At 52.7% G+C, this 132,226-nt stretch overlaps 1 protein-coding gene and 2 long non-coding RNA genes across 18 annotated transcripts in view; 2 read left to right on the top strand and 1 right to left on the bottom strand.

Moving 5' to 3' along the window:
* Positions 1 to 5,246: 5,246 nt before the first annotated feature.
* Positions 5,247 to 36,598, bottom strand: LOC135404377 (uncharacterized). Its single transcript, XR_010425646.1, has 3 exons — positions 34,744 to 36,598; positions 7,952 to 8,109; positions 5,247 to 6,787 (listed from the first exon to the last, which is right to left on the bottom strand). It is a non-coding gene; the product is annotated as an uncharacterized LOC135404377 (long non-coding RNA).
* Positions 36,599 to 38,904: 2,306 nt separating this feature from the next.
* Positions 38,905 to 81,623, top strand: LOC135405166 (uncharacterized). The gene is made up of 4 exons (XR_010425766.1): positions 38,905 to 38,956; positions 71,205 to 71,383; positions 78,320 to 78,439; positions 81,386 to 81,623. It is a non-coding gene; the product is annotated as an uncharacterized LOC135405166 (long non-coding RNA).
* An 845-nt stretch (positions 81,624 to 82,468) lies between these two features.
* Positions 82,469 to 132,226, top strand: part of LOC135404371 (transcription factor 4) — a 121,563-nt gene continuing 71,805 nt past the window's right edge. For 4 of the 16 annotated variants that reach the window (XM_064639087.1, XM_064639088.1, XM_064639098.1 and 1 more), the window contains exons 1-4: positions 85,757 to 85,915; positions 87,521 to 87,593; positions 119,492 to 119,553; positions 121,068 to 121,164. In XM_064639087.1, the coding sequence (XP_064495157.1) occupies positions 85,814 to 85,915; positions 87,521 to 87,593; positions 119,492 to 119,553; positions 121,068 to 121,164 (334 nt within the window). In that variant the 5' untranslated portion in view covers positions 85,757 to 85,813. Of the gene's footprint in view, positions 82,485 to 83,849; positions 83,908 to 83,970; positions 84,377 to 85,046; positions 85,129 to 85,754; positions 85,916 to 86,791; positions 86,950 to 87,095; positions 87,115 to 87,187; positions 87,211 to 87,520; positions 87,594 to 119,491; positions 119,554 to 121,067; positions 121,165 to 127,809; positions 127,893 to 132,226 lie in introns of those variants that run through there. The other 12 variants (XM_064639095.1, XM_064639093.1, XM_064639092.1 and 9 more) reach the window with 12 other exon arrangements.

Raw genomic sequence — 132,226 nt, forward strand, 5'->3', positions numbered from 1 at the left:
GTTCCGTGGGCACCCCACGAGGTGCCAGGGCACAGCCTCTTCCAGGGGGGCACGGGCTGCCCAGAGAAGCTGTGGCTGCCCCATCCCTGGGGTGTCCAAGGCAGGCTGGAATAACCTGGGCTGTGGAAGGTATCCCTGCCCATGGCAGAGGGTTGGAGTGAGATGATCCCTAAAATCCCTTCCAACCCAAACCGTTCCATGGTCTCCATGTCCCAGATTGCTCCTGTGGAGTCCCTGGCTGGATCCCACGATCTGTATTCCACAAACTGAGGGGGGTTTGCCTGGTGAGCCCCCCACTCAGAGACCATTGTGTGTGTCAGAATTCCACACCTGTGGTCCCAGAGCGCCCAAAAAAGAGAAGGAAAGCACCAAGAGGGTCTGACAGAGCCCCAGACAGCGGCGGCGGGGGCACCCCGATGAAAGGAGCTGATTAATGACAGCGCCAGAGATAAGTGGCACTTTCCCCAACTTTCCCTGTTGATGTAGGCTGACATAATGTCCCCTCCAATTAATGACAGGGATATAAAACACCTGCATTTAGCAGAGCAGATGTTGCTTTTATGGTTAAACGCACGCAGAAATTGGCTTTTAAAGGCCCAACTTCTCCATTCCGGGATTCTCCGCTCGCTGCACCAGTGAGATGTAACCGAGGGCACACACGAGGACGTGCCTCTCACCAGCAGGAGGCATTTCTAGGTCATCCCGGAGCACGTTCTGCTCCACGGGGTGAGCTGGGCTCTCACACAGCTCCCAGGGCAGCTCTCCCCAAGGAGCTCCGAGCAGCTTCCAAACGGAAGAGGTTTGGAGATGTCTGCAGGAATGATGTTACCCAGACACACAGGCTGGGGGAGCTGGGGGGGTTCAGCTGCAGAGGAGGAGGCTCCAGGGAGACTCAGAGCCCCTTCCAGGGCCCAAAGCGGCTCCAGGAGCACTGGGGAGGGACGTGGGACAAGGGAGTGACAGGACATGGGGAATGGCTTCCCACCGCCAGGTGGGATATTGGGAAGGAATTCCTGGCTGGGAAGGTGGTGAGGCCCTGGCACAGGTTTCCCAGAGAAGCCGTGGCTGCCCCATCCCGTGAGTTTATGATTCTATGATTCCACCCACGTCCTAACCAGAACAGCAGCACTAAGCAGCCTTTGGATCGTATTTTCTCCTTGTCCACAGAGGGCCCGTGTCCTTTGGGCCCAGCTCTTTCTGCTGCAGCTCCAGAGACAGTCAGAGATGCTCTGACCCCGGGGAGCCAACATGCCCTGTGCTCATCCATGTTATTCAATTCCATCACTCTTTTCTGAGGGAGAACACTCCCCACTTTAAAAGAAAATCCCTGTTAAGGACAAATAAGGACAAAGGCCAATTTATACCTGGGATGATCAGAGGGGCCCACCTTTGCCTTCTGGCTTTGCAAGGCATTTCGGAGTGTTTTCTTCTCACTAAATACACAAAGCAGGCAGAAAGGGTTGCATTTTCCCACTGCTTTTCCCACTGGAAGCTGCCGCAGGTACCTGGTGTCCCCACAGCAGGGGAGGAGCCTCCAGGTGGGAGCAGAGCGGCTGGGTGGGGAATGCACAAGGAATTCTGATCCCCCTCAGCTCCCACACTAATGAGCAGCTCACACTTCCCAGGACTGCCTTCTCCGTGTCTCCCGAGGTTTCAAACACAGGAGCTGCATATGGCTCCACAGAGCAGCTATTTATAGAGCACAAGTGTTTCCAACCCTTCCAACTTGATTGCAAGACTCACAATATTAGGAACAGCTCTTAAAGTCCCAGCTCCCGTGTGTGCTGGGAGAATCCAAGGGTTCTTGGGGGAATCAGGACTGTCTGAGCCTCCTGGGAGCAGAAAAAGGCTGCAAAACATTTCCTGGGAGTGCAGTGGATGAGCCTTCCCTCTTCCCTGCTCACAGGTGGGAGACAGGGAACTGTGACCAAAGGAGTCACCCCTGGCTTTGTGGCAGCTGGGACTTGGAATGCTGGACTTACGGAATGGTTTGGGCTGGAAGGGACCTTAAAGCCCATCTCATCCCAATGCCTGCCATGTGCAGGGACACCTCCCACTGAACATCAGCTCTGAACTCAGTTTGCACATGCAGAACATTTCTGTGAGTATCTCTTGGCCAGTTCTGGAACTGCTGCCTTTCCTTGGGGAGCTCTGTGTGACATTTCTCCACATTTTTCCCCATTGCTGAATCACTCCCTGTATCACTAAATATCCTGGAATTTCCTGCCAGTGGGTTTGCCCCTCTAACCGTGGTCTCTGTCTAAAAATTAAACAGTAAAATGAAAGTTTCATTTTCTTCCCTGCTCCTGCTGCATCCAATAGGCAAAAATCCAATTTATTTTGGTTTTCCCCCCTCTCTGCTGCACTCAGCCCCTGGCAGGGCCCCGAGAGGACAGACCCCACTCTCTGCTGTCCCAGGCCCCTCACAGGGGCTGCGAGAGGCCCGGCAGGCGAACGAACACCAGGAACACAGAACCACGTCCAACTCTCACAGCTTGCCTGCAGACCCCAAAACATGGCTTCCACGAGCCAGGCTGAGCCAGAGTCACATCCAGCTCAGCCTCCGGAGATCAGAGGAGCAGCTCAAGTTCCTGGCCGAGCTGGCTGTGATCTCAGAGCGGCTCACCAGCTGCAGTGAGGGCTGGGAGTGCAGCACGGGCAGAGCCATCCATCCACCCATCCATCCATCCATCCACCCATCCATCCATCCATCCACCCATCCATCCACCCACCCATCCATCCATCCATCCATCCACCCACCCACCCACCCATCCATCCTCTGCAATCAGCACGGCAGGTGCAGTTCAAGGGGCCTGGCCTTTAGCAGGACCCGGGGCTTGGCCACGGCTCTGCCAATTAATCATCCAGCAAAATGCACTTGACAGCTTGGAGGAGGCTCCCGCTCTCCGTCTCCTGATTGCTGCTAATTCGGGCTCCGGCACAGCGAGGGCGGGCACGGCCGGGGCAGGGGCTGTGGGTTTGGAGTGGGCAGAGCCAGGGCAGGGGCTGTGGGTTTGGAGTGGGCAGAGCCAGGGCAGGGGCTGTGGGTTTGGAGTGGGCAGAGCCAGGGCAGGGGCTGTGGGTTTGGAGTGGGCTGGAGCCAGGGCAGGGGCTGTGGGTTTGGAGTGGCCAGAGCCAGGGCAGGGGCTGTGGGTTTGGAGTGGCCAGAGCCAGGGCAGGGGCTGTGGGTTTGGAGTGGACTGGAGCCAGGGCAGGCAGATAGAGCTCACCAGCAGCTCCCAGGGCTCTCCCAGGAAGGATTTTCCTACTGCTGGGAGTTCTCTGTGCTGTTAACCTGCACTGTTTCTCTTTGGAATGGCACAAGCCCCTCTTGTGTTTATCCACCTGTTTTATTCCGGGCAGAGCTGGTGAGGGAGGGGGCCTGAGGGCACAGCTGAGGTGCCAAGGCCCGTGTGGGAAGGGGACAACTTGGTGTTTCAGAGAGGTGAACTCCAAGGCCACATGCAAGTGGGGCCCCAGGGTGGCTCATGTCCCCTTAAAACTCGTGGAAAAAGAGGAGGAAGCAGCCACTGGAGTCTTGGAGTTGTCATCACTGGATGAGAGGGGGAGACTGAGAGGCTGAGCAGTAAAACTGGGATGAAATCACAATACTGGAGTAAAAGAGGGGAGTGGAGTTCTGGTGGTAGGATGTGGGGTATCCCCACCTCTCCTCCTGACAGGAGTGTTTGTGTGTGTGTGTATTTATGGGGGGGGGTTGTGGGGGTATTTGTGTGGGGGTATTTGTGTGGGGGTATTTGTGTGTGAATTTGTGTGTGTGTGTATTTGTGTGTGTGTATTTGTGGTGTGTATATTTGTGTGTGTATTTGTGTGTGTGTATTTGTGGTGTGTATACTTGAGTGTGTATTTTTGGGGGCTGTGTTTTTGGGGTTGTGTTTGTGGGGATGTATTTGTGTGAATTTGTGGGGGTGTATTTTTGGGGGCTGTGTTTTTGGGGATGTATTTGTGTGAATTTGTGGGGGTGTATTTTTGGGGGCTGTGTTTTTGGGATTGTGTTTGGGGGGGTCTGTCAGTGCCCACGTGCACGTGCTGCTCCTCCACCCACACGGCCCCAAACCCAGCACGTTATCTTGTGGGAAAAACATGCCAAGGGAAGTCATGACCTTGTGCTTCAAGTGCAGCACCGGAGTAGCTTTATCCTGTGTTTCCCTCTTTTCTCAAAATAGTCAACTTGTGTGATGCCAACATCTCCCAGACCGAGACAGCTCGCTGGGGATTTGGGCAGGAGTTGGCACGTGTTACCCCTGGTTTATGTAAGGTCTTGCTGCACTTGCTATTTTTAGCCACATTAATAAAAAGGATTGTTCATCATTATACCAGCTTAGCAGGCACAAATCACAGGCCCAGGCAAATCTTAAGGGGAAGTAAGGTGATTCATTCCACTAATCCCCCACTGCACAAAGTCACAGTAAATCCTGGTTCTAATAAGTGGGTTGGAGGCTCAGGCCTTTGGGTTCTTCTCTCCACTTGCTTTTTGGGATGTCACATTCCCATTTACTGCTTTTTCTCGGCTAAAAAACACCCCACAAACCCAGAAACACCTCATCAACAGCTGATCACTCGTATCCCAGTATCAACACCTGAAGCAGCTGAAATGAGCACCAGCAATAGTCAAACATTCGGAACTTGCAGCCTAAAAAAGCTTTTTCCCCCTTTCAATAGAAAATCAACAGGACAAAGGCTTTGCCCTGGCAGCCGTGCATTGTCCCGGCCGGGTCAGCTGGACAGGGACAGCGGGAGCTGGGATTTGGGATCCCTGCTCCCAGTGGAACCAGAGGCAGCCAGGCACAGGCAGGAGCTGGGCTGGCTCCGGAGGGAGGGCACGCAGGGGAATGTGGAGCACCAGGGGCACTCCGTGCAGAGAGCAGCAACCAGCAGTGGAATTTGCATGGACACAACTGCTGCCGAGGAATTTTTCAGTGGAATTCGCATGGACACAACTGCTGCCGAGGAATTTTTCAGTGGAATTTGCATGGACACAACTGCTGCTGAGGAATTTTTCAGTGGAATTTGCATGGACACAACTGCTGCTGAGGAATTTTTCTCCGCATGAATGAGGGAAGGTCACAGGTCACAGAATATCCTGAGCTGGGAGGGCACACCAGGATCAGCAAAGTGATGGATTGCTTTCTCCATCCCGATCCATTCTTCCCACCCCCAGAAAGGATGAATTTCAGTGCAAAGGACAGATGTGGTGGGTCACAAGGAGAATAAAAGTTCTTGGAATATTCAGGGTATGTCAGGCCCGTGGGGACCTGATAATATTTATTTTGGCATCAGCTCAGATCAGTGACTGAAGGACTTGTGTTGCCTCAAAGACTGTCCTCAGGGACACCCAGGCTGTCCACTCACCCTCCAGCTCCCCTGGCGTCTCTCATCCCACCTCCACATGGGATGCCCTGGGGGTAAAGCCCTCAGTGTCCCTCAGATCTCCCATGGCCTTTCCCCCTGGCAGGGCTGTGGGGTCCCTGGGAATACCTTGGGAATACAAAGGGGGTTTCTGGGGAGCCCTTTCACACTGAACCCCATGGCTGTGCTGCCTCACCCATGGGAATCTTCCCGCTCCAGATCTGCCCCTCCACCTTCCCACTGCTTTCCAGAGTCAGGATTAAATTAGGATTACATTTCTCAGCCTCTGCAAAACCCCCAGGAGAGGATGAAACGTGGGATTAACAGCTCTGGGCAACAATCTGGGGAAATCTGCTGGTTGCTTAAAGATCTTGACCGGGTAATATGGAGATTTTGGGAAATTAGGAGTTTGAAGTGCTGTTTGTAGCAGCCTGTGCTGGGCTTATAGGGCTAAACCACCCCTAATCCCTCAGATTCCCGAGTCCATGTAAAGAGCTGGAAGGTGCTGCAGGAGTCCCTCTATTTCTCTCCCAGAAGTACAATTTCTATGGGATATTGTATTTCCCTGGATGGTGGCTGGGAGCACTTGGGGTCTCCTGGGGAGGCACAGGAGGGTCCAATTCAGTCAAAAATTAGGGGTTTGGGGTCAAATTAGTTTCTGAGAAGGATCCTGCTGAGTTCTGGATGTCTTGAATTACCATCCCTTTTTTCTGCCTCAGGGAATTTTTCCCTGTGGGAGCATTTCCAAAGAATCCCAGTGAATCCCAGAATGGTCTGGGCTGGAAGGGACCTTTACACATCCTCTCTTCCATCGCCCTGCCGTGGGCAGGGACATCTCTGGAAGTGTTCCAGGCCAGGCTGCACGGGCCTTGGAGCAACCTGATCCCGTGGAAGGTGTCCCTGCCCGTGGCAGAGGGTGGGAATGAGCTGATCCTTAAAATCCTGTCCAGCCCAAACCACTCTGGGATTCTGCGGCTCTCTGGCCTGAGCCCATCCCTGATCCAGGAATGAGGGAACTACAACTGGTTAAAGCCCCATGTGCCTCACTCCCCGTGGGGGGAGCAGATCCAGCAACAGTAACAACCAACCCAATTCCCTGCCCTGGCTCAGCCCCGAGGGAGCTGTGCCGCTGGTTCTGGCTGGAGGCGCAGCAGGAGGGGTTAAGGTGTGGGCCGGAGCAGGGATGCGGGAGCAGCTGGATGCCAGCGGCCATGCATCTTGATTAGGGCCGTCCTGGCGGGAAGGGAGCGGGAAGGACGCGGCAATTACCGCAGTCCGTCCCAGGCACAGGTGTGGTGTGCCAGGAAGGCTGCCCGGGCTCCCGAGATGGATGGAAATCATTACACTGTGTGTAGTCAGCACAACGGCGCTGCCGCGGGAGCTGCTGACGGTCCCTCCGGCGGGGAACGCGGACCAGGAGCTGCAGGAAAACCAAGGGCACTGCTTAATAAACCTGTTACTCGGGAGCTGAAGGGAAGCTTTATATTTGATGACAGTTCTCAAGCCTTTTCTAACCCAAACCTGTCTGTGACTCCATGGTGAGACCTTCTCCACCAGGTCCTGTGGGAAAGATAAGAGGGATGAGTAGAAGGTGGGAATTTAGAATGAGTCAGTTAAATGAAGCCATTGTAGAAACAATTCCATTTAATGTAAGTGCCACATCAGTGGCATTAGTGGGAAATAACTGGATGTTCTGAGAGTTAAAGTGACTGAAAGCCATTCTGGTGTTGGGCAGGGACGTGGTCAGACACTCCCTCCAGCAAACACTGTGCTTTGGGACATTACCACTGCACAAACCACATTCCCACAATTTTGCTGCTGTTTGGATCTCTGTACTCTTTTCTTTGTTATTCCTGAGGCTGCCCATCACCTGGCAGTGTGGATGAGTGTGGAAGAGTGTGGATAAGTATGGATGTGCCAGAGGCTGGGGTTCTGTGCTGGGCACTGCTGTGGAAAACTGGTGTTTCCAGGTGCTCAGGAGCTCCTTGGCACCTGCTGTGATGGACTCACAGGTCAGGACACCTCCAATTACCTTATTGCAAAGCCTCAAATCTGTATTTTATTCAGCAGCCAAAAGAAAACTCCCCCAAATACAGAATTACAGAAAGGAGCATTAGACTCATAGAAAACAGCAACTATTGTGCTTTTCCTCGCACAGTTCTCAAAGATTTAATTTATATTTCTGACGATGAGCGAAATTTTTTTGCTTAAAAAAAAATTAATCAGCTGTCAATGCTGCAAATTTAAATTCTCTATTCACTAATGTTTAATAATGCCATTATATAATAATGCATTAAGGAGGGAAAATAAGCCAACCCACTTCATTTTGCTTTGGTCTGCCTGGAGGACTGGCACTTGAATCCTCCAGATGAAAGGCTAATACTTTTATCCCTTAAACTACTCCGTCAGCCCCCAAAACTAAAGGACTTAGAGGAGAATAATTGGCTCTTTAGAGGAGGAGAGCAGAACAATGTCCTCCTGCCTCTCGAGCTCCCGCGCATCTGTCCCCGCGCTCCTCGCTTTGTGCGCACAAATTAAATAATGGCACCGAAAGGATTAGATCACAAAAATATTCTCTCCTTACACTTTGTTCCAAATTAATTTCCAGATGGCTGTTCTCTCGTGCTCCAGCTGAGGGGCAGGAGAAGATCCCGGGCTGTGCGGACCAGGAGCGGGGCGGGAGGGGAACCGTCGCTCTGTGTTTGTCTGGTCTGATTGTCAGGACATCACAAGCTGGTGCCCCTAAAAAAAATGAGGACAGGGGTGCATTTGCTTTCCAATACATTAAATTTTCAGAGAGGGAAGATGAGAAAATAGAGAGCCTTTTTTCCAGCCATGCCCTGAGACGTGCCCGGATCTCTCACCTGGGATGGAGCTCGTGTGCTCCGTGTGGTTCATCCAGGGCACACTCCGGCTCCTGGATGTTGTACCCGGTGTCCCCTCGCCAAGCCCTGAGCCAGGCTCGGTGCCAAGAGGATTTCAGCAAGAATTCAATGTTCACTTGAGCTGAAAACATGCCCGCGCTGTGGCCAGCACAAGGTTACCAACACTCCTGTCCTACTTAAGCCCTATTTTGGGACTGGAAATGTGGCTCTGATGCTCTACAGGCTGAGTAAGAGCCCTGAGGACACAGGTGAGCTTCGATTCAGGGCTCTGGGTGTGTTAGATCTATTTTTCAGGCTTCTTTTTAAAGTCTGTCCCTGCTCAGGTGCAGAGATCCAGGCAGGGAACTGAGACTCTGCTCAGCACCCGCAGCCCAGGGCTTGTCCTCATGTTAATAAACTGGAGCATTGCTTGTTTAAATGAAAATATGCTGCATTTTTCCCTTGGGAAACTGGAGTCTTGGGTGCCAACCCAATCCCTGCCGTAAGAGATGGATCCAGCTCCAACCCTTAGGGGAAGTGTAAAGCTCCGAGTGCAGTGTCTGCACGGTGCTGCTTCGCAGACACCCTCACACAAAGGGAAGGAGCTCAGTCGAGGGACAGGAGCTCCAGCTGCACCATCCAAGATTCCCAAAGGCTTTGGTGGCTCCCCAGCAGAGGAAATTTAACTGCCACAGCATTCCCAGGGAAAACATAACTCCAGGAAGGCTCCAGTGCTCCCGAGGCCAGGCTGCAGCTGGACAGGAGTGTGGGGTGTGGGATGGCCACGTCCTTCCAGCGCCTGCCCCAGCAGGGACCCTTCCCCAGCCCAGGCTGCCCGGGTCTCCATGACCTTCCTGCTCTGCCCTTGTTTTCCAGGAGAGGCAGCCTGGGAGCCGGTGCTCCTCCGGCTCAAATCCAGGTGTGAGAGGGATTTACACCCTCACGAGGGCTGTTTCCATCACCCCCAAAGATAATTAAACTCTGCAGAATTCCAAACCGGTCTTAACCGCTTTCCCTGCTTTTCCTCCCACTCACATCAGTTTAGCACTCCACTAATTATAGGGAATTTTTTCCCTGTGACTCTTCCTAAGCTCTGAGATGGCCGAGGCCCCAAAGCCAAGGGAGCAGCAGCTCTCCTGTGACACCAAGAGGTCCCGGGGTCTGTGTGTGTCTGGTTTTGCTTCGTGGCTGGATGTGAAATGGAGCTGCTCCTTCTGGCACAAACTTCCCAAACAGGATGCCGGGATAATCCGAAAAGGATGCGTCCCCCGCTCCCCTCGGACGGAGAAACGGGAAACAGGCCGTGAAGGAGCAAGGAATCTTAATGGCTCCCAAATGTCCCCGCTCCAGAGGCCCTTCCCACCTGGGCACTGGACATCAGAGGTGTGACCACTGGTGTCCAGGGAGAGCGGGATGCCCCTGGGGGCAGTTCCACCACATCTGCTGCAGATGGAGCTCAGTGGGACCTGCTCGCACAGTAAACCAGAGCCTAAATTCCCTGATTATTCACTGGGAATCCAGGAATATTCCCAGTCATTTTCTGCCGCTCCTCTGGGGGTCTCTTTATGTTCAGAGACCAAGCCTTGGAGCAGCCTGGGCTGTGGAAGGTGTCCCTGCCCAGAAAATGGTTGGACTGGAGGAGATTTAAGATCCCTTCCAGCCCAACCCATTCCATGATTCTGTGATTCACAGCGAGTCTGGAGCCTGGAGTCAGCTCTGGGATCCCACCATCCACCCCTCCCCGAGCTCGGCACACGTCCAGCCTGTCCCAGCGCTGCTGGGGATGGGGAAGACATCCCACTGGATACCTGTGTATCCCAGAGGGAAGGAAGCACAGGTGGCTCCTGCTCCCGGCTGTCAGAGCAGCCTTTGTGACAGACCTGTGCCTTTAAATCCAGCCTGTAGCAAATGTAAGCAATATTTTTTCATATTAACAAGAAGTAGAAACTCAGCTCCAAACCCAGATTTCTAGAGGTCTAAATCTGAATTCCCTCTGCTCCAATGCTTCTATAATATCCCTTGATTTCTCCGGCGCAATCTGACGGCATGTGAAAGTCATTCTTATTTTTACCCTCCTTATCCATATGAAAAAGGAAACACAGTCCATTTGCTGCAAGCCCCTAAGCATCTGCTGATTTGTCAGTTTTATTTAGCTAAAAAGCATTCACTTTGCTGCAGAGGGGCCGCTCAGACAGCCTGGCTGGAGAAAATTAGTTCTACTTTACCAGCATGAACTACTCTGATTGTACATTAATTAAGATATGCTTTGCCACATATGATGTGTCCTCCTAGAGATACCGGGCGAGTTGGGCCATTTGGACAGTGGAAAATTAGTGTGGAAGGGGGTAAAAGGAGGAACCACTGCTACACTTGGAGGATCCCAGGATCATTTGGGTCAAGGTCTCTCTCCTGAGGGGCCCCAAAGTGCCCCCAGCACTGGAGGTGCCTCAGCAGGACCGGCACAGGGGACAGGCATGTCTCCTTCCTGCTGCCACAGGCACCACCCAGGGGCCACTGCCCTTCTGGGAGCATCATTCATCCACCTTCTCCCACCTTTCCCATCTCTCCCCTTCCTCACAGCACAGCTCTGCTCCAAGCTGAGCCGTGTTTTGGGATGCTCAGCCACTGCTTGTCTATCAGAACAGCTCTGCCCTTGGACAGGGTCTCCCCGCTCCCGGTGCCTGGAGAACAGAGCTGCGCTGTGCCTTGGAAGTTTCTAGCAGTGCTCAGCTCCCTGAGCAGCTGCTGGTCCTCCAGGAGACAGGAGCTGGGCTCCTCCAGGCTTGGCTAAGCCGGGCTTGGCTAGTCTTCCTCCTAAAAACCCAGGATGAGGAGCCTGTGCTGCTCCCGAGCAGTGACACCGGTGAGGAGCGAGGGGACAGCAACTCCTTGGGGCCTCACTTCCCATCTCATCCACTGTTCCCACAGCAGACACTCACCCTGACCATCCTTTCCTGTTTGGAAACAGTGCCTCAGAAAACATCAGTGACCACTGGCAATAGTGTAGGGAATGTGCGCTCGGGATCAGCTCCCGTAGATCTTTCTCCCATCCTTTCAGCCCTTTGACATCACTGGACTGACCAAAGGGCTCCCAGGGTCTGCTGAGCCATCAGTTACTTGCAAGTGATATAAAAATAGTGCTAAACCCTTTACCATGTAAAACAGATATAAAACACATAGGGATTTTTACTTCCTTTTTCATCTGTGCTTTTTAAAGCAAAAAAACCCCGGTATCTGGCCTCTAAGCCTTCAATTAATTGAACAAAGATTTCAAAATTGTTCAATTGGTTTCATTAGGAAGTGTATAATAGAATAATAAAGTAAAACAAATGATATAAAGCAGACCCACTAATTAGCTCTACATGATTGATACAGCTTTGGACGAGGCATTTGATCTCCAACAAAATGCAGTTCCTTGTTAAGAGGATTTTTAATTGATGTGCAGAGAGGTATTAGATGATGTTGGAAAATAATTACTCAAAAGCTACTCATGCATTTGGCTGCACATAACAAATGAAGTTTGGGCTGTGGATCTGGCGGAGTGGACACGTGCTAATTAATAATGAGGGGAACGAGCATCTTCCAGGAGTTTTTAACCCAGTGTTTACGAGGAGATGGCGTCGCAATTATGGGCCATAATGAGGTTGTCATCAACCAAATCCACATTCCTCAGATGGCAGCAGCACTGGGGAGTGGTGCAGCCCCTCTCCTGCGCCATCCTTCTGGGCTTGAGACTGTGTTAGAAAGCAGGGATGGCTGCTCCCAACTGTCCAGCTATCCAGTTATCCAGTTATCCAGCCATCCAGCTATCCAGTTATCCATCTATCCAATTATCCAGCCATCCAGTTACCCAGCCATCCAGTTACCCAGCCATCCAGTTATCCAGATATCCAGCCATCCAGTTATCCAGCTATCCAGTTATCCAGCTGCCATGGGCATTCTGGGACAGGGACACTCCTCTCACCCTGGAAACTCAGAGCTGACTCCTGTGGGTGCTGCTGGTCCTCAGAAACCAAAGCCAGCCTTAAAACTTTGCTGCTTTACAGACCAAAGTCCACGTCTCTGTTAAGAACTTTGGATTCAGAAGTAAGGAATGAGCAAAGCCAGGCTGGATTCCAGAAATCCCTTTGGCTTTGGATGCTCCATTCCCGTGAAACCCCTTGGGCAGGCAGCACTTCCCACCTTGGTGGCAGGGCTTTGGAAATCCCGGGAGCGATCCCTGCAGACAATCGTGGCTCTGTGCACGCTGTGCAGTGACATCACTCATTCAGAGCCTGGCCAAGTGTCACTCTCCTGTCATGTGCCACATTCCCTGCAGCTCCAGACAATCCGTGTCCTCTTTGGGAGACAACTCGGCGTCTGATTTCGTGAGCGATGCCAAAAGTCTCACTTTTTCTCCTTCAAATAAATGACTCTGACACTTCCCAGCCATGGCTTTATATTTTTACAGAAATGTGTGTTTGGTGGGTGAGAGCGTGGCGTGGTTTGAACAGTTGTCAGAAGTTTTATTTTTGGAAGAAGACAGGGAGTATTTGGGAGATAATTAAGAGTTTGTGAAGTTTCCTTGCGAAACGAGACAGGCCCAAACCACCGTCTTCTGCTCCAACACGCATTTTACACTCGATTCCTCCTTTGCCACCTCCTCCTCCTCCTCTAGTTTATAAGTCTGTTAATTAATGGTGTTTATTCTCCCCCTGGCCCCGCCTGAGCAGTGGCTTTGTGATTATATTATTAGGAAGCGATGATAACGCATGTGGGAAAAGGTATTATTGTGTGTGTGGGCTCCCCCATCGCTATGGAAACAGGCAAATATTTGCAGACCTCAACTCCTGATTAATGCCTCCTGCTTATTAGAGAAAGTCTGGATGGGGAGGATTCCTCAGGAGCCGCTCCCTCTGACAGTTCCTTTCCGTGTGTACGAGCCCCGGGAATTCCAGGCTCCATCCCCTCGGAGCAGTTTCCCCACCAGCCATTTTACCGGCGTGGCACTGAAACACAAGTGCAGTGGGAATTACTTTGCAACCTGCTGGTTCACATTTCGGTGCAAAGGGTTTTATCCCAAATATATTCCTCCCTGAAGGGCAGGATGCAGACCCAGGCGCCGACCGACAGCATGGGATTAAAGCCGGAGGGACGAGGCTGCTGCTGCCGGGGAACTTCCGGAATGGGGAAATCATGATTCCAGGATTCTGGACACTTGGACAAGAGGAGAGAGGAGGGACAGGTGTGTCCCTCCTTGTCCACCTTGTGCAGGTGCTTTTCAACCCATGCCAGAGCCGCCCTCGCATCCCTGCCCAGCAGCCAGGGGCCACCCGCCCGCCAGGATTGCCCGGCACTGCCCGCGGGGCAGCGAGGCAGAAGGAAGAGCTGAGGGTGGGAAGTGAAGCCACGGTGATCTGCAGGGCCTTGGGGCATCTCCCTGAACATCTGCAGCCACCTCGGGCAAAATGCTCTCCCTCCGGAGCCCAATGGAATGTCGGCAGCTGACCCCGGAGCGGCCACAGCTCCGGCCGGGGGTGGCACTCCGGGGGTGTCACTCCGGGGGTGGCACTCCGGGGGTGTCACCCCGGGGGTGTCACCCCGGGGGTGTCACTCCGGGGATGTCACTCCGGGGATGTCACTCCTGGGGTGGCACTCCGGGGGTGTCACTCCGGGGGTGTCACTCCGGGGGTGTCACTCCGAGGGTGTCACTCCTGGGGTGTCACCCCGGGGGTGTCACTCCTGGGGTGTCACTCCGGGGGTGTCACCCCGGGGGTGTCCCAGCACCGCCCCTGCCCCGCCCCGGGCAGCTTCAGGGCTGGGCAGGGCCCGGGGCTGGGAGCAGCGAGGAAAAGGGATGAAACGCCGCAGGAGGAGGGCCGGAGGTCTGCAGTTTTCCCTGCCCTGTTGTTTTACAGGGGAATTTTTCTCCCGGGAAAACTGTGTCTGTTCCAGTTGGGTTTCACAAGTGAACGCTTTGATGGCTGTGCCCAAGGTCCTGAGTCAGCCTAAACGGGGGTTACAAAAGCAGCAGAGGTGGTGCTTTCCCAGAGCTCTGCCGGAGGGAGACTCGGAGCTGAAGCTTCAGATGCAGTTTGTGACTAAGGAATAAGTAACTCTAATCATATCAATACATATTTTGTAAATAATACCGAAATAATGCCATCAAATCACGGAATCACAGAATCTCCTGGGCTGGAGATGACCTTGTGGAGGTGCTTTTCAACCTAAATGACTCTGTGAGCCTGTGATGAGCATTCTGAGTGCTAAGGAGGATCAGCTCTACCTTGTGCTTCCCCGCTCGCCTCCACCCCTGGAATTTGGGCTCGTGCATCCCAAAACTGCCGCTCAGGGTTTCACTTAGCCACGGTCTGGTCCCCTCAACGAAGAGATCTCCAGCTTCTTCTCTCCCTCTCCCTCAGAACTCGGTTATTGACTCGTAATTTGTCACAATGACAGAGTTTGGTTCCTCCCCGGGAAATGTTTGAATCAAGCAGCAATTAATGCATTGTCAAGCACTTGAGGTAATTGTGTAATAAGCACCACATTACCTGGAGTAGTAACACATTTCCCGGCTAAACCAGCAGGAAAACTGCTGCGGGTTTTTTGCCAGGTTATTTTGGGGTGTGAAACCTGCTGTTGTGCAAAGGCAGCGTGAGTCCATATTATGCAGGAATCGATGGATTCCTGTCTTTCCAGGCGCCAGTCGGAGCCGTGTGACAAGGGCACGGCATTCTTCCCGATCCAGCAGGTTGTGTGAAAGCCCAGCCTCAAGCTGAGCCTGCCGGATCCAGCTGTACTTTGTTTGGTACCTAATGGAGCAGCTCCGAGTTATAACACCCCCAAGAAACGAGCCTGCGGAGCGCAGGGAAGTGCTGGAACTCCGGCGGCCCCGCGACAAACCATTGCGGGGCTCACCGGCGGGGCCGGGCTCCGTGAAACAAGGACCGGCGCCGTGGGGCTGCCGCGGCTCTGTGCTGGACCCGGGGCAGGCAGGGGCTGGCAAAGGCCGCGTGGCCAAGGAGATGGTTATTGCTGTGTCCCAAACGCCTTGGCCACGCGTCAGGCAGCGGGGCGGCAGCTCTGCACGAGGGCAGCAGGCTGGGGTGGGTAAGGGATGCGGGCAGCGCCGGCTCTCGCAGGCCCCCCGTGCAGCCCCTGCCGGCTGTGGCGGTGCATTTACCCCTGCAGGGCACTGTCCAGCTGGACAATCCCGGTTTGCCGGGAGCTGGCTGAGACAGGGAGTGAAGCCCCTGCAGCAGGGCCCCCAGAGCTCCCCTGCCAGGGTCACTGCCCACGGCACCCGCTGCCTCGCCCCCTTCCATGGGACAGGGCCCCAGCTCACAGGACAGTCCTGAGCTCCTTCCCAGCAGCAAATGGCAAAGCACAACCTCAGCCTCTGGTTTGCAAGGAGAATGTTTCCTTTTTTTTTTTTTTTAAATTAGATTTCAAATAATATCCCTGCAATGTGTGACCTGGGCTAGTGGAAGGTGTTCCTGCCCCTGGGGGGTGGCACGAGATGAGCTTTAAGATCCCTTCCAACCCAATCCATCTGGGATTCGATGATTCTGTGTATCACATTCATCCTTCCTGCAGAATCCTCCCAGATCTGGGACTGTAAGAGCAAAGAATCACACGTACAGCACGTTCGCTCCCTTTGCTGGTGCTCCCGGGGAGCTGCTGACCAAGGAAAGTGCCAACCATGTGTTTCCACCTTTAACTTTGAAACATGCTGATCACATTTTCTCCTTCAGCCTTTCCCTCTCGGCTGCTTGTGCACATAGTTTATTCAATTCGTGGCGGTGCACAATAAAAATCAATAAAAAGCATTTATTATAAAGTAGCAGAGATTAAAATAACTGGCTTGGCTGTGCCACTGCAGCACGGGGCGCTCAGAGCAAGGATGCGCTCCACGCAAAATGTGATTTATGCTCTGCAGAGGGGAAAAATCCCAGTAAGCAGAAAAGGAAGTTTTATTGTCTTGCCAGTGAATCACTGTCCTGCTTTAGACACAGTTAACAGGCAGGAAAATATTATTTAATAACATTAATGTAGCATTTCATTATCTGTATAGCTGTGGTAAATACAGACCATTTCTCCTGCCTGTGGTGGTACCTTCAGAGCTCTAATCAGGGGAGAAAAGCTGCCTCAGTTTCCAAAATCCGCACTCATTTCCTGAGGCAGGAGCCCCCAGCCCCACTGTGGGAGCCCTGCTCTTCCTTCCCCCCCTCCCTCAGCTCCATGGGTGTGGGATCTGAGCCCTCTGGAGCATCAGCACCTGTGTCACCACCGTGTAAATACAAAAAGCTTCCAAAGAAGGTGTTTGGGACTAACCTGGAGCAACAGGCTGGGAGAGCTGGGGGTGTTCCCTGGGAGAAGGGAACAATCCAGGGAGACCTGAGAGCCCCTTCCAGGGCCTAAAGGGGCTCCAGGAGAGCTGGAGAGGGACTGGGGACAAGGCATGGAGGGACAGATATCCCAGTGACAAGGTCAGGCAGCCCCTGGAATGCTGCAGGAGAACAGGGTGTCCCAGCTGCACCAGGAGCTGCCCCGTGGTCAGTCCCAGAGCCAGCTTTGAGCTGTCCCTCAGCTCCGGGACACCAAGAGCAGGAAAAGCTTCTGGAGCTGGTTGTGCCGGGGAACCCAAGAGCCACTGCATTTGTTTTCTTGGGTTTTGTCCTATAAACTGCAGTCCTTATTAAGCCAGTAAATATGCCTTTTTACTGGCTGGCTGACAGCTCACATGCTTTCTGGGCTGTCTCCTTAAACATTTATGAGCACTCATGAATATGCAAATCCACAGCCTAATGTCTGCAAAATGGTTGCAAGTACAAACGCTGCGTTAATATTTCATACAACGATGGGAGCAGATCAACAATCATCAATTTTGAACAAATATGTTGCTTCATTAATAACTAATGAGGCAGTGCCGGATTTGGCATTTACAGGAAAAAGTGGCATTTAAAAGGAGCTTCTGGGGGATCGTTCTCCTTGGGAAGAGGGTTGGCAGCCCCGGTGGCTGCCAGGAGTTTTCCAGGGTGAGAAGTGTGGGAGATGCACTCACAGAGTTACGGATGTGCCTCCAAGAGAAGCTGCTCCTTGCCGAGGGTTTGCTGGGTGTGGAAGGCCAAGAGCTCTCCCACTGGGAGCCCTGGTGCTCCTGCTGTGCTCCTGGAACGGGGCTCATGTGCTGGGGGTGCTTTGGAGACTCCCAGGAGGGATTCCAGCAGGCCTTCGGTGCAGGACCTCCTTTCCCTGAAACACCAGGATGCCAACGAGCACCCAAGTGCCAGAGGGTCCTGGAGTGGTGGAACAGGAGGGCAGAAGGTGGTGGAAGGGCAGGAAATCCCTAAGAAGGTTTGGGAGGCATCATCTGCTTTGGGGTTGTTCTGATTTAATTAAAGCCTGTCTGTGGAGCAGAACCTCCTCCAACCCTCCCACAGGATCAGACAATTGGCACCTTGGAGTTTTCCCTGGTGGATCCCTGGGCTCCTTCCATGATGTCTCCCAAAACTTGTCCTTGCTTTGGCTTCACACGAGGAACAGCAGCTTCCTCGGGAGAACATCCCTATGACCTCATAAATTGCTCCATAAAGTGTAAACATGGTTTCTAAAAAGCCTTTTGGAAACTTTAACAATCAGTCAAACCACCCAAAATATTTATGTGCATGGCGTGGGCTCTGCACAGCTCCTAATTATCGATATTATTTCTCTTTTGAGGCATTTTTGTTCATTTTTAGGCTGTGTTGCCACTAGTTTTTGACACTTCAATCTAAGTAGAGTTACAAAATAAAATAAAAAACAGGATAATTTCTTTTTTTCCACCTTAATACGAAGATAAACAAGCGAAATCACTCCTGTGCTAGCTGGTACAATTTCAATTTTTAGCTGTGTTGATAATCTCCTTTTGATGCTAATTAATTACAAGTAATCATAAAAACAAATTAAAACCACTATACTTGCAGCAGGTTTTTTTTTATGCTTACGAAATAACGCATCTTTATGCATTTGTTTATTTGCCATGTAAAAAAATGTAATCTATATTCATAGGAAAACAACTTTAGCACCAGCACTGGTGCTGCAAACCATCAGAACTCAGGTTTTTTAGCTGTTTTTCCCCTTTTTCCAGTGTCAAACCCCAAAGTGCCTCAGTTTTGAAACAGCAAAACCGCAAAGGGATTTGGTGCTCAACTGTATTTGTACACAGGCTTGGGAATATGGATTTACAAGGAAATGCCATTTGTTCAGAGCTAAATATCCATCCAAAATGCCTTGAAAGCAGTTGGTGGTTTAAAAGGAGCTCCTGCCTACACTGAATCGTTGTATTGCTCCACGGGGGGAAATGAGGCCTGGCCCCGTGTCCCGGTGCTGCTCCACTCAGCCAGGCACTGTTTGCCATGGAATCACCCTGATCTCGGAGCTCTTCTGGGGGAATGGGCCCGCTTTTCCTCCGGGGTTCTGTCCCAAATGGCCATGGGGACGATGCCTCGGCTCCACCACGGCTCCCAGCCTCCTCCTGTGCTTCTCCTTCTTGCCCAGCAGTTCCCGGGGGCAGAGGGAGCCTCGCAGCTCACCCTGGGCTCTGCAGCTGGGCCGGGGACGCTCTGGGAGCTCGGGCAGGAAGGAGCAGGGCCAGGTTGGGAAGCGTCCCAGGGCCGAGTCCCCACCGACTCGTTATCGAGGCTCCGGGCGCTGACCTCACTGCTGGAAGGGGCCCTCGAATTCCTTGGCAGCCTCCAAGATTAAGGAACAGAAGCTTTTATGGGATTACACGTGAAAATGAATAACCCAAGGCCGCACAGGCCTCTCTGCACTACGGGATGAAACGATATATTTTCGCTGTGAATTCCCATCTTTCTGAGTTTCCAGAGCAGTCTCCCGGCAGGAAAGGAAGTGAGCACAGAGAGAGGAACAGGCTGTCCGGGAGGCTGCGGCATTCCCAGCTCCGGGAAGAGCCAGCATCCCTCAGGAGCCTGGCATGCTGGAGGACTCTCAGGAATAGCTGGGTTTCCTTTCCTTTGACATCAACATTTTTGGGGTGGGTATTTCCCTGGTTTCCCTGGCAGTGGTTTCCCCGGGGCTGAACCCTGGGATCTCCGTTTTGGTGGGCTCTGGGAGGGTGCCCTGACACATCTGCATATTACATGTTAATTATGAGCACCAAGCGAGGCAGAGGGGTTTATCTCTGCCACAGATATAGATCTCACTAAATACCAGAGGTGCTAAAGCTCCAGCAGCACGTTTGTGTTAATCAAATGATACGGAATTAACATACTGTACAATAATTGCCTTGTTAGATTGAAATTAAAACCTATTTGAGACACATAATCTGGAGTGTGACTCACTGTTCCAGCCACATTTAGATTGTTGTCAGTACAATTAGGATTTGGAATTTACAAGTTGAGGGTTTTTTTTATTTTATTTTATTTAATCAATCACTATGGCAACGGCAAAATTAAACAGGAGACGTCCCCTCTTCCAAATCCGGTGGGTTGTACTTGTTCCTCTGGCTGGTGGAAAAGCAGACTTAAAAACTTTTGGAAAACCAGTCTTTTCAGAAGCTTATCCGTGTGGTTGGGCCTGACCTCCTGGAAGCCAGGTCTGGGAGGAGCAAGGCCCTGGGAAATCCATCACCCACCCTCTGGGAAAGGTGGAAAGAAATGGGGTGGCACAAAACGAGCTGCTGGAAAACTGGAGCCCCCAAAAAGCTGCTGGTGCTGGTGCTTCTTAAATCCAAGGGGGATTCCAGTCCAAACCCTCCTTCCCTGTTCCCCTGTTCAGTGGAACAAACCTTTAGGCATCCACGACTTCCCAACACGTGGCCATCCCACAGCTCCTGTCTCTGGAGGGCAGAAAATGCCTTATGAACTATTTGTTAATTCTGCCTCTGAACAGGGGGAGAAAGGGGAAAATGAACAAAGAAACTGATTTTCCAGAAGGGGTTTTCTTAAACAAACAAAGAAATGAAACAACAAATCCCTGCGCTGCCATTCCCAGCTGGAGAAAACAGCTCCCTTCGGCTCAGAGGGAGCCGTGGGGTCCAGGAGAGCAGGTATCCTGATGTCCCTGAAAACCTCCCCTTTAGGTGAACAGCTGGGATGGCTTTTCCTGTGTCCAGGAGCTCTGCTTCTCTCCTGGGGTCTGTCCTTACAGCAGAGCTGCTCTCCCACTCTGGGTTGGCTCTGGCACACGCTGCCTGCTGCCACCAGTGACCTTTTTCCTGGACTTTTCTCCTGGCTGGCTGTGAGAAAGTCCCTCCCAGAGAGGACACAGCCTCTCCTGGCTGGTCCTGAGGGCCGGGGAGGCCCCAGCACCAGCCCCTGCTCTTTGCTCCATTGCGTGATGGATCGATTCAGTGTGGCCAAGGAAAACCCAGCGAGGTTTTCATCCAGAAAAAAACCGATTTGAGTTGGCTTTGAACCCTCCCCAGCACCCAGGCTGGGTCACACAGTGTGTGTGAGCACAGGGAGGCATTCCAGGGCGCCGTGCAGAGGGTTCTTTGAGTCGCTGGCTGACGCAGTGAGACCCCCACTCGGTGCAGGAGTGTTTTCGGGTGATTAACGCCGGCCCTGCTTCCTGACACCCCACCCCGGGCGGGCCCGTGCCCACACCTGGCACCGTTAACAACCCCTTCTCCCGGCCCTCTCCCCCTCCCTGCCAGGCTGACCTCGGCGGTACAGGTGTAACTTAACGAGGCACATGTTGCAGCCAGATGTCCTGCAAACAGACACCGCGCCGAGAGCGGGGCCCGAATAATCCTGAAATATTAATCAGGCGGCGGCTCGGGAGAGCGGCCTCCTTAGCACAGCTCCAGTCTTGCACGTCAGCCCCGACAGATGGAAAAAAAGCAGGGAAATGCATTTAACATTCCTGCTCGTTCCTTAAGAAATAATTATCTGATTAAATGTGCCAAATGTGATCCTGGTTCTTCCCTGCGCCGCCGCCGTCCTGGGAGCAGTGCAGCTCCGCTGGCAGCGCCGCGACAGCGCGGAGTTACGGCAGGAACCGGAGCGGAGCGGGCCAGCCCGGCGGCCTGAACTCCAGCAGTCGGGATTTAAGGGCCGTCCAACCTCGTCAGTTTACAACTGGGGCTCTGTGTGCTAATCATAACATATAAATTACACACCAGGCACCTTTTCAGCAGCAGAAACGCGCTGGAGGGGTCCTGCCAGGAGCGGCTGGGGAAACGAGCTCTGCCAACGGCCCACCTGGAATCCTCCTGCAGCCCGTGGGCTGGGGGGCACTGCGGGATCACAGGGCTTTGCTGGGAGCTCTCTGGCCCCGGGAAGGGTCAGTGTCTCCCTCAGGAAGCAGCCCCCACCACAGATGCTCTGGGATGGAGAGACTGGAAGGGGTGGCCAGGCACTGGAATTGTTCCTATCCCTGGAGGTGTCCAAGGAATGTCTGGACATGGCACTCAGTGCTCTGGGCTGGGGACGAGGTGGGGCTGGGTCACTCCATGATCCCCGAGGTCTTTTCCAACCTCAGTGATTCCACTGCCACAGCTCTTTGAGGGACTCAAGAGAAGCCCAGGTGAATGTTTCAGCTCCAGCTCGTGGGCAGGAGATGCGGCGGGTGGAGATTTGATCTTATTTTTGGCAAAGCAACAGCAAGTTGTGATTCAGGCCCTGTTTTCCACAAACTGCCTCTTGCCTTCGCCTTCCACTTCCGTCTAACCCAAGGAAGATTGTTGTCTGTCTCCGTAAACACCTGTTTGGAGTTTTTTAAATGCCTGGTTCCCAAGAGCTGTGTTATAATAAGGCACAATTTAATTGCATTGAAAGGAGGGGGAAGAAAGGTATGATTTCCAAAAGGACAGAATACTCCTGATATTTACGGCCCCATTTAGCACAGTGCTTTGCTTTAAGGAGGTGGGGATTTACATGTGTTAAGTGCTCCTACAAATCTCCTTTACCCTTTCTTGGAAAAGGGCAACACAATAATAATTGTTAAATTTATGTGTTAAGGCGTCTGTACTGTAGAGCTCTGCAAACCAAGCTCCATAGACTTCCTGCCTCTACTCTTTATCCTTTAACTATCTCCACTGAAATGCCTGATTATCCCGTTATCCAGCGGAGAGGCTGCTGGTGGGAGCTCCGGTGTGCGGCTCCATCCCTGCCTGTTGGACCTGGGAAGGGGCTCCCAGGAGTTTCCATGCCTGTGGCCTAAAGTTATAAAAATTTAGTTACATTGCCAGGAGATAATCATAGAATCCTTTAGAATCACAGAACCATGGAATCACTGGGGTTGGAATAGCCCTTGAGCCCCCCAGAGGTGCCAAGGCCGCCACTGCCCCACGTCCCCAAGTGCCACAGCCACACGGTTTCAATCCCTCCAGGGATGACCAGGGATGCCAGGCCTGGCCAGCCCTCTCCATGCAGGAGTTTTCCTGATATCCCATGTGCCCCAGTGCTGTGCAGAAAGGCAGCCAGTCCCCAGAGCAGCTCTCACTGTGCCTGTGACAGGAATAGGCTGCTCTCCCGGAGCCCCTTTAGGCCCTGGAAGGGGCTCTCGGGTCTCCCCAGGCCCTTCTCTGCTCCAGGCCAGACCTCTCTGTCCATCCCCATGCCCTCCTCCCATCACACACCCCAGAACTTGGACTTCCAATTCCAGCTGTTAACCACCGGGTCTCCGAGCTCTCCAAGCTCCAGAGAAAATCCCAAGGTACAAATCCAAGTGCAAATCCCTATGATTCACCGGCTACTGGCGCCAGATGATTTTGGTTTACCCTCCATACACAAAGCATTAGTGTGTCACCCACGGGGGATGTTTATCAGCTCACGCTGTGCACACAGTTGGCAGCTGTTTGCCCCAAAAATGCACTAACCAGTCCCTTCCAGGGTCACATCCCCCTTCTCCCTTCTTATTGCTCTGCCCCAAAATCCCGAGACATTCAGAGAAGCAAAACCATGGAACAGCAGAGTTAAGATTTAAAGGCAAAATCATTTCAGGGGTGTTGAAATTGTCCTAATTAACCATTTCCAGGCTGGGGAGCTGGGAGAGAGATCCTGCAAGGGTTAACCCAGGCTGGCAGGGGTGGGAGACACATGGGAAGGGCTCCTCTGTGCTCCCACCGGCTGCTCCAGGTGGGCACATCCGCATCCGTATGGATGGCACGATCCTGAGGACTTGAGGGACTCCCCAGGCACCTTGGAGGTTTATCCAGCCCCATTCCCACCCTCTCCTCTTCTCAGTTTGCCTGTTTATCTCCAATCTGTCTGTTTAAATTCCTTCTAAACAAGATGGGAATATCTTGATGCCTGTTTGTGAGACTATTCCGCATCCATCTGTTATTTACATCATTCGTTTTCCTGAGGTGTCTCCAACAAATCCTGGCTGGATGCTCTGTATGTGTTATTAATAAAACAGCTGTAAAAATATTAACTGTACGGCCTAATTGTCAGCCCTGATTAGGAGCCAAACTCATCCCCGGACGGATGCTGAGCACGGAACGTGGCTGTTTTCCAGCCCTGACCTCGCTCCTGCCTTTGCTCCTTGAGCACTTCAGTTCCAGGGTTGGAAGGGGCCTTAAAGCTCATCTCATTCTACCCCTTGCCAGGGCAGGGACACCTTCCATAGACCAGGTTGCTCCAACCTGGCCTTGGACACCTCCTGGGATGGGGCAGCCACAGCTTCTCTGGGCAGCCTGTGCCATCCCCTCATCCCCCTCACAGCCAAGAATTCCATGTGTTCCTCTTTGGAAGCCACAGCAGGATGACCAGAGGTGTGGGACCATTGCTCCACCTCTCTCAGGCTGATGGCATTCAATTCACTGGGAAGTTCTAAAGCAAGATCAATTTTGGAGAAAAATGTCAGGATTTAACCCCCAGTAACTCTTTCAACAGGTGCCTTTTTCTTTCAGTCAAACCGTGGCCGCTGGTCCTGCTCCCTCCTCCCCCTTTGGAAGGGTGACCATGGCAAGAGCCGAGCGGCTCCAGAGCCTTCTCATGTTGCAGAGACATGAGGAGATGGAGGAAAAATGCAAACTCGGTGCCAACACCCGTGCAAGACCTTGTGCCACTGTCTGTGGAGTTGTTTCCCAGCAGAGGGCTTGGAAACCCTGGGGAGGGTCACCACGGGGGGCAGAGCTGGGGGCAACACAGACACTTCCCAAAGCAACATGCTCGCTAGGTCTGGTAGGAAAAGAGTCCTTTATTTTTGGGGATCTGTGGATACCCACGACATTGAATGGAAAGGGCTGTCAGGCACAGGAAATGCCCGGGAGGTTTGGAGTCCCCACCCCTGCAGGTGTCCCAGGAAGGCCTGGCCGTGGCACTCAGTGCTCTGGGCTGGGGGACAAGGTGGGCATCGGGCACAGGGGGATCCATGGGCTGGGAGGGCTTTTCCAACAGAACTGCTCCTGTGATTCCCCTTTATTAGAGAGCACTACCTGTCCCTGAGCACAGTTTCAAGAGAACAGAGATTTGGCTGAATTCAGAGGAGCCGTCCCCGTGTTCTACCTTGAGTCATGCTCTCCCAGGAGCTGGAGGCTGAGGATGAGTGTTTGTGGCATTTTTGATGTTTCCATGGGGATTGCTATAGTAACAATTCTCCTACCCCTTCATTTATTAATTTACTTTGTTATAACACTAAAGGTAAACCACATCTCCAAAGAAACAATAGCTTTAAAGAGATTTCACTGGCCTCGCCATCCACGTTCAATTTTCCAGCGAAAGGGCCTTGAGTTTGTGTTTAAAGGACAACATTTGCAGCTAATTTAATACAGTCAAAGGAATGAGATTCCACAAGGTTTCCTTTGAGACTGGAAAACAACAGCTGATCTATGTCATAACACATTACAGCGCGCGGCGGTTTAGCAATCCTCGTGCGGAGCGTCCCTCGGCAGCCGCAGCTCCAGCCTCCCCCTGGCCCTGCGGAGGGGATGGGGAGCCCAGAGAGCCCTGCAGTGTTGGGCTGGACAGGATCCGACAGACCCTCCAGCCCCAGCCCCCTGCCCCGGGCAGGGACACCTGCCAGCAGCCCCGGCTGCCCATCTCCAAGGGACGCCGGGGCTCGGCCTAGTGGCGGAGGCACAAAGGGAAGGCAGAGGATTCAGTGCTTTTAAAAGCCCCTTTTAGTTGACAAGGTGCAAATATTCCCCTTTGCAGCTCTGTGGCAAAGAGCAGATTACTGGGTCACTACACTTCACCGCTACCAAGCGCCACTCCTGCCAAAATAAAGGCTGGATTTTGGGCAGTTCCCGTTCAGGGTCCCCTGATAACCCCTGGGTTTGACGGGGGAAACACGGAGGTCATTTATTCTCCTCACAGAAAAGCTCCCACCCGTCTATGTATTGCATGTGATCAATAGAGCTTCTGAATGCAAGTGCTGCTGATTTAACCTAATAACCAGAGTGTCATAAAAGGCAATAAGCAGCTTAAACCAACATGTGAAGCACAGTCTCTATAGCAAGAGCGGGAGCTGTTCTAGGGCCCCCAAAGGGTCTTCAAATCACTTTATTTTTATGGGACGAACGTAACCACATCAAAAAACCCAACTTGACATTTGAAAGTGGTTTAAAACTCCCTGTAAAACCCTTCCCCGAGCACAAGCTTCTTTCCAAGGTCTCAGCCCTGCAGCTATTGTTGTGTCTCTGTAGCTCAGCTTGTTCGAGTCTATTTTCCTCGTGCTCTTTTTTTTTTCAGCAAGAACTTTATTGAAGTGCCTTTTTTTTTTCCTAAGGAAAAAGACAATTTCCTCTTTTTATTCCATGTTGTGCCTTAGGTTCCTTTGAAAGAGACTGTGGCAACCTCTCCACAACGCATGGAGCTGCGTTTTCAGAGAACCAGGGAATGCTGGAATGGTTTGGGTGGGAAGGGAGCTCAGAGCCCATCCAGTTCCACGCACTGCCAGGGGCAGGGACACCCTCCCCAGCCCAGGTTGCTCCAGCCCCGTTCAAGGTGGTGCCGAGCCCCCCCTGGGCACGAGGGACACTGTGGGGATGGAGCTGTGCATTCCGGGAGCACAGGGAAATCTGGCTCCTTGTGAGGGGGAAAATGTCATTCTCTACTTAGCACTGCTTTGCATGTTCTTTTGTAAACACAAAACTGTGCTTGGCAGCAAAAACTCGCTTTTGTGAGCGAGCAGCGGGGTCACAGCGCGGGTGGGCACACACAAGGTGAGCTGGGCACACACAAGGTGAGCCGGGCACACACAAGGTGAGCTGGGCACACACAAGGTGAGCCGGGCACACACAAGGTGAGCTGGGCACACACAAGGTGAGCCGGGCACACACAAGGTGAGCTGGGCACACACAAGGTGAGCCGGGCACAGACAAGGTGAGCTGGCACAGACAAGGTGAGATGGGCACACACAAGGTGAGCCGGGCACACACAAGGTGAGCCGGGCACAGACAAGGTGAGTTGAGCACAGACAAGGTGAGCTGAGCACACACAAGGTGAGCTGGGCACACACAAGGTGAGCTGGGCACACACAAGGTGAGCCGGGCACAGACAAGGTGAGCCGGGCACAGACAAGGTGAGCCGGGCACACACAAGGTGAGCCGGGCACAGACAAGGTGAGCTGGGCACACACAAGGTGAGCCGGGCACAGACAAGGTGAGCTGGGCACACACAAGGTGAGCCGGGCACAGACAAGGTGAGCTGGGCACAGACAAGGTGAGCTGGCACAGACAAGGTGAGCCGGGCACACACAAGGTGAGCTGGGCACAGACAAGGTGAGATGGGCACAGACAAGGTGAGCTGAGCACACACAAGGTGAGCTGGGCACACACAAGGTGAGTTGGCACAGACAAGGTGAGCCGGGCACACACAAGGTGAGCCGGGCACAGACAAGGTGAGATGGGCACAGACAAGGTGAGCCGGGCACAGACAAGGTGAGCTGGCACAGACAAGGTGAGATGGGCACAGACAAGGTGAGCCGGGCACACACAAGGTGAGCTGGGCACACACAAGGTGAGCCGGGCACAGACAAGGTGAGCTGGGCACAGACAAGGTGAGCTGGCACAGACAAGGTGAGATGGGCACAGACAAGGTGAGCTAAGCACACACAAGGTGAGATGGGCACACACAAGGTGAGCCGGGCACAGACAAGGTGAGCTGGGCACAGACAAGGTGAGATGGGCACAGACAAGGTGAGCTAAGCACACACAAGGTGAGATGGGCACAGACAAGGTGAGCTGAGCACACACAAGGTGAGCTGGGCACACACAAGGTGAGCTGGGCACACACAAGGTGAGCCGGGCACAGACAAGGTGAGCTGGGCACAGACAAGGTGAGATGGGCACAGACAAGGTGAGCTGGGCACAGACAAGGTGAGATGGGCACAGACAAGGTGAGCCGGGCACAGACAAGGTGAGCTGGGCACAGACAAGGTGAGATGGGCACAGACAAGGTGAGCTAAGCACACACAAGGTGAGATGGGCACACACAAGGTGAGCCGGGCACATCCACAGGGCCGGGACAGATCCTGCTCCTTCCCTGTGCCACCGCGGGACACAGTGAGGGACCAGGGCTGGGATCACACCAGGGTTTGGGGGTGGGAACAGACCCTGCACCTCCAAGTGGATGGCACCTCAGAGGGGATGGCCAGGGGTGCTCTGAGGAGGCAGAGAGGATGAAACCAATAAAACGTACAAAAACTGATAAAAATCCATACCATCAGTAAAACTGTCCCGGGCTGCTGGAGGCAGCGGGAAGGGGCGAGCTGGGGCCTGGTCCCCATGGCCACAGGAGTGGCCAAGCAGCAGTTCTCCCGGCGTGCCCCAGCACAAGGGGCCAGCACATCTCCATATGGCAGCCGGCTTATGGCGGCGGCCCCAAATCGAGTCAGGGTGAGTGAGGGGAATTACACCGCATTGTTGGTTTTAATATTTGAAATGCAGCTCACATTGGAGGCCCGGCGCTGCTCGGTGGGAGAAATATCCATGGAACAGCAGCCAGGGACGATTCCTCCGCTTTGGAGGGGCCTGGAGGAATGTCACAAGGAGAAACACCTTCCAGAAAGGATTTGGTTTATATTATTTGGGGTTTTCAGTGTCTCTAATACTGATGGACACCTTGTGAATGGTTTGGATTGGAAGGGATTTTAAGGATCATCTCTTTCCATGGGCAGGGACACCTTCCACTAGCCCAGGTTGCTCCAAGCCCTGTCCAGCCTGGCCTCAGACACTTCCAGGGATGGGGTTTCCACCACCTCTCTGGGCAACCTGTGCACTGGCACCCGCCCACACCCAGGTTTCTCCACGGCAGCCACGGCCGGTGCCGGAGTGGAGCCTGGTGGGGGTCAGTGGTGAGCAGGGACAACCCCTGGGGAAAGCTGGGATCCACGGCACAGCCTCCTTTCAATGGGCCTGAGTGAGGAGCAGGAATCAGGCAGTGCCTTTGGGAAGCTGACTCCTTGTCTAGAGAAATGATTTGCAGCTCTTTTGGATGATGAGACTTTTCCTGCCCTACTTAAAATTGGGGCAGATTTCCAAAAACGTTTGGGTATTAAAAGACACGGCGGAGCTCTCACGGGGCCCTTTGGAAGCGGCGAAGCTCTGACACCTGTGACAGCTCCAACCCACTTCCCAGCCATGTTATCAGGTGCCTGCTGAGAAAAGGCACTTCCCGAGGCGTGATCCCCATGTGTCACAGTGCCGGGGACATAACACCAAGCCCCAGATCCTCGGCAGGTATTTTGGTACCTCTGAAGCCAAGAGCTCTGGCCAGGGGGGTTTGAATCCCTGTGGAATCACAGAGTGCTTTGTGTTGGAAGGGATTTTGAGGATCATGCTGTTCCACCCCCTGCCATGGGCAGGGACACCTTCCAGAGCCCAGGTTATTCCAACCTGGCCTTGGACACTTCCAGGGGTGGGGCAGCCACAGCTTCTCTGGGAAACCTGTGCCAGGGCCTCCCAGCCAGGAATCTCTTCCCAATGTCCAACCTAAACCTCCCCTTTTTCACTTCAGGAGGTTTCTGCCACCCCTGGCCTCACGCTGCCTCAGAACTCCCGACAAACTCCCCCTTGTCTCGGCACCTGGAGGTGACATTTATTTTCAGTTCTCCCCTCAAGATGATGACAGAACCCCACGAACTTCCAATCCAACTGTAGTGAGACAGGATAAATCTGCCTCCCGGCCCTGCGCTGCGCTGGCACCGCAACAGTGCTGCTGCAGCTTTATCATGCCCACAGACGTGTGCTTTGCATTTGCCTTCGACAGTGGGCCTAATAAACTATTGCAGCACTTTGAGCTGTATGAAGAGCGGGCAGTTCTGACCCCGCTTATCGCACTCCTGGAGTCTGTGGGCGTGAGAGAGCGGGGAGGTGCGGGGTTCCTTCAAACACCTCCACCACCAATTTTTATGGAAGTGGTACAGTGGCAGCGAGGGCACCGAGCAACAACGGTCCCTTGATCCGGCCTGTGTCCCACCTGCCCCGCAGCCACCGGGTAATTGCTGGCTGGAAGAGCCACGGAGGCAGATAAAGCAGCCCATTAGTGGAGGGGCACCGTGGTTTCACTAATAATTAACACGCAGGATGGCTCGTGGTGTCACACACCATCTCAGCCCCCAGCCGCATCTGTCAGCCCAAATCCTGCCGCGGCGCGAGGCACCGGCCCCGAATCTCGTTAGACAGCTAAGTGAATTAAACCAAAAATCTACAGATGCATGATAAATGCACAGGATGCCGTGTCACACATGAATGACTCCTGTGCAGGCCAAATGACAGATGTATTTCCTCGACTCCAGGCCAGGCTCCAGCACAAACCACTCTTCATTTATCAATAATTGGGCCTTAATTTCATTTGGCAGTGCTAGAGCAGCATGCTCAGCTTCCTCTCCAATAGACTAATGCTAATTAGACTTTTTTTTGGGCATCAATCTCTTTATTTTAGCCTCTAATAATCAACCATAAGCAGAGCTATATCTTGCTTTTTGCGAGGGACGTGGTGGCTTTACCCATAACTCATTATTAGCGATAATGGAATGGGAATGGGAACCGTTCTATTATTTATGGCTCGCAGAGGCAGGAGCAGGGATCACATTCTGCCTGTTCACATTGAATCAATGTCTTGATTCGTTTGCCACCTCTTTTGAATAATAAATGTCATGTTCTATTAGTCCTTATGCACCAAAAAGGGGACTTCTGTTAAATTATGGTCTATTTATCAGGGAGATTTTGGGGGACAGTTAAACACAGGCACAGAAGTTTGGGTGTAGGGTGCCCAGAGAGGCTGGGGAGTCCCCACCCCTGGAAGCGTCCAAGGCCAGGTTGGAGCAACCTGGGCTAGTGGAAGGTGTGCCTGCCCATGGCAGGGGTGGCACTGGATGAGCTTTAAGGCCCCTTCCATCCCAAACCGTTCCAGATTCCATGGAAATGTGGCCACAGCATCTGGGCACTGGGACCATTATGGTTCCATCCTGGTCACTGCAGAGTACTGGGTGACGCTGGGCTTGAGGAGAACCACCTGCACAGGAATTCTGGGCACCAGGCAGGACCAGGCTTCCCGATTTCCCAGGTTAGTGATGGTTAGTGCAAGATCCAAAGAAACTGACCTTGGATAAAATTCTTCCCTCTGCCTTTTCCTGCCTGCAAGTGACAGACTGAGGTGTGTGTTCCCATTTTTAGCTTTCGGTGAGTGCTAAGCCCTATTGATTTGCTCCCGGGATCAGCTCCCGCCGGAGTCTCCGCGCCGAGCGCTGTGTTTATTGGCACAGATGAGCTCAGTGATGTGCTCCTCGGGGCTGATTGCTATGCCCAGATGATCTGCCGGAGTTTGCTGCATGATCCAATCTATGGCATAATTGAAGAGGATGAGGAACAAAATCCATCCCTGTTTCACCCCAGTAACTCCGCCAAACCCAGCGGAGAGCGCTCCATATGGTCCAGCACGAGCTGGGGAACGTGGGTATTATGCCGTAATAAATGAAGTCTCCCAGGTCTTGGTGGCTAGTTATTATCAAAGATCTTTCCCAGCAGTTTGTTGGGATTGGAACGGAATGCAGCAACTGGAAAAATGATGGATAGAGCTGCCGTGCAGCTCGGAGAGGGATGGAAAAATCTGGGTCCTTTGCTGAACATGTGTTCACTCTCCACTCTTGGAAAGTCCAGCCCTTCCAACTTCAAATCCACTAATTTCCAGCATGAATGCAGATGTATTTCAAGGGCCTCTTCCCAATAAGCTGAGTGAGTCCCGGGAGACATCTCATCCCAGAGGGTGAGGAATCTGGAGCGCTGATGAGCTCTGGGGCTGTTCCAGCCCGGGCAGAGCAGCCCGGGAGCCAGGCCCTCCCTTCCTCGGTGCCACCAAATGAACACAGCATCTGGGCACTTCCTTAAGGCTCCAAGCACTTCCAAAAACCTTTTTTCAGTCAGGAATGTAGATAATGGAACAGAGTTCCAGGTGGGGATTGGTCATAGGCTGCGCTTAATGGTCTTGGAGGCCTTTTCCTACCTCTGTGATTCTGGGATTCTGTTTTCTAATGCAGGATTTGTTTCCCAACCAAACCTTTGTTCTCCAAAGTAACCCCAGGGAGCAAAATCCTATTTTTTCCCTCATTTAGCCACGAAAGGAAGACAGACCCAACCCACCCCAAATCAACAGACTGATGTCAAGTTCAAGTCTTGATTATTTGAAGATAAACTCTTTCTTGTGCCCGTTTACCCGGGCACAAGAGTTGCAGGGTAAATGCCACTTAAAAAAGATTTGTTCAGGGGGTTGCAGTGCCACCAGGCCCTTAACATTTCTTTTTGCCTATAAACTAATTTTATTGGTTTATTATAGTGAGGAAAATTGCTGCACCCGTCTTGGAATGTGAAGTGTTGTCCTAATAAAGACAAATAACTGATTAATAAAATAGGGCTTTAAAAAATACTGTTTTGGAGTAAATAAGTTGCTAAGGGTAGTTTTGTTACAGAACTTTTTAGTTTCTTGCTTCTCCGCCTCCAACTTCTCACCCTAAAACTGTGGGAAAGGCTGGAGCAGCGTGGTGGGGATTGCTCTCCATGTTGTTCCCTGGTGGAAAGATCACAGAATATCCTGAGTTGGAAAGGACACACCTAGATCGTGACTCCAATTCCTGGCCCTGCACAGGACACCCCAAGATCCCCCCATGAGCCTCAGAGCATTGTCCAAACGCTCCCTGAGCCCTGGCAGGGTTGGAGCTGTGACCACTTCCCAGGAATAGGAATTGGGTGGGGTGAGACTCCTCCTGCCCTGGTGCATCCCAGGGATGCAAGCCAGGGAGCTCAAGTCCTGCTCAGACTGGGAAAACAGAGCCAAGTGGCTGCTGGAAAAGGACCCTGCTGCAAAAATGGGATATTCCAATGGCTGGTCCAGGAGCAGAGGACATCCAACACACCGAGCAGGCTGCTCCCAAGCTGGGATGAAATCCCAGTGGGTTCAGCCCAGGAAAGCTCAGTGCTTGGATCAACGGTGTCCCTCCGGAGAGCAGCACAAGGCTGGAGCCCACATTCCCTTGCTCCCAGCACCGGGAAGGGACCGGCACGGCAGGAGCACCGTTCCCTCTGCTGCCCCCACTTATCGATCCTTCCTCATTCCCAGACTTTTCTGGTCTGTTACCATGGCAATCCCTTGCCTCAATAGGGTCCTTGTGAACTTGTTTACCATCCCCAATTATAACATTTTCAAATCCAGGCTGGTTCTGACAGCTCTGTGTCGCCCATCTGTGCCTGATCCCATCAGCACTTCCACAACAATGCACTGGCAGGTCACGCGCTCCCCACGCCCGGCCCGGGGCTCCTCCACAGCCAAAGTTTGGGCACTTGTGGGAAGTGTGGGATTTGCTGCTCCGTGCCCAGCCTCTGAGGCTGAGCGAGAGGGCAGTGGCATGTTTGCCACACTGGTGGCTCCCAGATTTCCATACAGGAAAGGAAAATGTAAAAAGGAACTTTTCAGTTCAGTCTGGGATTGTGTCCTTGCTTGTGCCGCTGTGGGATAACACAGGATGGAGGGAGCTGTGGATTAGGGGTGGGGGATGCCTCAGGCCACCCAGAAAACATGAGGTGCAGGATCCCTGGATCACCCAGTGCCTGAGGGTGCTCTGAGCAGAGCCTTTTCCCCTCCTGTCTGGTCCAGATGGACACATCCTGGCTGGACAGATCCCGAGTGGGGACACTGTGTATCCAAGGAAATGTTCAAGGACTAGGTAGTGTCTCCTACAGTGGACAAGCCCAGAGCAGCTCTGAGGTACACAAATCCCTAAATTCCATAGGAAAAACCTGCTAATTTAACAAAAAGGACAGGAAAAGGTGTGAGACACCAGAGCCTTTCACACACCTGCCAAAGGACAGATTGGAATGGATCCCTTAATCCTGCAGGCAGGAAGGCATTGAGATCTGGGAGGGGAAGTTGCACCCAAATAATTTCAAGCTTGAGATAAGCAGGTTTGGGGACAAATTTCCAAGAGGGATGCGAATGCAGGCACTGGAAGCTTTGAGTCTCAAAATCAAGACCAATATCCTCCTGGAAGAGTTTTCCAGCAGGACTGGGCCGGGTGCAGCTATTCTGGGGCGTAGATTAAATTAAAGTTGATAATGGCCCCTTGTCTCTGGATCCAAGGAAGAAAAGTACACTTAAAAACCAGAACTGTGTGCCGGGGCGGCCCGTGCCAACTGGTGACTCAGCCGCAACATGCGCATATTTCTCACAGTTCGGGACTTTTCCAAATAACTCCGTGTTCTCAAAGGGTTCATTATGAGCCTCTGAAAGAGCATTGTGAGCACGGGGCTGGGATGGAGCCCCCGCTCCCTCCGCTTCCGTCCCCTCCCCGAGCCCCGGCCGGCCCAGGGAGCGCTGCTCCCACCGCCTTTTCCCGGGGAACAGAAAGCCAAGCTGGTGTCAGCGTGGGGCTGCTGCAGGAGATTCCTGCCATGCCTAAAACAACCCAAAGGGCTCTGGCGGATAACTGGGAGAGCGGGGCGGCGCAGATGGCCAGGAGAAGTTCCTGAGACATCAGATAAAAACAACATTGCTCTGGAGAAGAGCAAAACAAAGCGACGCACAACAGGAACCCGGGGCCTGCAGTGGAAGCGCTCGAGGCTTCCACGAGGATCACACGAACTGCCTGAGCACAGCTCTCGTTCCTCACTTGAGGGCTGGACATGGGGATCGCAGAATCCCAGAATAATTCAGGTCGGAAAAGCCCTCCCAGCCCACGGAGTCCACCCTGTGCCCAGTGCCACCTTGTCCCCCAGCCCAGAGCACTGAGTGCCACATCCTTCCTTGGACACCTCCAGGGGTGGGGACTCCACCACCTCCCTGGACAGCCCCTTCTAGTGCCTGACAGCCCTTGCCAGGGAGAAATCTTGCAGGTCTTTTCCAACCTTAATGATTCCATGCCCAGGGAAAGGGGGATATTTCCCTCCCCGCTATCCCAAGCCTGGAACAGAGCATGGATTTATTCTCTCAGTACAAACATCACAGGAGATTATAGACTGGAACAGGCTTCCAAAGCATCATTTCTCTTTTTTTCCCCTCATCTCATTTTCATCCCATTTCTCTTTCCCCGATTCCAATTTCCAGTGCTGGAACAGCAATCGAGAGACTTTTGCTTATGAGGAACTTACCGAGCGTGCAAACAGCCAAGCGACAGCTTTGGAGTGGGATATCTCCATCCTCCTCCTGCCCGTGGTCATCCTGCCTCTCCCAGCATTGGAAGGCAGAGCTTCCATCCTCATCCGCATCTGCCTCTCCATGTGGCCGTGGGGACCTTTCTCATTCAATCCATTCCAAAAATGATGGGTTTGGGTTGGTATTTTTTTTCCCCAGCTCCATTTTCTGGTGTTGTTTTGCCATTAAATCCCAACTTCATTTCAGCTGTGCCCGTGGCAGACAGTTTTAGGGAAGCGCTGCCGAGGCTGCCAGGATACTTGTGCCACACTTTGCTTTTTAATCCCGCTAACTGAGAACATCTTTCCCTTGGTTTGGGGAGATGGAGCTGAAAAAAGAAAGCACAGAAGGCCCATTTTTAAAAATGGATGTGGCTGTGCAGCAGGGAAGGCTCTGTTTGTCCTGCTTGTGTCCATGGTGCCACAGCACGGGAAAAGGCTTAATATTCCACTTTCTGTACCATTCACCTCCTTTTGATGGCTCCTGCTGAGATTTTAGGGAGAAAGGGGGAAATTGTAGGTGGTTATGGGATTTTTGATGCGTGTTTTAGTTTTAATCCAAGCAGCATTGTCCTGATTTAACAGAGGAGACGTGAAACCTCCAGCTGCAATGGCTGATGGAATTAGTTGATGGAATGAGCTGGGGAAGGGAGGCGCAGGGAAATGACAGGTTTCCATTTGCAGTGCAAACACTCCTCCCAAAATTACGGGTGCTCGGCAACAAATATGACACCTGTGTAAAGTCAGGAGGGATGGAACGTCCCCATCCGTGTGAAAACAGAGCGTGGAAGCAGGAATCGGAGCGAACAGTGGGAATGGGGCGGTGGTGAAGGCTGTTGGCAGGGGGAGGCCCAGCCGACCGTGCTGGATCCCAGTGGCTCTGCGTGGCACCGCTCTGGGGTGTAAATCCTGACACTGCTCTTGCTGTGGGAGGCTGGAAGGGGTTCAGTTGTGCCCCACAGCCCATTCACACTTTGCAAGCCCTTTCTGTCTCCCGAGGGGCGAAATGACCCCTGAGGTGTTCCCCGGAGCTCTGAACTCCTCCTCTTCCTCCCGCCGCCTCAGCCGACGAGGCCCTGGGGAAGGGCCGCGGGATGGGGGACTTGTGCCGCACGGAGAGGAGCCGCTCGGTGCGTGTTCCCTGGTTTTACTGGCTCCGTGGAGATGTGACAATTGCCTCCATTCAGCAGCGAAGGAATGAGTCACGGAGCAGTGAATGGGGGCACGTACTGCCGAGGACATCTGGGCACGCCGGGCAGCCCCGCCGCCTCCTCCAGCCTCCCTCCGCTCCCCCGGCTCCTCTGCCAGCTCGTCTGCACCCCAAAACCAGCCCAGCCGGGGCTAGGGGCTGCCTCCGAGGCTCTGCAGCAGCTCCTGCTTTAACGGCACCTATTCCATGACTGAAAACTAGGGGGAAGAATTACACCGGGATGGGAGCAGCCGACGAACCGGCAGCTGGCAGGAGAGGGAGGGGGAATTCTCCCTTCTATTACCTTGCGCTTCTGCAAGTCACAACTTTGTGAGGCAGCGCCTGGGTCCGCATTCCCGAAGCTCCCCCTCTTTTCCGTGCCTCTCCCCGGCTCCGCCAGCAGCGCCGCGCCAGCCCAGGTGCTCGGCGGGGGGCCAGGGAGGTGCGGGGGGAACAGCATCCCGCATCCCGGCGTTCCGGGGGACAGGGAAGGCAGAAGTGAGGGTAACGGCGGGATTCACCTCGAGCCAGAAATGAAGCGGGCCGTGAGGGACCGGCCCTGAGGGACCGGCCCTGAGGGACAGTACGTGAGGGACGGGCCCTGAGGGACCGGCCGTGAACCGGAAGTGGCTCCGTCGACAGTGGCGGGAAGGCGCGGGAGCCCCGCCCTCCGCCTGAGGGCCCTGTGAAGTGTGAGGGCGGAGAGGGCCGCGGCCCTGCCGGCCCTTCCCCGGCTGCGGCCCTGCCGGCTCTTCCCCGGCCGCGGCGGCCCCTGCTCTTCCCGTGGCCAGCGGCTGAACACGGCAGAGCTGGGTAAAATCCACCGGCTGGGAATGGCTGCCCCAAATGGGGCTAGATGACTGTGGGAAGCCATTCCCTGTGTCCTGCCCCTCCGTCCCTTTCCCAGGTCCCTCTCCAGCTCTCCTGGAGCCCCTTTAGGCTGGAAGGGGCTCCCAGGTCTCCCTGGAGCCTTCTCCTCTCCAGGCTGGATAACACCATGTGCCCTCGTGAGCCAAACCCGGGAGCACAGCGAGAATCCCTGCATGGAAACACAGTGGGGACAGGGAGGGGCCTGCAGGGAGGTGACACGGGATGGACAGGTGCCCACTCCCAAATTGCACAACCCCTATGGAAACCCCTTTGCTTTGAGCAGGATGTAAATCCAAGCTGCCTTGGATGTCCTCGCACAGTGGTTGCCAGACAGTCCACAGCTGCATGGGAGTGAAATCCTCTGGAAAACCAGGAGATTTGGTGCAGCTAGTAAGACTTCCTCCTCCTCCTCCTGTGATGCAGAGCTCCTTTGCTTGGTAGACACTTCTCCTGATCATTCCAAGCAGAAGGGAGCGATGGCGACTTGGCAAGAGCTGAAAATCCGCCTTTGGATCATGAATCAGCCCTGTAATTTCTGTGTAAAGGAACATTTCGGAGGATTTATGGCATAGCATGCTCACGTCGGATCTGCTTGTCACAGACCGTGTTAGAGGCTCCAGATAAAAGGCTTGCAGTTTACAGCCCTGGAAAATTGGAATGACTTCCCTGCTGGGAGCACACGGCAGTGACTGGTGGGAATGTTGCTCCAGACGTTCCCTTGGACCAAGGGCAGCGCCAAGAGGATGCTGATGTACCTGGATGTGCAGAACCATTCCCTGGCAGCTCCAGAATGATCCACGTGGGCACACACGACCCTGACAGCGAGTTGTTAACCCTGACATGAGTCAGGGAGTGGAATGGGAGAGATAAAAACAGAGGGAATGTATTTGGAGGGGACGGTTTTATTGAGAACTTTTATGTGCTTACTGCTTTTCAGTCCAGGATCTCTGACCTGTAATGAAAATCTTACCCTGGTTATTTATTTCTGCTTATTTAAAGTTAATATTTTATGATGCACACGGACTTCTGCTAGTCCAGAATTCCAGTATAAAGGGATGGGGATGTCAAGTCGTCCTCCTCCAACTCCACAGCCAGGATCCAGTGGAATTCAGGGATAGTCACATCAAACCCAGCCTCCACCACAAACATCCCAATGTCCAAGTGGCTGAAACCCCATTTCTAAGCTCCCCGAAATATTATTGCTTAATCCATTATCCAAAATTATTCAAAACTCAAGAGCTGCACTTAGAACTGCCATCAAATTTATGTGCTTCCACCAAAATCAGTCACACAACAGGAAAGCACGTGGAAAACACAACTGTTGGGGAAGGCTGGGTGGGCTCAGGAGCTTCTTCCACAAGATTTTAGGATGTTCAAGCTCAAAACACAAAGGAAAGTTTCTAAAGGTTGAAGCTAATAGGTTAATACATAAATTAAGAAGTTTGTACAAAAAAAAATCAAGACGCTTGTTAAAAAAAAGTAGGAAGTTTGCAAAAAAAAAAAGAAGAAGACATTTATAAAAGGGCTGGGAAGTGTTTAAAAAAGAATTAAGAAGTTTGCACCGAAAAAAAATTAGGAAGTTTGTCAAAAAATTAAGAAGTTTGCCGAAAAAGCTTCTAGAGTGAGAGCCCAGAATTTTTCACAGGGAAGAGCTGCACAAAAGCTCCCTGAACATGTTTTCTCTTTTCCAAAGCTGTTTCCTAAATGTCAGTTTTATCGCCTTTTTTTCCCAACCCTTTATGACCATATGTGTTTTTATGATATTCACAACATGCTTGTGCCACACAAGATGCAAATGTAATTTCCTGTTATAATGGCACAATATGCAGAGCAACAAATGAGGAACGAGTGACACAAAATAATGAAAAGTGGCTCCGGGTGTGCCTGCAAGGGCCTCTTTTCCCCCTCCCGGGAATTACCAGAGAACTGAGAGGGGGCTCAGCCTCCTCCTCCCACACAGACGTTGCCCACATGTGGCTTTGACCAGAACTCATTCCAAGCAATTAGAGGAACCTCTTCGTCATGGAATGACAGAATCCCAGGATCAGTGAGGCTGGAATAGCCCTCCAGGATCCGTGGAGTCCAAGCTGTGACTGATCCCAGCCCCGCGCGGTGAGTGCCACGTCCAGTCATTCCTTGGACACCTCCAGGGCTGGGGATCCACCTCCTCCTGTTACAGCTCCAGAGAGCTGGAGAGGGGCCTGGAGGGACAGGACACAGGGAAGGGCTTCCCACTGCCAGAGGGAGGGTTAGATGGGATGCTGGGAAGGAATTGCTGTCTGGGAGGGTGGGGAGGCCCTGGCCCAGGTTGCCCAGAGAAGCTGTGGCTGCCCCTGGATCCCTGGAAGTGTCCAAGGCCGGGTTGGAGCAACCTGGGCTAGTGGGAGGTGTCCCTGCCCGTGGCAGGGGTGGGACTGGTTGTTCTTTAAGGTCTCCTCCAACCAAATCATTCCCTAATTCCATGATTTTCAGTGCAGGGCACTCCCTGACACCTCATTACCCAATCCCAGATCACCATGGGAATGTGTTCACTGAAACATTTCCTCATGGGAAAACGCTGCTGGAAACCCTCATTTTGTCAAAAGAAAAAAATCCCACTTGGCCCAGGAGAAATTACACAGAAAAGGGGTTTGGAACCAAAAAGTGCATTTAAGAGTTTTCATTATAAATTTAAAAGAAATTGATTATTTTCTGATGTTTTCATTATGTTTCTATTATGGTAACGAACATATTTCCACTTATTATGTCAGAATTGGATACATATCACGCTGAAATATTAATTACTTTCATCCTGTTTATTAATCATTAAGGAAATTTGCAATTACCAATCCCAACATTTTATCCCCCCAAGAACAAACTACTTTGCCTTATTGCAAAAAGATTTGAAACCCCGATTTACAGCTTTATTTGAGACTCCACAATTGATTCCACATGATCTCAGTCTCATTTGCTCTTCCCAAAAGCCCAGACTCTCCCAGAAATATAGCACTGGGTTTGCAAATCCAGGGATGGAGAGAAGCCTTCCCACAGCCAGTGCTGACACACTGAATTCTCCTCATCCTGGGATCAATAATCTGGGGTGAATGATATGGATCAGCTCAGAAAATACAAAACATCTGAGAGGGAATTTGGAAAACCAGATCAGAGAATCCAAAAATAGGAAGAGGAGGGGAAATCCCATTTCCTGAGGAATTTTGAACACATTGGTACACTTTTCTCCAGCTGGGAGCAAGTGTCACAGTGTTTTCCTGCTTCCCAAAGTGTAGGTGAGGAGTCTGGGCTAGTCCTGGATGGAACCTCCGGTGGCACAGTCCAGGAAAACGGGAAAAAGAGGTTGTTGTCCTTAAAATATTCATCCCTGGGCTCCCAGACTGACATGTGTAGCAGTTCGGAGGAAAACATTCCTCGGGGCTTCAGCCGCCTGCTTTTGGCTCGGGCCGGGATTACTCATGGAATAATAAATCTCCATGAATTATTCAGGGCTTTCTCATGTAATACACTGGCAGACAATTCCCACCTTGCCGAGCGTTCCTAGCGCCGCTCCTGCCCCTCGCCCTGGGAAGCGCCTTCTCCTCCCGGCTCGCGGGGTCGGGGGCTGGAATCGCGGCGGAGAGGGGGCCGGGCGGCCGGGACGGAGCGCTCCTGCCCCGCCGCAGGCACTCCCGGCCGGGGGTGCTCCCCCAGCTCCAAACCCCGCTCCCGGTCCTGCTCGGAGGCGCGTGCCTGGAAATGGGAATTTTGTGCAATTAATCCCGGCGAAAGGCGCGATGATTCCCTGCGAGAGCAGCTGGGGGAATTAATCACAGGAAGTCGGGTTCAAATTGATCCTCTTTTCCTGTTTATAAATCATCTCCCAGGTTATCTGAGTGGCCTAGAGGGACAGGTGGGATTTGGGGCTTGTCCTGTGCGGGGCCAGCTTTGAATCCTTGTGGATTCATTCCCAATCAGGACATTGTATGAGTCCAGGCACCCGCTGGCTCCCTGTGCCAAGCTGTGGTGCCTTGGGAGCCTTGGCCACTACTGGGCATTCCCATTCCTCTGGCTCCCAGAAGAGGCACCAGCTCTGTCCGTGAGCAGCTGTGGGGCAGCCCAGGAATTCTGGTATCGTCTCAGGGGCTGGAGGGACGGGACACGAGAATGGCTTCCCACTGCCAGAGGGAGGGTTAGATGGGATGCTGGGAGGGAATTCCTGGCTAGGAGGGTGGGGAGGCCCTGGCACAGGTTGCCCAGAGAAGCTGAGGCTGCCCCTGGATCCCTGGAAGTGTCCAAGGCAGGGTTGGACAGGCCTGGTGTTGGGACTGGGGACAACTCCCAGTGCGGATCCAGCCCGGCATCAATAGGGTGGCAGAGCAGAGACCTCACGTGGCACCAGGCAAAGCTGTCCTGGAATCCAAGCACCAAACATTGCCAAATCTTATTAATTTATGAATTTTCAACTTAAATTTAATTGAAACTCGAAAAAAGTATGTCTCAAACCCAGGAAATTAATTGAGTTTTACTCCTTGACAAATACCCAGGAATCACATAGAGATGGAGCCAGACAATTAATTATGAGTGGAGGAGCTGTTTCCGTGGGGTTGTGAGGGGATGCACCTCCTTTTGGGAGGAATTTGGGATCAGCTCAGCTCCCCTGGGCTGGGCTGGATGAGAATCCCCCTCCCAGACTTATAAATAATACGCAGAGGGATTTTTTTCCGAATGTGCAATATCGTGTTGTCCTAATTTAGGAGCTTTTGTATCTCCTCATAAAGCGCCCGAGAACAAGAGGATTAAGGGAAAAACTCTTTGAAAATCAGAGCCCATGTTATTGCTTCTTGATGGACGAACAATTCAGATCTAATTGATCACGGCATTAATTATCCATAATCTCTGTGTACTCGGGGAGCCTTGTGGGATATTTCTAATCAAATTAAAACTAATTCAAAGCAATCTGACATTACAGAGTGTTTTGTCTCTATTTTAGGACAGGGAGTCAGGGGATATGAAATGCATATTACATCTTGATCCGAGTGCACGCACTGGAAAAAGGGCTCTAATATAATCACTTCCACGCGGCGCTGATTATGAGCACGGGAGTCGTGTGGCTCAGAGAGGGTTTTTTTAAAAAAAAATAAATTAAACTGGCAATATGAACAACTGCCAAGTCACAATGTCCTGGAATCATCAGCTCCTGGGGCGGGGTGGGTTGGGAGGGACCTAAAGACCATCCCAGTGGGCAGGGACACCTTCCACTATCCCAGGTTCCTCCAAGCCCCGTCCCACCTGGTCTTGGGGATGCTGTTTAATCCAAGCCCTGATAATTTCTATATTTAGGGACTGGAGGGCTGCTCATCATTGCAGCAAGGGCAGATGCATTTTGAGTTCTTTTGATTCCAACACTCGGAGGAGTCGGGAGGATGGATTTGAGTTAAAAATAGGGGGTTAATTGAAAGGCGAAAGGCAGCGTTTTTACCTCACAGCTTGAATGGAGCCCATCCAAAAACACCCAGCAAGAAAAAAGGAGCAGGGATGCGACGCTCATCTGGGCTAAATCAGCGCGGGGTATGGATTTCATCCCGCCCAGGCTCTGGCCCCGCTCCCGGGGGAGCGGCCAGGCCCCGGCACTGGGTGCCGGCATTCCAGGGGTTCCTCATCCAGGTGCTCCCCTTTGACCCCAACCTGTTAACATCTTTGAAGGGTTCGGGTTCGCGGCTCTTTGTGTGTTTGGAATAACAGAACACGCTGGAAACTTCAATAAAAAGTGGTTTATTGATTCTAATTAAATCTTTTTTTTGAAAGGTAGAGCAGACACCGATCCCAGTTAACTTTAATTTAGGACTGACATTTACACGCTGCCAGAGGAGGGGGAATTCAGAGTGGACAATTCATTTCAATTTGGGTGAAAAATATCATTTAAATGCCAGAAAACTGCATATTTAACATTTGCAGTAATTAAGTGATTTTAATTTAATAATAAATCTCTCTTGTCTCTATGTATTTGCACTCATCCCTCAGTCTTGGCCTGGCACATTGATTGAACTACACTAATTACTCCTTTTCAAGTGTAAATATGTTTTAATACTTTTTTCCAGCCAGGCAGCACGTTCACAATTTAGCCGATAATAACTTTTTGTCATAAACCCCTTAATTTGGGGGTTTCTTTCCTGCAACAAGTTTTTGCGTCTATTCCGCAGCCGAAACAAGTCCAGACCAACTCGCCTGCAGCTGGTCTGGGTGTAAATTCCTCTAAGGCACCATCTGGAATGGTTTTTATATACACACAAAGAAAATGCTGCCCTAACCCCCCTCTCTGCCCTCAGACATCCTTGAATTGTAGTTAAAAATTCACTTTTTCTGGTTTTTTTTTCCAGTGGAAGCGCTCGGTTTTACGGGATGCAACATGCAAGGAAAGAGGTTTCACTTTAAAATTTTGGATTAAAATGGGGGTTCCAGGGCAAAAGGACCCTGAGTCCTGCTGGAGGAGGCCAGGGAGATGCTTCAAGGGCTGGAGCCCCTCTGCTCTGGAGCCAGGCTGGGAGAGCTGGGGGTGTTCACTGGAGAAGAGAAGGCTCCAGGGAGAGCTGGGAGCCCCTTCCAGAGCCTAAAGGGGCTCCAGGAGAGCTGGAGAGGGACTGGGGACAAGGGATGGAGGGACAGGACACAAGGAATGGCTTCCCACTGCCAGAGGGCAGGGATAGATGGGATATGGGGAAGGAATTCTTGGTTGTGAGGGAGGTGAGGCCCTGGCACAGGTTGCCCAGAGGAGCTGTGGCTGCCCCTGGATCCCTGGAAGTGTCCAAGGTCAGGTTGGAATAACCTGGGCTAGTGGGACATGTCCCTGCCCATGGCAGGGGGGTGGAAAGAGATGGTCCTTAATGTCTCTTACAACCAAAACCATCCCATGATTCTGTGAGGGGGTCTGGACCCCGCACTCTGCATCCAGCCCTTCCCTTGTCCTTACGAAGTGCTCCAGCAGGAGCACCTGCGGCAGAGCGCTCTGGAAGATGCCCTTCACCTTGGGTCGCTCTGCTCTCCCGCATCCATCCATCTTGGATGTCCGACTGGAAGCTGCCGCTGCGCCTCTTTGCTGACTGCGGAGGATTTGGCTCCATATGTTATCCCTCGCAGGGTCCGTGTGTCAACCCCTTTTTGAGCAGAGTTGGCTTAATGATACCCATTATTTAGGAACTGTAAATCAATTTAATATTCTAATTAAGCCGCTCGGTACCTTCCGACACACGGTGTACTGGAGTCCTCAGGACCAGATGGAGTTGCGGTGGGAATCGCGTGGCTCGGCACGCTGGGATTTAGCCATATGACTCCCATTAATAAAGAGGAGGTATGGAAAGGCACCCATGCTGCCCAGCCTGACACCCTGCCGATCCAGCAGCACTGGGAACCAAGGGATTTGGGAATGGATGAGCCTCAGATGGAAAAGGTCACCATAAAATGCTGGGGTCTCCTTCTGGGGAACCATCCCACACCCGATAGCTGAAGGCTGAATGCCAGATTTACCCACCCGGAGCCATACCTTGGCCCAACAGATCCAGTGTGGACCAGCTATGTAACAAATAGTCCTAATTAATATGCCAAATGTGGTTGATCCCCGAGTCCAGCAGGTGCGGCCAGTGAGGCCCTGTTGGGGCTGCTTTCGGGGCCATCCGGGCACACCTTCCACGGGGAGCTGCCGGGGGCGACCCCAGTGGCTCTCACCACAGCGAGCATCTCACACGGCTGGGGCAGCACCTCTGTGCTCCCGGAGAGGGAGCGCTGCCGAGGGACAACCCTGTGCCAGGGAGCAGCGCGGGAGAGGGCAGCAGCACCTGAGCAGGTTGGGCAGTGTGTGGGGACCTTTTCCTTTCTCTTTTTGATTTAATCTTCCTGTCTCTCACCACAGAGTTGCAGAACATGCTGAGCTGGGAGGGACCCACAGGGACCATCCGGTCCGACCCTCAGCCCTGCGCAGGCCCATCCCCAGCAGTCACACCCTGTGCCCCAGAGTCATCCAAACACTCCCTGAGCTCCGGCAGCCTTGGTGCTCCCTGGGGAGCCAACCACCCTCTGGGGGAAGAACCTTTCCCTGAGATCCAACCTGAGCCTGCCCTGACACAGCTCCAACCATTCCCTGGCTGCTGTCCCTGGTGCCCCCAGAGCAGAGCTCAGTCCCTGCCCCTCCGCTGCCCCTGCCCAGGGAGCTGGAACTGCACTGAGCTCTCCCCTCAGCCTCCTCTTCCAGGGCATCCCACTTCCATCCCTGTGCCCTCAGCTCCATTCCAGGGTTTAAACTCAGGTAAAATCCCCCTTTTTCCATCATTTGAGGGACTTAAATTGAAAGAAAAATGGTGGGAAACGTGAGGGGGAAAAAGGCGGGAAATGTGAGGGGAAAAAGGATGGGAAATGTGAGGGGGAAAAGTGTAGGAAATGTGAGGGGAAAAAGTGGGAAACATGAGGGAAAAAACATGGGAAACATGAGGGGAAAAAGGTGGGAAATGTGAGGGGGAAAAGTGTGGGAAATGTGAGGAGAAAAAGGCAGGAAATGTGAGGGGAAAAGTGTGGGATATGTGAGGGGGAAAAAGGCAGGAAACGCGAGGGGAAAAGTGTGGGAAATGTGAGGGGGAAAAGGCAGGAAACGTGAGGGGAAAAGTGTGGGAAATGTGAGGGGGAAAAGGCAGGAAATGTGAGGGGAAAAGCGTGGGAAACGTGAGGGGGAAAAGGCAGGAAACATTGTGGTGCTGCTGTGTATATTTCTAGAGAAGGAAAGTAAATATATTTACATGCAGGGATATTTGTTGAAAAACCTTCCCGAGGTGAATTTGAGGTGAACTTGATTTTTCAATAGTGGCAAAGGTTGTTGACAAACCGAGGTGAAAAGACAAAATATTTGGGATGAAACATGCCTGGATTTAAGTGAAAACCTGCTTCCCACGTTCCCTGTCCTCCCTAACAGTTTTTAATAGTACAAGTGACAGTATAAAACAAGACCAGTAACCCCAGTAAGGGTCTGTGGCTGTGTGTGGGGGGTGCCCACCCATCACATCACCTGGGCTCATCCCATCCATCCCATGGGATCTTCCCTAGGAGTTTTCATCCCTGGAGCAAGTTTCCAGGCATTCTGTAATACACTTGGTTTAGCTTTGCTAGACTAAGCACATTATTAATTGGTTCTCTTTTTATTTACAATACTATTGCCTGAAATCTCTACTCCGGTCGGTAATTGAATTTTTGGAATACAGTAATTAAAAAAGTCAAAAGAGCAATAAACAGGAGTGTCCGTAAATAATTGCATTGGAGAACGGGCATAAATCACCCAGATTAAATGATTTTAGATCATATTTGAACTCCTTAATTTTAATTTATGGTTTCCAGAGGATTTACAGCCACTGCTGACTTTGTTTTCCTCCTCCTGCCTCGGAGCTGCCGTGCTGAGAAAAAGCTTTTCAGGAATCCTTAGATATTTTGGTTTACAATCTCCTTTTCCCACTTTATTTTGGCAAGCTGTATTCCCACCCTGCGGACAGCTCCAGGGAATTCGTGGCAGGGAGAGGTTGGAGCTGGGCTGGGGCTGCAGGGGTGTGCACAGGGCAGACGTGCCAGAGGGTGATTCCCACCCCAACCATTCCTGGTGCCACCTCCCAGCTGGCTGAGGGATGTATTCCCAGGCGCTGGGAATGCAAGTTTTCCAGGATTAAGGACACATCGGCAGCCGTTTATGTCCCTTTGCCTGTTCCAGGAGCAGGTGCCACCCCTGAGGGTGGCAGCGATGCCCTGCGATCCCCACCCTGGGTCCCAGATCCTGATATTCCAGCAGCTCGGCACTGTCTGAGGCAGGAGCAGGGATTATCCCTGCCCAACAGTGGGATTACTTCCCTGCCTGCCTGCGTGGGGCATGGGCGGAGTGTAAAATTCCTGGTTTAACTTTAACACCTGTAATGAGCTGGATCCCAAATAGTTCTCAGCACCTGCATTCCCAGAGCCACGGGATGAAGCTGTCAGAGGCAGGAATTGGTGTGGCAGGAATACTGGAGAGCCACAGGAGATCTCCCTCTGCCTGGGTGCTGGGTGCTCAGCTCTGTTCCCAGATAGGGAATTCTGCTGGGAGAAGTGGGACCTCTCTGAGGATGTGGCATGGTGTGGGTACCAGGGGTACCTTGGCTTTCCTTGGGGTGCAATGCCAGGGATTTCATGTGGGAATCTTCCATTGCAGGGAGGGGAAGGAGCAGATTTATCCAGGGGGGTAGGTTTGAAAGTAATGATTTCCAACCCAGCCATCAACAGGGAATTCTACTGAGAAAACAGGGAATTCTGCCAAGAGAAGTGGGGAGAGTCACTGTCCCCCAGGGCAGCTGCTGGGACACAACAAGAGGGAGTTGCTTGATATTTATCTGATATTTAACATGGCATTTTCCCTTTGAAATGCCATTTTATCCCACTTCTACAACCTTAATTTCACTAAAAATTCCTGCAAGTGGGACTACCAGTATTAGAAGGAAATTCCTGGGCTGTTTGAAGTTTATTTACTTCTTTTTCCACAACGAGCTGAACTTTATTCCCTGTCACTTTTGAAACGTGCCATCTTTCTGGATTCCTCTTGATAAGCACTTGCTGCAGAGAGGAGCCATCAGTTTGGGAGGTTTGATCTCCCAGAATTCCATTTTTCCTGGCACCGGATCAAAAGATGACAAATATCTTGAAAGAAGACAGAGGCTTTATTGTTGCTATTTGAGGCGCTCAGCACGTCAAAAGTAGAGGCGGGTTGTAAACGGGGCTATTATTTGGGATAAGTGTTTCCAACCTATGAATTGATAATTTTGCCCATGTTTCCTGGGAATAAGAGCCGTTGGGATGGCGTGGTGCTGCCGGCCACTCGCTGCAGTGTGCCAGTCGGCACCGTTGTTTTCCTGAGGCACTGGAAAATGTCACCGGGGAAGTGCCGCTGCCAGAGGCACATTTTAACTGGCACTGGGAGGGAGTGGTGCATCCCAAAGCATCTCTTGGAAAAACAGGGGAAAAAACAGAACTAAGAGACTGGTAATGCACATCCACAAATCCTTCCACGGGCAGTGAAGGAAGCAGGGAAATGATTTGAAAATGATGACGGGAATATGGGAACATCTTCCCCCCCCAGCAGCACAACCCGCTCTTCCCGGTCCCTTGGTATGCTGGATCCAGGTTCCATGGAATGGCAGAGGTCTGGGAAGCTGTGTGGGATGCTGGCAGGGAGACTGGATGTGGATGTTGAGTGCGATGATGGCCAGGGATGGCAGTCTGGGGCTGGGGGTGTTTGTTGGGATGCTGGGCAGGGATGGTGGATAATATTATAATTTGAATAAAAATCCAACATTTCCCAGACCTTCCAATATTTCTCTCACCATAAAAAGAAACCCCAAGCCATAGGAGTCATTTTAATGCACATTCTTCCAGGACAGAAACATTTTCATCCCACATCCAGCCTCATTCTCTCGAGCTCACAACAGCCTGTGCTGCGTCGTGCCAGACAGAAACAGTTGCCAGGCTCTTCCCAAAAAAATTTCACTTAAGGAACACCTTGCTCATTCCGAGAGATCAGGCACATGTCAAAATAGACGGAGAAGAGAAATTGGCCAAGGAATTCTGAGAGGGAAGAGTTGTTGTTCCACCCCCTGCCATGGGCAGGGACAGCTCCCACTATCCCAGGGTGCTCCAAGCCCCATCCAGCCTGGCCTTGGACACTTCCAGGGATCCAGGGGCAGCCACAGCTTCTCTGGGCAACCTGTGCCAGGGCCTCCCCACCCTCCCAGCCAGGAATTCCCTCCCAGTATCCCATCTAGCCCTGCCCTGTGGCAGTGGGAAGCCATTCCCTGTGTCCTATCCCTAGGTCCAAAAGGTGGAGTCAGACGGATGGAGGCTCTCCCGGTCTCCCGATTTTCCACTCCCTGGGGCAGCTCCTTCTGGCTGTGCCCCCAGAGCAGGAGCTGCTCCCCTGGCTGGCGGTGCCGGAGCCTTTTCCCGTTTTCCCGAGGCCCCACGCTGTTGGAAGGGGCTGGGGCCGTGGCTGCCAGCTCCGGGTGCAGCCTGCGATCCTTCTGCGTGAGCCCCGTCGGGTTTAATGGCTCAGCTGCAGGAACGAGCTGCGGCACCCGGCGCCGGAGCTTGGCATTGGGATCCGCCTGCCAGTTCCATATGAATATTAGCCATCTGCGGGGTGGGAGGCTGCAGCTCTCAATTCCCCTTTTCTCCAGCTCCTCTCGCCTTTTTTTCCTTTATTCTTTGATTTTTTGGTGGAGCAAGTGATTGCAGAATCGTGCTTTCTGGTGGTCTTTCCAGTCCTGGATTGAAACAAACACTCCTTCCCACTATTTGGCAAACCTTTATCTTCCTAAAGCTAATTAATTTTGATGGATAATTATTATAGATATTTTGACAGATCCTTATTGTAGTTATCCCATCCCTGGAAGTTTCCAAGGCCAGGTTGGACATGGCTTGGAGCAACCTGGGCTAGTGGAAGGTGTCCCTGCCTGTGGCAGGCAGTGGAACTGGATGGTTTTAAAGTCTCTTCCCACCCAAACCATCCCAGGATTCTAGGATTCTATGGCCACATCACCCAACAGCCTTTTGCTTTGACCCCAGGGGGCATCCCATGGCTCAGCTCCTCCTGATTCCAGCATCCCCAGCAACTCTGATGGCAGAGAACGAGTGTAATTCCCTTCAAGAGCACAATTAAAAAATCATTTACTCGGGCTTTGTGGGGTTTTGCCACAGATCATTTGAGCAGGATGGGATGCGGATTCTGTACCTGGAAAACACCTGCTGGGGCATGGTGGCACATGGAGAAACTTAATCCAGGGCATTGCTGTGCATCTAAATAGGGGAATGGGAAACATCTTGGCTGTGCATGGGAGGAATAACCTTCCCTGGGCAGAAATGGTGCTCCAAGGGAATGTTTCTCCCTGTAGTTATGTCGAGTTTAGGGGATACCATGCCCAGAATCCTGGAATAGTTTGGGTTGGAAGGGACCTTAAAGCTACCATGGGCAGGGACACCTCCCACTAGCCCAGGCTGCTCCAAGCCCCGTCCAACCTGGCCTTGGACAGTTAACCAGGAATTAGGTGCGGGAAACACCATCCCCGGAGTGGATTTGTCACTCCCACCCTGCTCCAAGCACCTGCACTTCCCAGGACTCTGCCCACGGCTCCACCGCCCATCCTTCTTCCCCATCCCTTTGGTCTCCACGTTTGCTGTCTCCCAGGAACTTTGCAACTTCCCCATTACCGCAGGTTGTATTTAAGATTCCCGTGCCTGTGGCTTAATCACCCCCAAATTAGTCCCGCTGGAATTAGCCGTAATTAAGGACATTGTGAAATACGGCGGGGGCACACGGAATTACACTGTATTACTTTATTAATAATATTCTTTAACTACACTGTAAATTGCTATTAGGCCTGAACATTCCTGCCTGGATATGGAAATAGTCTTTTGCTATGCTAATCTAACACAATTTTCTTTTAAATGTAAACAAATTATACTCTATTAATATGCTGTTCTACTTGCATAGTTAATTATTGTAACAGTAAGGAATAAAATGGTTCGGCTTTTGCTGTTTCTGATGGAAAAAGGGCTACATAAATAGTTTAATAGGGAGCTAATTATGCAAAAAATTCCGATGCCGAAAATGTGTTTGTAATTGCATTAAAATGGTCTTCTGTTCAAATATTGGAAAGCCGGCTAATTGGAGGCGAGCTGGAAATTTAAATATTGTGAATCGATGATTTTCATACAGTACATGTTTGGTTGCGTTTCTGTTCATATTTGTCTTTGGGAAGGAAGGGAATATTTAACAGTGCTTAATAAGAGGAGCTCTGGGTCTCATACCAATGAGGGAAGTCGCTGGGAAGCAGGAATTCTAAAGGTCCGGCCATGGGATTGACCTGGATTTGGGGGGTGGCTCCCGTGGAAGCACCACAGGGAGAGACCTTTTGGCTCTCCACAGCTCCTTGGCAGGAGGCTGGAGCCAGGTGGGACTTGGCCTCATCTCCCAGGTAATGGGAACAGAGGAAAAGGCCTCAAGTGGCACCAGGGGAGGCTTAAGTTGGATATTGGGGAAAATTTCTACATGGAAAGGGTTGTAAACATTGGAAGTGGCTGCCCAAGGCAGTGGGGGAGTCCCCAGCCCTGGAAGTGTTCAGAAAACAGGTGGATGTGGCACCTGAGGACATGGATTAGTGGTGAACATGGTGGTGGTGGACTCGATGATCTTGAAGGTCTTTTCCATCCTTAAGGATTCCAGGAGTCTATGATCCTACCCCTGGGATAGGGGTGCTCACAGGGGGTGATGCTGCATGGCCACCAAACGAGCTGCTGTGGCCACCAGCTCCCTGATTGACTGGGCGTGGAGGGACACGTGGAGACGTGCCAGTGGCCGTCCCCCGGGGATGGGAACACGGGCAGCCGGTGTCCCATCGCCACCACGCAGCTGGAAAAGGCTCCCGGCGCGGGCACAGGGAGGTGCCAGCAGGGTGATGGCGAGTCCTGCGGTGTCCCCAGAGGGTGGGAGCACAGGCGGACAAGGGGCCCACCCGCCCCAAAGGTGGCCCCACTGCAGCCCACCTAAGCAGGGCCCGCGGGGCGTCGGCACCGGCGCGCTCGCATCCGGGCACGGCAGTTTGGAGTGGGAACAGGCAAACAGCTTGTGGTACAAAGCAAAGGAGAGAATTCCAAATGGCTAATCTCCAGCCACCCACACAAGTTTTGTCTCTCTTTAGCACCTTTCCCTGTTGCTAAGTCTCGCATCCAAAAAACCGGAGAGGAGACACTCCAAATTATGCAGCAATATTGTGTCGAGCAGCTGAAAACAGGCTCGGGGAAGAGCTCCGGGAACGCGGCACAACCCGTATGATCTGCGGCAGACCGGGGATTGTCCGCAGCTGATGGGTGGTTATCCACAGCCAAAGGGCACGGGGCACGGATGGTTATCCACAGCCAAAGGGCACGGGGCACGGATGGTTATCCACAGCCAAAGGGCACAGGGCACGGATGGTTATCCACAGCCAAAGGGCACGGGGCACGGATGGTTATCCACAGCCAAAGGGCACGGGGTACGCCGCACCAGCAGAGCTGGCCCCGAGGGCTGCAGCCAGCCCGGCCGGAGCAGGCTGGGACGGTGGCAGAGCACCACCTGTGTGGGTCTGTGTCCCCTGCTGCCACCCCAGGGGCACAGTGTCCCGGACACTGGGAAGGGGTGGCGTCCTGCCCACGGATCTACCCGGGAGCAATGCTGCCCATCCGTGCATTGAGCTCCCCACAGCAGCGGGGGCCTTGAATCCACCCGAGGATTCTCCCACAGAGATATCCCAGGGAGCACGACCTGCTCCATAGTCACTGGAATGTCCCAGAGTCCCTGGGGAAGTGCTGGAGGGAAGGATCTGCGTCCCTGCCTGTGGGCTGCGCTTTAAGCCTGTCTTAAGGGAAAGGAGGAGAAGGGGAAGTGCTGACTGAGCGAGGTGCTCCAGGGAGCAGGAACGTGGGGCTCAGAGCAGGCCTCATGCTCCCTGTTCCCTGCTAAGCCCAGCAGAGCGGGGGGCTGGAAGTCCTACTCGGGTGTCCAGCACCCCAAAAGCAGGGAAGCCACATCCCTCCCACCTGACGTGCCTGAGCACCCCCAACACACCAGGAATGCTGTGTGTGCTGGAACAGATCCGGCTCTGCCCTTATCCACCTGCTCCGGGCAGCGTCAGGAATACTCGGGGTGGGAGAGCTGCCCTGGAAAGGCGGTTTTATCCTGCCTAATCCTGCTCTGGCCCTTCAGATGCGTCAGATTAAACGGACACACGTACGTTTGGTTTATGTTCTGTGACATGAGTAACCTGCGTCATTTCCATACTTAAGGGGGGAAATTCCTTAAAATATACATGAAAGTGCATGGCAGGGGCAGAGGAGAGCCCTCCAAGTGCAAATTCCTGACAAATTAGCTCAGTCCAAGAGTTATCACTTCAATTTTCGTGGCAAATACCCCACCAAACCCAGTGCCTTGAGCTCGCTCGTAAGAAGCCAAAGAAATCATTTGCTACAAGGAAAAAAATAGAAATCAAGGGGGGAAAAAAAAGCAGGAAAAAGACATGTCATATCCCAGCTATCCTGCCAAAATCCCCAAACAGCTTCCTAGCTGTTTAAGGGAAGAGAATCTGAAATATCTTTGCGGAGTCTTGTCTGTTTGTCTGACAGATGTCTGCAACGTACTGGGAACTGGAGTCATGCTCCGAATGTAAATAAGATTACAGGCCTTTAAATATTCCCATTCCGTTGTATTTACCTTCATGCCGAGGAAAATAAAGCCTTTCTGCTGTTTGGTTTTTTTCCAGCAGGTTTTTTCCCCTCTTCGTATCCCACAAGCAGGCTTAACATTTTTTGCCTTGTCAGTTAAATGCCCAGGTTTGTCCTTTAATCCAGTGGTTACTCCAAAGGATCCAGCTGTTAAAAAGGCAATTTCTGGCTAAGAGTATAAATTATTCATTTGGAAGCCTCATTCACCTCCTTTTTTCCCTTTCCCCCCCCCCCCCTAGGAGTCTCAATAATGGAGTTTATTAAGGCCTCTGCTCCAGTCCCCTGGGACAGTGGTATTCCCTGGGATGTCCCCGGCCCTGGAGCAATGCTTTTGGGGAAAGGCAGGGTCTGCCGTGCTCTTCCCTCCAGCTGTGGTGGGAAGAGGGAGCTGGGCTTTGGAAGGGTGTACATGCCCATTTTGGGGAGCACGGAGCCATTCCCTGCTGTCCTGCTGGGACATTGAGGAGGAAGGAGCAGGATTCAGTTACTCTGCTTTTTGCACCTGCCGCAAAGCCTTAAATCCAGGAATGAATCCACTGAAATCTACATTCCTAAAACAAAGCCTGTCTTCGAAGCCGCGGCCCGGCCGAACGCCCTCCCCGGGACCCCCTTCCCGTGCCCTCTGTGCCCCGGAGGCGCTCCGGGCGGGTCGGTGCGTTCCCTGAGCACCCGGCGGGCAGATCCAGCGCTCCGGTGAGCAGGGAATCGCTCCCGAGCGGTGTTAGGATCCCTGTGGACACGCAGTGAATCCCTACGGCCGGAGCGCGGCCGTGCCCGCTCGGGGCTCCCCGCGGAGCCCGCGGGCCGGGCTGGGGCGGGGCAGGGCCGGGCGGAGCCGCTCTCACCTGGCACGGAGGAGGGCTATGGGAGCGACCTGGACATCGCGGGGCAGGGCCGGGCAGAGCCGCTCTCACCTGGCACGGAGGAGGGCTATGGGACCGACCTGGACATCGCGGGGCAGGGCCGGGCAGAGCCGCTCTCACCTGGCACGGAGGAGGGCTATGGGAGCGACCTGGACATCGCTGCTCGGCGCCGGGGGGTTAACGAGCGCCCCGCGCCGCTCCGGGATCGGCCGCGTGCGGTACTGGGAGGGAGTGTGCGGGAAATCACAGGCTTCCTGACCGCGCCGGGCATCCCTGGCGAGGCGGCGGAGCCGGGGAAAGCGGCGGCTCAATCTGTCCTGCTTTTTGCGAGGAGCCGAACTCGGGATTGCGCGGGTGTCAGATGGACACTCTACAGCTGTTCTGGAATCATGTGTCAACATTATTTACCAAACTAATGTGATGATAATTATGGAATAAAGTGCGGGGAGCGAGCACGCGGGCAGGATGGCCATACATACTTAATGATCCCATTCTCCTGCATCTCCAATCAGTCGGAGCCGAGCCCGTCGCTGGAGACATGTGGAGGCAGCAGCGCAAGCTGTCTGTGCGGGATCCAGGGATGACTGGATGCGGCAGCGCGCATTCCAAGTAAAAAATTAATTTACAAATGGGTTTCAGGGTTCCCACCAGATGGAAGAGCACGGAAGTCACGAGCGGCCCTTCTCCGGCGCTTAACCCTTGCGCCGACGCCGCGCCGGGAATGGGGCCAGCTGGAAAAAATCACGGTCGGAGGCCGCAGCCGGAGTTTCTTTTGGAAATGGTTACTTTAAACCCCAAACACCTGTACTTTTACTGCCGCCTGAGCCGGGCTGCGACATCACACGCAGGAGGCAGATGTGTAACCGGAGCCTCCGGAGCTGGATTGAATTATAACAACATGGCTTTGAAGGAGAGGGAGGGGGCTCAGGAAGGCGTTGGGAAGAAAGGCTTTTATTTCGAGATCAAACCTCAATCTTTAAAGAGTTTCTTCCCGTCACCTTTAGCTCCTGCTGAGCGCTGGTTCTCTCCACAGCCAGTCCCACCGACATGGATAAAGCAACCAATTAATTCCCAAAAGCTGCCGAGAGCCTGGGGGGATCGGGCCCCGAAGGCTGCGCAGCCACCAGTGGCCTTGCCAGGCTTAGGTTGGATTGTAGGAACAATTTCTCCATGGAAAGGGCTGTCCAGCCCTGGGCAGTGGGGGAGACACCAGCCCTGGATGTGGCACTGGGGGATGAGGGTTAGAGGTGACCTTAGTAGCAGAATGGCTGCACCCGGTGGTGCCGGTGGTGCCGAGCCGCTGCCGGGATGCACCACTTCCCAGAAAAGCTCCATGTCCTCCTCAAGTGGATGTTTGAGGCAGGAGGGCCGAGCTTGGCCGGGCTCCCGCCTTTGCGCAACGGTGTTATAAAACATCCCGGGGGGAAGACGGAGGTCGGATGTTCCCCGAGCCCTCCCACTCCTTTTTCACCAGAGGGACATAAAATCCGTGGATGCACACCAATTTTTATCACAGGAAGTGCGATTTATCCTTGGAGAGATGAGCAGCCCTTCCCCTCCAGCCCCCTGGAAGCCCCAGCTGCCTCTGGGAGCTGGGGAGTGAGGCAGGGCCAGGCTGTGGGTGCAGGCAGGGGGTGGCACCTCAGGCACGGAGTCATGGAATGGCTTGGCTTGGAAGGGACCTTACAGAGCATCTCAGTCCAGCCATGGCAGGGACACCTCCCCCTGGACCAGGTCCCACCTGGCCCTGGACACCTCCAGGACTGATCCCATGGAGCCAGTCCGGGGAGCGGGGGCCTGCTGGATCCCCGCATTCCCAGCACCACCCAGAGCTCTCCTCAGACCCCTCCCGTGCAAGGAAAAGCTCCTACATGTGTGACCAGCTCCAGTCAGGTGCTGGCCATGCTTCCACACACTTCACTGGGCCACTCCATCCAGCGTCCCTGCGGCCTGCTCTAAAATTCGGGCTTCCTCCCCATTTTCCCCAGTAATCTTGCCCAGAACGTGTTTTTCCTCCAGCCCTTTCCGCACCTTCGGGATTACCCCGTGGCTCTGCAGAGTGACCTGACCCCCGGCGCGCCGTGCCCTTTTTTTTTTCCCCTCCTCCTTTCTTTTTTCCCCCTCTTTTCCTCCCCCTCAAATCCGAGCTCATTTGAAAATTCCAATTTCTCTAATAATTCGATGCAGCTGCTAAGATGTTCCCTTTCTTTTGATCACTGTTATTAATGATGTGCTGTAACATATGCAACGCTTGCAATCCCAGCTACTATTTCTTACAAAGATCATTTTGTACTTCCCCCCGCTCCCTTCTCCCCCCTCCTCCCCTCCCTCCTTCCCTCTCTCTCTCCCTCCCTCCCTCTGCTCTGATGAAGCTCATATGTTTTAGGAAGTTCATCTCCGAGCTATTAGTCTAAGAATTAGGAAATGTGTGGGCAGCTCCTTTGTGGTAGAACAGGAACTGGAGAAAGAAACAGTTCCCTTTTATTCCCCAAATTTTTTTATTCCCAAAAGAGGGATGTTGGCTTTGTTTTGGGTCCTGAGTTTGCCGTGAAATATGTTGTGGCTCATTCCTAATGTCATCTTATTTACTTCCATGTTTTGATAAAGCTGAGGTTTCCAGCCCAATATTTTCTAATTTCTCAACCACTCCCAGACCAAATTCGATGCTGTAAATACAAATTCCAGGTGATTCCAAGGGAATCTCTGTATTTATCCCACATTTGTAACACCACGAACACAGTCAGAAACTGAAACCCAGGATTCTGACGTTGCTCCCACTCCAAGGTTTTCAAAGCCAGTTAAAAACCAGGCAATTTTAATTGTTTTTAATTTGCCTCCTGTCACTCCTAATAATTGGTATTTAAGATCTCGGAATTAGGAATGACTCACCCTGAGGAGGAGCCCACCCCGAGGACACAGGGGGTGCACCTGGGGACACTGCCCCCGCCTGCTGGAGGGCACCGGAGGGACGGGGCTGGATGGATTCCAGGTGCCCGGCTGCTGACCCGGCCTCCCTGGACACGGCCCCGTGTCCCCCGTGCCCCGCTCTGCCTGTCACCCCGCACCGGGGCAGCAGAGGTGCTGTTCCCGTTATCCTGACCCGCATCCTGGGGACCCCGAGCACAGGGGAGACCCCGAGGGGACACCGCGAGGTGACTCCCAGCCCCCAGTGCCCCGTTCCTGGTGCCCACACCTGCAGCCCGCCGTTGTTTGCCCGGGAACGTTCGGGGGTGCGGCGGGAGCAGGGGAGGGCAGGGAATGGCTCACCCCCGTCCCCGGCACGGGCAGGAGCACGGATCCACCGGGATCTGTGGGAAACGAGCCGTGCCGGCACGCGGCGACACTTGGGGCGAACGAGGGACTGGGGGGCTGCCGTGCCTTGGGCTGCTGATGCTGGAGAAATTCCCTGCTCGGAGCCTGCCGAGGAACCGGGAAAGGGCAGGAACAAGTGAACAAAGCCCCGTATTCCAGCGTGGAAAGGTGGCATCACATGGCACAGCCCCCCCCCCGCCAGGAGAGGGGTGACCCCGCAGCGTCCCCTCGTTCCACGTGGCTCGCCCTTATTTACATGCGGCAAAATTAATTGTTTCTGGGCTTTTAGCAGCAAAGCGAAGGGGAGCAGGAGCCCGTTTGGGACGGGGGGCGCGCCCTCCCGAGCCTGCTAAATGCCTTTTTATTCACGAGGCTGCCTGTGGAAGTTTGTATTCCCTAAATTTCTCCCCCCTCCCACCCCCCGAGTCGGAATAACCACGAAAAAACAAACCGGGCTGCGATTTCCCCCCCTCCCGCCTCGCTCCTTCTTCTTTTCTTTCTTTCTTTTTTTTTTTTTTTTCCAAGAAGGGCAAAACAGGTGCTGAAATGTGAAACCCTGCTGAGGGATTTCCTCGGCACGACAGCTTGGTGGGAGCACGGACCTGGAGCGGGACGTGCTCCCAGCGCCGCCGGAGAAGGCGGCGGAGCGCCGGGAACGCCGCGCTGTCGCTTTAAGGAAAAATAAACTCCAATATGAACTACCAAAAACCCTGCCATTTCCAGCCTGGGCTTGATTAATGATTTTTCTATCTAATAAAAGGTTCACAAACCATCTGTTTTTCTCCCTAATGCCTTGCCCAAAGGTTTTTCGTTCCTATTTCAGGCTTGGGGCCAACTGACATTCCCCTCTTTTTTTTTTCCCAGCCTTGTAAACAAACCCTTCTCTCTTTTTAATCTTCCAGGGCTGTTTCCTACCCATCGTTATGCATATTCATTGCGAGTAAACATTTTTAGTGTCTACACTTAATCTCTTCCACTGGCAATTACTGTTCTATGCTGTTTTGTAATGCAGAAGGGCCAACGCTTTCCCTTCTAATAACAGCTGGGTCGCAGATGGGGCCCGCAGTCATTGTAGAAAATAAAAATTTACAAGATGCCAGTGGAATTTATTTCAGTTTTATGGAGTCACAGGAGGAACCTTTCTGTTATCCGCCTTCAGTGAGATCTGCAGGCACGAGGCGAGCTTTTGACATTTAATCAAAGGGGGGTTCAGGTAGGGGCTGGAACGACGCGGGGAAGAAAGCAGGTGGATCGTATTAGGCGATGCCATGGTTAATTTATTTGGAAGTGATTGGCTTAGATGTGTGCAGCCAATGTGTGACACGGCGTATATATCTTGTTTAGCATCGCGCTCGCCGAGGCGGCCGCGCCGCGCCGAGCTGTCACCGCGCAGCCGGCCAGGTGTGGGGCCTGCCCCCGCCCTGCCCGCGGGCCCTGCCGGAGGGGCATCCCACGGCACCCACGGGGCAGCCCCGGGAGCTGGGACAGCCCCCCTCGGGGCTGCAGGGCTGGGCTCCCTGTCCTGGACCGTGAGTCCTTCTGCAGCACAAGGCGGGGCTGGAGCTGGAAAAGGAGAGGTTTGGCCTTGCCGGGTCACCTCGGCTCTCCCCAGCCCCCCAAGGGTGGGGGAACCGTGAGCCCAGGGCACTTGGGATGAGGGGGTGTTGGGGATGGAGGGGCTGGAAGCTGCCGGCACTGCTCGGGTCTGCCTGGCTGGGGGGAGATAGCTCAGTGGGAATCGCTAATTCCCAGTGGGAAAAACCATCACAGCTGAGGAAGAAACATGGGAGAGCAAAGCACAGGGGGCACGGAATCCCAGAATCCTGGAGCGGTTTGTGTGGGAAGGGATTTTAAGGATCATGTCATGGGCAGGGACACCCCTCATGATCCCAGGTTGCTCCAAGCCCCCTCCAACCCTGGGACACTTCCAGGGATGTGTGGTGCTGCAAGGCCGTACCCAGGGCAGAAGGTTCCCCCTGGGAATCAGGAGCCAGAGCTGCCTGAGGCCACGGAGCCCATCAGCTGCTTCCCACAACCCCAGCAATCCCTGAGATTTCCTGGCGGGCAAATGTGTGGATGCACATAATGGGATTAGGGGTGGAGGCAGTTTCAATACATAAAGGACATATTTCTACTAAGTGGGCATTGTGGAGGGATTTTTTCCAGATTTTTTTAAGCAGTTGAATGGGAAGGATGTAAAAGTCCCCCATCCCTCTTCTTTTCCTCCTTCCTCCTCCGTTACCAGCATGCAGAAGCAGAAACTTATTGATCCACTCAAACTGATTAGATTTGAGGTGGTGTGGGTTTTATTATTCATATTTTTTCTTCATTTGTAATCCCAGGGTTTTCAAAACTCTCCACTAAGGGCAACTTAAGGATCTTTTCCGAAGGATTCTTCCTTTTTACTTCCCTGGGAATCCTGATTTAGGGGTTGGAACTAGATGATCTTTAAGATCCCCTGCAACCCAAGTCATTCTGTGATTCTATGTAGAAGGAAAATACAACTTACACGGGGAGAAAAACCTTCAGTTCTTGCAAAGAGTTTGTTCTTCCCTGTCAAGTATTTCCCAGGGCTTGGATCTGTGGAAAAGAAAAAACCCAAACTAAAAAGAAGCTATTAAAGTGTGTGGCTTAGTTAAACTTTCCCTCCTCCCTCCCATCCTTCAAAACATGATATTGCTATTTTTATATGCAAACACTGCTGAGAATATTGAATTTGGCACATTAAATACCAGAGATGAAGGTCTTAGTGGCTTTTAATGAAGAGGATAAATTCTCCGAACCAGATTTCCCTGTGTATCATCCCCAGTCCCCTTTTCCCAGCCCTTTCCCTTCATTTACAAGCTCCAAAGCTGCCAATAAGTTCGTTAATCTCGGTGAAATGCTGTTTCTAGTGCAAATATTAGGAAAGATCAACTAATCAAAGTCACGGGCTGGGAGTGGCTCAGTGGGGCCTCCGGGGTCTGCGGTCGGCAGATCCCGGGGCTCCAGCTGGAGCTGGGGGATCCTGGCGGATCAGAGCTTCCCTGGGGTCCTCAGGAACTGTTCTCCTTCTCCAGGGAGAAATGGGAAAAGGGGAGGGAAGGGCTAATCCTGTTGGACAGCACAAGAGGGGCAAAGCTGAGAAGGCAGGAGGGAAAATGAAGTGGGAGGTGGCAGGAGGTGAAAGCAGCCTGGGATGCAAACACATCCCAGTCGTGGAGTGAGGCCGCTCCTGGGAACACCCTGGCAATGCCAGGTTCCAGGGTGTGGGTCAGCCCTGGTGTCTCCTCCTGAGAGCTCTGAGTACCCCGAAATCCCACATCCCATCACACCTCAGCATCCCGGCGCTGGGACCACCCACGGCTCTCCCTCCCCACGCCCGAGTCTGGTCCCCACCCCGAATCAAACTCTTTTATTGAAATGACACCAAACAGAGAGAAACTCAGTAAAAATACCCCCCAGGCAGCCTTGCTCCATAACCCAAAGTGATTTCTGCTCTGCTCCCGCAGAAACAGCCGGAAGAGGGACCATAATTAATTAGGATGCTCGGAGCCGACATCGCCGACGACGGTGCCGAGGATGCTCATAAAGCCAAGCACTGGTCTGGGCCTTCCAGCTCTGTTATTAACTGGAAGCAGGGATAATCATTCCTGACAAATGAAAAGCAGTGCTGCGGGGAGAGGAGAGGCTTCGGGAAGGAGCTGTGGAGACCGGAGGGCTGCGGATCTGCTCCATGAAATATTCAGGAGGTGGGACGGGCTGTGTGAGGCTCGTGGTTTATGGAATGAGCTGGGGCTGGAAGAACACCCTCCGTCCTCGCAGCCAGAGCCCCGTGTGGTGCCTGGTGCTTGGGATGATGGGAGGCTCCTCAGTTCCCACACTCTTCCCGAGCTCTTCCTCTCGGGACTCCCAGGTGGCTGCGGCAGCAGCTCTGGCAGGGATGGGAGAGGCTCCAGCCTTCTCCCAGCAGCTCGGACACTGCTGAGGCCACCACCAACCCGTGTCCCCCAGTGCCACATGCACAGGGCTGTTAAATCCCAGCACGGATGTGACTCCACCCCCGCCCTGGGCAGCTGTGCCAGGGCTGGACAGCCCTTTCCAGGAAGGAATTTTCCCAATATCCAGCCTAAACCTCCCCTGGTGCAACTTGAGGCCTGCTGCTTGTTCCTGACCCCCATCTCACTACAACAAGGATATTCCTGTGGTTCAGAGCGGGGAGAAGCCTCTCCAAGACTCTGGTGCTGTGCAGGGCCAGGAGTTGGACTCGATGTGTATTCCTTCCAACTCAACATATTCCGTGACTCTCTGATTCTGAGAAGAATCCTCTCAATTCCTTCGGATGCTCTTGTCTCCTAGACAGTGCTGCCTCACTGGGGGCTTTTCCTGACACAGGAGCGGGTGACTGGGAAGATGGATGCAGCTCCTAGCCCTCTGGAACAGCGTTTGCTGGGAGCACAGCCATCTGCATGGCGGCTCCGCTCACGGCCAGGCCGTAAAGCCCCTGGAACAGCGACAGAAACACTTGGACAGGTGGGTTCGCTCTCCTCCCGCTCCCGCTCCGCGTTCCCGGCACAGGGAACGGTGCGAGCGGAGCCCAGGCCGTAAAAGATAAGGGTCATATGGATGGAGAGGAGCTGTGTTACGGTTGGAGTTGTTTGTCATGGAATATTCGCCTGTTACAAGTGACATTGGAAACATAAAAGGGGGGGAACATAAAATCCGCTGCTGGTTTGGGCCATTTGTCAGGGCTGGGAACATCTTAACAGAGCTGCAACAAGGCAGCATCTTCCAAAGCATCAGCTGAAGCAGCTGGAGTGAGTTACTCCAAAGAAATCAGCTGATGGAGGGGTCTGTAAGAACATTTTCGGGGAGCAAAATGGGAAGTGTCAACTGAAAACTCAAAGTCAAGCCCCAAATGGGGATGCAAACCCCAGATGGGGATTTTTGAGGCCCTGGCACAGGTTGCCCAGAGAAGTTGTGGCTGCCCCACCCCTGGAAGTGTTCAGGCTTGAAAAAGGGTGACAAAGACTCAGGAGTGGAAAATCAGGTTGAATCCTGGGATTTACTGTATTAGAAATACTCAGTGCTAAACCAGAAAAGGATGAGCTCTGCCCCTGGAGTGAAGCTCTCCGTGGGATGGTGGTTGCTCTCCCTGTGTTGCAGTACGACTTGGACACGGACCAGCGCCGTGCTGGGGGCGAGGGTGGGCTTGGGACCTCTCCAGGTCCTTCCAGGCTATTTTAGTGTGTGACCACGGCAGACAGTTTGGGAAGGTGACTGCGGAGCGCCGGGATAGGTGGGCGTTGCAGTGACACGTTTCCTTCCACCCATTTCCCTGCTGCCTCCCCCGTCCCTACACGCATTCCCGAGCAGGCCCGGGGCGCGGGCGGCACGGCAAACCCCTTGCCCTGCTGGCTGCTGGGCCTGCCCCCGCTCTGCCCCGTTCCAATGGTGGCCGTGCCCGGAGCAGCCGGCGCCTGGTGACATCTGTGCTCCACAACCTCGCGATGGCTCCGCCGTGCCCACGCTCCAGCCATGCAGCCGCACTCAGCACGGCTTTTTCCTGGCACAGCCCGCGCTCCGGGAAGCTCTCTGAGGCTGCCGGGAGCTGGAAGGGGCCCCGGAGCCCCCCCGTTCCCCCGGCCCGATCCCCTCCCCGCGCCGTGCCGGGCCCGCAAGCTGCCGGCCCTTTGTGGCCCTTCGCCTCGTTGTCGCGCTCTTGGCACGGGCTGGCAGCGTTGGGAGCAGCTGGCACGGCCTCTCCCCCCTGATTGCGGCGCTGATTGTGCACCGCATGCCCTCGGCCAGGGCCCCCTCCCCGCTCCGCCCCGGCGCCGGGGCTGATTGCGGCCGTGCGAGGGGCTGCGGCAGCTGCGGGGCCCGCATGCCAAGTTCTCCCGGCGCTGGCCTGTGGGTGTCAGCTTGGCTCCCTCTCTGGCATTTCCGCTGGCAGCCGGACCCGCTGTGTGCCAGCGTGCTGCCCTCGGAGCGGGAACGTCACCTCCGAGAGCGGGGCGGCAGGGAGAACGCTCGTGGCCGCGCGGGGACAGGGATGATCCCGGTCTGGCTCTGCCCCGGGACTCGCCCGAACTGGCTCTGCTCTGGAGCTGGCACGGCTCGAGGCTGGGAGAGGGGCTCGGAGCACCCCGCTCTGGTGGGAAGTGTCCCTGCCCGTGGCAGGGGTGGAACGAGGTGGGCTTTAAGGTCCCTTCCAACCCAAACTGGTCCATGGCTCCGTGATCCGGGATGAATGTTGTGCAGGAACTGGGGCTGAGCGGTGGGAATCTCACAAGGTTGCAGGAGGAGGAAAACTGAGTCACACCACCCATGAATAGTCCCAGCAGAGGCAGGGAAGGACTTGAGCAGCGTCTCCCCCATCCCCACACTTCCTCCCTCCCTTCTCCCATATTGAATCCCTTGAAATCTGGGAATGAACACACACACGCTGCTATTTTTGTCACGTCTGGTGGAAATCGTTGAGCTCCCGACCAGAAACACTTCCCCTGTGGTGAAACAGTAACAACCTGCTTTCAGGTGCCATTTTCCTGCTTAAGGTCACGGAATAACCTCGTGGCTTTAAAATAGTGTAAAACTCCCAACGAACCTTGGGAAAGGGGCAGAATTCCTCCATTTCTGGGCGCACGAGCCGCGGCCCCGCTTTTAGCCGGGCGTGGGCAGGTCCTGCCGAGGAGAAGCCGCAGTGTCCGCGGCGAGGCAGGAGGAGCCGGCAGGGGAACGGCGGGGCAGAATTCCCAGGCTGCCGGAGCCTTTGTCTCGTCGCTCCATCCCACCCTCCGGAAGGAGCCCACCGACAGAGCCCGGGGAGCCGCCCGGCACCCATCGCCTCCGCGGGCTGCCAGCCCGGAGCCGCCAGGCAGCGTGGAACCGGCCCGGCATTCCCAGAGTTCACGTCCTCGCTGCCCAAAGGCAGGCAGGCCGGGAATGCGGGAAGCAGGCTGGGGTCGGGGACACCACTGCTGCTGTCGGGACAGGGCCGTGGAAGGTGCCGGGGAGGGAGCACGTCCGGAAAGCTTCCCCAGGGGAAGGTGAAGTCAGGCTTAGCTGTGGCTGGGACAGGACTCCAGAAAAGGAGCGTTTTGCGGGCTCAGAGAATGGTGATATCCCTGAGAATTATCCCTGAGGGACTTTGGACAAGGGCATGGAGCGATAGGAAAAGGGGAGTGGCCTTGAACTGAGGGAGAGCAGGGTTAGATGGGATATTGGGAAGGAATCCCTGGCTGTGAGGGTGGTGAGGCCCTGGCACAGGTTGCTCAGAGAAGCTGTGGCTGCCTCTGGGTCCCTGGAAGTGTCCAAGGCCAGGTTGGAATAACCTGGTCTATGGAAGGTGTCCCTGGCCACGGCAGATCCTTAAGTTCCCCTCCAACCAAACCACCCTGGGATTCCGTGATTCAATTAAGCCACTTGGTTGTGTTTCAGGCCTGAATTCCCAGTGGTCACTTGGAAGTGAGTCCCAGTGCCTCACTAGGCTTTTAGGAATTCCCCAGGATTAGGTTTAATCAGTGATCTGCAGTAATTTAATATATTTCCAGTGCTCTCTTCTTTAATACTTAATGAGTGATGATTAGGTTTGTGTATCAGATCTGAAATCCGCAAGTTATGTGGCAATTAATGCTTGAAGTGCTCCGTAACTTCAAATATAATGATCATATTTGCCAAGTAATTAGGGAAGATGTGTGCCTAATAAATAATAACACTCCGCTCCCACACGGCACCACTCACCTGAGCAGCAGGGGAAATGCAGGTACAGGCAGGACCTGCTCCTTCCCTGGCTCTGGGTCTGTCCTCTCCCTGGAGCTCGGCTTTGGGAGCAACCAGGAGGTTGTGACAGGACAAGGGGGGATGGTTGGAAACTAAAGGAAGCTGGATTTGCATTAGACTTAAGGAACAGGGTTTTTATGAGGGAGGTGAGGCCCTGGCACGGGTTGCCCAGAGAAGTTGTGGCTGCCTCTGGATCCCTGGAAGTGTCCAAGGCCAGGCTGGAATAACCTGGGACTGTGGGAGGTGTCCCTGCCCATGGCAGAGGGTGGAATGAGATGATCCTTAAAATCCCTTAAGCCCAAACCATTTTGGGATTCTGTGATCCCAGGTACATTATCCACAGGAATGGCTTGTGCAAGAGGATCAACATCCAAGACACTCTCTTTCCCTTTCCTGCTCTCACCAGAGATGAATTTTTTAGGAGAAAGGAACAATGTAACTCAGGAGGGTCCAACCTCCCTCCTGTCCATTCCCCCAACTTCCTCTGGGATAATTCCCGCTTGTCCTCGATGTTTAATTAGAGGCCAAAAAGCTCTGTAACAGCAGGGAGGCAGCAAACCTAAACAAACCAAACCCAGGAGGGCCACAGAGCCCCGAAAAACCGGGAATCAAATCCCACTCCCTGAATTATTGACAACGTTCCTCCTTTGCCAAATGCAGGCAAATATTCCACTTGCTCCAGCTCTGCCTGAAGAGCTCGAACTGTTCTCTGCAGCACAAAGGCTCTTTCATCCAACGTGGAGCTGCACATTTCACATTAATAGATATGCCAGGGGGATTTGGCTGTGTAAAATAAAGGTTAGCTGGAGTTTTCTGGAGCCGAAAATGCAGCTGAGCGAGGCACTGCCTCCCAGGCCGTGGAGTTCAGCAGCAGCCGAGCTGAGCGAGAGAGCAAAGTTAATGTTATTGTGATTTTAGTGGGAGTTTCCCACTGTTTATTGAAAGGGGGAAATGAGCAAGGAAATATTTTGTGATCGTGTGCTGTGCTTGCTCGGATTGATCCATTGGAATATGGGCATCAAATACTGTGTGTGCTGCTCCATGTTTGGTGTCTGCAGGCAGGCACCTCCCTATCCTTGATTTCAGCTTCCACCCCAAGGGATCATCCCATCCCCAGGCATTCCAATTAAAGATTTAAATGGCAGGACACGGATATAGGAGCTACATTTGGAAAACGGTGAGCACTGTCTTAGTTTCCTTCTCTGGAAAAGCAGAACACTCACTTTCCTGCATCAGAGGAACCTCCCGAGGGTTGACTCCGTAGCCATCCACCAAGGAAATTATGGGATCAGTTTATTTTGGAAAGACAGCATTTCTTTGGTCAATATTGCAGCTTCCAGCGTCCTCTGCATGTAAAAACCAGGAATGTTTAAGCAGCCTCTTCAGCCTGGAGTAGAAATTCCACCTGTTCTGTGCCTGACCCCCCTTTGGCTCTGTGCTGAGGTGAAACCCAAACTTTTCGTGCCTCTGCAGTTGGCAGAGCCCTGGTTTCTCCTGCCCCTCCATGGTAGGTGTGCGCCTGCCGCTCCCAAAATAAACTCCTGGATGCGGCTCCAGCCAGGAACTGGCAGCATGAATCACTCTGCCAACGTCATCCCAGTCACTGGAACAGGGATGTGTGGAAGTTAGAGAGGCAGCAAATAACTGTGTGACGGAGCTGAGGGGAGGAATGCCAGCTCTGCCAAATCCCGGGAAGCTTTCCTTGGCCTCTGGGGATGTCAGGAACCACGGTGGCACTTGTGACAGCTGACAGTGTCCTCTGCTGCTTCTCCAGCTGGGATTCCTGGTGCCTGGAATCAGAGAGGAGTCCAGCAGCTGGGCTGAGCTGCTCAGAATGGTTTGGGCTGGAAGGGACCTTGAGGATCATCCTATTCCATGGGCAGGGACAGCTTCCACCGCCCAGGTTGCTCCAACCCAGCCTTGGGGATGGGGCAGCCACAACTTCCCTGGGAAACAAGATACCTTGGGTGATGATTTCCCCCTCGATCCCTGTGGGAAACAGGTGGAGGAGCAGCCACACTGGGAGCCTTTATCTGAGGAGGAGCTGTTTCCCTCAGGAAAGTTGATTCAACCTCCACAGACACCCTTGGGTACAAATAGAGACAAAGCAGGAGACACTGACAGAGGAGCAGCTTGTGGCTCATGGAATCAGCCAAGCTGGAGCGATGAGCCAGCCCTGGAACACACAGGGAATGTGCTCGAGAGCGTCTGTATCTGGGAGAATTCCCAGGGAACAGTGCTAGCAGGGACACCGTGCCGGGGTGTTCAGAGTCCCCAGGGCAGGAGCTGACACCTCCTGACCAAACCCTTCTGAACACCCCAGGAACACACCCCAAAAACTCCTGATGGATCCCGAGGCGGGTTTAGCTCCAGCCTGCAACATCTGAGAGCGGTCCCGGCTCTCCCCTTCCCCCTTCCCCAGTCTTTCACCTACTTGGCCGTGGCCCAGCGAGAGCCTGAGCACAAGTGAGAGACCCCGAGCTCGGAGCCGCTCCGTCGTTGGCGGCAGCGCCAGGATTGGGGAGCGGGAAGTGTGAGGGAGCTGAAAGCCTGTGAATCCTGCTAAGGATAGAACGGCAGGAGGAGGAAGCAGCCAAAGCCCAGCCCCGGGAATCCGAAGCCGAGCGCTGAAGTTGGATGAGATTCCCGGGTGGGGAAGGCAGGCTCTGAGTGCGCTGGAGGCAAGGTGGTGCCTGGCAGGCAGGGATGTGAGCGGAGCCGCTCCGATCTGCTTCCCAAAATAGGCATTAGAGCACGTCTTCTGAGAGGAAAGTACCAGACCGGCAAATCTGCTTCCCTTGCCTGTGGCTCCCAGGGAAAGTCCTGTCTCCCTTTGGAGCTCCAGACAGGGCCAGCAGCCAGCCAGGTTATCCCGCGTTCCGGGAGGCACCGACGCACTGCAGAGCTCCCTGGGCCCGGGGATCGGTGTCACAAGGGCACTGGGAACAGGGAAAACAGGGAACGAGGAAAGGGAGGGGGCAGCGGTGGTGCCTCTCACACAAGGTGAACTCCACGGGCTGGCCTGACCCCCCAGACCCAGGGGAAACTTCAGCCAGGGCAAGTCCTCCAGCCTGCTCCCAGGGGCATCGTGCCTTTGGAAAACCATGGAGTCAGGGAATGATTTGGGTTGGAAAGGACCTTAAAGATCGTCTCATTGAAATCCTGTGCCACTATCCCAGGTTGCTCCAAGTCCCAACCAACCTGGCCTTGAACACTTCCAGGGATGGAGAGGGGTGGAATGGCATATAGATATGTGTGCTTGGGAAAAGTCAGTTATCCTGAATCCTACATATCCTTGAAGTGCCACTGTAGCATCCCCAAATTACTGGATAAGGCAGGAATGGCTGGATCCCAAACATCCCTGCTTTTTGGGATATATGCACACGCTGCTGCTCCGGGGGCTGCTCCTGGGAGGAGGCTCGCAGGGAATCTGGGCTCTTCCTGCCGGGATGGGGCCGCTCTGCTCCCACCAAAGTCAAGGGGGGTTTTACTTCAGTGGAGCAGAGTTAGGTTAATGCTGAGTGTTTGGAAAAGCCCGTTCCCACTTGCCAGCCCGACTCCTCGGAGATGCTCCCATCATTAGTTTCATTCACCAGCAGTGCTGGGAATGGCTGCCCAGGGACTCGGATGCTCCGCTGAGGCAATTGCTGCCTTGGTAAATGGGCTCCTGCTTTGTTCTCTGCCGTGTAAGAGTTGTTCTGTGAACCTTGCTCTGACTCATTTCAATCCCATTTAAGAATCCTGCAGGAGAGATGGGCTTTGGGATCTTAGTGGGATCTCCTGTGCCAAAAATACAGCCCCTACCCTCAGGAGTTCCCAGGAGCTTGACCCAGATTGGCAGTTCTGCTTTACAGATCATATTTCAGTAAGTTTAAGGAACAGAAAGTTGGAATTCTGTTATTTTCACAAGGGCCTAGAGGGACAGGACACAGGGAATGGCTTCCCACTGGTTTAGATGGGATGCTGGGAGGGAATTCCTGGCTGGGAGGGTGAGGAGGCCCTGGCACAGGTTGCCCAGAGAAGCTGTGGCTGTCCTGTCCCTGAAAGTGTCCAAGGCCAGGCTGCAGCAACCTGGGCTAGTGGGAGGTGTCCCTGCCTGTGGCAGGGGGTGGGAATGAGGTGATCCTTAAAATCCCTTCCAGCCCAAATCATTGTGTGCTTCCCTAGCAAAAGCTCCAAAATCCGTGGTTTGAGGACCTCACCCTGGAGGTGTCCAAGGAATGCCTGGACATGGCACTCAGTGCTCTGGGCTGGGATCAGTCCAGCTTGGACTGGGAGGGCTTTTCCAACCTCAGTGATTCCATAATTCTGTGGAGACATCCATGAACTCACCTGTGTCTCCAGATTTTAGTACACCACACAATAGTCAGTAAGACATAATGGGGCCTCGCCTCCCGACTGCGGCTCTCCCGAAGCTGGGAATAAATGAATTCATCACAGCCACGAGGGTGAGGGGAGGGAAATGCACAGGGGGAACAAGGGCTGCGTGGAATCAAAGCCCTGGTGTCACAAAAATTCCAGAACAGAGTTCTTCCAGAGTATTGACTTGATAAGTGAAAACTTCAATAAGACTTGGGGAGGGAGGTTTGCCAGCAGACACGACTCCTGGGAGGTGTTGGCTGTCAGAGTGGAACGAGGCCGAAGGAGCCCTGGATATTGGTGGAGATTCTTGAGAAAGCACATCAGACTGCTCTCCATTTGATGTTTCCTCGTGGAGTCCCAGGGACTGCCCTGGAACAGCTCCTCGTGGCTGTAGTTTGTACACCTCGATATCCCCGACCCTCTGTTCAAACTCCGAGTGCCGTTCATTAAATTCCTCCTTCTCTGGAGCCGTAAACGCCGTAAGCTGGATCCTGAGAAAGGCTTTAAAGCTATCCCACAGGATCCCTGTGCTTGGAACTGATGGAACATTAGTGTCAAGGAAGCATATTATTTGAGTCTCACTATAATTAATAAACCTTTTCTCTCCCCCCCAGGAATGTGCTAAATCTCCGAGCCTCGTTTGCGTTCGGTGCGAGGTTTGGTTACCTCAGACGGGAAACAGGGATGGGGGGGGGAAGATGAAAAAGGCTTTAAATATTTAACAGTTTAAACCCGACATAAATTGGAGATTTGAATAAAAAATCAGCCCGAGTATATTTGTATGGAGCTGGTGAACAGAAGGAATACACATGCTCCGAGGAATAGATTTTCTGCCAAACATCAATCAATCCCGACTCCGAAGCCTATTTATAATACTGTGGGGGTTCTGGACGGTTGCACTTCACACTGGGAGGACCAATCCGTGGCATTATCTGGTGAACAATTGACGGCTTTCGCGAATAATTAAAACTCTGTTTGCAAATGGAGATCTTCGCGCGGCGCCCGCGGCCACGCTCCGGATCCTCGGGCTGGGGGCGCAGAGGACGAGGAGTTCATGCTGGGATTTGCCCCGGGGGGTTTCTCTCCATTTAGGGATCTTTGGGGCACAAATGTGTATTTCTTTGCCCCTTTGCCCTCACCTCCATCACCCTGAAGCCAAAGGGAACAAACCCTCCCGAGGTCCTGTCCTCCTTCTCCCAGACCCCTCTCTCTTTCTCCTCACGGTGTTTTCCAGTCATTTCCGTGGCTGCAGCGATGCCAGGCCAGGCCTCCCTGGGTTGTCCTACTTACACCTCCAAAAAGGAGGGCTGAGGCTGCCTGGGCTCCTGCACGGAGCGGTCGGAGCTGTCGGATCATCAGCCTCTCCCCACAGCCAAAAAGCAGGCTGAGGGTGGCACAGACTGAGAAACTCCTCAGGCAGGATTCCCAAAGGATGCAGAAGGGCTTGGTGGGTGTTGCATGGATGTTTCAGAGTGCTTTCCACCTGGAGAGGGACTTTGGAGGGACAGGACAGGAGGGAATGGCTTTCCACTGCCAGACGGGATATTGGGAAGGAATTCCTGTCTGGGAGGGTGGGGAGGCCCTGGCTGTCCAGAGAAGCTGTGGCTGCCCCATCCCTGGGAGTGTCCAAGGCCAGGTTGGAGCAATCTGAGTAGTGGAAGGTGTCCCTGCCCGTGACAGGGGCTGGAACTGGATGAACTTTAAGGTCCCTTCCAACCCAAACTGTTCCGGGATTGCAGGATTAATTCCCCGAGGATCTGCCCTGACGTGCTGAAGTTTGTCCGCAGGGAGAGCTGAGCACACTCCTGAGGAGGGGAAGCCGCGGCCGTGACCTGGGAGCTGTGAGACCTCGTCCTGCCCTGGCTGCGTCCACAGGAGCTCCGAAGCACCGGGATGGCCGATGGATCCGGCCCTGGGGCACCAGTTCCACCGCCGGACACAGCCCTTGGCAGCCAGCCCCGGCCAGGTGAGCTGAAGGGTTGATCCCGTGGGATCTGGGCCTCGGGATGCTCCCGGTGCCCCCGCGCTAGCCCCGAGCCGTCTCGGCCGGGCCCCGGGGAAGCGGCTCCCGGGGCGCGGGGCGGGCGCGGGTGGTGCGTGCGGCGGAGCAGCAGGGGGAGCTCAGACATCCCGCTTGGCTCCCTCCAAATGTCATTCCCTGAGACCTTCTGAGCAATTAAACCGAATTTAGCAGGAATCAATCATACAGACACGAGGGTGGGGTGTAATGAAGATGGATGTTGTTCAAACCCTTCCAAGAGTTCCTGCCGGAGCCAGATATCATCCTGGGCGGGATTAGATTATCCGAGTGACCTTAGACGTCCTCCCAGGTGGGAGCAGGCAGGACATGCAGCCCCGCCGGTCCATTTCCCTGGTTTGCTCCTCGTTTTCCCGGGTAAGTCCTTCCCTGGAGCGCTGCTGGCGTGGCTGGGGTGCAGGGAGCCCTCCGGAATCCCTGCCAGAGCGGGAGGAACGCTCCCTTCTCCAGCCCCTGCTTCTACCAGCAAAATAAACCTTTGCTTTGAGGCTGAAAATCCTGCTTAAAACCCCCTTCCCAGGTGTGGGACCAACAGGTTTAGTCTCACTGAGAGCTCCCGAATCCAAAGGCCGCTCCCATCTTTCCTCAGAGGGAACAGGTGGGTTTCAATCCCTCTGAAGACACCAAAGTGCTCCCTTACAAAGTGACTTGCAAAGCAAAAATGATAAAAAAGGAGATTTTTTTCTTTCTCCGTTCCCCAGGGATTTTTGAGCACACGAAGCACAAAAATAATCACATAAATGACGCAGAGGAAGGAAAAAACCCCAGGATTTAGTCGGAGTCAGCAATCCAAAGGCAGCTCTGTGCTCCCTGCTGCTTCACCCCTGTGGCACGGGATTTAAGGGGCTCTTCTGCTCAGCGTGGCCAAAACCAGGGCCTGCCATCCCCAGGGACTGCGGGAGGCTGGGTGGAAAACCTCGAGGTTTGGGAAAGTGGTGCTAAATCAGGTAGAGCAAAACAGGCAATGCTTGTTTTTAATTAATTAGGACCAAAAATAGGAGATGTTGGGCACTGAGGGCACTGGCACAGCCAACTGTACCTTCCCATGCCCCACTCCCGGGGGTCATTCCATCCCCTCCACCCCAGCTCTTCCTGGCCCCTTCCCTGGAAGGGCCTGGAGGGTCCCCCCAGAGCAGCTCCCCCTCTTCCCGCTCCTGGACACACACAGACTTGAAATCCAGCACGTGTGTTCCAGACAGACCATCCAGTCTGGAATGGTGGGATATCCGTGTCATCCACAGCTGTTTCCCTCCTCTGCTGGAGCTTAAATAAGTAAATATTGAAATTAAAAAACCCCTTGGCTCTCCTGAAACAATCCAGATCTGTGTCTGCCACCCCTGGGAAGACACACAGAGCATCCAGCAGATCCCCCAGCACCTCGCTTTCTTCCATCCAAGTCTTGAAGTGGGATTTTACTCCAGAAATTAGAATTTCCCTTGGGAAATACTTATATTAGGGGAAAGAAAATGTCCCTGGGAGCAGCAGCCAGGATTCAAGGCAGGGTTTGTCACCCTAACCCTGAGCTCAGGATCTCGTGGTCCTTGTGTTTCCCTCATCCTGGGATGAGCTGTGGGTTCCTGCCCTGGCAGGGGGGAGCAGGGGGAAAACAGGACTCAGTGGACAGCCCAGATTTTGGAGCTTCCCTGCACAGCTCCGGGCCTTTTTACATGGAATTTTCACACAGGGCTTGGCTTCAGGTGCACGTTGCACTTTCCCCCAGGGATCAGGTTGTTTTGTGTCAACCTAAAACAAAAGTGGCAGAAAATCAGCTGAGTTTTCTGGGATTTCACTACTGTGCTGGGAAAAGAGGAAACTGGCTTTTCCCTGGAAGGAATGCTGCTGCTCTTCCCTAATTTCTCTAATGACATTTGATATTATGGTGATGATGCCTTAGAAAATACATATGATAATCATTATAATCAAGCACATGTGTCTGGAGGCTGTAATAGGTGCATTCTATAAATTAGAAAATAAACATGTGTTAAGGAATGAGCTTTAATATTAATTTCCATTTTTAGAAAGCAAGGTCCCAGATCCAGCTGGGGATTAAGGAGCCAAAATGGGATTTTATAGAATTGTGGAATACCAGAATGGTTTGGGTTGGGAGGGATTTTAAGGATCATCCCCTTCCACCCCCTGCCATGGGCAGGGACACCTTCCATAGCCCAGGCTGCTCCAAGATCATTCCTTCTCAATGGACTCACATGGAAAGAGCCCTTTCTGGACCTCTCAGGCAAGTCCAAGAGCTGCTGTAAGTCACAGACACCGCGCTGGCTCCAGTGATCTCCAGCTGGGAATGCAGCCCTGCGTTCCCAGACAGCTCCTGGGTTTTACCATCGGAAGCTTAATCCCGTAAGGAGGGGTTTGTTACCAAAACACTCGGATAACTGTGAGCAGAGTGTGTGGACTCCCCACCCCTGGACGTGTCCAAGGCCAGGTTGGAGCAATCTGTCTAGTGGAAGGTGTCCCTGCAGAGGGATGGAACTGGATGGTCCTGGAGCTCCCTTCCAACACGAACCATTCCACGATTCTGTGATTCTGTGGCTTTGGGAGGAGGAGAAGAGCAGCACTAGAAGGTGCAGAGTAACCCTGGAGATGCAGAGTTAGCACAGCAGGCAGGAGCCACGCGGATTTGGCCTCTGGACTGGGGATCTGAGCGTTCCCAGGCCCCGGCCCTCGCCCGCAGTGCCTGTCCCGTGGGACCCCCTCTGCAGAGCCCATGGATTCCAGGAGCCATCCCTGTCTATTGTGTGCCTACACCATTCCAGGACGGGCAGGAGGTGCGCAGAGCCATTTGCCTGCCGGAGCCAGTTGTCCCATGCTGTGCCCTATGGGAAGCCACTGATTCCTACACTTGGAGCAGGGACAATGCAACTTAATCAGAGTGACAGGAAACAGGCAGCAATTACAGTGTGCAGCTACATCTGCTGGGTTCCACTTCACTGGAGGAAGAGTTATCTCAATTTTAATGTACAGCCCCTTTTCATGTTTCATTTAACCTCTGCTGTATTATTAAACCACGGCAAAATAGAACCACGGTCGTTAGGGGGGGAAAAAACCAGGAAAACGAGAACATTTGGGAGAATTTGGACTCTTCCCCCTTCATCTGTAATTTAACGGTGTGGGTTTTACTTCCCTGCGCATTTCGCAGGCTAATTTAATATATAGGTTTGTTTGTTTTAAACACCAAGTGCAAATCCAATCCTACTCCTTCCAGACTCCACGGGAAAATGACTCTGGATCCACTGGAAGCGAGATGTGACCTGCTGGTGCTCAGCCTCCCGAATTCCCATAGCAGAACGAAGCCTCCCCAGGAGATGCCTCGTTTGCCCAAACTGTGCTGCCAACCCTGAGGGGTTCTGATTGCCAGTGTTTGTGGCACAGGAATCGCTGGGAATTCTTTAGGAAGGGGGAAGGGGAACCAAACCTGGATGGGACCATTCTGGCTGCTGAGGAGCTGGGCTGTGCTCCCTCTCTGTGAGCTCAGGGATGGAGGTCAGTGCCTCCATCCATGGAGAGGGTGACCTGGGAATGTTCCCATTTGAGCAGCAGGCACAGAGTGCGGCTTGGGAATCACTGGGATGGAAACAGGAGCAAAAGCTTTGGGATTGGGGTCGGTGTGAAACACCAAAGGTCTTGGCTGTGGGGTTTGGTGCAGAGAGGGTTATGGAATCCTGGAATGGTTTGGATTGGGAGAGACCTTAAAACTCATCCATTTCCACCCCCTGTTGTGGGCAGGGACACCTTCCACTAGCCCAGGTTGCTCCAAGCCTGGCCTGGAGCACTTAACCAGGAATGAGGCCCAGGAAACACCATGCTGGAGTGGATCCCTCGGCCCCACATGGTCACAGCGATGCCTTTCCTCGTTTCCTACTCGAACTCCCCGGGAAAGCTCTTGGAGCCCCGCAGAGGCAGCTCAGCAGCAGGTGAGAACTGCAGCCCCACTGATGGGAATGCTCTCCTGAATTCCCTCATGGATCCATCCTGCAGGAAGGCAGGGGGAGCTTCCAGTACATGTTTTCTGGTGCCAATCTAAAACTCCCTTGTCTCAGAGAATTCCCCATCCCTGGAAGCATCCAAGGCTGGGGTGGACAGGGCTTGGAGCAACCTGGGCCAGTGGCAGGTGTCCCTTCCCGTGGCAAGGGGTTGGAACAAGATGATCTTCAAGATCCCTTCCCACCAAACCACTCCATGATTCCATAATAAACTAAGGTGACAATTTTTTAAACAAAAGATATCGGAGCAGCTCCTCTGTCTGGAGAACAATGAGGATCCCGACCGGAGGGGGTAATCAGCTTCTGAGGAGTCTTTCATCTAACAAGGACATCTTCAGTGAAGTTGCCTGAAAAAAAGGTGCTGTGCAATTGCCAAAGACCTCCCCTGTATTCCCAGGATTGCTCTGAAGCACCCTGTGTGAATCGGAAGGAAGCTGGAAAGCCTTCTGCAGGATCCTGTGATGGATTCATTCCACGGGGGACGGCGCCGTACTGCATGTTAATAAAGGGCTGGGGAGAGCTAAAGGGGGGAACTCGGGAGGGGTACGTGGGATGTTGGGAAGGAATTCCTGGCTGCAAGGGAAGTGAGGCCCTGGCACAGGTTGCCCAGAAGCTGTGGCTGCCCCTGGATCCTGGAAGTGTCCAAGCCAAGATTGGAATAACCTGGTCTAGTGGAAGGTGACTGGTCAGAATGGGATGAGCTTTCAGGTCCCTCCCAGCTCAGTCCAGTCTGGAATTCCATGGACTATCTTGTCTAGATGTGGTAGGAAGGTGTGAGCTGGCACTTACAAACAGTCCAGGGAAGTGAGTGTGCCCCAGCCAAGGCAGGAGGAAGCTGAGCACAGAGAGGCTCAGCTGGAGGTGTTGATGATGAAAGCAGAACTGCCCAGGAATAATCCCATGTGCTTTAGGATTTGGGAGTGCAGGGCCCCAGGAGGTTGTTGGTTTGGGATCAGGGGCCTGTAACTTGTGCTGTGTGGCTGCTCAGCTGAGCACAAGGCAAAGCCTTGTCCTGTTGAGCCAGCCTGTGGGTTGGAGATGAATTATTCCGTTTGCTTTTCATTTACTTTGATTTTCTCTCTATTTCCTATTCTCTAAATTAGATAACCCTGCCTTGATTTAAGGTAATTTGCCTTTACTGACTATTACTTAAGGCTGAGCATTTGCAAAGCCATTCCAGGAGGGGAGGGAGAGAAAATCACGGAAATTTAGGGTTGAGAGGAACAAAAGGAACGTGGATACGGAAGGGAAAGATGTGATGAACGGAGAGCTGGCCACTCCTCAGCCCGAGAGCTGCCTTTGACCGATGCCACCAGCTTTTCCAGGGCTCCACAGACACTCTGGAGCTTCCTGTGTATCCTGTGCTTCCAATTCCATGAGCTGAGCTCCTGACAGTGCAGCAACAGGGACCCATGAGCAGGAAAATCGAGCTGGATGAGGCCCCCTTTTCCTTTGGGGTTATGGGGAGGCATTATAGGATCGGACAATTTAACTGCCTCTTGCTGACCTCACACCCTCAACCTCGTGGAAATCTTTCCCAAATTAATGTGGGATCTCTTCAGGAACTGCTAATCTATGCAAGGCAAATTGGTTTGGATTTCACTGGCCCATGCCAACCCATTCCAGGACTCTGTGGTTCTACGATCCAAGCTGCATCCATCTCCTCCTCATGCCCATGGCTCCCTCCTCTGTGATGTGCCTGCCTGAGCCCCCTCTTGTCGAGAATCAGGATGTTCCACCTCGTACGGAGACAGATCCTTTCGGATCCAAATGTCTCCGAGAACAATTTTTGCCTGGAGAATGTTCTCTCGCTCCCATCTGTGCGGATCACAGTTGGAAACGCCGCCTGCACTTTCCAAACTCCTGCCTCTCCAGAAAAAAAAATAGCCAGAGCAAACTACAAAACATAGAAAACAAGGAAAAATCCCAACACATCAAATGGATATGGAATAAAAAGGAAAGGAAACGCCGAAGGAATCGATCCTCGTGCTCCGTTTGTTTTGCTGTCTGGCAGAGCCAATAACCCCTCAGCTGAGGTGGTGTGCACACCCCCCAGTCCCGGTTAGTGCTCCTGGCACACCTCGGCAGTGCCGCCGTGTGCTCCGGTGGAACTGTGTCTGGTGCCTTCCCCGCTCTGGGGCCGCTCGGTATTAATGGGCTGTCAGAGTTCCCATTGTTTTCCCATTGTTTTCCCAGGCCTGCAGCTGCATTCTTACACAGGTGCTTGGCAGAGCCGAGCGCGGCTCTTTGGGCTGCCGGGCCGAGACAAACTCCCTCCCTCGGCACATGGCCGGGAGTTACTCCCGGGAGCAGCAGCTCTGCCCAGCCCGCCTCCTGCTCTCCCTCCTCCTCCTGCCCCGGCCCCCGCCCTCCTCGCGCATCCCGGCGAGGAAATGAAACCCCGAATCCCGCGGCGGGTTGGGTGGCGAGAGACCTTTAGGCTCGTCTTATCGCACCCCCCGCCACGGGCAGGGACACCTCCCGCTAGCCCAGGCTGCTGCGAGCCCCGTCCTACTGGCCCTGGACACTGCAGGGGTGGGGCAGCCACAGCTTGCCTGGGTGACCTCACACGCAGCCCCTTCCCAGCACTGGAATTCCTCTTCCCCTGAGCTAGTCAAACTTCACCCACCCATCCCAGGGCTTCAGGCATCTGCCCTTCCAGGCTGTCTCCATTCCTGGCTTCAGGAGCTGTGACATTTGGGAAGGACCTTGGCTGGTGGCAGGTGTTCCTGCAGGATCAGGGTGTACTCAGCAGGGAGGGGCTTTCCCAGGGTGGGTGACTGAGAGCAAGAACTTTGGGTGCTGGGAGGTGCCAGCTGGAGGTGTTTTAGCTTGGATTAGGTTTAGGAATATCAATTGTTTCATCCAGAGCTTCAGACTAGACCTGGAAAGCCACATCCTATGAACCTCCTGGCTACACCTTCTTCAGTGCAGACATGAAGCAACACTCCTGTGGCCGAGCACTGGCAGGACAAAAGGGAAGCTCCAGGTGAGCTGGAGTTATAAAGTTATAAATGATCCTCATTTATTATAGAGTTGGACAGTCAGCCACTGTAAATCCCTGACTCCAGCCCCACCAGCCTGCTCCTCGGCTCCTTTATCCCTGGAAGTGCCCAGGGCCAGGTTGGATGGGACTTGGAGCAACCAGATGTACTTTGGTTTTGTGTTCTTTCCCTCTCCTGCTTTTTTTCCTCCTTAATCCCTCATTTCTTCTCAACCTTTTAAGCTCCCTCTCTACAGGCAACACAACCAGTGTATCTGAGCAAGGCCCTGGAATTCCTGCTGGGGAACGGAGGTTGTTATATCTTAGGGAGAACTCCCTGTCCTTCCAGGACCCCTTCAGACCCGTTCTTTGCTATTTATCCACAGTTAGTGCATATCAAGGAGTGGCAGAAAGTTGCAGTCAGGAGGTTCTGGGGTGGCAACTTGCAGCTCTTCCCAAGGAGCTCCAGGCAGAGGGAGATCGGTGCCCATGTTCCCGTCTTGTGTGTGGGAGGTGGCCCAGAGACAGTGCAGAGACACGTCTGTGTCTCTGAGGCTCCAACTGGAGTGTCTGGAGGCTCCAGCCAGAGCTCTGCTGGAGGGTTCCACCAGCCCAGGTTGCTCCAAGCCCTGTCCAACCTGGCCTGGGACACTTCCCCAGGTGGGGCAGCCACAGCTCCTCCACTCAGCTTCTCCTCTCAGCAGCAGCCCCACTTGGAGCTCTGCTGATGTCCTCCCTCTTGTTCAGCAGAGCTGCTTTAGAAATCTGGTGCTGGCTGAATTTCTAATCCTTAAAACATTCGCAGGAGCACAGGTTTCATCCCACTCAGTGGATTACCCCAAAGAATAAGAAATATTGGCACAAACATCGCTCTGGTTGGGAAGGGATAACAAAGGGAATAATCAGGAAGCACAGGAGAAGTCTGGGGGCCTGACACAAAAATCTGATGGCCCTTGATGCAATGACATCTTTCTTCTTCCTGAGTGGATTAAGAAAGATCTACTTCCAAATTTATAGAATCCCAGGATCACTGAGGTTGGAAGAGACCTGCAAGGACATGGAGTCCAAGCTGGGACTGATCCCAGAGCACAAGTGCCATGACCTGGACACCTCCAGGGATGGGGATCCACCACCTCCCTGGGCAGCCCCTTCCAAGGCCTGACCACCCTTTCCAGCAGGAAATTCCTCCTGGTGTCCATCCTGACCCTCTCCTGGCACAAGAAATTTGTTTCCCTCCAAAGCATTGTAACAGGTTCGCCATGAAAATTAATTTGAGTAAAATTTCCTTCCTCGTGTTCATCCCAAATAAACAACTTCTCCCAGACCTGGAAATGATATAATTGTGTGTCCAGTTCACAGTATTTAAATCCAACCTCAATCTCTTTATTAAGTACATGTATTTTTTTTAAGGTTAGATTATGTCCTAGGCTGTTCCCATAAAGCAAGGGTTGGAATGTCTATGGTTTAATAAAAGGAGATTAATATGGAAATGAAACAAATCTACTGTTAGAAAAATAAGCAGAATCAAAATCCATTTAACTGAAACCTGCAGCTCTTTATATTTAAATCATAATACACTTAGAGCAGCAGCTTCCCTAAAAACTGTCCTTGTCCCAGATAGCCCTTTATTCTTCCTTCTGTGTTCCTTGTCAAGGAGCTAATTCAGGCAGCTAATTGGGACAATAACTAATCCAGCCACCATGTATTCCCCCAATTATTCCCTTCTTCATCCCTTTCCTATTCTTATTCCCATGTATTTTTTCCAGGAGCTTGTAATTCCATTATAAGTACAAGCGAGGGATGGCAGCGCACGGTGCTCAAACCAAGGGTGTCTGGTGAAATTCTGGGGGTCTGGGATCAATAATAAATACTAATAAGACAAATAATATATAAAAATAATGTATTATAATAGCAACCACCTTTTTTTGCCATCAATGGAGGGACTTCAAAGACCACTCAATAATTTAAATAATACCGTGAGAGTGAATAAACTGTTAAATCTCGTAAACTCCCTCCAGATGATATTCCCAGAGAAGCTGTGGCTGCCCCATCCCTGGAAGTGTTCAAGGCCAAGTTGGAATGGGAATCCACAGCTTTTCTGGGCTGTACTTTAGTCACCAACTAGATTCCAATCAGTAGGGAAATAATAACAATAATTGTGTTTTTTAATTGCTTTCCACTGTTTAATCTGCTTTGACACATCTCCAAACAACATCCCTCTATAATTTAATGAAACATGTATATAAATGTTTTCAGGGAAAAACATATTTCCAGATGCTGGTTCTTTAGGAAATAGAAAAGATTCCTGCTGAAATCTTGATAAGAAATTGCTTTATTGTGTTTTTTGTGCTCCTGTCATCACAACCTATGGATTTCCATACCGACCTACATCTGCCCATTTCCAAAAACTGAAAATACGTGGAAAAATCTCTTTGCATCCCCTGCACCTCTTGGCCTTTTCCCAAATCCACTGTTTTCTCCCTGATGGGCTCTGTTATTCCATATCCATTAGTAGATCCTCAAATGATGACATTTCGTTTTAATTGAAATCAAACATCTCATTCCATTAGGGAATTAGAAAACAAACCAAATTTTAATCGGAATTCATACAAGTCCAGAAGAATATTTTCCTCCCTCTGAGATTATCTTTCCATGGAAATCGGAGGCATTTTTTGATGAAACTTATCTTAGTTAAGCTGCACTGAAATGGGTGAATTTAAGGTCCCCTCCAACCCAAACCATCTTCATGTTGACCCCATGAAGCTCAAAGGGATATAATAGAGGTTGCGTCGAAATTCTGAATTTTTTTTGGCTTTGTTTTCCCACGTTTTTGGAGGGAATGGGGAGTCTGATAAAATTTCCAAAGTGTATCTGCAAATCCATAAATCCGCTGAACAAGTGCACTCTCGTTCATGGATTTATGGAAAGCCCCATTTAGATGTCTTTTTACAGGAATGACAACGGGCACAACCATAGCCCCAAACTGGAGCAAACTGGAGTCTGGTACTTTGCCATCCTGGTATTACAGTTTACAGACAGCGTAAAAATTCCTTTTGGAGTTCGGAATATCAAGGTGAGACTTTTTGGCCAATTCCTGTACTTTTGACACCACTTCCAATGTTCACAGAGCATTTCAGCTTCCCAGGTGCTGCCCCGGCGAGGGCTGGGGGGTCCGAAGGGCAGGAAACCCCTCACGGGGCTGACGAGGGCTGGGGGACTGAGGAGCGTGAACCCCTCACGGGGTCTGCTGAGGGCTGGGGGGCTGAGGAGCGTGAACCCCTCACGGGGTCTGCTGAGGGCTGGGGGGCTGAGGAGCGTGAACCCCTCACGGGGTCTGCTGAGGGCTGGGGGGCTGAGGAGCGTGAACCCCTCACGGGGTCTGCTGAGGGCTGGGGGGCTGAGGAGCGTGAACCCCTGATGGGGTCTGCTGAGGGCTGGGGGGCTGAGGAGTGCGAACCCCTCACGGGGTCTGCTGAGGGCTGGGGGGCTGAGGAGCGTGAACCCCTGATGGGGTCTGCCGAGGGCTGGGGGGCTGAGGAGTGCGAACCCCTGATGGGGTCTGCTGAGGGCTGGGGGGCTGAGGAGTGCGAACCCCTCACGGGGGCTGCTGAAGGTTGCAGAGGCTCCAAAATCCTTTGAGTGTCTGCTGAGAAATGGTGAGGTAAAAAACACTTAAAAGGGTCTGCTGAGGGTTGGGTTGGGGGGCTGAGGGGTCTGAAACCCCTAGAAGGGTTTGCTGTGTGTTGAGGGTCTGAAACCCCTGATGGGGTCTGCTGAGGGCTGGGGGGTCTGAGGGGCACAAAACTCTTTGAGGGTCTGCTGATGTTTGAGGGGAATGAGGGGTCTGAAACCCTTGACAGGGTCTGCTGAGGGCTGGGGGGTCCGAAGGGCAGGAAACCCCTCACGGGGCTGAGGGCTCAAAATGGCGGGAAACCCCTCACAGGGGCTGCTGAGGGCTGGGGGGGCTGAGGAGCGTGAATCCCTCACAGGGGCTGCTGAGGGCTATGGAGGCTGAGAGGCACGAAACTCTTCAAGGGTCTGCTGAGAAATGGTGAGGTGTGAAACCCCTAAAAGGGTCTGCTGAGGGACGAGGGTCTGAGGGGCCTGAAACCCCTCACGGGGTCTGCTGAGGGATGGAGGGGGACACAAAATGGCATCTGATCATGGCTGGAGGGGAGAGGGGTCTGAAGCCCCTCAAAGGGTCTGCCAAGGGCTGAGGGGTCTGAAACCTCTCACAGGTTCTGCTGAGGGGCACGAAACCCCTAAAAGGGTCTGCTGAGGGCTGGGGAGGTCATGAAATCCCTCACAGGATCTGCTGAGGGCAGTGCGGGCCCCCCTCACAATGGGGGGCAGTGGGGACCTCCCTCGTGATGGCGGCAATGCAAACCCCCCTCATTCTGGGGGGCAGTGTGGATTCTCTTCATTATGGGGGGCAATGCAAACCCCCCTCATTCTGGGGGGCAGTGTGGATTCTCTTCATTATGGGGGGCAATGCAAACCCCCCTCATTCTGGGGGGCAGTGTGGATCCTCTTCATTATGGGGGGCAATGCAAACCCCCCTCATTCTGGGGGGCAGTGTGGATTCTCTTCATTATGGGGGGCAATGCAAACCCCCCTCATTCTGGGGGGCAGTGTGGATTCTCTTCATTATGGGGGGCAATGCAAACCCCCCTCATTCTGGGGGGCAGTGTGGATCCTCTTCATTATGGGGGGCAATGCAGACCCCCCCACGATGGGGGGGGCAGTGTGGGCTCCCTTCACGGTGGGGGGCAATGCAGACCCCCCCACGGTGGGGGACGATGCAAACCTCCTTCCCGGCCGGGGGCAGTGCGGACCCCTGTCACAATGGGGGGCAATGTGGGTCTCCCTCACGGTGGGGCACAATGTGGACCCGTCTCATGATGGGGGGCAACGTGGACTCCCCTCATTAATGGGGGACAATGCGGCCCCCCCATTAGGGTGGGCAGTACGGACCCACATCACTCCGGGGGCACCGCGGCCCCCCTGATTAACAGGGACAATGCGCCCCCCCCCATTCGGGGGGGCAGTACGGCCCCCATCATTCCGGGGGGCATTGCAGACCTCCATCATTAATGGAGCCAACGCAGCCCCTCTCACAATGGAGTCGGTGCGGCCCCTCTCACTGACGGGCACAGCGCGGCCCCCCGGCCCCTCTGCGCTGGGGGGGCGGCGGGGTCCCTCCATCTTGTGCAGCCCCGGCGCGCCGTCCCGCCCGCTTCCTCCCGCCCTCCCCTCCCCTCCCCTCCTCCCGCTGCCCGTCACGGCGCGGGTTTATAAGGCGCGGGCATTGCCCGGATGTGAGCGGCGGGCGCTGCGGCGATGCCCGGGCGGGCTGCGAGCGGCCGCGGCTCAGCGGGGGAGGCCGCGCTGCTCACCCGGACCGCCCGCCCCGCGCTGCCCTAAACTCGGACCAACTCTGGGAACCGCCGGCCCCGCGCCCCCCCTGCTTCTGGGTGGGTTTCTTTTTTTTTTTTTTTGGATTTGTTTGTTTGGGGTTTTTTAAATTTTTTTTTTCGAAAGGAAGGACAAGTCCCCGAGAGCCGCGGCGCCGCGAGCCCCTCACCATGTGTCTGTAAAAAACAATAGGGCAAAAGTTGTCGGACCTTCTTTTTTCTTTTTCTTTCCTTGTTTTTTATTTTTTATTTTTTATATGTATTTTTTAATTTATAAATTTTTTTTTTGGCCCCCCAAATCCCAACAAAGCCAGGTGTAGGGTGCCTGTAAAAGCTGTGGAATAAGCCGGAGCGGGACTGACACTTTCCCTACTTTTTGGTGGTTTCGGAGGGTCACACACGTGTGAGACAATAAAGCACTTTGGCAGAAGATTCCTCTCTTTTTATTTTGATTCTTTTGATTCCTTTTCTTTTTTTCCTTTTTTTCCCCCCCCTTGGAATATTGTGAACATATTTGTGGCCATTTAAGGTAAAGTTCCGATTTGCTGTTAGACTAACTTGTCTGTGTAATTTTTTTGCTTTCATTTTTATTTTTTGATTGAAATTGTCGATCCCGATGTGTTATTTAAAAAAAAAAAAAAAAAGAAAAAAAAGAAAGAAAGAAAGTGCAAGTTCCGGGCTGTTGAAATAGATATACATTGTGTATACATTGCATAGACACGGTGTAACTACACGTGTGAGAGATACACCAAGGTGCAAACGCCGAGCGCGGGGACTCGCTGCTTTATTTCCTACCGGAAAATGAAATCCAAGGAGTTGTTTTTTAGCGGTGTCGGGCCTGCGAGAGGAAAATACGGAATAAAAGTGGCAGAGGGGATGAGGGAAGCAGGAAGGGGAAGGGCGGGGGGTTGCTGGCAGCGTCCCCAAAAACTTGCGCGTAAATCCAAGCGGCTGCTTTGCAAAGTTTGCAGCGATGCTCCGGGAAAACGGGAAAGCTCGGGGCTGGGATCGAGCGGGAGGGCGGGAATAAACCGGCCCCGACAAAGCAAGGTTAGAGAGAGAAATATAAAAAACCCAAGAATACGGGGAGCGGGCGATCCAAAGGGGGAAAAAACCTTGTTCCTGCCGGCCAAGTCCCCGCGTCACGTGCGCCCGCGGCCCCGTATAAACGCGCTCGCCATGTGTGTGCGCGAGCCGGGCGAATCCAAAGTGGAATCCTTGGAAAAGTGCGGCGGGAGCGGGCGGGAGCCGCTCTCGGAGCTCCATGAGCGGCGGCGGCGGGTACGGAGGCGGCGCCGGGGCTCGCCGGGGTCGGGGCCGCGGGGCTGGGCTGGGCTCCGTGCCCCTTCCCTTCCCTCTTCCCTTCCTTCCCTTCCCTCGGCTCCCCTCCCCCCGGGCGCTGCCTCCGCACAGGCCCAGCCGCTCCCGGCTTGTTGTCGGCCTTATCCCCCCCTCCTCTCCGCAAATTAGGAATCGGGGCTAATTGTCCCCCGCTGCCCCCCCCGCCCCCGGAACCTGCACTTCGCAGCTCGCCGTGCCTTTTTTTTTCCTCCTCTCGCTCTTTGCCGTTTCTGCCTCCAAACGCTCCTTTGCGTGGAAGAAGGAGAAGGGAAAAAGTTGGGAGCGGATGGCTGTAGTTTCTTCTCTGGGATCCTCATTCATTCCTCGCTGAACCTCCTGTTGCATAAATGATGCTCTGGGAGCGAGGCTTTGCCTGTTTTTTTCTCCTCTGGATTTGGGTTTAAGAGTGGATGTTCCCGGGTTTCGCCTCTTTGGAAATACAATATCGCCTTTTTTTTTTCTCTTGTTGTGTTTTTTTTTTTTTTTTTTTTTTTTTTTGCTGCCCCTCCATCTTTTTTTCCCTCCCTCCTTCTTCTCAACCACCCACCCCCGACCCCCCTTGAAAAAAAGCAAAATCCGACTGTGTTTCCTGCAAGGCTCGGGATTTCTGATTGCGGTTATTTCCATGTTTCTAGGTTTGTGTGATTTTGCTAAAATGCATCACCAACAGCGAATGGCTGCCTTAGGGACGGACAAAGAACTGAGTGATTTACTGGATTTCAGTGCGGTAAGAAACAACGGTGGAAATTAGCAACAGCTGTTAAAAAACCCAAAATCTTCTAGCTGCTCTGTTAACAAAAAAAAAAATCCAACCCTCCCCCCCAAAAAAAAACCCTAAAGCGACAAAACCAACCCCAAACTGTGCTCTAAGTACATTGGGCAATTTTTAATCAGCAGCTAGAAGCACAGTAAATATCTGTTTTTGCTTAAAAAAAAAATCCAAGCTGAGCGTTTGGAGTCTTTCTGATTGTGTGTGATGGGAGATGCAGGCGCGTTAGCAGCTTGGTTTCATGTCTCGGATGGCTCGAATAATTCCTGCCAAAAGAAACGCCCCGAAAACTGACCATTTCTCATCATTCCTCCATACCAATATTGCACTTTTACCGTGCTTTAGATTTGCGAGCGTGGTTGGCACATGAACTAATTAATTGCTAATGAGTCGCTGATATTCTCCTTTCGGTTCTTCCCTTGTTTCGTTTTTTGGCACATGGAAAGTGCAAAGAAATCCACGACTGTCTCAGTTTAAAGTTTTCCCTGAAATCTCCTCTGGCTTCTGCTGGCGCTAAAGCTGCTCCGACCTTCTCGGCGCGGCCCTGGGCAGGGGTTTGGGGCGTTCTTTTCGCGGGGAAAAAGAGGTTTTTGTCCCCCTGGGCTGGTTTGGAGGCCGAACGTTCCGCCGGACGCGTGCACTTGTCTAGTTTTGTCAGGCTCCCCCTCCCCCTCCAGCCCCTTCCTTCCTCTCCCCATCCCCTCCCTTCCCCCCAATATGTCAGGAATATCTCTCTATCCACTTAGTTATTTATTTTAGGGCAGAGCTTTCGCTGGGAGATGCGGGGCCGCTCCTAAAGCCCGGCGAGGCCCCCCCCTCTCCCCCGCGTGCTCCAGGCTGGTGCTGCCGCTCCAGCCTCGGCTTCCGAGGGATGGCTGCGGGAAGTTTGGCCGGGAATCGTAGCCCGCGGCAGCTCCGCAGCCCCCTCTCTGCTTGTCGGTGCACTTTTCCCATTTGTTCCCTGGCTTTTTGCAGGCTCTGACTCAGGGAAGGTGCGTATTATCCACCAGACGCGTCGGAGAAGGGAGAAACCAATTAGGGTCGGAATAAATGCTGGGAAGAGAGAGAGAGAGGAGCGCGAGAGAGGGAGGGAGAGGGGGCGAGGAGCGAGCCTGGCTTCCAATTGCTCGGTGGGAGAGACGGGATGAGAATTTAGGGCAGGTGGCACTTTGCATTATTATTATTTGGGTTCCCACATGCCAGGCAAATCCTGGAGCGGGATGGAAGTGGACGTTGCTACGTTGATGGCCAAGGTTGCGACCCAGTCCCAACTTTTTCCGCCTTTGTCGGCGGGGAGAGCGGAGCCAGCCCCGCTTCCCAGGCTGGAGAGCTGCCGGGCACTGGGATGGCTCGAAGTCTTGGGGAAGGGCAGATTGTCTGGGAAGCTAACGAGCCTGAGAAAAGCGGCACGCCGGTGGGGGCTGGCAGCAATCTGCACTCGTTTGGGGGATGATGGTTCGGGGGAGAGAAACTCCTGAGGACCGTGGAAGGAACTTTGGACTGCCAGAGGACTCGGGAATCGCTTGTTTTCCACTAGTAACGCCTCTTTGTTTTTTTTTTTAGATGTTTTCACCTCCCGTGAGCAGTGGGAAAAATGGACCAACTTCCTTGGCAAGTGGACATTTCACTGGCTCAAGTAGGTACCGTTTTTTGTTCCCTCTGTGGTGCAAATGCTGTGATTTATTTCTCCATGGGCTTTACCTTTGTTGTGGTGCTTTAATCTCTCGTGGGGAGCAGATCTGTTCGGATTGGAGCAGAATTATTCCTAAGCACCGGTTATGATTATTCTGATTTTTATTATTTCCACGAGCCTGGGAGGTTTTTAGAGCACTGCAACACATTCCTGATTTTTGAAAACCCCCTGAACTTCCCCTCTGTGTAACTGCTGTTCAAAATTGTTCTGGTTTGAAAGTAGGTTTATCTTTTTCCTTTTTTAATTTGAGCCTCGGAGAATTTTTTTTATTTCCAATTCCAAAGACTCTCTTTGTCTGGGAGGGATGAGAGTTGAAACCTCTCGCGTGCAAATGAATTTGGTGAGTCAGAACTGAAGCAGAATTGAAGCCGAATGGGAGGCTGCTGCAATTAAATATAGAAATCACAAGTATCGGAGGATAAAGGGCAGGAAAGGAAGTGTTTAGGATGAGAGAGGATGGAATATTTTTCGTGAATGGAACCCTTTCGGTCACTTTCTCGAGCTGGGGCATTTTGCTTGTGAATATCAGAGCGTTGCAGAAGCAGGATTTGTTTGTTCTTTGGCTGTGGTGGGGCTGGATGGGCAAGTGCAGCATTCCCTGGAATCGGGAGTGGGATGACAAAGCGATCTCGGAGCTCTTGGCGGTGGAACATGTGTGGACAATAATTGTCTGGCAACTCCAGTTTTATAGGGAGGCTTTTATGTGCCTGACAGATGAGAAGGCAAACTCCCAGAGATCCTTACTGCCCATTTCCTTGCCCCGGGATGCAGTTGGTGTTCCTGCCCCAGCCCCAGGTAGGGAGCTGCAGTGTTTACAGCTCCACGTGCCAATGCTCCGGCCGTCGGCTCATACCTGGATCCTGGGCAAACCAGGGGGGAATTCGGGCACGGCTTCCCTGCAAACTGCCCCTGGATATCCGCCTCGTTCCAAAGGGTTTCATGCCCAATATTCCCAGCTTTTGCTCGATTCAAGGCACCCCTTCTCTTTATCCAGCATTTCATTAAATGCACTGGGTCATCAGTCAGCTTTTGATTTCCAGAGCAGGATTCCTAACTGGCAGTTGATCTGCAGTGGAATGTTTTTTAAGCTCAGGTGCCACCTGAACACTCATTTTGTGCCTTTTATTCTGTGGAGCCTTTGGAAATAACACCGTGGGTTTGTTTTATCTCCCCAAACTTGGTTATGTTGTGCTTGCAGCGACTTGGAGAATTTTGCCGTTGGGGTTGAACAACTTTCCAAACACGAGCTGTAGATTTTAATCCCATTTTTTGCCATTTTGCGCCGTAATTTTCCGAGCCGATTTCGGCGGATATGGAATATCCACTCTATTTGTTTTCAGGGGAGTGTTTGTGCCAGACAAATCAATTTGTCACGCTCGGAGCCCGGGCCGTGCACAGCCACCACTTGGGCTGGGTGACCCCAGAGTTATATTTAATAATTCCATCCCAAGCCTCAGCTCTGGAGTCTCTTGGATCAGGAGGACAAACCAGAGCAGGGAGTGATTAAATTGTGTTTTATTGTCTCCACAGCTGAAAGGATTCGAGGAACTTTGACACCTCCTGTAGCCAAGGAGGATGATTTAATGAGCTGCAGGAAGTGAGGGTTAGGGAGATAAAGACCCCTTAAAACAACACCTGAACTGTCCCACGGACAGAATTCCAGCAGAATTCCTTGTCCACATCAATGCCTGGTGGTGGAGGAGGAAGGAGAAGCTTGAGGAAGCGCCGGGTGTTTGCACAATGGCAGCGCAGGGGGCTTCTGCAAGGGAAAATAACTGGAATTTTCCTCTTGGAATATCTATTGCTCGGTAATTCGACAGGGAATTTTGCAGGGAGTGCTCAGTGCTTCCCAAAAAGCTGGGGGCGATGCCAGGGAGGTGCGTGGCCTGAGGATGGAGGTGCGTGGCTATTGTCTGGAGCCCACGCAGGGATGGGATGAGCCAGGGCTTGGGAAATGGGGATTGCACGGATAACAGCGGGATAACTGCTCCGAGAGGGGTGTCTGTGCTCCGTGGCAGGACCGAAGCAGCTCCGTCAGTAATGGCAAAACGTGGTTTATTATTCTAATGATGCACTTTGGGAACAGCGCGTTTGGGGAGCGGGAGGGATCCTGCTTTTCCTCCTGCAAGTTCTCCCTGGGAAGTTTGAGCCAGATTTTAATATTCCTCTTTAGGAATACGTTTATTGAGACGAGGAACCACAGATGTCATTGCTCTGCATTAACCTGGAACTCCTTATAGGGAGGAAAAAGAAGGAAAAACAGAGCCTCCAAAAGTAATGCCAGGCAGGGAAGTGAAACTAGCTGGACTCGAGGAAGTGTGGGAATAATTCCTGCTCCAAGTCGTCCCGGGGGCTTTTCCCTCAGCTAATCCACGACTCTCTGTTGTGATTTGCAGCGTGGGGGGGGAAAGAAAGTAAAACCCCATTGCCTTTGAGTCTCGAATTCCACAAACATGGCTTCTCCCCGTGTTCCAGCCCGGGGAGGGCTGCAGGGAGAAAGGAATGTAACCTGAGCTCCAGCCCTGACATTCCCAGGGAGCATTTTTCACATGAAAGGCTTTTGTGAGCCCAGGGAAGGCCCAGCAGCGTGTTTGATGTGTGCAGGTGTTGGGCACAGGGCGCTCCGCCGGGGCCGGAGCCTCTGACCTGCGCCGGGAGAGCGGCACTGGGAGCACCGGGGAGCCAAACTCCCCCGGAGTTCCCTCCGCCTTGGGTCGTGTTTGTGAAGTGATTTAAGAGCTGCTCCTTCCACTGAACAATGCACATTCATTGCGGGCACCTGGGGGGGGCTTTGGAGTTTTTCTGCTTTGTTTTCCCTTTTTTTAGGACGGTGGCCAAAAGAAAATGAATTTACCCACATCACCTAAAATTTTGGGAAGAGTTTCTAACCCCTTCCCCAGCAAATCCATCACAAATTTATCCTACTTTGAGTGTGAGGCCCCATAAAATAAAGGGGTGACGGACCAGGGAGCAGTTTTGCCCCCGAGAATTCCCTGGGTCTGTCACATTCAGCTTATTTCGGGTTTTTATCCATTAATCAGGGCCCACATCTTCCTGATTCCCTTCGATTTCTGCTCCTTCTATTTAAAGCCTGGAATTTTACCTCCATTTGGGAGCATCTGCTCTGGATTGCCCACTCTGAGTGTCTCTGAATAGCGTGTGGGTGGCAGCAGAATCGGAGAAAAGCGGGATTTTTCTCATTGCCCATTCCCATGGCCCAGAAAAAAAGGGAAAAAATCTCCCATCTCTGCATCTCCCAATAAAGCAAAGTCCGTTTAAAGGATTTAAATCCTCGCTTTTCATTTTGCCATTAGTTTGATTAGGGCTTGGCCTGCATTAGAGCAACAAATTAATACATCTTTAACGAGGGAATCACAAATCCAGCTTGGGTTAAAGTCCATTTTTTTTTTGATTTGGGATGTTCTGTGAGGAAATTCTGACAAATATTGTGGGGGGTGTTTTAAGCACAGCCTGGTTTTGGAGTGTGGGGAAGCCGCAGAATTTTGCTGTTGGTGGTTGATCACCAAAAAAATGGAATTAAATCGAGGCTTTATTCAGAGGATGTTTTGGAGCTGCTCAGGTGAGGCACACCTGAGGATGCCGGCATGGATCCCAGTATTGTGTGCTAGGGCAGAAACCCCATACCAGGGAGAATTTGGGAAGGAGGGGATTATAATGCAGAATAGCCATTCAAGAGATAAAAAAGAGAGGGAAAATCCCCCAAAAGAACAATTCTCAGCCTTTTGCCCCATAGTGCTGCACCAAGGGAGTGATGTGTCAGGTCCGGAGCTCTCGCCATTCCAGGGCAGGGAGCCCAGGTTTGCCACGGGATATGCCAGGAAAGAGGGAAAATGATGATGGGCTTTGGGTGTCGGCTCGGCTCCGTCGCTCCACGTTCCCTCCTTGGAATTCCAGGTCTCTGGGGGGCTGCAGGACCCTCGGCCCCGACCCCGGCTCCCTGTGCCATATCCCTCTTGTTCTCCCTGCTGAAAACTCCGGGCTCCACAAAAGCGACTCCTTCCCTCTTTTCCATCCCCGAGGTTTCGTAATTATGATTAAGGAGAGCAGGAATGCTGTTGCCTCCCATCCTTCCAGCTATGTTTACCCGGGATCCTCCTCCTCTCCCAGCCCTATCCCGGCCGACCGCTTCCGTGGGGGCAGCCAGAGCCCCAGGCTGTGCTGTTGGGAAGTGGCCTGAGCCCCCCCGGAGCGGGAGGCTGACTCGCAGAGCACAGAGGTTCCTCCGGGGCTCGGCTCTTACTCGCAGGAGCAAACTGAGTGTAGCTGCCAAGGCCACTGCAGGGCTGCAGCCACCTGCAGTCCCTGGGCTGTGGAAATCTGGGAGCCCAGGGCCTGGCTGGTAAGGAAAGAGATAAGGCAGCCTGGCCATTCCCAGTGGTAACGGAGGCTGGGAGCTGGAGGTGCTTTGGGCAGCCTCGTTCCACGTTACCTCCTCTGCAATAGATGTAATAAATCAGAATCCGCTCCGGGGCCGCAGCCACCCGAATGTCACCTGCAGGGGGGACACCCCTGCCTGCCCTTCCCAAATCCAGCAGCAGCAGGGATGCTGCTTGACGTTATCCCGTGGATAGCAGGGATCTGGGAACAAAGTGGGGCCGTTAAACCAGGCAACTTGGGCCTGGCTTGGACTTCAGTGGGAGCACAAAGCCTGCTCAGGGAAAAAAACTGAGGTGCAATCTGGCTTCTTCCCACTGGATTTGTGCTCGTGCCACTCCCAAATTCATATGGATTTTTGTCAGAGGCAAACGCAGCTTCCACGGCCCGAATTCCCAAGGAACATGGAATAGGCACAAATAACCCCAAAATTTCCTCTTTTACCACTTGTTTCTGCGGTAGCCAAAAAATAATGGGATTTAATTTTTTTATCATTCCCCCTCTGTAATTTAAACAGAATTTGGGAATGACTTGGATATTTTCCTTTACTTAGAAAGTCAAAGGGTTTAAGCCCCTGTTTTGGGATCCCAGGAATGTTGTGGAGAAGCTGCTTATGTTTTTTGGACAGGATCAGCAAATATCTTTCCTGATTAGTGTTGTAATGAGGAATAACTGAAATAATAGAGGAACAACTAAGCCATAGGAACATATAGAGTGGAATTAAGTCGTGGAAGTTTATACTGTTAATTGCTGGAATCTTCCTTAAATGCCCGGAATCCTGGAGCACTAAAAGCTGTCCTATAAACAATTTTGCTTTGAGCTCCAAATGATTCCTTTCCCTCTTTTTCCCCCCTTCATCTGCTCTGATAAACAAAGTCGTTTTGGAAGCTTTACAGATCAAACATTTACTCCTCGTGGTAAACTTGTTGTAGCTGGAAATCTGGAGCTCTGCAATCCCGGGAAAAGGGGAGAGTCCGGGTGGCCTGTGGTTTTCAGGGATTTAAATCCTGCTGGGATTTAACTCAGCTCCCATCAGCCAACAAAACCCTGCAGTTGTTCCATAAGGAGCAGTTATGGTTTAAAGTGCTTTTCCCAATGTTTTCCCAGATTCCAGGGCGGTGGACACAGAGAGAAGAGCGGGAATAACCTGGGAATGTTTCCTAGGATGTAGCATGTAAAATTAATACACATGTAAGAGGATGTGCCATCTGCCAGTGGCCACTCCACAGAGTTCCTCGGCAGCCAGGAGGGATGACGCCAGCACATCCCAGCCCCTGCAATAATTCAATTTGCTCTTATTTCTTTGGAAAAGTGGCTGCCTGAGGCGACTTATTTTTGGGCATCCGGGAGGTCCAATGTCCCCAAAATCCACCCCTTGTGCCGCTCGAAGGTTTCCAACCTGGGAATTTGGGCCCAAATCCCTGGATTGGTAACACCAACCTGCTGAATCTTTATCACTAAGCTGTTTGCATGGAAAACTTCCTGCCTGGTGCTTCTCGGGTTGGAATGACCAAATGCTTAATTAATTTTTTAATCTTTTCCACCGCTGCTGTGGAATTTCTTTTCCCAGCAAACTACGGGAACTAGGAAAAGCCTGGAAGAGAGAGCTGGGAGGGTTTATTCCTTCTGCCAAGGAGCGGTTGAGCTGCGCCTCCACTGAGCAGGTGGATGGAAACTTGGGGTTGTTTGGGTGGATTTTGGGGCAGTCACAGCACCGTTGGTCTGAGAACCGTTGTGGCAGTCGCTCCTTAACTGCACCTTTCTGTGCTCCCGGTAGTGATGCCTGTAGGAGCTGCTCCCTGTTGTTGTCTGTGCTGCTGCGATCCAGTTTGGAAACTGCTGCTGGGTTTTCTGTGGGCCCTTGTGGAATTTGGCTGCACTCAGTGACTGTAAAGGTTTTCTTGTCACCTTCCTGGTGGCTCCGGCCCTTCCTGCCCTTTAGCCAGCTCTGGAATATGTGTGTGTGTGACCCCTGCTCTGTCATGTGTGTGTGTGACCCCTGCTCTGTCATGTGTGTGTGACCCCTGCTCTGTCATGGAGGTGTATGGCACCCTGCTTTGTCATACATGTGTGTGTGTGTGGCACCCTGGTTCATCATATAGGTGCGTATATGTGGTGTATATGTGGCCTTCTGCTTTGTCATGTGTGTGTGTGTCACTCTGCTCTGTCATGTGCGTGTACGTCCCTGCTGTGTCACACGCGTGTACGTCCCTGCTGTGTCACACGCGTGTACGTCCCTGCTGTGTCACACGCGTGTATGTCCCTGCTGTGTCACACGCGTGTACGTCCCTGCTGTGTCACACGTGTGTATGTCCCTGCTGTGTCACACGCGTGTACGTCCCTGCTGTGTCACACGCGTGTACATCCCTGCTGTGTCACACGCGTGTACGTCCCTGCTGTGTCACACGCGTGTATGTCCCTGCTGTGTCACACGTGTGTATGTCCCTGCTGTATCATGTGTGTGTGTGTATCCCATGTATATGTTCCTTCTCCGTCCTGTGTCCATATGGGATCTCTGTCCCGATGCCCCAGTGCTCCTTCCTTGGTCAGTACTTCATTCCCAGATCCAGGGAGGCTCCCCAAGGAGATCTCCCTTTGCATCCTTCCCCTTACACCACCTCAGGCCTGGAGGTCCTGGAAAAGTGTATGTTAAAAACCCAACCCAAATCCCTGTGGAACATCACGTGTGTGGCAGTCAGGATTTCTGCTGGGATCATTTAGGGGTCCAAAACCGGGAAAGCATTGAAATGCCCGAATTAATTCTTAGGCATGGATGTAATCCCCAGGAAAACAGGGATGCAGCTCTTTTTGTTCTATAGCATCTGCAAACCAGACTCTGTTTTTCCTGAGTAAAAGCCAGGCTTGCTTGTGGAAATTTGGGATCGTGGGGCTGACGTGCTCTTCCCCCCGCCTGTACATTTAAATACGCTCGACCTATTTGAGAAACAACTGATCCGAGGCTTTGGTGATATTAAATCCAGCTAAATAAGATTCCCGATGGAATATCAAGGCTCTAATTGAATCTCGGGGGTTCTGGGCCCGTTCAGACACAGCCTTGGAGTTGTTTTGTGCTTCCTGACGTCAGCCCAGAGCGTGATTGAATTAGGGCCCGGGATTGTGGGAGCACCTGCCAGGGCCGCCGGGCTGGAGGGTCCGGCAGCGCTGCCAGGACAGACCCTGCCGGCAACGCCGGCGCTGGGAGAACAACTGCTGTGGAGTGAAGGGGGCAAAGCCACGGGAGCTGCCCAAGTCCTCTGTCCTTGCTGATGGCCCAACGCTGCTCCTGGTTGTGGTGACCGTGGGATGGGACAGGACAGGCTGGAGTATCGGGATCTAATGCCATTACACAAAAGAGACTCATTTCTTCGGGATTTTGGGAACAAAGACATGCAGGGATGAGGCTGGGACAAGTGTCACTGTAATTCCAGCTCCACGAGGCTGTTTGGGTGGGATTTGGGAGCACTTGTGAGCTGCACTTCCACAGGGTACAGCCCAGTTTTCCTCATTTTTTTTTAGGGACAATTGACAGCAGGGATTTTGGGAGAGGAGCAGGGATGGTTTGCCTTTCTGATCAGGCACATCCACCAGCAGAGCTGGGAGGAAGCGAGAGCCTAAGTGTTACCTGAGACCTGTGTCCAGGGTTTGCCCACAGGAGAATCCCACTCTTTGCCTCTCCTGCTTGTCCTGGATGAACTGTTTTCCTTCAAAAACATAAAATGGAGTGTTAAATCCCGAGCAGAGCCCGGCACATTCCTCATCCTGCAGGGTCAGAGCCGGCAGCAAACACGTCGCTTAACTTTGGGTTTCTGCCTCTAATCCCTTTGTTGATTTTATCCTCCTTGGAAAGATCCACTTACTTAGGAAATACTGGGGCTTGTTGGATAAACAGAGGAAAATTCACATTCCTAAAATTAGCTGTCTTGTAAACACCACAAATTAGAGCATTAATGTCGGAACCGGCACGGTCACTGATGGACAGCACAGTTTTGCCCTCTCCTACTGTTTTCCTTTACGTTCCATATATTTTTTTCTCCTTTATATTCCGTGTGTTTTTTCTGATCTATATTCCGCGTATTTTCCCCTCATTTCTATTCCGTGTGTGTTTGGTCTCCTTGCTCGGTGTCTGCCTGTAGAGCTGACATGGTTAATTGGTGGCAGTGCCGGGTGCGCGGCCGCTCCGCGCTCGTGCCGAGCTCTGATTAAGAGGTTTGGGCGGTGTGGAAAACCCGTGCTTCCCTTGGCTGGGGTGCACAGCAAACCCTGGGAATGTGTTGGGATCCAACTAGGAAGTTAGCCTGGAAAAATATCCGGGACCAGACCACAAACCCAGAGTTTGGGGTGGCTTTTATCAGCTCGCCGGCTCTGTTCGCTCGCTCAGGTGCCCAGTGCTGCTTCCCTGGATGTGGGACAAATCCTTAGCCATGAAATTATTGGGATTAAAGGGTCATCTTCCTTGTAACCACAGACTCAATTTAGCTGAGGAACAAGCACACTGTCAAATTAAAAAATAAATATATATATAATATGTTTATGAAGTGATTGTCTAGACAGGAAAAGCTCTTCATTATCTGAACGCTGCAGGGCGAGACCGAGTCTATTGGGGACAAAACTGAGTCTTTTTGGGGCAAATTTGAGTCATTTTGTGGCAAAATGGAGTCTTTTTGCTGAGCAAACCCAGAGTAGAAGGCTCTGCCATGGCCTCGTGAGTGTGATGTGGGGCAGTGGTGACACACCTTCGGGAAATTGGGATTCTCCTGTGTCCGACCGCGGGGCCGCCTGGATGTGACCAGTGCAGCAACTGCTTGATTCCAATGACCCTCTGTAATTCCAGCATTGCCCTGGTTAAGGTTATTAAGAAGAGGTTGTTTACCTAAAATTTAGGAACAGAGGGAGGAAGTGAAACCCCTGAAAGCCCGAAGTGAGCAGATCAAGTGATTCCTATTTGCATTTTTGCCCTCCCGGAATCCCCCTCCCTGTAAGTGCTTGTGGCCACTGAACCACAGTGCCTGACTGCCAGGCAAGGGGGAGCTTTATGATATTAAATATGATATTTAAACTTTCAAAAAATACATGTGCAACTGGTTTTGACCATCTTTTGAAGTGTAAAATAAATCCTGTGACTCTGAGTGATGTTGATAACCAGGGCAGGGCCTAATGGCGAGTTGTTCTTCCCTTAATCCAAAAGAGCAAGAGCTTAAATAGAAAGTGCAGGATTATAAAAGAAGCAGCTTTATTCTTTTTTATTTTGTTTTCGGAGAAAGTTGTTCTGGAAAACAGCCCTGGAAAAATCAAGTTGTGGTGGTGTCCGGAGGGTGGGATGGAGCCATCGCACGGAGTGTGGCCTCGGGAGGGGTCTGGGGGGCCGTGTGTTCACCAGGGTCACTTGTGATTTTATTAATAATATTTCCAATCATATTCTGCTGCTTAAGCCTCTTCCCCGTCCGTTGCTGTCGGAAAGACCTCATTCATGAGGAAATTCCCAGCAAAAATGGATAATCTGCGGAATAGCCTCCAATTTGCTGTGAGTTGGATTGAAAAAGGGCAGCAAAAAGCCGAGTAAAGCCAGGAGTGAAGTAGGGAAGGGCGGCCAGAGCAGAGAAGCAGGATCTGAGGGATAGCATTGTTCCCGGGGCCGGGAGCCGGGCAGGGCCAGGGCCACTCGCTCCGTGTCACAGATGGCACCATCTTCCCACTGTGCCCTGGGTCACAGACTGGCATCTTAATGGGGCAGAGGCAGCATGGAGCCTCCCCGGAGAGGAGGGAGGTTCATCCCGCTCCGGGACAAGGGTCAAAGGTGCCTCTTTCAAGGTATCCATCCTCATCCTGCTTGGAAATCTGGCTCAGAGACTCCGGCCCTGCTTGGAGTTACATGGGATGAATCCCATCTTAACCACCCCCCGGGGCTGCTGAAATCCCGAGTTTTCTGAGGTTTTCATTTGGTTGTAGACCCCCAAATCCTTCTGATGTCCCTGAAGAACCAGGAGCCCACAGGACAGAGCCTGGCAACCCCCCCCCGCAGCGTTTTCCCTTTTTATTTATGGATTTATGACATTGATCCCGTTTATTAAGGGCTGCCACTGTGTTGGTGCTGTGCTTTTCCGAGGGTTAATTGGTTCCAGTTGCAGAGTTAATTGATTTCACTCGGCTCCCAAGGAGGAGATGTGAAACGGAGTCTCCTCCGAGGGCGACACTTCCCGGGAGAGGCGAACACCTCCTCTCCCGTTCCCGGGAGGCACAATCCTCCTTTGTGCCTTCACAGAGAATTTTCACTGCAGCGCTGCTTCATCTCATCCTCAAAAATTCCCTCCTTTGGAGCAACAGGGAGGTTCTGCACTAACCAGCATCTCCAGGATTACTTTGGATTTCCTTTCAGCTAGTGACAACAGATTCCAACCCATTATTCCTAGACTTTTGCCTTCCAATGGCTCTGCTCCCATCCACGAGCCATTTTGCTCTCCTGGATTCATTGTGGCAACTTCTTTTTCCCCCTTGAAAAGGGGTTTGATCTCTTTTCTAATTTAATCAGTTTTCTGAGAGGACTTTGAGGAAGGGCATCTCATTTAGGGATCATTCCATATTGTCATCAAAAATTCCGGCTGCTTGCCGCCTAATCCTGCATTTAGGAATTTTTGGGTGGGTGTTCACACTGCTTGTGTCAATCCACAAAGAACCACTTCTCTGTGTCATTAGAAGCAGTTAATTAATAAATATAGGAAAGATAACATGGAAAAAGTGATCTGGGCACTGCAACTTGGCAACCTGGATTTCTTTCCGTGGAATCATAGAATGCTTTTGGTTGGGAGGGACCTTAAAGCTCAGCTCATTCCAAGCCTCTGCCAGGGGCAGGAAACTTTTCCCTTGCCCAGGTTGTTTTCTTGGAATCAGACAAGCTACAGCTCCATAGGTACTTGTGCTATCTCCTTGTATCCTGCCCTTTTATCCATCAGTGGAAAATCAAAGCCCCCGTTTCCTGGTTGCTTCGTTTGAAGCCTCCTCCAAGCTCACATCCCATAATTTGGTTTATTCAGCTCAGTGGTTGTGTTCCATTCACCTCCAGCAGGGATTCGGGGAGAGGGGAGGGATGAATAGGGATGACTCATGAACACAAGTGATTTTTAGAGCTTCTCCCATTCCCTTTGTCAGCTCCCATGGAAAACTGGCATGTTTGGGATCAGCAAGAGCACTTCATGTGCTCTTCCCCCAGAGCTGGAACCCGGATAGCAAAAGCTATGGGAATTTTCCTGCTGACTTGCCTGTGAGGAATTGCTTCATGGAAGGGATGGTCAGGTGTTGGAATGGGTTTCCCAGGGAGGTGTGGAGTTCCCCTCCCTGGGGTGTTCATGGAATGAGTGGATGTGGCACTTTGTGCCATAATCTGTGGGAAAGGTGGGGATCGGTCACAGGTTGGATTAAATGACCTCGGAGGCCTTTTCCAACCTGAATGATCCTGGGAATAGGTGAGCTTGGAAAAGCAGGGCTCTATTTATTGATTTATCCTCGTGAGCTTGCTCAGAAGAATAATTTCCTCTCTTACTCCACTTGGAATTTCACTGGGAGTTGATATTTGCAGGGATTGAAAAGTTGTTTCCTTCCAGCATTTTGAAGTGATTTAAAAATTTTTTTTACATCAGTTTGTAAGGAAAACTTCCCTTTAAAAAGACTTCCCTGCCATCCTTCCCATAATTGGTGTACATTCCACATTTCCTCGTCCTACTGCTTGGGTTCTAAACCCAAGGAATATATCCCTTAAAAAAGTAGGGATATATTCCCACCACATTATCCCGATCCGGCGTAAGCATCTGTGGCTGTAAGTGCACTTCATTCCCCCTAATTAAGTTATTGAGTCATTTACACATTAGGATGTGCTCCAGATTCCACTCTTCCAGGAACGGGTTCTAATTACACCCCCAGTTCTCCAGCTCCGTTAAAGCCCCGGGATTGAGCCGAACGATCCCCGGAACCATGAGGCATTAGGGGGCATTAGGTCAAATTAAGGGAGCGGTTCCGAGGAGCACAACCGGGAGTCGACCCCCCGGTTACCTTCTCCCAGGTGCTGGAGCTCTTCAGGTGCCACCCAAAGGCCAGTCTCCCATTCTCTAATTGGCGCCATTGGTTCCCGGGGTTGTAATTCCTGACATTAATAAGGATTGTGAAGGCAGAACGGTCTTTGTTTGGGTTCTGCTCTTGAATTTGGGGACTTGATATTCCAGAGGTTCAGTGTCCGTCCGTGGCCGCCTTGCACATCAAAGCTGCTCCTCAGTGCCTTGGGTTCAATGGCTTTGGGATTGGGTGTCTGCTGACGGGTAGGCTTGGATTCTCCCCTGGGAGGGGGTGAGACCCTGGCACATGTTTCCCAGAGAATCCGTGGCTGCCCCATCCCTGGAAGTGTCTAAGGTCAGGCTGGAATAACCTGGCCTAGTGGAAGGTGCAGTGGGCTGGGAATGATCCTTAAAATCCCTCCCAACCCAAACCTTTCTGTGACCCCGTGACTTCTCTGCAAGGCCAGGTCCCGGCGTGGTTGCCAGAGGAAGGGATCCCGCCCTGTGGAATTCTACGCGCGGGAGGTGCTCTGGAGTGGCTGCAGCCTCCCAGAATTCCCCAGCTCTGTGGCAGACTCCGGGGCCTCTTGGCGTGTGGTGGCGCCGGCGAGGGCACCGAGGTGCAAAGGCGGGCGCTGTTCCAGGCACTGCCTTCGTGGGGAACACCTCGAACCTTCAGCGGGGAAGGGGGATAACCTACTTCTGTAGCTCCCCCAGGGCTTCCCAGGAGCATGCACTTGCTTCCAGCAGGGAATTCTCTGGAGATTCTAACAGTGCAAACCTTGAACCTTCCCACTGTTGCTGGAGCAAAGAGACTCTGGCAATGATGTCACACAGCATCACGCAGGGATACAGTTGGAGGCATGGATTTAAGGGGATTTAAGGGCTTCCCTGCTTTTCCTCCTGTCCTTTTTAAGGAATTGAATGCCAAGATCTTTGGAATGAAGGGCAAAATTTCTTCCTTACACTGGAATTTCTATATCTGGGTTAATATTTACAGATCAACTCATGCTTTCCTTGCTACGTTATTCCAGGCCGGGTTGGACAGGGCTCGGAGTAACCCAGGCTGCGGAAGGTGTCCCTGCCTATGGCAGGGGGTGGAAGGGGATGATCCTTAAATCACCTTAAATCTGATTTTGCAAATAATGAGGGATTTTGGTCACTGGAACCCAAGCACTGATATGAAGTGGTGCATGTTTGAATCAGAGATTTTGGGAAGGCTCCAAGGAGACTATGATATGAAAGAAATGGGGTCTTCCATGGTTCTGTTGGTCTGGAGGTGGTCAGGCTTTGTTTCCCAGTTTATTTGAGGATTTTTTTTGGAAAATAGGCTGTTTGGCTACCAGCTGCTTCCCAGGGATCCGCAGTGTGTGAATTATTTTGATATACACCAAATTTTTGATGTAACAGTAATTAACTGTGGTGATGACGAGATGAAGGTGGACATCTCCACAAGCATATTTTGTGGAGGATCCAAACTGACTGTGGCTGGGTGGGGAAATAAAGGGAGCAGCACTAGGGATACACCGGGTGGTTCTTTGAGGTTTTACTCTGGGTTTCACTGCTCACGTGAAGTCTGAAGGCGGGCACCGACTCCAGCGGTTCTCCTGGCACACAAGTTGCTTTCCAAAGGGAAACATCCCTAGTGGAAAAGCAGAGAGCCTAAATAGATCTCTTTGGTCTCCCAGGCAGTCCATTAATTTGCTCCAATTAAATATTATCTTTAAGTATTGCGAGTGAACTGTCCCCTGATAATGGCTCTGGACGGCCATTAAGGCCTAATTGCTCCCTAATGGAGTTGGCCCGAGCTGTGATTCGATAGAACTTCTGCAGAAGGGACTAAAAGCACCACCAGGGTTCGGGTTTTTTTCCCACTGGTCTTTTTTCATATCAATGGAGGAGATTAAATCCCATTTTCGTTTAATGCTGTGGGACCTGGTCTGGAGAATCCCAGAATCCCAGGGAGCTTGGAAGAGACCTCTAAGGTCATGGAGTCCAGGGTGGGACTGATCCCAGAGCACTGAGTGCCACGTCCAGGCATTCCTTGGACACCTCCAGGGATGGGGATCCACCACCTCCCTGGGCAGCCCCTCCCAAGGTCTGACCACCCTTTCCAGCAGGAAATTCCTCCTGGTGTCCAACCTGACCCTCCCCTGGCGCAGCTTGAGGTCGTTTCCCCTCATCCTGTCCCTTGTTCCCTGGGAGCAGAACCTGACCTCCCCCCCAGCTCCAGCATTCTTTCAGGGAATTCTGGAGAGTGAGAAGGTCTCAACCAGCTGGGATCATCCTCCCAGTTTATTCCAGCCACTTGGAGCTGCTCCATCGTCAGCTGGAAAACAGGAGCAGGGTTGGAGAACCAAGTCTGGGTTCCAGGTGTGTTGTGGAATTGAGAACGTTTTTAAGCTTTCCCAATATTTACCCGCTGGATTTGTTGCTGGAGCTCTCAGGGGTGAGCGAGGATTGCTGAGCTCTTGGTCTGGGTGACAAGGTGGTGACTGGACAAAGGCTGGACTCGAGTACCTTGGAGGTCTTTTCCACCCTTTGTGATCCTGTGAATTATGCCAGGGCTGCAGACCCCATTCCATGGAAGTTTTCTATTCAGTGTTCAGAGTCTAGCAGGGCTTTTTTATGGCAGGAGGGAGATCAATATCCCTCTTTTCTTGGACAGGGCCTCAGTCAGGAGGAGATGTTATCCTGTAAATGGGCTGTTTTTCTGCTCCAGCACTGGTTAATGAGATCCTATCAAAGAAGGGCTTCCTTGAAGGAACGGCAGCGCTGCTCTCCCACCGCAGTTCGATAGCAGGACTCCAACCAACCTCCACCACATCATCCTGCTGCTGTTTTGCCTCTTCCGTGCAACTCCTGCCATGGAAATAACGAGTTGGGCGAATTTGCCTTCATTTTCCCTGTTCTGAATGTCCTGAGATGAAACCATCACCAGGATGATTCTCAGGGAAAACTGACGGGAGATTTGGGGATTCAGGAGTAATGGAGGAGTTGGTTTTCAGTGAGATTTTGCTTTAATCTGCTTGGTTTTCTCCTAGATATGGTGCAGGGGGTGGGTGATGAGGGCAAGCGCTGCCATCAGCCCTGACCCACTGAACAGCCAGTCCACGGGTTATAATTCCTAGGGCTGTAATTCCAAACCTTTGGCTGCTTGCATTTCAGCTCAGTTTGTAGGATCTAATTTTTTTAAGGAGAAAATCCTGGTTTTGGGCGATTTTGTCCATCACTAGTTTGAGAGGGGACCAAGACCAGGGTGATGTATGAGCAGGGCTTCCTCACCCTCTGCTTCCCTGCACAAAACACCAGGAGAAATGTGCTTCCAGGGAAAAAATCCCTCATGCAGGAGGAGCTTTTACCTTGGATAACAGGGAAAATCCCTCTGGTGTCTCTGGGCTAACATGGTGTCACCTGGAGCCACCAAACCTGTGGTCACACCAAGACAGATGTGGGCTCATCCAGGGAGGTGCCGGAGATTTCCTCTTCCTTTTCTATGGAAAACTCTTTTCTTGAATCAGAATGAAACACATTTTGAAAATCAATTATCTCTTAGTTGATTCTTCCCTATTCCTGCAATATTTGATGGCTTTACCACTTCTAGGGAATGCTGGTTTTGTGCTTTAACGTTGGGTGATGAGGAAAGGAAGGAAAACAAACAGGAATGGCTGCAAAATGGCAAAAATCCAACCAAACACCCCAAAACCTGCAAAGCTCATAGACCTCCAAAGAGGGATTTTTTTCCAAGCAGTTTTCCTGAGCGGAAAACAAGGAGTTGGTTTATTTTTAAATCCTTTTACCTCGGGGGTCAGGCGGCTCCTTCCTTCCCTATTCCTGCACCTTTTGCCTGATAATCTGGATTAATTTAGCAAATTCCCAGTGTTTAGTAGGGAAAGGGTAAACCTGGAGCCACTGTGGGTTAAAGGTTTGGATGGGGGACTGTCTTTTCTTGCGCCGAACTCTGCTCCAGTCACACGGAGAAGTGGGATAAGGAGCAAGTGAGAAATGCTTGTTTTTAACAAAAAAAGCTGAAATCCATCATTTTCTCTTTGCTCCGTTTAATTCCAAAGTTTGGGAGTCAAAAAAATTGAGGGCAGGAAGGCAAATATTACTGTTTTTCCGTCTTTGCCCGAGACAAGTGGTTTTGTTTGCTTCCCTGCGACCCTTTTGTAACAGGATTTCCCAGGAATCAGCGTTGTTCTTTTTTAACATATCGAGGGAAAGATTCCCAGGCAAACCAGTTGGATCCCAGTAAAACATAGGATTTCACGGAGTGGTTTGGAAAATCTCGGTGCTGAGGTGGGTTGGGTCGGAACCACGAGCTCCCTGTGAGTGAGCGGAGCGGGAACAAAGAGGAGGATCCTTCCCCAGGAGCTTAAACCGGGAGTGGGAGACAAGGGAGAACAGATGGAAGGACAGATTGGGGAGCAGGGAGAACAAAGAGCCCGCATTGTTCGGCACTGAGAGCCCGGCAGCTCCACCAGACCGGGATGAGGGAGGGCCGGGAACACCGCGGGAACACCGGGCCAAGGGTGCAGGGAGGGCAGGGAACAGGCATCCCACATGGATTTGGGGCCGGGAAAAACACGGCGTGGCTCTGGGGGCAGAGGTGGGAGAGGAGAGAATGCGTAGGATCACTGGGAAAAGGGATGGGATTGGGAGACAACTGGGAGGAAGAGAATAGAGAGGAGATGGATGTAGGAGGGATAGGGGACAACAGGGAGGGAGTCGTGGCTTCATCTCCCGTGGGAGAGCTGGGATTGCTCAGCAGGGAGAAGGGAAGGATCAAGCGAGACCTTGGAGCAAATTCCAGTGGCTTGAAGGGGCTCCAGGAGAGCTGGAGAGGGACTTGGGACAGGGAATGGAGGGACAGGACACAGGGAATGGCTTCCCACTGATTTAGATGGGGTACTGGGAAGGAACCCCTGGCTGTGGGGGTGGGGAGGCCCTGGCACAGGTTTCCCAGAGAAGCTGTGGCTGCCCCTGGATCCTTGGGAGCGTCCAAGGCCAGGTTGGAATAACCTGGGAGAGTGGGAGGCGTCCCTGCCCATGGCAGGGCTTGGAACAAAATGATCCTTAAAATCCCTACCACCCCATTCCAGGATTCTGTGATTTCAATGGGAAGGCTTTGAAAAAGGAGGGAGATGCTTCTCCCTGGTGTTTCCATTTTATCCTCAGCTCCTGTAAACCCAGTTTTTCTCGGGAAAAAGCGTAAGTGCAGCAGAGACTGACGTCAGCCCGGGCTCCATCCGGCAGGAATTTTGGTGGCATTGGAGTGCAGAGCGCCGGGGAGGGCTGTGATTGCCTCTCTATTCCCGACTCATCCTTCCCATTGAATCCTTAATGGCTCATCAGCCGGTATTTCTACGGATCCCTGCAAATGTTCCCGGGCTCCTCTCGCAGGGACAATGGATCAAATGAGCCTCTGTGAGTGGGGCTCGGATCCTGCAGCTGCCGATGGAGCTGGAATGGAGCCGAGCCTGGAATTCACAGCGCTCCAAAAAAACACTCCAAGTGCTCCAGCACTTCTTTCCTGCCCTGTTTTCCTCCCCGGTGCCGGAGAGAGGAATTGATTTACTGGGAAGTGAAGAGGGAATGTTTTGGTCACTGGGAGCACCAGATGTGGGGTGGGCTTGGAGTGGGAGCAAATGAATCCAACAAGGAAGGCTTTGTCTTGGGAAGGAGCTCGTGGGACCATGTGTAACAGGCCTGGCCTCCCAGGGAAGCAGGAATGTGCCTCCAGCACCTCGGATGGGGAAATGGAGCCACAAGTTGTGTAGGTTTTGATAAGATTTATTAACATCTCCGTGTTTGGGTAGGGCCATGTTTGTGTGAGGAATCATGGGCTTGGGCTGGCAGGGATTTTAAGGATCCGGCCCCTGCCATGGGCAGGGACACTTTCCTCCAGCCCAGCTTGCTCCAACCCGGCCTTGGACACTTCCAGGGATGGAGGTTGCTCCTCCTTTTCCTTGACTCTTCCCTTCCTCCTTCTCCACTTCGATTGATGGAAGCGCTCCCTGGGAGTTGTTTCCTAACAAAAACCTGGGAGCACGGAATCTTAGGACAGTGTTGTGTCTATGTTTGTGAGTGCAAAGTGCCCGTTCCCTGCAGGAAGTGATGGGGGCACCGTTAGGAAATCCTGGGAAATGGCGGATTTCTGGATTTTCTCCCCTCATTCCGGTGGTTCCTGGCAGCCCTTGGGCTCGGGGCTGATTTGCACATCACACAGATCCAGCCTTTGCTTTACAACTTGCCAAAACCCTCAAATCCGTCCCTCTGTTCCCTGCTTTCCTTGGGAATCCAAAAGGAGACAGTAAAGGGTTTCTCTGCCAGCCATACAGGAGTGTCCAATGTCTGCTCCTGCTCTGGAGCCAGGCTGGGAGAGCTGGGGAAGGGAAGGATCCTGGGAGACCTTCCAGGGCCTAAAGGGGCTCCAGGAGAGCTGGAGAGGGACTGGGGACAAGGCATAGAGGGACAGGCCACAGGGAATGGCTTCCCACTGGGTTAGATGGGATATGGGGAAGGAATTCCTGGCTGGGAGGGTGGGGAGGGGCTGGGCTGGAATTCCCAGTGAAGCTGTGGCTGCCCCTGGATCCCTGCAAGTGTCCAAGGTTGGAATAACCTGGTCTGTGGAAGGTATCCCTGCCCATGACAGGCGTGGATTAGATGATCCTAAAAGTCCCTCCCAATCCAAACCATTCCATGATTCCAAGGTAGGGACAACTTGGAGCTGGGGGTGGTGGCACATCCCGATGACCCTGTTCTCTGTGGTGTTTGTTCAGTGGAAAACACGGGGGTGTGCGGGCTGGGACTGGTTTGACTGGATTTCAGGAGGTGGTGGGAACCATCCCGGAGCAGAGGCTGTTGGAAGCACGGTGTGTGCCTTCCACACACATGGGCCCCTCGTATCCGTGTTCTAACTGTGGGATGTGCCTCCGGACAATGTCTGGGCACAGGCAGCTCCCGCCCTCGCCGCCGCCGTCGGTGGGTGGGGTTATCCCACGGGGGGCCAGGGGATTCCAGCTGGGGCATCAGGGAATTGCCCAGCGCTCCTGGCCAGAGTCAGAGTAGGGCTGCAAAATGCTTGGAAAAGGGGGAGGAAAGGAAGGGAAGTGCAAAGGTGCCGTGCCCTCGTTCCTTCCCGCGGATGCTTCCGGAGGTGGAGAGCAGTGGGATGGGGTCGGGCGAGGTGACAGCGCTGTCCCCATCCCACGGGGTCACCGGGGGCAGCCCAGAATTCCCTGTGCCCGGGCATCCACGGCCCTGGCACAGCCACGCGCGTCTGGGCCCCGGCTCCCTTTGTGTTCCAATCCCGCTCCGGATCCCCAGGGAATGCAAGACTTGCTGGAGACATTCCAGACTTAAACAGATGTGAATGAGAGCCTGGAATAGTAGTGTGGGTTTGGATTTTTCCTCCTTTTTTTTGGGAACGCCCACCCGAGCGCGTCTTGCTGTGTGTGTGCGGAGCTGAGTTAACCGAGGCGTCGTTCCTGGCTGGCTCCATCCTGCTGCGGGTGGAGCAGATCCCCTTAGTGGGGCAGGATCCTGCTCCAGCAGCCGGATTTGTACAGGCAGAGGGGCCTGGATTTGCACATAGGGATCTAGTGGGATTTTGGGAAGCACAGAGCTCGTTTGTGGCTGCCCCGCCCCTGGAAGTGTTCCAACCCAGGCTGGAATAACCTGGGATAGTGGGAGGTGTCCCTGCCCATGGGACTGGATAAGCTTTAAGGTCCCTTTCAACCCAGAGCATTCCAGGATTCTGTGATCCCTGAGGATCAGGGATCCAGGCACTTGTGGAAATCCTGCTCCTTTAAATCCCCTGTAGAAGTTTGGCTTTAAACCTCAAATCCCGGGAAAAACCAACACATGAACTCAGTGGCAAAAGTGACCAAAGGCAGTGGAGGAAACTCTGCTCCTGGGGTTGGATTCATCCCTGAGCCAAGCTGGAGCCTTGGGAATTCTCCCCAGTGCCATGGCAACATCCAGCTCTGTTTGCAGCTCAGGGAGGGTATTTTTGGAACTCCTGACTCACCCCTTGAAGGTTTCTGCTGGACCAGGGAATGTTTCCTCTGGCTTTCGTGCCGCCGGTCATCAGGGAAAGAGGAACAGCTCCCTCCTGCTCTGTATCCCAGTGCAGCTCGGAGTGAGCTCATCCCAGAGCCGGCTGGGATCACTGGGAATGCTGAGATGGGCTCCAGGCTGTGGTCTTTGAGTCCAATAAGGGCTGCAGAGTGGATACCCAAGGCTGGAAGTGAAGGATATCCAAGGATTTGGGCAGTGGAAACGCCTTGAATTTAAGGCAGAACAGGGTGCCAGGTTTTCCAGCACCCTTAGGAAATCATGGAATGGTTTGGGTTGGAAGGGATGTTAAGGATCGTCTTGTTCCCAACATCCTGCTGTGGGCAGGGACACCTTCCACAGACCAGGGTGCTCCCAACCCCATCCAACCTGGCCATGGAGATGCTCCGAGGGCTGGAGTCCCTCTGGAGCCAGGCTGGGAGAGCTGGGGGGGTTCCCCTGGAGAAGGGAAGGACCCAGGGAGAGCTGGGAGCCCCTTCCAGGGCCTAAAGGGGCTCCAGGAGAGCTGAGAGGGACTGGGAACAAGGGATGGAGGGACAGGACACAGGGAATGGCTTCCCACTGGTTTAGATGGGATATTGGGCAGGAATTCCTGGCTGGGAGGGTGGTGAGTCGCTGGAATGAATTTCTCAGAGAAGCTGTGGCTGCCCCATCCCTGGATTATCCAAGGCCAGGCTGGATGGATCTTGAGTATTTCATGCTCCCTTCTTCCCTCACTTGTTTTCTCAGCAAAGTCTCCCCTCTTTGTTGAAATTTAAGGAAAAACCATCTCAGGGAAGGCTGGGCTTTGACTCCTGAGGAGCCCCTGAGCTCAGCCAACATCATTTTATAGCTGCTTCCACTTTAATTTGGGAAGCAGCCTATTTAAATATGCTAATGCCATGCACAGCCATTGGAACAGGAGCCAGACTAGAAACTTCCCACTGTGCCCAGGAAAAGCTGCCTCCGGAATTGTTTGCCAACTCTTTTGTTGGGAGTTTGATCCCAAACCCTCACGGACAGAGGTCGCAGAGAAAGGGATTGCAGGTGTCCAGCGGGGTTATTTTGCACATTCCAGATGATTTGCTGGACTTTCGGCTTCCCTGGCTTTGTGGGATGGTTTGGGTTGGAAGGGCTTTTAAGGATCATCTTGTTCCACCCCCTACCATGGGCAGGGACACCTTCCATAGCCTAGGTTATTCCGAGCTGGCCTTGGACACTTCCAGGGATCCAGGGGCAGCCACAACCTCTCCAGTCCCAGCCCAGTTTTCCAGATTTTTCCTGTGCTGAAGTCACATTCCAGGGAGTGACACCATCTCTGATCCAAGGAAACCCCTGATGTAGCTCCTGTCATTCCAGAGGAACTCAGTTAATTCGGGATTAGAGGAGTTGTTATCACAAACAGGGTTTTAATGCCGGATCAGAGGGAGCTGGGAAGTTTTCCTTCAGAGCAGGGTAGGCTCCCCAATTAAGGAACTCCCAGGAAATCTCTGGAAGCACGCGGGGGCCAAGGGGATCAATCTTTGTGCTCTGATTGTTGGCTCCAGAATTGTCTTTATTTCCTGAGCCCTTTGGAGACAAACCTGTCATGAGCTGCCAGCAGGAGCAGCGTGCCCAGACCCAGCTCCCAATTATTTTCCAGGGGTAATTACCAGGGGAGAGCAGCTCCCTGGAAGCAGTTGGTGTCCAGGTGGATCCCTGCACTGCTGCATGTGGAATTCAGCAGTTTTGTCTCCGTAGAAGTGGGAATTAGTGGATTTATGGATACAGACACGTAGGAAACCTGGAGTATGAGCCTTTCAGTGAATCCCCAGCCATGTCAAATCCCATGGCTTTCCCATTCCAGCAGAGGAGCCTTTGATTTTCCCATGACACAAGTGTTGTGAATTTCCCTGGAGTTGTTTTCAAAAATATTTTGATTGGGTTTGTGTCTTGTTTGTTGGTTTATTTTTGCCTTCTAAGCACAATCAGGGAATTATGGGGTGGTTTGGATGGGAAGGGACCTTCAAATCATCCCATTCCAACCTCTGCCACAGGCAGGGACACCTTCCACTGTTCCAGGTTACTCCACCTGGCCTTGGGCTCTTCCAGGGATGAGGAATCCACAGCTTTTCTAGGCAACCTTTGGAATTCACCATCCGCCTGAAACCCCCCCAAAATACCTGAGAGTTCACCACCTATTCATGGATTTATGGCTATGGAAGCAAAGTTTAGGGTGTATTTCCGAAATTGCAGTAAGGACTGGGAAAGCTCCAGTGTGGAGACACAGTACTGGGAGCTGAGGAAGGAATTTTCAGGGAGTGGTGCCCGATTCCCATATTTAAATATTAGGAACAATGCTCTGAACTTCCTTGTGGGGCTTGGTGCCATCCTGGAGCCCAAAACATAAAGGATCAATAGCTCCAGATATAATGGGATATTCCTGGTGTCTTCCCAAACATCCTCTACAGAGCAAGAGACAGGAATGAATGGAATACTGTGGAATGAAAATAAATGGATTATTGTTTGTGGCCAAGAGCTGGAGAGGGGTAAAACACAGGTTTATGGGGGGGATTTCGGGGAATCACAGGTGTTCCCAGCATGGGCAGAAAAGGAGGGGAGTATGGGAAGGACTCCTGGGAATGGCAGGTGTTGCCAGTGTGGTTGCCCTGGGAAGCTGTGGCTGCCCCTGGATCCCTGGAAGTGTCCAAGGCCAGGGTGAACAGGGTTTGGAGCAGCCTGGAATATTGGAAGATGTCCCTGCCCATGGCAGGGGTGGAGCTGGATGAGCTTTAGGGCCCCTTCCATCCCAACCCACTCCGGCATTCCAAGCATCCCTATGAACACGCAGAGTATCCCACACTGGGATCAGCTGTCTGGGAAGGACGCTTTGCCCTCAGGAGTAAATCCCGAGGCTTCCAGAGCTTTTCACACCCACATCTCTGGCTTTACTTCCATGGAAAATGACAGCACGATACCTGGTTAAAATTCCTCTGGTTTGCTGTGACAGTGACAAAATGGGATAACAGGGAATCCCTCGGGACTGCTGCAAACTTTCCTTAGTCCTGGAGAGAAGGTTGGGACACACAGGAGAGGCAGAGCAATTAAAGCCCCTCGGGGAAGAGACAGTGAGTCTTGGACTTTGTGACAGGGAGTCGAGGAGAATTTCCTGAAAGCACTCGGAGCCGAGTGGATTCGCCTCGTGCTCGGAGGGTTGGGGCTGCTTAGATATTTATAGGGAAAATCCAAGGAGCTGGGCGTGTTTTCCATTATCCAGATTTCCTATAAAAAATGAATACCCGTCGGCACAGTGAAGCTGTGGCTGCACTCGCTGCTCCCTGCAGCAAAACTGTGGTGGCTTAGGCTGGGCTTAAATCCTGGCTCAATCCTCCATTTATCTGCCCCACTCAAGGTTTTTATAGGATATAAAATACGGGAGACCAACGGGAATTAGGAATTCAGAGAATTTAAGAGAAAGGAGCATCACTGAATTATTTAAATGAGGGAAAACCCAAACCAGCACCGACCTCAAACCCTCGTACACAGGTGTGGGGTCACACTGGGCACCTGTGCCAGGGCCTCCCCACCCTCCCAGTATCCCATCGGAAGCACTGGGAAGCCATTCCCTGGGTCCTGTCCCTCCATCTCTTGTCCCCAGTCCCTCTCCAGCTCTCCTGGAGCCCCTTCAGGCCCTGGAAGGGGCTCTCAGCTCTCCCTGGAGCCTTCCCTTCTCCAGTGAACATTCCCAGCTCTCCCAGCCTGGCTCCAGAGCAGAGGGGCTCCAGCCCACGGAGCAGCTCCGTGGCCTCCTCTGGACTCGCTGTAGGGTGTTTTTAGAGCCCTTATCCCATTTTCCCTGGCCAGCCCTCTCCGGGACATCCATCCCGGGCTGCAGAGTGAGGGCCCCGCAGAGTCTGGGGCAGAGCAGCCTTTGGCCCCAGGGGCAGTTGGGATTTCGGGGTCTCCCTTGGGGTGGTCTCCAGGCTTTGCTGGGAATTCTGGGGGCTCCCTGAGCTTCCCCCAGGCCCCACAGGATCCCTGACGAGGCACTTACATCCATGGGAGTGACGGGATGCTCGGAGCCGGATGATTTAGGGCCCTAAGCGCCGTGTTGACACTGGCAATGGGAGCCCTGGAGTGCCTCAGGTCGGATCGCGGCGCGGACACGGATTTATGAGGTGGTTGCAGACAAGCCATTTAGCACAGAGATGCTGACATTTCTGGGGATGCCCAATTCCAGGCGGGAATGCTGAAATATGGAGTTTACGGAGCGATTGAGCAAGTGGGGCCACATTGTTTTGATTCTCCTCCCCCAGGGGAGTCGGGGCTGATCCTGGTTTTGTTTACACAGGAATTAATCACAGAGATCTTTCCTGATGGTGGGGCTGGAGGAGCTCATAATTCCCCCAAATTGAGGGCTCAGCTGATCCCATCAATTCCATTTTCCAGTAAATTTTGTTGGGTTTGTTTTATCCAAATCCTTCAAGTTTCATCTCGTTGTGTTTTCCCAATTAATCTGAACCAGATTAATCCTCGTTAATGCTCCTCTCCACACAATGGCTTTTGTTGGGCTCCCAGGCCTGGGGTGTGGGAACTTCCTTCCCAGCTCCTATTCCAGGCTCATATTCAGCTGGAGCTGGGAAACCTCGCACTGCCTTTGGGGCATGGGAGCTTATTCAGAGCTCCTTTTCCCATCCCAGAGGAATTCCTGTGGCACTGTGTCTCCCGCGCTTCTCAAGGTGCTGGTGGCAGGAACAGGCCCGTTTTCCAGGCATCCCATGGATGATGCCGTTGGATTGACTTTGTACAGACATGATTTATTTCGGAGCATCTCCGGAATGAAATTCCAGGCTGGGCTGGACGGGGCTTGGAGCAACCTGGGCTAGTGGGAGGTGTCCCAGCCCACGGCACGGGACGAGTGAAATTCCCAGTCCTCCCCATTCCTGGGTCTGTTGGGTGGCTCTGTAACTGAGCACAGAGGCACATCCCAGGCTGTTCCGGGGGAGCTGATCCGTGCACACATCAACAGGATGTTGTTGGTCCCGGAGCTGCTGACAGCCGATGCCGGCAGGAAGGAAGTTTCCAAGTGCTCGGATCGAGCCTTGGCGGCGGCCAAAGGAAATGAGCCATGTCCTGCTCTCATTGTGCTGTGGCCCCGGCGTTCCCAAGGGATCCCATCCCGGGCCTTGTCTGGCACAGAGGGACTTGACTCATGTTTTGTTTTGGTGGGTTTGTGACGGGCCTGTCGTTGCTCCCTGCAAACACTCCCTGCCCTAACTGGATTTGCAGCCTCCAGTGATAGTTCTGGGAGGAAAAAACAGGGAATTCTTGTTGATACAGTTCTGATGTCCTCATGGAATAGGCTGGGTTGGAAGGACCTTAAAGCTCAGCTGCTCCAACCCCTTCCAATGGACCAGCTTGCTCTAAGCTGGCCTTGGACACTGCCAGGGATCTGGAGATCAAATATGGGATGCTTCCAGCTGGACAACCAGGACAGCCCTGCCTCAATGGGTTATGGAAACTGGGATTAGGACCATCCCAGTTACATCCCGCAGCCTGGACTCACGTGGTCCTGGAATAGTGAGTCAGCTCTTGTCATTCCGCTGGTTTTTGGGGGTCCTGGCAGTGATTCCGTGTTTCGGTAGCTGAGGGGATCCCAGGATTAACCAGCCCTTCGTGGGGTGAAGTAAAGCGGAGTTTAAAGATCCGTGTCCCCAATAGAAGGCTGTGCCTGGCACCCCGATGGATACCTCCAGGCTGCTGGCTATCTGCAGGCTGCTTTAAAGCCCTGGATTATCCTAGGGGCAAAGCCCAGCCTGGAGCAAAGCGGCGGGAAGGGGGAAGCTATCCCAGCCCCTCGCCGGTGTTTATAGCACAGGTTTATTGCTGAAGGGAAGACAGATCGCCGGGCGTTCCTCCAAATTCCTGGCAGCTTCCCTTTGCTAGGCACTAATGTTGGGATTAGCGGGTCGTTGGGAAGCCATTACCTTTCTGCACCTCCCTAATTGCTTCTCTCAGGCAGAGCAGAACCGCCGGCTCCTAAAGCTGCTCGTTGTGAAAGGTGGGGTTTGGGGCGGGCTGGATTCCTGTGGAGCTTTGTCGTCTCGATGGCAATCTATAGGATCTCTGATTGTTTGAATGGATATATGGTCAGGTGAGGGACCAAAGCCAGGCCTCTCGGTGCTTGTGTCACCTTGTAACACTGAGATCAACATGTCAGGGTGGCAGGAGGGATGTGGAGCTGCTGGAGCAAGTCCAGAGGAGCCCACAGAGCTGCTCTGAGGGCTCTGGAGCCAGGCTGGGAGAGCTGGGAATGTTCACCTGGAGAAGGGAAGGATCCAGAGAGACCTTGGAGCCCTTTCAGGGCCTAAAGGGGCTCCAGGAGAGCTGGAGAGGGACTGGGGACAAGGGATGGAGGGACAGGACAAGGGGAATGCTTCCCACTGGTTTCGATGGGATATTGGGAAGGAATTCTTCCCTGTGAGAGTGGGGAGGCTCTGGCCCAGGTTTCCCAGAGGAGGAGGAGGTGGCACCACTCAGCCAAATTATTCCAGAGTGGTTTGGGTTGGAAGGGATTTTAAGGATCAGCTCATTCCCACCTCCTGCCATGGGCAGGGACACCTCCCACTATCCCAGGTTATTCCAACCTGGTCTTGGACACTTCCGGGGATGAGGCAGCCACAGTTGCCCAGGTGAATAAAAGATAGGTTTAGATTAGATTAGACATTAAAAATACTTTATTTGGGGATATTAGTGACTAAGGAATGGGAAAAACAGCAGTTGGGATACAAACCCAATCTTACAGCTGTTTCCATGCTCTTTGTGTCTCTTCATTCCACTGATCCCTCTTTGTTTACTTCTTCTAAATAGGGATAATTAAAGGAAATTGGGCCTCTCTCCACGTGGGTTTGAGGCCATCACAAACCCCCAAAATGCTGGCTGGGAGAGGGACCCTGCCCTTTCCACACGGGATGGAGCGACAGGACACAGGGAATGGCTTCCAGCTGGGTTAGATGGGATACTGGGAAGGAATTCCTGCCAGGTCCCTCCCGAGGGAATCGTGGCCCCCTCGGAACAGGAGCTCTGGAAGTTTCTCCTGAGCATTCAGGCAGGTTGAAAGGGAGCAGCTGCTGCGGGAGCAGAGGGCAGAGATGAAGGAGCCTTCAAGGGCCCCTCGCTCCAGGAGCTTTCCCTTCCAAGTCCCACCTGGTGTCACGGAAGCGATTCCTGGCAGAGACTTCGAGGGCTGGGCATGGAAGGGGGCAAGTTTACCAAAAGTGCCAAAGGATTCCATTTGAGCAATTTGAGCTGTGGTGCCTCCAGAGTCCTGGGAAAAGGCCCAGGGAAGCTGGATCCAGGGAATGCCGAGGAGAAGCTGTGCAGGGCAGGTGCTGGAGCTGGAGGAGCTTTGGCAGATGTGTTTGGATATAACTTTGGAACAGGTTGTCCGGAGAAGTTGTGGATATCCCACCACCCCTGGAAGTGGCCAGGGTGGATGGGGCTGGCATAAAGTGGTCTAGTGGAAGGTGTCCCTGCCCATGGCAGGGGGTGGAACGGGGTGATCCTTAAAATCCCTCCCCACCCAAACCATTGTGGGATCGGACGATTCCATTTGGTGTCCATTTTTATCCTGCAGGAGGGACAGACATCCATGAGGAAGGGAATGAAATCCATGGCAGGGGGCTGCAATTAGAGGATTTCCAAGGTCCCTTCCAAGCCAAACCATCCCAGGATTCTAGTTCCAAGCCCTTGCCATGGGCATGGACACATCCCCTCTCCCTGACCTTTTCCCAGTGGTTTATCTTCCCTCCCCAAGGCTGGATTAGAGCAGGGAAATCCCAGCCTGTCCTTAGGGTTTCCCAGTTCCCTTGCTGCACTGTAAAAATCCAGGTAATCAGTGACTTACGATTCCTATGGAATCGGGCTGGGGGGGATTTGTCCCTTTGGGTTGCTCTTCCTTGCCTGGGAAGTTCCAGATCTGCTCCTGCCAGTGGCCGGTGGCTCCCAGCGTTTGCCGAGGGCGACCCACCCACTTTATATGCAAATGCCCTTTGATATCATTGGCAGACAGAGGCAGCCACGGAAATTAAACTGGAATTAAAATTCCCCAAACCCCCCAAACCGAGCACAAAATGTCCTTGCAATCCACTGGATGTCTTTTCCTGGTGGGATCTGATTTCCCTTGCATCCTGTCTGCAGTCAGACCAGGATCCTTTATTCCCTGCATGGGGACACCTTCCACTATCCCAGGTTGCTCCAAGCCCCATCCAGCCCCACCTTGGACATTCCAGGGATGGAGCTGCCACCCTGTCATGTCAGGGGTTGTGAGAGCCAGCAGGTCCCTCCGAAGCTCTGGAAAAGCTGGAATGATGCAGATGGAGCAGAAAGTATCCGGGTGAGGCTGCCCAACAATGTGGGGGTTTGTGAGCTCACCCCACGGCAGGACAATGGGATCTTTGTTGGGAATATCCAGGCTGGGAACAGTTGAGTTTGTTTACCCTGCTGGTGTTTCACAGTGGTGTCTCCGTGGATATTTGTGCAGGCTTTGGGAATTTCAGGCACCAAAGAAAGGGCCCATCTGATCCCAGGAATGACTTTCTCCTCCTCCCCTCCCCTCCCTGCCTCTGTTGTTTGGAGTTTGTTTTCTCCGGTCCTGATATTTGGAGCCAAAAGCTTCTGGAAGAGAAGAGCCCCGGGGGATGTGCAGTTTAAACTTCCCAATCCCTGAGCTGATCCAGTCTCCAGGTTTGCTCTGGTTTTGACACAATTCCTACAAGGAGGATTGTGATTTTAAGGATCATCTTCTTCCAGGTGCCTCAGAGAAGCTGTGGCTGCCCCATCCTTGGAATTGTCCAAGGCCAGGTTGGAGCAGCCTGGGATAGTGGAAGGTGTCCCTGCCCATGGCAGGGAGTGGTACTGGATGATCCTTAAAATCCCTTCCAGCTAAACCATCCATGATTCCATGACTCTTTAAATCCCACTTTTTGATCATGTATTTCCTGAAAAAAATTCCCAAACCTGCCCATGATGATTCCCTTATTGGAATATCCTGTTGTCTAATGTGGTTAAATCAGGTTGATTTCCCAAATTCTGGCATTCTGGGCAAATAACATCAGCATCCCAGTTTATAACTCTGGGATAAATCCAAGCTCCAATAAGTCCCTGGAGGATTTTTGCCATGACTTTGGAGCCACTGGAGTTTCCCATTCCCAATCACCCCCATGACAGGACTTGGAAGTACCACAATAAACTCCTGGAATTTGGTTTAGGAGCCTACAAACCTTCAGGATCATCCAGTTCCACCCCGTGCCATGGGCAGGGACACCTTCCCGGCTGGCTGATCCTGGAGGTCTCTTCCAACTGTGATGATGATTCCATGAGTTTGAAAAGCTCTGGAAATTTAGGATATTTCCCAAATCCAGCTTCTTCCACAGGTGGAGCTTATTCTAGGGCTCAAAGGTCCATGTCTTCACCTTCTTTTCCCTGAAGCTGAGATAAAGCCTTGGTGTTAGAACAAGAGCTCCGTGTTCCTCTCTGACCGAGGAATCAGGGCTTGGATTTGGGGCTTTTCTTGGGAAGCACCGGAGCAGGAGCCGATCCCCGCAGATTGTCCTGATGAGAACTAAAGGGCCTTTTTCCAATCAGGGAATAACCGGATTAGGCCCCTGTGTTGTGTCAGCCCGCCCGGATTCGATTAGGGCCGGGGAAATGGATTTGTCCGTCACAGTTACTTCATTAGGGCCCCTCAGTGATGGCTTGCAGGGAGTCGGGAGCACTCGGCACCTCTGGAGCACAAACACAGGGAGAACTGGGAGAGGCCGGCACGAGACTCCGGGCAAAACGCGCGGCACACACCGCTCCTCGTTTTCTGAAGGAGCACTGGGAGGTTGGGAAGGAATTCCCAGCTGGGAGGGGGGGAGGCCCTGGAATGGATTTCCCGGAAGATGCCCCATCTCTGGAAGTGTCCAAGGCCAGCTTGGAATAACCTGGTCTCTGGAAGGTGTCGCTGCTCACAGGAGTGGACAGTCCTTAAAACCCCTCCCATCCCACCCCATTCCATGATTGTTTGCTTCCAAAAGAACCCAGACTGCCCAGAGCCCTCCAGGTGCTGATGGTGGAAGCTCTGCCCGTCCCAATCCCTGGGATGGCATCCAGTGGTTTTTAGCTCCACAGAGTGAATTGGCTGTTCCACAACACGAGTGATTTTTGAGGATCCTGCTAATTAACCCTCTGGAATGATTGAGTGGGTCTGTCAGGGAAATGATCCACACTTTCTTTCCCTTTTTTTTTTTCCTGGAGTTTAATTAAATATTTACCTTGGAGTACCTCGTGCTGTGGACACCTTCATCTGTTCTGGAGATAATGGAATTCCTAATTGGGGGAAAGTGGGAAACTCTATCAATGTGTCAGGATTTGGGTCTTGGGAATCCCCCAGATTCAGTCCCAGTACCTGGATTTTGAGTGTTCCTCAAATTCCCACTGCTCCCAGAAGCCGGATGGACAGGTGGGAAGGGAGCTGCTGGTGGGTTTTGGTAGCACTTGGAGAAAGTTTTTCCAGCCAGAAACACCCAAAATGTGGGTTTTGAATTCCATTAAAGCTCCTGTTTGTGTGTGGAAAAGGCAAGGGATGCTGGCATTCCCCAGGGATGGTGTGGGGATGTGGGAGTGAGCTGGGAAACAGCACTGCAATGGGCCAAAACAGTGTTTGAGATCAATGTCAGTCCCGTTTCCTGAGGTTTGACATAAAAAGGAAGGAATCTGAGCACTTCCAGTGCTTCCATGTGTTTTTCCAGGGAGGTTGTGGATTCCCCATCCCTGGAAGTGTCCCAGGCCAGGTTGGAGCAATCTGGGATAGTGGAAGGTGTCTGGGTGGGAAACAGATGATCCTTTAAATGCCTTCCACACCAACCCATTCTGTGAAAAGCAGAGCAGGAATACTGGGAATGTCCCGTTGTATCCATGGATCTGGCACATCCCACCTCCCCTTCCCTGGGTGACCCTCGAGTGTAAAACACACTCTGCCCTTTCCCCTCCAGCTTTTCCCGTTGGACAATCGCATTTCACCTGTCTGTCCATCCCTGTTTTCTGCCAGAGATTTGGGTCGGGTTGGAGCTGTGTCAGCGACGCCACTCCCGAGTGTCAGGAACTCAATCCAGCGCTGGAATTGCGCCGCTCCAGCCCCCGTTCCTGAGGGTCCAGCTCGTTCCCGCCGCGCATTTCAATGAGTTAATTGGAGCTCCGGGTCAGGAGCCGCTTCCCGGCCCTCGGTTCTTAATTAAAGGCACCGGGAGATTAATTTGAAGCGTTAATTTAAAAGTGCCAGCACAAAAGGCAGGAATTATTGCCACTAAAGAACTTCCTTGTCCCCAGATGTAGAAGACAGAACCAGCTCAGGGTCCTGGGGGAATGCAGGCCATCCGAGTCCATCCCGGGTAAGTACATCTAATCTCCCTCCCTCAGCCTGGGAACGTGCAATCCAGGACAGACGGGCCCGGCCGCTCGGCTGCTCCTCCAAGGGCCTTTTAATATTCAACCTGCGCCTGGGCTCGGATCCGGCACCTGCTCCGGGGGAACTGGAGCATCCCGGGCCCTGGGAAGGCGTCCCTGCCCACCCGTGGGATGGTCTGTAAGGTCTCTTCCACCCCCAGCCATCCCATGATTTTTAGGGATATTAATTAGCCGTGTATTGCGGGGCTCCCTCAGCCCTGGCCCCACCCGAGCGCAGCCGGCACAGGCTGTTTCCCAGGGTTTCACCCCCTGCACTGGGATTTTTAGGGATTGGGGGTGTCCCCAAGCCTGAGGGGAGGGCCACCCCCCATCCCTGTGCCAGGGCTCACATTCCATGGCCATCCCTGGCCACTCCATGGCCACTGACCACCCCTGGCCATGCCATGTTCCCCCCAGCCATTCCATGACCACTGACCTTCCTGCCCCTGTTCCCAATGGAGCATCCCAGCTCTTCCCTTCCTCCAGGCTGAGCATGGCTGGTGCCTCAGCTCTGCGCTGCTCGTTCCCTGTTTATCCCCCTGTATTCCCTCCAAACCCATAGAGAACACTCAGGGTGGGCAAGAAGTGGCTTCTCTCTTCCTCGCGCCCTGAGTTAAATTTGTTCTAATTCCTGTTTAATTGTTTTCCCATTAATTGGAAGGCTCAGGGCTCCAGCAGCTCTGTGCCCTGGAACGGGGAGGAGGAGCGGGATTGGGCCCTCCACCCCCTCTCCATCCCCTCCTCAACCCCTCCTCATCCCCAGTCCAGGGCCTTTCCCTCGAGGTGGCCCAGGGGGATCCCCGATTTCCCTATCCCTCGGAGGGGAGGAATCCCAGTACCTTTTCTTCTCCATCCTGCTTTGCATCCCTGACGTCATTCCCGCCCGGCACGTTGATTTTTCTCCCCTTTTTTCCCCCTTGACACTTGTATTGCTTCCCAGGGAAAAATGTTTTGAAAAGGAAGTTGGGAATTGGCACACACCGATTATTTCTGCCTCCAAACCCCTGAATGAAGTTGGGAGATAGAAAGAAAGGGAGCACGAGCCTGGGAGGAATTCGGGAATTTGAATCAGGGCTGGGCATTAACTGCCAGAATTATTCCACAAACGGCCTGACCTCGCTTTTCCCTGCTGGAATGGCATTCCCACAGCGGGAGACTCGGCTTCTCCTGACTCTTTCTTCCATATTGTGAGCAGGAGGACCCTTCTGAGAGGGTTTATTGCCCAGCACAGAATTCCAGGAGCATCATCCCAGTCCTCTGTTCTCCCCATGGTAAAGTCGATTTGTGGTGAACCAAAACATTGAAACAGCATTAAAAACTCCCTGGAACGTGACATTCCAGGGGAAAAAATCCAGGGAATGATGCTTCGTAGAGCAGGTTTAACATTTAGCAGGGAATACGGGCTTGGGGGTCGGGGAAACGCTGCTCCAACACGTGTTTTATCCCGGTTTCCTGGCAGAACTATGGAGATGGGACTCACTACGATCACATGGCCAGCAGAGACCTCGGCTCCCACGACAATCTCTCTCCTCCCTTTGTCAATTCCAGGATACAAAGTAAGGACATGGAATTTTCTACTTTAATCTGGGGCTGAAATTGGGATATATGAAGCAGAAACAAAATCCAGAGGCTTTAAATCCCTTTTCATTCCTTAGAAGGGTGGGAACATGGGATGTGCCTAATTTTTCCTGTTTTAAGGTATAAAAATGTGCTGTGGTGATGTTTATTATTTTTTATATATTATATATATATATATAAAATTGTGTTTTCTTGCTGGGCTTGGGATGCAAAATTTCCCCAGAGAGGTAAATGGTGTTTTCCTGAGGCTCAGCTTCTCCTTGCCTGATTGGACACTCTGGGAACGGGATTTTTAAAGCAGAAAAGGCTTTTTGAAAATACAGTAAATAAATAGTAACCCAAGGGACCAAACAGCTGGTGAGGGACACTGGGAATGTTGTTTGGAGGGGGACAGATCGCTGCCTGCTGGGATCTGGACTCCAAATCCTTGGATCTGATTGAGGGGAGCCCAGGTGGGCAAGAGGCACCTGGATTGTATCAGTCACAGTGGGGAATCCTGGGATCAGCTCTGGGCTCACCAGGTACAGGATAATGAGGGGCTGGAGCGTGTGCAGGGAAGGGAAGGGAGTTTGGGAATGCTCTGGAGCAGCAGGAGTGGCTGAGGGAGCTGGGGGGGCTCAGCCTGGAGAAAAGGAGGCTCAGGGGGGACCTTCTGGCTCTGCAACCCCCTGATGGATCCAGGGGGGAATTGGGCCCTGCTCCCAGGGAGCAAGGGACAGCAGGAGAGGGAAGTGCCTCAAGTTTCACCAGGGGAGGGTCTGGTCGGACACCATGAGGAATTTCCTCCTGGAAAGGGTGGTCAGGCCTTGGAAGGGGCTGCCCAGGGGAGCTGGGATCCAGGTGGATCCCCATCCCTGAAGGTGGCCCTCAGTGCTCTGGCCCGGGATCAGTCCCAGCTTGGACTCCATGGATCCTGGAAGGTTTTGCAGCCTCAGGACTCCTGGGATTTGGCTTTGGTCCCCTGTGCGTGGCCGAGGAGAGGCTGGGATTGGTCAGGAGTGACTGCTGGCTCCCGCAGTTAAGGAGGGTGATTAAAGTGAAGAGGTGATGTCAGAGTGTCCCTCCACCTCCAGCTGGGCCAAGATCCCGCCCCAGTTCCCTCAGAGAACTCATCCGGCTCCGCTTTACAGCCCTGAGCCCGCTCCAAGGAAAACACAGAGCTGGGGCTGCCATAGATCACTCCACAGCCCCCCAGCCGTCCCTCGGCCCGCGGGATTGGGAAAGAGCTGGGAGTTGTTGAGCAGTGCTGGAGCTTGGAGTGGTTCGTGCGGGTTCCCAGCCAAGGCACGGTTACGACAGTTTGGGAAAGGCTCGGGAGAAGCCAAGAAAAGCAGGGAAATTTCACCACTCCCTCCTGCACTCACGCCACGGGGCTGAGGGAGAGCACAGGGAGCCAGGGAGAGCCGCTGCTGCCGCTTCCCACCTGAACATTTACCTGCAAACCAGCAAGCCTGGGAGCATCTCGCCCTCTCCTACCTGGCCTGGGCTTCCCGAAAAATCTCAGTCCTGCTTCTCCCAGTTTTAAGGAAAACAGTGTTTTCCCTTGGTTTAAGAAATATTTGGTTTATAAAAATGCAGTTGGGGGCACCTGGGGAAGGAATGCAGAAGGATTCAGGATTCCAGAGTTCCTGATAAGGGATTTTGGGAGCATCCTCATGTTTCTAGAAGGTCCTGCTTAATTGCCTTGGAGGGGTTTTCCCGGCTGTGATAGTGGGATGGGTGCAGGTGTCCCTCCTGCTCCAGCATTCCCAGGGAATGGGCTGGGAGAGCTTTGTGTGGGAGTGGGAACCCATAAGCAGCAGCAGGACAGATGCTGCAGTTATGGATATCCAGGATGGGGGCTGGGAGTGTTCCGTGCTCCGGTTGTGTCGGCGTTTGGGATTTTGGGAGGAATTTATGTGCAGGGCTCTTCACTTGGACCAGACTGTGGCTCCGACTCCACTTATTCCAAATGGATTCCCTCATTTCCCTTCCCCTGGCAGCGCTCTGGACTCTCCCAAGGAAAGCTTCCTGTCAATTTGGGTGTCAGGATCCGGCTGTGGGTTCCTTTCCATCCTTTCTCCCCTTTCCCTTGGCAATAATCCTCCCTCTTAAAATGGTTCATACTGGTGTGTTCTGTCAGCTCGGCTGGAGTGGCTCCTGCTGTGGGATGGGGGCTGTGGAATCATGGGATTCAGGTTGGAAAAGCCCTCTGGGACCATGGAGTCCACCACTAACCCCTGTCCCCGCGTGTGGCACGTCCGGCATCGCTTCTCATCGCCCCTCCCAGGCGTCCTCATTGGGAATGCTGCTTGTCCTGCTCCTTGGAATACCCTGTTAAAGGGACGGGAAATCATTTCCCATTGCTTTTCGACCCTGCGTGACTTCCTGGAGCATTTCCCTGCAGGGAAGTGGTTCAGTGCTCCTGGGGGGATTTTGGGATTGTCCTGTGCAGGGCCAGGAGCTGGACTCAGTGACTCCCTTCCCAGTGAGGAGATTCCAGGATCCTGTGATTCCAGGGAGGTTCCAGGTGCTGCTGGTTTAGGTGGTGACCTCTGGGTGATAATTTGTCGTGGTTCTTGTGGTCATCATGTGACAGCTGCAGGTTCCTTGGAATTCCAACCCTCTCCTGGCTTTGCCTACCAGGAATATTTAGGTTTGTGCTTCCAAGTGCTCTGAACATCCCTAGGAGAGCCGGAATTTTGTGCAGATTAGGGAAGTTTCCCCAACACAGCGTTAAAAGGCCCCACTTCCAGTTGCTAAACTGTCAGCGTCTGGGCAGGAATTTTCCATGCTGGGGCTCTGACTCAGCCAGCTCTGTGGTTTTTTACCCTTCTGCAGGACTGATTTCAACATTCCCTCAAGTGGGATTCCATTTCACCTCGGCACTTTTGGGATTTGCTCGGTTGTGAACATTAATTCCCTTTCACACCACCTCTGTTATGTCAGGTGGCTCCTTCTCTGCAGCTGGAACAGGGAAGGGGCACCAGGAACTGGGAGGGAAGCAGCAAAACCTGTCCAGGAATTCCAAGGTTGGAAGGGGCTTGCAGCACCCCGGGGTGGTAGGAGTTGTCAGGGTTGGAATGAGGTGGGATTTAAGGTCCTTCCAACCCAAACCAATCTGGGATTCTGGGAACCTAAAAAGGTCAGGAAAGGCCTTTGGAAACCCCAAAACTGGGAATTCCAGGCTCTAGTGTTCCTTTGAAGTGTTTTCCACTCATGGAGCTGATCCAACCCTGCACCAGTTTTAGGAGAATCATGGCATCATGGAATGGTTTGGGTTGGAAGGGACCTTAAAGCCCAATTTATCCCACCCCCTGCCATGGGCAGGGACACCTCCCACTACCCCAGTTTGCTCCAAGCCCTGTCCAACCCAGCCTTGGACACTCCAGGGACCCTCCATCCTTGGAGACCTTCCAAAGTCGTGATTTAATGCCGAGTGGAACCTGGAAAGGTGCTTTAAAATGCTTTGTGGGAGCCACAAAGCTGGAAAGAGAAACACATTCCCACTCCAAGGCAGGAGTTAATAGATTTGTCAGTGCTGCCAGTCAGGATTCCGGGCCCGGCATCCAACTCCAGCCGCTCGACAGTCCCGGAGAAAGGAGATGACAAGGACATCTCCATTTCCTTGGGAAGAGCAGAGATGTGTACATAGAAACTGGCTGCTCTGGCAGCTGAAACGTGAGGTTGGCCTGCAGAGTTTGCCGGGAAGTTTACATTCCTTGGGATCTGGGCCTCAAACAAGCCGAGTTGTTTTGTGGGACAGGCTGGAGTTGTCCTCTCTGAAGGCAGCAGGAATGGCCTCCTGCCCAGAATCCTGGTCTCCTGTCCATTATCCCAGACTCCCGTCCATAATCCCGGTCTCCTGCCCATAATTCCAGCCCCCTGGCCAGCTCTCCCACTGTGATGCCAGGCTTGGAGCTGGATTTATGCCCTGGAGAGGGAAACAGCTTCTCCAGTGACATCCAGAGGTGCTTTAGTGGTTAAGGAACTCCTGCTCTTCCCAGGGATTATTGGAGCTTGGCTTTCCAAGCTTTTGTTGCTGGTATTGGTGGCAGAGGGAATTTTGAGCTCCCACCTGTCTGGGCATTAAGAGAAACCTGGAAGTGACTTCCTTAAATATTCATGAAGAGGGAAGAACTCAATCTGGGAAGTGGGACGTGTCCCTGCCCGTGATGGTAGGGGTGGGAACGAGGTGGGATTTAAGGTCCCTTCCAACCCAACCCATTCCAGGATTCTATGAATGAAAAAAATAATTCAAATAATAATAATTCAAGTAACAATAATTAAAATAATAATAATGTAAAAACAATCATGTAAAATAGTAATTTGAAAAATAATAATTTAAAATAATAATTTAAAAAGGAATAAACCACCCAATAATTAAAAAATCACAAAAAAAAACCCCAAACAAAACCCAACACCAAAAAACCCCAGGGGTTTCTGACTGAATTCCAGTTTCCTGGAGTTTCCTGGATGAAGTTTCTGTGGCTGGAGTGTTTCTTCCTGAGCCTCACCCAGGGATCCCGGGGCTGTTCGGGGGGACACGCCGGGTTGGGATTTGCATTACAGCTGGAAAATGGACATGTGGGAAAATCTGGGAAACAAAACCAATTTGGTGAATTAGTGGGTCATTTCCATAGGCGGTCACGGTCCGTTGGGCAGGGAAAAACAATGGGTTTGTTATGCTCCTGGTTAAAGCCCAGAGTGGCCAACAAAGCCCAGTTTAATTAATAAGCGCTCGGAGCCCGGCCCCGCAGTCTGAACTTCCCAGCCTGGAGAGGTGGGGAATTCAAGGAGGAGCTGCAGACAGAAAAGCAACTTGTTTTGGGGAGCTTTGGTGGATTCTGCTGGAAAATGATGGATCTGAGGGATGGGGGGACTGAGCTGTGCTGCCGGTTTAGCTTTAGGACAAGCTTTGCACTGTGGTGCTTAAAACTAAGGGCTCCCTGAATTCCTGCCGGGATTTTCTGTCTCCATCCAAGACAGAGTGATCCTCCCTTTCTGTGGGAAAACGTGCCGCTCTGGAAGCAAAAAATCCTTTGATTTTTATAGTTAAAATGTGAATTCCCGTCCTCGGGATTGTTCCGGGAATGACTCTTCCCTCGGCTCTCTGGCTGCATTGGGATGGAGGCACGGAATAGGTCAGTCCAGTCTGAGGGATGACAGGAGGGTCCAGGAATTCTCTGCAGCCTCATGCCAGTATATCCCTCTGCCATATGGTCGGAATTACGGGCAGCACCAGTTCTCCCACCACACAAGGCTGGGGGGACACTTTGATCCTGGGACACGCGAAAGGAAAAGCTCCGGAGCATGGATTTAACGGGAACCAGCAGCACTTTAATTCCATTATATTCCTTTCTAACAAAAATCAGAGTATTCCCATTTATCCCTTTATCCCATAGACTTTTGCTGCCTTAATATTCCAAAAAGGAGGGATGGGGAGGGATATTCTGGGAAGCAAACCCGCTGAATAGATTTGGGAAAGAAGCAATCAGGCCAAGGATCAAATATTGCAATGCTTGGCTTTGTGGGTGTTTATGTTTATATTTGAGGGAATTATCCATGAAAAGCAGGTTGGATTAAAAAAGAATGGAAGGAAAGGAAACCAGGAATAAAAGGTGTAAAATTCCAAGTTCAGGGAAGGTGTGGGATGAGATTTAGTGTTAAAAGAGGAGCTGAGAGCGCAGGGAGAGGCAGGGGGTGAAGATAAACAATCCCGACAGATTATTGCGATGCAGAAGGAGCATGAGGCCGGAACAGGGAATTTTTAGGACCTCTCAGAGCTGGAAAGGGGAATTTATTGACAGATGATGTAGACACTGCTGAAAAATAAATGGATTTTTCGCCTCAGTGTTCACAAAAGAGGACGGGGAACAGATGCCAGAATCGGCTCTAAATTTCCCAGGAGAGAGGTGAGAAATATTGAAGGAAATAGGGATTATTCCAGACTGGGGGATCACACGGTGGGTGAGAATATCAGTGGAGGGATTAAACTAGAGAGGAGACATCCCAGAATCCTTAAATAAGAGCAGAAAAAGGACTATTCCATGTTTATCCAGCCAAACACCTCCTGATCATCCTTAGTGCCCTCAGCATCCACAGGGCAGGGCTAAATGGGATTTTGGGAAGGAATTTCTGGCTGGGAAGGTGGGGAGGTCCTGGCACAGATTGCCTGGAGATGTTGTGGCTTCCCCATCCCTGGAAGTGTCCAAGGCCAGGTTGGAATAACCTGGGATAGTGGAAGGTGTCCCTGCTCATGGCAGCAGGTTAGAACAAGGTGGTCCCTTCCAACCCAAGCCATTCCATGATTTTATATCCTTCCCCCTGCCTTGCCTTTCCCCATTGCCTTCTTGATTTTCATTTCCAGGACTGGCCCCATTGTGCGCTGAGCATCCAAAAAGCATTTAAAAAGAAATAATTAAACAAAACCCCCTCAGTGGGATACTGAGGGCTGGGGGGGGCTGAAAAAAACCCTCAAAGGGTCTGAGGGTTCTGAAGGGCAGGAAACCCCTCACGGGGCTGAGGGCTCAAAATGGCGGGAAACCCCTCACGGGACTGAGGGCTCAAAATGGCGGGAAACCCCTCACGGGGCTGAGGGCTCAAAATGGCGGGAAACCCCTCACGGGGCTGCCGAGGGCTGGGGGGCTGAGGAGCGTGAACCCCTCACGGAGGCTGCTGAAGGTTGCAGAGGCTGCAAAATCCTTTGAGTGTCTGCTGAGAAATGGTGAGGTAAAAAACACTTAAAAGGGTCTGCTGAGGGTTGGGCTGGGGGGCTGAGGGGTCTGAAACCCCTAGAAGGGTTTGCTGTGTGTTGAGGGTCTGAAACCCCTGATGGGGTCTGCTGAGGGCTGGGGGGTCTGAGGGGCACAAAACTCTTTGAGGGTCTGCTGATGTTTGAGGGGAATGAGGGGTCTGAAACCCTTGACAGGGTCTGCTGAGGGCTGGGGGGTCCGAAGGGCAGGAAACCCCTCACGGGGCTGAGGGCTCAAAATGGCGGGAAACCCCTCACAGGGGCTGCTGAGGGCTGGGGGGGCTGAGGAGCGTGAATCCCTCACAGGGGCTGCTGAGGGCTATGGAGGCCGAGAGGCACGAAACTCTTCAAGGGTCTGCTGAGAAATGGTGAGGTGTGAAACCCCTAAAAGGGTCTGCTGAGGGACGAGGGTCTGAGGGGCCTGAAACCCCTCACGGGGTCTGCTGAGGGCAGTGCGGACCCCCCTCATGACGATGGGCAGTGGGGACCTCCCTCATGATGGGGGCAATGTGACCCCCCTCATTCCAGGTGGCAATGTGACCCCCCTCATTCCAGGTGGCAATGTGGTCCTCCCTCATGTTGGGGGGCAGTGTGGGCTCCCCTCATGGTGGGGGGCAGTGTGGGCTCCCCTCATGGTGGGGGCCAGTGTGGGCTCCCCTCATGGTGGGGGGCTATGCAGACCCCCCTCGCGATGGGGAACAATGCGATCCCCTCGGGAGCACTTGGCTTCCACAGGCTGGATATCTCTGTTTTCAGATCCACCTGGGGAGTTGCTTTCCTGCCCCCATCCTGGTGGGAAGCCGTGTTAGTTGGGATCTAGTTTGTAACCCCATAAGTGCTGTCAGAGCGTGGCCGACCCAGCGTGTCCTGTTTGCCTCCTCTGTTTCCCCATCTCGGCATTCCCAGGAGGATTTCTTGGAGTCAGCCCCCCCTCTTTGCCTGGCAGAGTGAGTCTGTGCCTGGCTTTGATATTCTTTTTCCATGTGGGATGGTTTTGATCCCGTTCTCAGGAGCTGTCATCACCCCCCCCAGCAGTCACGATCCCGGGCTCCGCTCATGTGGTGCACACCTGGAAAATGTTGGGAAGGGCCTGGGCTTTGAAGCTCGGCTTGTTCCCTCCACATATTTGTTCCATCGTGTAATGGGATTTGCTGAGGAGACAGGGCTCAGGGGAACAGGCTGCACTTGAAAGGGAGGGAAGAGAAAATCCAGCAGAAACTGGGTGGGAGAGTCCTGCCACAGGGACGAGCCCTTGACATTGGAATGGGCACTTGGACATGGCTTGGACATGGGCATTGGGACACGGTTCCTCTAGTTACAAAAACCCTAAAAAGTTCCTCCTAATACAGTTTATTTTTTATAGGATCCTGGATGGGTTGGGTTGGAAGGGATTTTAAGGATCATCTCATTTCAACCCCCTGCCATGGGTAGGGACACCTTCCCTAGCCCAGATTGCTCCAAGCCTTGTCCAACCTGGCCTTGGACATTCCAGGATTGGGCATGCACAGCTGTGGATGTGGATGTGGCACAAGGGGATGTCCCTCTCCTCCTGACTGGAGATGGATGGTCTGGGATGGGAATGAGGGTGATGAGGGATTTTACGAGGTTTAAACATGTAAAAAGGACTTTAGTGATGGATAAGGAAGGAAAGAGAGTGGTGGGAACCTGCAGCTTCCCTGGTGCATGGAACAGAACATGGGCTCCAAAGGGAATGGCAACCTGGGCTGTGGAAATCCATTAGGAATGCTGGGAGCCTCCTCCTGTCTTCCATGCTTAGTGTGGACTTGTGTTCCTGCTTAATGGGGAGCAACACATCCTGGAGCTGATGGGAAACAGCACATCCAAGCTCCCCCAATCCCAAAATAGGGTTGGTTGGTCTTTTGGGAGTTTCTTTTCCCTCCCAGTTCCCGTCCCCCAGAGTTGATGGTGTGAGATCCATTGGGAAGGGTGAATAGAAGTCAAAGGAAACTCTTTTGGCACTCTGGGAGGGCCGAGGGAGCCGCGTCCCTAATCCTGCCACGGTCCTCGTCACCTTATTATTAGAGCTGTGTAAATCTGGCAGGGATTTGTGTTTGCCAAATATACCCCTGGCCTAGATTTGGGATTATATTTGGAATTCGGGCCAGTTTCCACGCCTGTGCAGTCGGGAATTTTTGCCAGTTTGGAGCATCACCACAGGAAAGGGGATAATGAAGGACAGAGGAGTCAGGAAGGGAGAGAGCTAAGAGTGGAAGGCAAAAAGGACAAAGGAATGTGGAGCACATTCCTGCTTTTCCGCTTGCTCCTTCCTTCCAGATCCCTAATTTTCCATTTCCAGCTCCATTGTTGCCCATTTAGAGGAATTACAGAAATTCCAGCCCCTCTTGGCCACGGGAAGGTCCTGCTGGGGTGGGAGGAGCGGATTTTCCTCAATTAAGGGCCGTAAAGCTGTGACTTCCCAAGGTCAGCAAGGGAATCCAAGGAACAAATCCCAGTGGGAGGTGCAGGGTGGGTGGACAGAGTCCAGTCTGTGCTGGGGTTCATTAGGGATAATTATCCATCTCCTCTGGCTGCACTGGGAGGGTGGAGAGGGATACTGCAGAATATGGGTCCTTCTGCAGTGGTGATTCATGGATTATGAACTTGGAGAGGTTTAGATCTGTCATAGAAATCATATGGGAATGTGGACCTGGAAAACTCCATTGTAGAACCATGGAATGGTTTGGGATAGAAGGGATTTTAAGGATCGTCTCATTCCAAACCCCTGCCATGGGCAGGGACACCTTCCATAGACCAAGTTGCTCCAACATGGCCTGGAACAAATTCCAGGGATGGGGAATCCACGGCCCCTTTGGGCAACCTGTGCCAGGGCCTCCCCACCCTCCCAGCCAGGAATTCCCTCCCAATATCCCATCTAAACCAGTGGGAAGCCATTCCCTGTGTCCTGTCCCTCCATCCCTCCTGGGATGCTCCTTGCTGCCAGGAAAGGGATCTGCAGGAATACAGGAGAGAATTCCCAGCCCTGGGAAGTGGAGGCAGCAGAGGCTGGGGCAGAGGGAACCCACCATCATTATTTACCTGACTTGGAGCTCTACCTTTTCCAAAGGACACCAGATCCCTGCAATTATCTGGGAAGGGGGAGGAGATGGGGTTTGGGTGCCTTTGATGTGGAGCTGCATCAGCTCAGCTTTGGGGAATTTCATTTGAAAGGAGCCCTTCACATCTGCTTCTTGTGCTGGAGCCAAAAAAGGGGGATTTATCCCTGCCAATGGGGGGATCCTGGAGGGTGAGAGTGACACAAACCCCTTCCAGCCCTTCCCAGGAAAAGCAGGGGATTAATAATTGGTTAGTTTGGAGAACGGGGCCTTTTCAGCTCAGTGCCTTTGTGTCTTCCTTGAATCCTCTCAGAAATCCCATTTTTCCTTATATTATTAATGCAGCAGCTGTTGCAGCTCAGGCAAATTCCAGAGAAATTCTGGAGGAAAAAAAAGGGGTTTGTTTCCATTTTGGGAGCTTTAGTTTTGCTTGCTGCAGTTTCTGGATAGGGAGCAGGTATCCCCAAATCCCATCGGGATGTGGGTGCATCCCCCAGGTCACCACAGGGGGTTTGATCCTTCATCTCTTTATTCTTTAAGCTTCCAAAGGGCTTTTTCCCGGTTGGTTTTCCAAAGACAAGTTGTCTCTCTCCCCCCTCCGGTTGTCCAGATGATGCAGCCACAGCTGGCTGACATTTCTGTGGATCTTCCCAGCCTTTGTTGGGAAGTGGGCAGGTCACGCTCAGGTTGAGGTGGGTGCCATGCCCTGGATTCATCCCTGTTCCATCCAGGTGGAAGGAGACGAGGGACAGTGTTGTGCCAATGTCACTCACTGCTGCTCCTGCATGGAATAGGTGAAAATCCCTCCTTCCTGCAGCATTCCCCTTTCCTGGGGCTCAGGAAGGAGGAGCAGGGATGCAGTGCTTGGAATGTGGTCCCTCCTTGGTGTCCATCTGGGGTGAAGGGGGGGCTCGAGGGTGCTGGAGCCCTACGGGAATATCTCGGAGTGGGAATTAGGTGGGTCATGATATCCATGTGCATCACGAGGTTTGTGCTCGTCCTCGGAGGTGTCCAGCTGGAGAAGGGAAGGCTCCAGGGAGACTTAGAGCCCCTTCCAGTGGCTAAAGGAGAGCTGGAGAGGGATCAGGGACAAGGCATGGAGGGACAGGACACAGGGAGTGGCTTCCCACCGGTTTCGATGGGATATTGGGCAGGAATTGCTGCCTGGGAGCGTGGTGAGGGGCTGGGATGGCGTTCCCCTGGAATGCCATCCGGGATGGCTGCCCCTGGATC

Source organism: Pseudopipra pipra, chromosome W (genome assembly GCF_036250125.1).
Source record: "Pseudopipra pipra isolate bDixPip1 chromosome W, bDixPip1.hap1, whole genome shotgun sequence".
In the NCBI taxonomy this organism is placed as follows: domain Eukaryota; kingdom Metazoa; phylum Chordata; class Aves; order Passeriformes; family Pipridae; genus Pseudopipra; species Pseudopipra pipra.